The 144,179-nt window shown below is 35.2% G+C and overlaps 12 protein-coding genes and 1 long non-coding RNA gene across 17 annotated transcripts; 9 read left to right on the forward strand and 4 right to left on the reverse strand.

The window, feature by feature from the left end:
* The first annotated feature begins 15,850 nt into the window (after nt 1–15,850).
* On the forward strand, nt 15,851–16,908 carry LOC130986284 (basic leucine zipper 43). Its single transcript, XM_057909650.1, has one exon. It carries the CDS (start codon nt 16,245–16,247, stop codon nt 16,785–16,787), a length of 543 nt encoding a protein of 180 aa, XP_057765633.1. The 5' UTR covers nt 15,851–16,244; the 3' UTR covers nt 16,788–16,908.
* Nucleotides 16,909–17,351: 443 nt separating this feature from the next.
* On the forward strand, nt 17,352–22,840 carry LOC130986283 (chaperonin 60 subunit beta 4, chloroplastic-like). 3 transcript variants are annotated; one of them, XM_057909647.1, is made up of 14 exons: nt 17,352–17,520; nt 17,735–18,430; nt 18,493–18,618; nt 18,793–18,930; nt 18,997–19,092; nt 19,162–19,404; nt 19,490–19,724; nt 19,801–19,970; nt 20,063–20,212; nt 20,284–20,388; nt 20,463–20,555; nt 20,640–20,732; nt 20,816–22,206; nt 22,681–22,840. In XM_057909647.1, the coding sequence occupies exons 2-13, from the start codon at nt 18,272–18,274 to the stop codon at nt 20,987–20,989; spliced, it is 1,782 nt and encodes a 593-aa protein (XP_057765630.1). In that variant the 5' UTR covers nt 17,352–17,520; nt 17,735–18,271; the 3' UTR covers nt 20,990–22,206; nt 22,681–22,840. The 3 variants fall into 3 exon arrangements, with proteins under 3 accessions (XP_057765630.1, XP_057765631.1, XP_057765632.1); XM_057909649.1 differs by lacking the exon at nt 17,352–17,520 and having other exon boundaries at nt 17,979–18,430; nt 20,816–20,948; nt 21,024–22,206; XM_057909648.1 differs by lacking the exon at nt 17,352–17,520 and having other exon boundaries at nt 17,944–18,430; nt 22,543–22,840.
* Nucleotides 22,841–25,077: 2,237 nt separating this feature from the next.
* LOC130986285 (GCN5-related N-acetyltransferase 1, chloroplastic) lies at nt 25,078–25,897 on the reverse strand. The gene has a single exon (XM_057909651.1). It carries the CDS (start codon nt 25,728–25,730, stop codon nt 25,194–25,196), a length of 537 nt encoding a protein of 178 aa, XP_057765634.1. The 5' UTR covers nt 25,731–25,897; the 3' UTR covers nt 25,078–25,193.
* A 1,768-nt stretch (nt 25,898–27,665) lies between these two features.
* Nucleotides 27,666–28,526, forward strand: LOC131025557 (putative UPF0481 protein At3g02645). Its single transcript, XM_057955353.1, has one exon. The coding sequence runs from the start codon at nt 27,666–27,668 to the stop codon at nt 28,524–28,526; it is 861 nt and encodes a 286-aa protein (XP_057811336.1).
* A 3,123-nt stretch (nt 28,527–31,649) lies between these two features.
* Nucleotides 31,650–32,664, reverse strand: LOC130986287 (protein SOB FIVE-LIKE 1-like). Its single transcript, XM_057909652.1, has one exon. The coding sequence runs from the start codon at nt 32,268–32,270 to the stop codon at nt 31,887–31,889; it is 384 nt and encodes a 127-aa protein (XP_057765635.1). The 5' UTR covers nt 32,271–32,664; the 3' UTR covers nt 31,650–31,886.
* A 7,611-nt stretch (nt 32,665–40,275) lies between these two features.
* Nucleotides 40,276–43,446, forward strand: LOC130986288 (ASC1-like protein). Of its 2 annotated transcripts, XM_057909653.1 has the most exons (7): nt 40,276–40,755; nt 41,528–41,757; nt 41,923–42,078; nt 42,227–42,412; nt 42,693–42,877; nt 43,018–43,090; nt 43,173–43,446. In XM_057909653.1, the coding sequence occupies exons 1-6, from the start codon at nt 40,618–40,620 to the stop codon at nt 43,047–43,049; spliced, it is 927 nt and encodes a 308-aa protein (XP_057765636.1). In that variant the 5' UTR covers nt 40,276–40,617; the 3' UTR covers nt 43,050–43,090; nt 43,173–43,446. The 2 variants fall into 2 exon arrangements, with proteins under 2 accessions (XP_057765636.1, XP_057765637.1); XM_057909654.1 differs by having other exon boundaries at nt 40,329–40,755; nt 43,018–43,446.
* Nucleotides 43,447–52,357: 8,911 nt separating this feature from the next.
* On the forward strand, nt 52,358–54,596 carry LOC130986290 (uncharacterized). The gene is made up of 2 exons (XM_057909657.1): nt 52,358–52,566; nt 53,606–54,596. Exon 2 carries the CDS (start codon nt 53,627–53,629, stop codon nt 54,425–54,427), a length of 801 nt encoding a protein of 266 aa, XP_057765640.1. The 5' UTR covers nt 52,358–52,566; nt 53,606–53,626; the 3' UTR covers nt 54,428–54,596.
* Nucleotides 54,597–55,171: 575 nt separating this feature from the next.
* LOC130986289 (peroxidase 11) lies at nt 55,172–56,794 on the forward strand. The gene is made up of 4 exons (XM_057909656.1): nt 55,172–55,586; nt 55,667–55,858; nt 55,942–56,107; nt 56,189–56,794. The coding sequence occupies exons 1-4, from the start codon at nt 55,284–55,286 to the stop codon at nt 56,614–56,616; spliced, it is 1,089 nt and encodes a 362-aa protein (XP_057765639.1). The 5' UTR covers nt 55,172–55,283; the 3' UTR covers nt 56,617–56,794.
* A 539-nt stretch (nt 56,795–57,333) lies between these two features.
* Nucleotides 57,334–58,419, reverse strand: LOC130986291 (uncharacterized). The gene is made up of 2 exons (XM_057909658.1): nt 58,297–58,419; nt 57,334–58,209 (listed from the first exon to the last, which is right to left on the reverse strand). Exons 1-2 carry the CDS (start codon nt 58,306–58,308, stop codon nt 57,334–57,336), a joined length of 888 nt encoding a protein of 295 aa, XP_057765641.1. The 5' UTR covers nt 58,309–58,419.
* A 4,848-nt stretch (nt 58,420–63,267) lies between these two features.
* On the forward strand, nt 63,268–64,152 carry LOC131025558 (E3 ubiquitin-protein ligase RSL1-like). The gene is made up of 3 exons (XM_057955354.1): nt 63,268–63,289; nt 63,418–63,480; nt 63,573–64,152. Exons 1-3 carry the CDS (start codon nt 63,268–63,270, stop codon nt 63,983–63,985), a joined length of 498 nt encoding a protein of 165 aa, XP_057811337.1. The 3' UTR covers nt 63,986–64,152.
* A 1,039-nt stretch (nt 64,153–65,191) lies between these two features.
* Nucleotides 65,192–65,653, forward strand: LOC130986292 (uncharacterized). The gene is made up of 2 exons (XR_009089229.1): nt 65,192–65,290; nt 65,623–65,653. It is a non-coding gene; the product is annotated as an uncharacterized LOC130986292 (long non-coding RNA).
* A 20,272-nt stretch (nt 65,654–85,925) lies between these two features.
* On the forward strand, nt 85,926–88,813 carry LOC130986294 (F-box/FBD/LRR-repeat protein At1g13570-like). 2 transcript variants are annotated; one of them, XM_057909662.1, is made up of 4 exons: nt 85,926–86,278; nt 87,251–87,959; nt 88,078–88,236; nt 88,312–88,813. In XM_057909662.1, the coding sequence occupies exons 2-4, from the start codon at nt 87,306–87,308 to the stop codon at nt 88,609–88,611; spliced, it is 1,113 nt and encodes a 370-aa protein (XP_057765645.1). In that variant the 5' UTR covers nt 85,926–86,278; nt 87,251–87,305; the 3' UTR covers nt 88,612–88,813. The 2 variants fall into 2 exon arrangements, with proteins under 2 accessions (XP_057765645.1, XP_057765644.1); XM_057909661.1 differs by lacking the exon at nt 85,926–86,278 and adding an exon at nt 86,293–86,648 and having other exon boundaries at nt 87,143–87,959.
* An 88-nt stretch (nt 88,814–88,901) lies between these two features.
* LOC130986293 (protein NSP-INTERACTING KINASE 2) lies at nt 88,902–92,360 on the reverse strand. The gene is made up of 11 exons (XM_057909660.1): nt 91,877–92,360; nt 91,635–91,761; nt 91,471–91,542; nt 91,253–91,396; nt 91,055–91,126; nt 90,880–90,939; nt 90,699–90,784; nt 90,453–90,605; nt 90,034–90,372; nt 89,584–89,963; nt 88,902–89,508 (listed from the first exon to the last, which is right to left on the reverse strand). The coding sequence occupies exons 1-11, from the start codon at nt 91,962–91,964 to the stop codon at nt 89,188–89,190; spliced, it is 1,842 nt and encodes a 613-aa protein (XP_057765643.1). The 5' UTR covers nt 91,965–92,360; the 3' UTR covers nt 88,902–89,187.
* Nucleotides 92,361–144,179: the final 51,819 nt, after the last annotated feature.

The raw sequence follows: 144,179 nt of genomic DNA on the forward strand, positions 1-144,179 counted from the left end.
TATATATATATATATATATATATATATATATATATATATTGATGATTTTTTTTATTTTTTATGAAAATTTTTACACATTTCTTACACAAATACAATTATATTAAAAATATGCAAAAAAATTGAAAAGAAAACAATTTAATAACTATCAATTAAAAGTCTATCTAGTATATATATATATAGCAGATTCATTGGTAAATATGGTAACCTATATATATTTATTTATTTAAAAAGTGACTTTTCAAGTAGGACCCACTAGTTGGTATGAAACTACTCCATTAAAAAACAAAAATTGAGGCCGAATCAGCCCTTGAAATTTAGGAGGGCCGGTTTAGGTTGGTTGTCTATTGTAGAAGATCAGTTCATAACTTCTAATGCTACTTTAAATGGAAATATTTCTGATTGTTAAATAGTGAAAAATGGAAAAAGTACAATAAAGTAAATTAAGATGAGACAAAACGTAAAATTGGATATATATTTAAACCGTCTATATATTATATGAAAACAACAATCATAAATCGAAATTGACGATCCGAAATTAAATAGAACCTAAGTTAACCAGCTGTCATTGGGTTTCATTCATATACTTTTTGGATGGTTCGTAAACCAAAACAATTGTTGGTTCTAAAAATATATCTGAGCTTAAATATCTAGGAAAAAGAATCCAAAAGTGTCCGTATATATATTTTATGGAAAAAAATATATATTGACAAATATACATGTATATATATGGATCGTTAAACAAATTTCATTTTAGTTTTCAATTCCTCTCCAATCATAAATCAATTAACACATGAACATAAGTCCATTTTTAATTATTAGGATGGACTATATAATCAAGAATTAATTGAATAGAAACAAGGAGAGAAGAAGAAGAAATGGAGAGCAACGAAATGTTGAGAATGAGTTAGTGGTAGATGAAACCAAAGAAGAGATTAATGGAGGCACCAAATAAAAGTAAAGCAATGAAGTTGACAAGTTTGTGCCACTTTTTTTTGTGTGTATGTGTGTGTGTTGTTAGGTTCAAAGGTGACTATAAGTGTATACCACTTTCTTCTAATGCTAATGTCAAGCATGAAACTATATATTATATTTATGATTATATAAATATAATTTTTTAACACTAAAATCAATTATCTACATCTTATGCGAGTGAAATTTATCTAACTAGCTAATTTGTTAGTTGTGCTTTATGCTTTTATTTTCTCAAATAACTATATTTCATTCTGTAGTTTGGAAACGAGTGGTGTTGGCAAAAATAAAAATATAATTAAATAGAAGATGATATTTTAATTAAATAGTTGTATTCATCACTGGCTTCAGATCAAAATATATATATTCGTATAGAATAGATGCATACTTTTCTAATATGTATATGGAATCTTAATTAAAGTCATAAACATTAAATTCGATCGACTCAAACTCGTTAATTAAGTACAAAGGATTTATATTATACGTGTATGTTGGAAATATTCTTATATTTTTATTAGATATCAACTTTTTTGAAATAATAATATAGTCACCGGATGTAATAGACTGCATTTCACTTGTTAGTTAATTTTTACTTTTACAAGTATTAGATAAGGGGGAATCAAATTAGCTTAGATTCTTAAGCTATAACAAATAAAGTTTCAGCTTACAATTCGTGCTAACTGAAAGTACAAGAAAACAAGTCTACTAATCACAGGGATACTGATAGAATAGATCAATCACTAACCAGCTAAGAAGTAGTAGTAAAAAAGATTTGGACGTGTCAATCAAGACCACATATAATTAGTCAAGGAAGAGTGATCAGTTGAGAAATGAAGCCAAGTGATTATGGACCCTAATTGAATTTTGACGGGCTCTGACATAGTATTTGCATACGCTCCCAATATTGCAGAATCAAGTACAATATTGTAGGTGATAGATGTTCGATGTTGGAGAAAGCTGAAAATGACATAATACGGATCCCAAATGAAAGCAATGCCATGTAAGATTAGACTTTGAATGAGTTCCTCCAAACGCAACTATTGCGCTCATAAACTCTCAAGTTCACAAACGCTTGAAACTTTCATACATTCGAAAGCAACAAGTGCTTTGATAGCTCTTATTCATCATTTGAGATTTCGACATACGTTTTTCATAGATTCTAAGATGTGTTATATTCAAACCCTATAATCTAGCAAAGTGAACCTTTAGATACTGTTCTTAATTGTAACAATTTGGTCTTAGTTAGAACCAACCTTTACACACTTGCCTTTACCTGTAAATTTAGGAGTTTTATGTTAGAAATAGATGCAAGTAAAACAAAAGGTGTTTGTTGTTTAAAATTAAGTAAAGGAAAAGTTACCCGGCCAAGGCCAGTCAACCCATGGTTCAATTCAAGATTACCAAACTGATCAGCTGATTTGCACCTCTAAAACAAGGAATCATAAATGGATTCACTTGTTTATTAGTTCTATGGACGTAAGAGTTTATCTGAACCACATTAAATCTCAAGTGCTTTTAAACTATGTACTTTAAATTTCCTATTAAGTATCATCACATCAGCACACAATCACTTCAGCCAGCTCAATCAGCTGACTTGCACCTAAACTGATTAATTGTATGAATCGACAAAGTTTTAACTTAAAATTTTTTAAGTAACAAAAATGTGAGTAACTTGACCACCGTACTTCTATACCCTAAGTTCAGCTTAACTGTCCAATTGATAAGCTACGAGTTATTGGTAAATTAGCTAGTTGATCTCACACTTGATAAGACAAACTATCTAAACAAAGTCAAATTATTCATCATGTGCTGATCTTAGTCTCCTGATGATAACTTCTCATTGATCAATCTTATCATCAATTAAGTTGAAGAAGCAACACAAAAGTTTATAATTGATGTATTCCCTCCTCATACACCAGTATTTACTCGTTTAAAACCAACATTCTAGTTAAATTTAAATAAATTTTATGTGATGCAAAAGCTTGTAATTTCTTGGTATATATCCCTGAATACATAAAGTTAAAAAACAATACTAGTATGTAAATTAATAGACAAACTTTAATCTTGCTATATATCAGATGATGTTGATCGATCAATTTTGATACAGAAACCTTAGACCTAGAACATTACTTCGAGAAATGTCAATTATTAATTGGTTAGATCCATTATATTACAACTCTACATCGGTACCTGTTTCGTACACAAGCCTGGCGAATCGTTTCATCATATTTTTTCTAACATTAAATTAGATTAAATTTGTGGCTCCATCAATGCCACATGGAACCTTAATATAAGTGGCGTTTTGATTGATGTGATTAAGGGCCAACCATCATTGTTGATGCGTCGAGACTATTTAATTTTAGGATTATTTAATTTTAGGATTAATAGTAGTTTATGGCCGAACTTTGGAGTCATTAGTAAATATTGTCCGAATTTTAAAAAATATAAAAAAATAGCTTAAACTTTGAAATCATTTTCAAAAATAGCCTGAACTTTGAAAGATACAAAAAAATAGCCTGAACTTTTAAGTCATTTGTAAAAATAGTCTGAACTTTAAAAAGTACAAAAAAATGGCATGAACTTTGAAGTCATTTGTAAAAACGGCATGAACTTTATTAATACAAAAAATGACTCAATTTTTATCAAATGTATAAAAATGGCATGAGCTTACACTTTCGGAATCAAATTATAACGTGGAAAGTCCGACACTGACGTGAAAATTATAAATTCACTTGGAATATTTATAATAATGTATAATAATTAATTCTCTTATCATAAAAATTTTAATCTCGTACAAATAATTTTCTTTCGTAAAATATTATTGACAACATGAATTTTTTTAAACTTCGAGTACATAAAATTCATATTACGCACAAACATAGAATTTTCACATACTTTTCTTGTCATTTTAGATTTTGTGTTTATGAAAGATTGAGTCGTTTTTTTAGATTTTTTAAAATTCAGGGCATTTTTACAAATCTTCATAATTCAAATTGTATTTTGTATTTTTTTTAAGTTCAGACCATTTTTACTAATTTTCAAAATTCAAATTATTTTTGTATTTTTTTTAAATTCGTGTTATTTTTACAAATGACTTTAAAGTTTGGCTATTTCAAAGTTCATGTCATTTTTTGTATTTTTTAAAGTTCATGTCATTTTTACAAATGACTTTAAAGTTCATGCCATTTTTACAAATGACTACAAAGTTTATGTCATTTTTCTGTATTTTAAAAGTTTGGATCATTTTTACAAATGAATTCAAAGTTCAGGCTATTTTTTTGTATTTTTTTAAAGTTCGGGTCATATTTACAAATGATTCAAAAGTTCGGGCCATAAACTACAATCAACCCTTAATTTTAATATAGTTTTATTCTCGAAAAATAGTTAGGTAATCGATTAATTGGTTATTTACAAGAAAAATATTACATTATAAATATTACACGTAACATATGTATTTATGACATATTAATATATTGTTTGTTAGCTTTAAAATACAAGGTTTTTTATATATATATATAAAGCAAGGAGCTAATATGTATATACTATTATACAATTTGTAAAATTCTGTATGCTACCATACTTCTTAAATGTGATATGTATACTCATATATATTTATTTAAGACTATAATACTAGGGGTGGGCTACAGTGAGAGTACATCTTAAAATAAGAAATAAGAGCAATTTTTAATGTATGAATTTTATATAGAACATTATGAATTCGCAGTATAAAAGTATGAATTGTGAAAAATAAATTTTTACCTAGTGTTTGATCGAGAAAGGTGAGAGAGAATTGCTTGAAAACACAAGAGAAGCTGTCGTTGTATTCAATAGTAATGATAGCGTATCTTACAAAGCACGAGTGCATGGGTATTTATAGATTACATGCTAGGGGTAAAATAGTAATTTCGCCTCTAAGGACATGCTCCCCGCATGGTCGAGGGCATAATGGTAAATTCGTTTACGGGCGGGCGATTCCTCTGCTCTGGTGCATGGGCAAACCGCCTTTCTGCTCCTTAATGACTTCTCTAGCGAGAGTCATTCCTCTGGCGAGGATCATTTCTCTGGCGACATCCGTTCCTCTGGCGAGGTCCGTTCCTCTGACAAAGGTCGTTCCTTTGCTCTGCATATATTACTCCTCATCAGCTACCTTTGGGATTCGAACTTAGGACCATAAATCCATCCAACAGGATTCTGAATCAACCGTAGATCTTGATGATCTAAGAGTTGAAAATGATTCTTATTTTATATTTTAAGAAATGCTCTTATTTTAGCCCTTCCCTATAATACTATACCACAATTTCACTTTCATACTAGATTATATATATATATATATATATATATATATATATGACAAATAATTTATTTAAGGGTTAATAGCCGAAAAATACATGAAGTTTCACCAAATTTGCATTTTGCACATGACCTTAAAAAATAGCGCCAGAATACACGAACTATTGATTTTATCGCAATTTGCACATGCATGCGTTGACTTAACCTAAATCCTAGTTGACGTGGCTCCCGGAATTTGCAGATGTGGACGCACCGGCGTTCAAGTAATACGACGTCGTTTTGTAGTTATATTCTAACACTTAAAACGACGTCGTTTTGAGTTAATATAATTTAAAAAATTTTAAAAAAATAAAAAAAAGAAGAAGAAGAGATGACACCGACCTCACCCCGCCGCACCCTGCCGTCACCACCGCTCAGGCTAGCGCCCCAGATCTGCCGTCTTTTCCAGAGGCCGAGCACCACCGCCATCCTCCATCTCCATCGCGCCGCACCGCGTGGCCTTGTCTCCAACCGCCACGTTCCACCACCACTGTTCACGAACGCCGCCGTCTAGGCCACGACCGCCTCACAACGTGACGGCACCACACAAACACCATAATCGCCGCCACTTCTGCAAAACCCTCAAATCCAGAACCACAACCGCCTCTATCCGAGTCAACGAAATTGAGATCCAAAACTCGCACAAATTGAGATCCAAAAATGGCACAAGTTGAATCTCTCTCTGAAGCGAAAGTTGTCGTGGCCAAGAATCAGGGGAAAAAGAGGTGGTACTGGGCTAGGGTTTCATGCGATGATAGGGGCGGCAGCTTCACGCTGCTTGTTCCTGTGGCTGCCGGAGTTTCAGAGGCGGCGCGAGTCTTATTGTAGAAGGGAAAATCCCCAGATCTGCAAATCTCTCCCACGGCAATCGGCAGACCACCACTTCATCTTCGCTCAAATTGAGCTCTCAGCCTCTCACGCGGGGAAAATATCCAACGTCGACAAAGAGACGGCGGGGATAGTTGAGCTCATAGCACCGCCCCACAGACGGCGGAGAAACATTCACCGGATTCTGACGGCACGCCGGCGGTGGTTGGAAAATGGTGGTGGTGGTGATGGAGGTGAGAAAAAACAGTGGTGGTGGAAAAATGGTGATGGTGGAGATTTTTATTTTTTTTTATTTTAAAGGAGTTGAAACAAGATTAAAAATATCGAAATTAATATTAAATATCTACATGTCTTGCCAATGGGTAAAAAATACCATGTGTCATGCCATGTAATATTAAATGTTGTCCACGTCATGGCCGGTCAAAATTAATCCTAATCGGAATTGTCGCCGTGTGCAAATTGCATGCGATAAAATCAATAGTTCATGTATTCTGGAGCTATTTTTTAAGGTCATGTACAAAATCCAAATTTGATGAAACTTCGTGTATTTTCGGGCCATTAACCCTTTATTTAATATATCTAATTGAATTTAATGCTGATACTTTATTCTATAACATATGAAGTCTTATTACATATAATGTCATGCAAAAGGACCCTTACAATGTTATGATTTTGAATGGTCAAATAAAATAAGACTAAGATAAATCGCATATATTTAAAATTATTATTTATTTATTAATTAATTTTCAATAAGTTACTAGGATCCATCCTAATTCAATATTAAAAATAATTTGGCTTAGAAAAAGATTAAAATTTCAAGAACAAAAACTAGAATTGAAGTATGTAATATTTTGTGTGTTAAGAGTTTCGATCATCATCGTCCGGATCCTAATTAATAATTAAATTACGCTTATATTGAGACTTTTTTTTTACTTGCTTATATTGAGTCGTAAACTGATAAAATTCTTTTAATTAATTGATTGAACTTAATTAACACGCACAAACTGCTTTAATTATCCGCATTAGTGAGTGGATTAAGACCCCAGTGATCCTACGTAAGAGTGAATTAACACACGGGAAAAGATTAGTAATGATTATTTTAACAAGGCACCATCCCCCACCATTAGACGTATCAGACAAAGTACAAACTATAAATAAAACAATTCGACAACGAAATCAAGATTAAATGATTCTTCTGAAGACAATAATGTTTGCAAAAATAGTGATAATTAGTTAAAATAAAAAATTTCATTATATGTCAAATCTATATATAATACTGGAAGAAGGAAGTATGTGCAAAATGATGATGGGCTTATCCTATTTGAACCAATGAGAGGTGACGTGACCTTATTTGAGAATATAAAAACATATGAAAAAAAGTTGGGATTTTTTGAGTGGGAAGGAAAGTGGAGAGAAAGCAAGAAATTTGACAATTTCATGATGCTATATGCTTAGTTAAAATTGAGAATTTTCAGGTTCATGGGGTCATAATTTAATTTGTGGTCTTAAAAAAATTGTTTGACGAACGTACGAACTTGTTTGGTCATTTGATTATAACTTGAGAATTTAATTAACAAAGATACACGGAAGTACGTTGTAATATTATTTCTATATATACGTACACTTACACAGCAAATTTATGCGTACAATACATATAATTCATATATTTTAATTTATTCGTATTTTATATTTTAAGAACTATTTTTATCCTAGCCCCTCTACACACACACACACATATATATATATATATATATATATATAGGGTTAGCTTATATTGAGATTTTAAATATTTTGAGATTTTGAGATAAATGAACATATCAATAAATTCTTTGAACATAACCAATATAACTGATGAACACATGAATCTATTTAATTTATTTAAAAAACACGCCACTTGTAGGGATTGAACCCTAGACCAACGCGCGTTCATAAAAATTAATTGACAAGTTCATCAAAATGTACTTATATGTTCATTTATCTCAAAATCTCAAAATATATATAAATCTCAATTGAACCAATTCCTATATATATATATATATAAGGGAGGGCTACGGAATAAACACTTCTTAACGTATAAAATACGAACTACTTAAAATATATGAATTCTATGTAGAACACGTATGAATTCGCTATGTAACTGTATGAATTGTGAAAAATAAAAGGATTCGAACTCGGAACCATGAACTCATCCGCTAAGGTGATGAATCCACCATAAATCTTGATGATTTAATGGTTGAAAATGGTTCGTACTTTTTATTTACGTGGGCACACTAGAAACACCACACTTGGCGAAGTCTACTAGGACAAAAAATATGGAGCGGTAACATTGTCCGTTAAATATATGATGGTTGAGAATTTTCCGCATTTTTAAGTTTTTAACGTTTTTTTGATATGCATAATGATCAAACAAAAATTAACGCTCTAAATAAAACGATAAACGACACAAGGATTTACGTGGTTCGATCATGAAGATTTACATCCACGGGTGGAGTTTTTGGGGGGTTTCTTTACTATACTTTGTGTGTTTACATTTTATATGGTGTAGAACTGTAGAAGAATGAATCCAAAAGTCCCTAAGCTAATAATTAAACTCATATTTATAAACATCAAAGTAAATCTAGGGCCCTTGGGCCCCTTAACTCAAGTAGTTGGGCCTAAGCCCCTATTACATTAATCTTTGTTTTTGAGCTAAATTGTTAGCGCTGTGAATTAAGGTTGGACTATCCAAGTCAAAGTAGAGCCAAGTTGTCGAGGCTGGGTTGCCAAGACGAGAACATGGTTAAGCTGCTAAGATAATTCTCGATTAATAAATTGCTAGCCCTGTCAAGTTAGCGCTGCACCAAATATTCAAAGCAACAATAATAATAACATTAAATAATAATAATAATAATAATAATAATAATAATAATAATAATAATAATAATAATAATAATAATAATAATAATAATAATAATAATAATAATAATTGAGAGAAATGTTCCAACACTGTTAAGCACAGCGCTGGTGCATAATTTAGTTCTCATTACATAATGTTGAACATAAATATGCATGATGTTAAATACAAATATGTATAATTGTTAGAGTATATTGTCAATTATGTAGACAAAGTATTTTTGTCTAGATCTACAGTGTTTTCTGAGGTACAAATGCCAAAACGTGATGACTGTTATTTATAGTAAATTCCTTATTCATACAAGGAAAAAAGATTAATGAAATATGTTGTCATCCTTGGTATAGATTCGACTAAGATATCGATACCATACAGAATATGAAGATCTACTACTAAGAAAAATCTATGTACAAAGAAAGTTCTTGTACAAGTCATCGTTTGAAAGCATGCATGTTTATTTTTGGTCGTATGCATGTTTCTATTTTATAATATGAATATTTATGTTTTATTATATGCATTTTTCTATGAGTTATGCTAACTTCTTCTTCTTCAATTTCTGACGAACTCCGATAATTTTTATTGTTGCTTGCTGATTGAGAAAAGAAAGAAGGTGTTGTTCTGACAATGTTGTTATTATTCTGACCACAATAATCGAAGGAAAAAGGTGATCACTATTTTATTAGCAACAAAAACTGCAACTATAACAGTGTAATTGTAACAAAAAATAACAAGTAGAGTATCGTATCCACGATGACTGATAAGCGAAATCACCCTAAGTAATTCTAATAAGGACTCTAACAATATTCAGGCAAAACACCAAAATGAATGAATTAAAACTAATATTGAAACAAAGAAAATAAAAATCAAGTAAAAAATCAGATAATAAACGACTGATCCTAGAGATGTAAATTTATTAATCAAATTCACATGATCGGATAAAGAACTTAGCTAGACATATCAAAATAAAACATAAACATAATTAAATAGATAGCAACAGTAAAAACTGAATTATATAAAATCCGGAAAAAACCAAAGTAACAACTTGAATCTTCAATCTTGCAGAAATCCAATCCAAACTCTAAGAACTAGAAAGCAATGAAATTCTAAAGATATGAAACTAGAAAATAAAGTCTGAACCCTTAATAGGTCAATAAAGAGGCCTATTTATAGTATCAGGGAAAAACCCAGCTAAAAATTCAAAAATACTAAGGAAAATATAAAAAACGTAAACACGCGGGCTAAACGGCGACCGCCGATCTGGTCACCGAAATCCTTTTTTCTCCTAAGCATAAAACGACGATCATCGTTCTCTGAAAATCAAGGTCAACATCGGTCCAGCAGTTCTGGTGATCGAAACGGCGATCATCGTTCTGATCGCCGATCTTCCTCATGGATCGTTCACAATTTCGGCGATCTAGCTTTCGATCGCCGTTTTTGCTCCTCAACTTGAGTTTTTATCCCTTCTTCATCTTTTTCTTGATAATCGGGCCAGTTACCCTTCGTTCTCGTCCCTTCGACACATTCCTTCATTAGTAAACACTCATTCCTACATCAAATTGGCCAAAACTATACCTAAACGTGAAATCATGAAATAATGTGAATTAAACTCTAAACGATAATGCAATGGGCACAACTTCGACATAATTCACAGAATATAAGCCATAAAAATCATGCAAAATGAATGTTTGTCAAAAGGTTAGGATTTTCTTGAAGGAGTTTGGTGTGATGTAGAGAGAGAGAGAAAAAGAGATGGGTTTACGGGTTTAAGAGAAATACACATATAATTGAGCACAAATATGCATAACGTTACACACAAATATGCATAGAACTATGCGACCCGTCAGGTGACCAGTGGAGAGAGGCACGTGCAAGTCATATATTCTCATGCATATTTCTATCCAACAGTATGCATATTTGTATTCAACTATATACATAACCATGGCGGCGACAATCGAGCAGCAACGAGAGGCATCTGAGGGGTCGCATAGTGATATATTCTTATGCATATTTCTATCTAATGCTATGCATATTTATGTTCAATTATATAAATAATTTTGACGGCAGTGCAAAAAAAATAAATTTTCAACCAATTTTTTTTATTACGAAGTATTTTTTTTTAATTTTTGAAAATTTTATTTTTATTTTAGCCCGCGTGTATTTTGTCTTGGACGAAGCCCTTGAAAGGCATATGCCGCGTGTCAGTTGTCACGCTTCTAATGCGCCACATATACACACATTGTGTGACTCACCCATATTTTGAATATATATATATATATATATATATATATATATATATACTATAATCTCATAAATTATTTTTTATGGGTCCTATTCTGGTCGACTTCCATGGGACTTGAATTGATGGGTTGGGCAATGAAATTGAAAGAAGGTGCACCATGATGATCAGCAAATTTTATTAATTAATGAATTTTTGTTGTCACAATTTCAAAACTATTATACCCCATTTTAGGTTGTCATCAGCATTCTTGTCCCTCATTTTGCCCCATTCCTCTCGAAATCATGTTTGGTGAAAATTGGTGTAGGCCTTCATTTCAGCCCCCTCCGTACGTAACAATCTCCTCGTTTCCTTCCTCTAAAAAAATTAGGAAAACTATTATCAAATTATTATGATTCCAAAAATATGTAATTTTGAATTTAGCGTGCATTGTATATGCACAAATATTTGAGTATATATAGTGGGGAAATTTGAGTTAGTTTTGAGTCTATTTATAAAGTGGGAATAATTGAAATTCATTTGACCCTACCTCGTACAATTTTTCGCTGTGATCTGCAGTTTGTTACTATTTGTGAATGTTACTTTACATGACCAAAAACAAAGGGCAGCCATGAATAGTCGTTTTCTATCAATTTTCTGTCGTTTTCTTGCGTACGTTTTGTTTTTGTTGTTTTGCTAGAAAAATTTGTAGTGAGGTTTAATTGTAGTAAATCTCACTTTTGGGATTTACTCGTCCATCCATTATTGTGATGTTCAAGATTTAAATTTTTAATTAATTTTCCGTGTCTCATCAATGTGATAATTGATGATCGAGTTTGAATATACTTTTCAATAGCTCACTGTACACGGTGGATGCAAGTTCCATCTAAATAAATTAATGGTTTTAAAAAACTCCAACCATATACTATAATGGACTCAATTATCTAGCTCGATGCAGTGAGTTAGGTTTTATGTTGAATGATTATCTACCTAAAACGATATATATATACTTGTAGAAAATATATTACTTGTTAGATAATGTTGATACCTACAATGTATTTTATCAGAGTACTTCAGTCAAAAAGATGACTCAATTATACCAATTCAAAAGTCTTGTGAAAATATACTATGGTGATAATAAGTTAATCTGGAATTAAACAAATTCTGCACATATAAGGTGTACGCCTCTTGCCACGGAGGAGTACAAATTCAATTTAATATTCAAAATAATGTAAAAGGACAAAATTATTCACTTACATAACAACTAAACCGAACATTCCATATTTCCATGCATATATTTTGTAATTTGCAAATTGCAATCAAATATGTATGGACCAAAATGTCCTCTCTTTGCCGTTTAAAATATCCAATTACTAATCGTATATATATATCTCTCTCCGACACACACACACACATTGAAATCTAGAACTCTTGAACTCTGAAAAAAAATTGTGATGGAACATATATATTCTTTAATGAATGCTCAAATATTAGTATTATATATAATCAAGAATCAATAAACTAATTATTGTTACTACGTGCTTGCCCCCTAATCCTATCCTAGGAGAAAAGTTTCTGATACTCTTATTGCATGGAATTTATTCCCAATTCTCATCTCAACTTTTGTTGAGCTAAGAAAATGTTTCGAAAGTGGGGATTGACCTAAGCCAAAAACCCTAAAATTTAAAATTATTAATAAAAGTAGTGAACATTAAATATTGAAACACTAAACCAATTTTTCTTTTTTCCAAGCAGTAATTAATAAAGAAAAATTTTCTGCGGTTGCAAGTTGCTACTAAGATTCGGCCAAAGACTTTATTAGATACATTTGCTGCATTTTATTTTATTGGAAATCTTTTCTCATATTGTTAGTGGCCACCATAGTTTGGATAGGAAACAATTTTCTTTTATAATAAAACAGGCTAATTAAAATCATACACGCTCTATGTGTGACAATGACTCTCTAAAATTGACAATTTTTTTTCTTATTTCACGCGTGAGTGTGCGTGTACGACGCATATGAGTTGCGGAGATTTTCCTTCTGATTAAATTATGAATAGGATTCCCCAAGAAACTTCCATGATAAAGATATATTATTTTGATTAACAAGAAATATTTTGGATAAAAATAAAAAATAAAGTTACTCAATTTCAAAAGAGATTCCACATTTTATTACGGCCTAGCTCGCTAGTCGACTAAACTAACTAGATAACAGTGTTAAGAGTATTGATGTTTCGTTAACTGTATCAGCTACATCTTACACTGTATAATCAAGGTAACAAGTGCGAGTACGTTTTAATAAATATTACTACTTATCTCAGTTGTTATTTTAATTTTGATTTGATGAAGTTTTAGATTTTTATAATCTTGCCGAAAGAAAAATTAAACTTTTGATTATCTGATGTCAATAAATAATTTGGTGATTAGCCAACCTGACAGCGTTTCACTTTATCAAATAATCGCACTTAGTTTTATTAGTAGTATGACTTTACGTATTAGCAAGGTGTTTTATTCATATGAATATACCAGCTGGAAACATCTAAACTGTACGGTAGCTTTCTAATAAATTTAAGCCGACGTCTATATGCCACTTCGAAATTATAATTTCTAAGATTAATCGTGTTTTGTGCTCTCTAATTTTATGTTAGAAAATATCACGTACTTTCATTTTATATTTAAAAATAAGACGTCGCGATGATGAGTCACCTCCACATAGGTGAAACCTTGTTTTTCACCTCATCTAATAAAACGAGTCGTTCCACATAAGAATTCGAAGACGCGACCCATCATTCCACAGCGAAATATTTTCTGAAAAATACTAAAAATTTGAGATATTTTAAAAAAAACGTTGAAAGTTGAGGAACACAAAATATATTAACTCTTAACTTTTAATCACAAGATTGTCCACTCTCTCATGTTGACTATGAAAAAGAGACGAACAATAACATCTTATGAGATGCCATATCTCAAGAAATAACCTTAGCAAAAATCAAGTGATGCAGATATAGTAGCAAAGTAAATAAGAATAAGTTTGTTCTCGACGAGACATGAAGTGAATTTGCGAAAAAGAAAACTAGATCGATTGATGTGGATGCTTGGGAATTTTTCTCTCATGATGTAATATTTAAGAATAACACAAGATCAAGTCGAAAAAGGAAAAAGAATAACACAAGATTTACAAATTCGATTCTCATCCAACTTTAACAAACTTTAATCTCTGCAGAAATGTACTACACCTCTCAAAATTTAGATAAATTAGGCTGGAAACCTCAGCAGCAGAATATTTTTCTATTTCAGTAATCTGATTCCAACTGATTCAAGTAAAGGAAAAGACAAGCACACTAATTAAGGATATTCTATCCATTGCACTTATCTACATATACATATGCTCTGCAACATGCGATCCGATCTCAAATAAATACCTACATTCGAACATCACTCAAAACAATATCTATAACATAAAGTATTTATCACAAAAGTATATATTATAATTAAGCAAGCATATAATGTCACTGAAAAGTGGTGAGGGCGTATCATTCTGTGCGTTTTCTGCCAACCAATTCAAGCATATATAGGCTTAGCTCACACCAAAAATCTTGATTCTAAGCATAAATTTCGTGGCGAAAAACCATGAAAAGGGGTTTGATCAGACATGTAGTAGAAAAAGGTCCAGAAAGTAACAGATGAAGAATTTGAACAATTTTCCATGATCATGCACAAAACCTCGATTTTTTCGAAGAAATCGAGCCAAGAGAGAGTAAACTTGAGGCCAAAGATAGCGAGCAGAAGATGCAACTTCCCACTTGCCATTACCAGAAGGTGAAGAGACAGCCAAAATAATGTTGGCAAAAAACAATAGAAAGTGGGAGCATGAAAGAATGTTGAGATACACATGATTCAAAATAAGGCCATTTAGCTGCTTAAAGACAAGAATGTCCTTGCATTCTATCCACAACTAAGTAACTAAATATAGACTGTAAGAGAAAAAAATTAAACTTTTTGTCTCAGATTACAGTTGGAGGCCATTATTACAAGTAGAATTCTGGCACAAGTTGATGAATCTCTTTCTTTACCAGAGTTTACTATATTTGCAGCAAGTCAACTAATAAACTTATTTTCAAGAAGTAGAAAGGGATGAATAGTAGTTCAGCTATGTATATACGTACGCAATGTATGTATCTATGATCCCACACAAAATTCCAAGAATTTTTTTAGCTTTTACATAATTTGATAAGTTGAGCTTAAGACAGCTGCTTCTTTACCTCCCACTTTCAATACATCATGCTTCATCCAGTAATTAATAATATAAAAAATTTCACAGCCTAAGTTTAGGTATTTGATCTAAGCAATATGGACCATATGAATATAAAATATGGGACCCTTCTATCCCAAAACCATAGTGCTGATTGAGTCATCGAATTATTATTAAAATTGACATCTTAATTCTTCCAAGTCTTTTAAAAACTTGTGTTTACCTTTTATATTGACTTAGATTTCGTCACCCCTCAAAAAAAAAAAAAAAAACTTATTGGCGCGCCATGAGGGTTTTTTTTATAATATTCTTGAACTGGCCATCTTTTCTTGTATATGGAACAATAATTTCTGATGTCCAAATAATTGCATACCATGATCCATTTCCAAGATTTTAAATAGAGTATATATAGTTTCATGATCTCACACACACATATATAGCATGCATGCACAATTCAACATGACATAAAATGATGCATCTACATCTACATATAGTGTATAATTCAATCATGTGATTAAGGCATAATAGAAAGGCACATTTAAACAAGAAATGGGACCAATCATTACACATGTTGATGCATACATCATCCATTTATATCTAGCTACCTTCATTTTCTTCTAAAATGAGCTTTAATTTTGCTTATGTAAGCTGAAGCTCCCCTATAAATACCCCTCTCTGGATGCATTCCCATCTTACCATCTCAACAATCACTCTTAAACAAACAACAGCATAGCAAGAAAAGAAACACAAGTAAATCAAGAATGATCCAATCAGAATTCCAAGAATTGAACTACTTCTCCCCTGCAGAAAGCCTCCCTTCCTTCCCAGGCAGCTTTTGCCTGAAGCAAAGCAGCAGTGGATTCTTGAGGAACCTGCAGGGCAACTACCCGAGCCCGAATTCAACGAGCAACTCGACGTCTGATGAGGCGGATGATCAGCAGGCGATTGATGAGCGGAAGCAGAGGAGGATGATATCCAACAGAGAGTCGGCGAGGAGGTCGAGGATGCGCAAGCAGAGGCACCTCGATGAGCTGTGGTCTCAGGTCCTTCGTCTCAGGACGGAGAACCACAGCCTCATCGAGAAGCTCAACCACGTCTCCGAGAGCCACGACAGGGTCGTGCAAGAGAATGCTAAGCTCAAGGAAGAAGCCTCTGATCTTAGGCAAATGCTCACAGATATCCAAATCAGCAACTCCTACGCCATTTTCAGAGATCTTGATGACATCCCATGCAACACGGCTTATCTCAGGGCCGAGTCCTCCTCCAACCACTCTGTTACCACTTCCTCAAACCTGCTCCACTGAGCATGTAGAGAGAGACAAAGAGAGAGTGTGTGTGTCGACTGTTGAGTAGATTGATTGCTGCTGTTTACTTTCTTCTGCATGCTGTTTAAAACTTGCTGCTAATGGATGTTGTTTTTGCTTATGAATCTGCTGCAACGGAATGTTTTGTTTCACATCAATGCAAATGTCTCGCTTCATCTTCGCCGCATAATTGTGTCCAAAAACGTTGATGATCATCAAAGTTACCCCACCATCACCAATCACCCATTAAAATGCTTATAAAAGGAATCTTGATTAACGCAATTGCTTACTGCTTCATCACCACATAAAACTGTACATAGAGAGAGAGAGAGAGAGAGAGAGAGAGACAAGAGGTGGTGGAGAGGCTGGTGATAGTGGATCATAATAGCAGAGCTGCCATAAGCAGCAAAAACATTCAAAAAAAGATAAGCACTAGAAAAAATAATCGGCTACTGTTTTTATCTTATTATGAGGTAATAATTCAAGTAGATTAAATCCAATCGTTTGCGAGAAATTTCAGACAAGAGAAACTATGATTTCAGGTGTTTCTGGAAGTGGTGGGTCGCACTGTTATTGCATCAACAAAATTGGGCGGGGAAAAAGACAACAAAATTCGTCTATGCTTGTTCCTGTTCTCAGTGGTTCATTCCACTATTGCATTCTCCATGAATGGATCAAACCCTCAAAAATCTTCAATTTTGGGAATTATCATCACGCCCTGCTAGTGGATCAGGTTAGTAGGATTGGGTTCTGTTCAACGTGATGAAATTCGAAAATGGGGACTCTTTTATTTTTTATTTTTTGGGCGTGGTTCTCATCAATTAATTTCCAACTAAACCTAATTCCCGCGTCGGTGGATGAACTGCTCGAATTTGACAAAGCATAAAATTTTGGCTTACTTGGATTAATTTAATGTGAATTTTACTTCCCTTGTCTTTTTTGCGAAGACGACAGAAGAAGAAAACAGGCGGCGGCGACATAGATTGGTAAAGACCATATTAGAAGAAAGATGAAAGGGAGGCGGAGAAGAAAAAAGGCAGAACTTTCTTGGAGAGGGAGTGAGGTGGCATGTACTGCTGTGAGATGGAATTTATTTTATTTTATATGATCAAAACGACGATGTTTTAATCAATCAATTTAACAACTCACTGTAATTTTTGCTATCAGAGTCGATTTGGAAGAAATTTAATTTCATGGTAAAATTAAGATAAATCGAAAGTTTGTGTCTTTACAATCTAATACTACTATCTCTTTGTAAATTTGTATTATATTCTGATTATACCCCTCAATTTTCTTCTGAATAACGCCAAAAGCCCATTACCATCCATCAAGAAAGATATTATCTATCTCAAATTTTTCTTATCCCTCTGCAACTATCTGGACTGCAAATAAACACCCTTTTGAGGCAGAAGCCATATCAAAATAAAAATTAATACAAAACAGATTATTTGTTTGTCCAAATTCTTGCACCACCCCACTGAAACATGGGTTGTTCATTCAAGCCATTGCCTGCAGCCTTCACCAACCAACCAATGCCCACTAAAATTACCAAGAAACATTCAATTTGCTGTTCGTTGAGTGCAAAACCTGCAGCAAAGGATTTGTACTTCAACCATGATGGTTCTGCCACTAAAAAACTATTGGTAAATTGTTGAGGTTTATTTTGGACTATTTAAGTGTATTCTTTACTAATTTGTATTTTCAGGCAGGGGTTAATAAGGTTGCAGAGCTGATTGGAGTGACAATGGGGCCTAAAGGGAGGAATGTGGTGTTGCAGAACAAGTATGGACCACCCAAGATTGTCAACGACGGCGAAACTGTACTTAAACAGGTTCTACCACATTGGTTAGATTTCAATGTTTCTCATCACATGTTACAGTTGTTGCATTGTAGTAGTTTGATTAAGGGAAGAAGTAATGTGGTTTTTCCAATAGAAAGATTGCGTTGTAGCTTTACTTGTTGAGTAGTACTGATCAAATATTGTTATATATGGCTACTAGTAAAGATTGAGCTGGATGATCCTCTAGAAAATGTTGGAGTGAAACTGGTGAGGCAAGCTGGCGCTAGAACGAACGATCTTGCTGGTGATGGTTGCACGACGTCCATAGTTCTTGCGCGAGGCCTCATTGCAGAGGGCGTCAAGGTATGAATTCTGCATCACTTATCTGCATCACACTTGGAGCTTTTACAACAAATTTCTGGTTTTAAGGTCATTGCAGCCGGCTTGAATCCGGTTCAGGTTTCACGAGGGATTGAGAAAACAGCAAGAGCCCTTGTTTCTGAGCTCAAGTTGATGTCTAAAGAGGTATGTATGATCATATGTTTTTGCTATATTCGGAAAGTGAGGATTGAGCTATATTGGGAGATCTTTCAGGTTGAGGACCATGAACTTGCACATGTTGCTGCTGTGAGTGCTGGGAATGACTACGCTGTCGGAGACATGATTGCTGATGCTCTCCAGCAAGTTGGAAGAGAGGGAGTCGTCACCATTGAGAAAGGGAACTACGCGGAGAACAAACTAGTGATAGTCGAGGGGATGCAGTTTGATCGCGGGTACATGTCTCCGTATTTTGTGACTGATCGACAGAAGAGGACAGTGGAGTTTCATGATTGCAAAGTGAGCAACTTTTAGCCCTTGCAAATTTCTACTGTGATGGAATACGGAAACTGGGATCTGATCTTCTTGCAAACTGCTGCTGCAGTTGCTGTTAGTAGACAAGAAAATCACACATCCAAAGGAGATGTTCAAGATTCTTGACAATGCAGTGAAGGAGAAGTACCCGATTCTCATAGTTGCAGAGGGGATCGAGCAGGAAGCTCTGGCTCCGGTGATCAGGAACAAGCTGAGAGGGGTGCTCAAGGCAGCAGCCATCAAAGCTCCTGCCTTTGGCGAGCGCAAGAGCCACTGCTTGGACGACCTTGCTGTCTTAACCGGAGGTGTGCTCGCACTGAATTTAGTCTCTCTACTCTTGCAGCACGACTCTCTACTTATGCTTCGTGTTTGCTTCTGCAGGAACCGTGATCAGAGACGAAATAGGATTCACGCTTGAAAATGCACGCGTAGATATGCTGGGATCTGCTTCAAAAGTCACAATAACAAAGGATTCCACCTTGATAGTCACTGATGGAGCCACTAATGAAGCCGTGAAGGAGAGAGTCACACAGCTGCAGAGGCTCGTGGAGGTACTCTAGGATGTTCAAATTTAGAAGAGAAAGAAAAGGATATGTTACTATTATATGGCTTTGTAATGAGTAACTGTTGCATACCATTACAGAACACTAGTGAAGAATTTCAAAAGAAGATTTTGAAGGAACGAATAGCCCGATTATCAGGCAGCATAGCTCTGCTTCAGGTTGGCGCGCAAACAGTCGTTGAGTTGAAGGACAAACAGCTGAGAGTTGAAGATGCAGTGAATGCAACAAAGGTAGCTGATTCTGTCTAAGTGCTTGCATAGAATCTTTTCAAGTGCAGTTACCACTATGTTTCTGTGATCAGGCCGCCATTGAGGAAGGCGTAGTCGTTGGTGGTGGCTGCTGCCTTTTAAGGCTGTCCACAAAGATTACTAAAATCAGAGAGCAATTAGACAATGAAGAGCAAAAAGTATGTCATAAAAAGGAGACATGTTTTTTCAGTTTTGTAATAACTTTGGCTTTATCATATAAGTGCATCTGCAGATCGGAGCAGACATTTTCAAGAAAGCTTTGTGTTATCCTGCAAGACAGATCGCCAAAAATGCCGGTGTCAATGGAAACACTGTCATCAACAAGGTCTACTCACACATGTTTTTTCTAACAAGATCATGTAAGAATCATCTCTCAACTTCATTTTTAAAGTTTTCCGAAACTATGCAGATTCTATCATCGGATGATGTGAGATTCGGCTACAACGCTGCAAGCAACACGTACGAAGATCTCATGGCTGCCGGCATCCTAGACCCTTCAAAGGTGTGAAATCAAGAAACCAGACTTAGTACTTAACTAGAGAAAATCATCTCAAGACAAGACTTGTTTATTTTTAATTTTTGAAGGTTGTTAGATGTTGCTTAGAAAATGCTGCATCGGTTGCCAAGACGTTCTTGATAGCTGATGCAGTTGTTGTTGAAATCAAAGAGCCATTTTCGCCAAGAATGATGAGAAAACCAAAACCAATGCCAACTTCAGGTAATAATATACTATATACTACATTTGGTCTTCGTTGTTAGCAGATGATTAGTGCAGTGTTCTGTTTTGTGGTAGGTGTTGGACCGGTTAGCCGGTTCATGAACAGAGGATGAGCCCCCCATGCACTAACACAAGATTCATCAAGATTGTGATGCTGAAGAACTGACCATCCAAATTCGTTATTTTTCACGAGAAATTTCTGCATATTAATCACTCTATGTATGTATTATTGTTCACCAACAATGTTCAATCACATATTTACATGGAATCACCTCAACATATTACATATTTATTGTTTTATATTTTTATATGTGGAAAAAATATTCACTACAGAAGCGAGCGACCTATTTTCTGTGAACTGTTGGACCAGTGTTTGGTTATTTTGCTAGTCATGCCTCATGAATGAAAGTAGTTTGTTTTCTCATCCTGTTTTTCTTTTCTTTTGGATAGATCTGTTTCTTTTTCGTGTGCTTTGGTTCTTTTTTTTTCTTCCTTTTAATCCAAAATTGAGTCCCAAAATTATGCCATTTTCGAGGCGGATAGATAACAGTCAACTTGCATGATGCAATTTTCAAGGAGAGTGAAAATGATATACAATGATCTGGAAAATAGGATAAAGCTGCCTACAACCTACCATGCTTATGGATCTATGACAAAAGCATGTAATTAGGGCTTATTTTACGATTAGATTTTTTTTATTTATTTTTTAGAATACGATTAGAATATAGTAGTAATTAAATCATAAATATGATTTAATTTAAAAAAAGCTCGAATTATTTTTGTGGGGTCGGGATATGCACAAGATTGGGCCGACAGAAACCTATATATAGTTATTCAGCCCAAGCCCAGACAAAAATGGGGTCGGCCCATTTAGAGAGATGTGTGGCATGGACAGGCAGCGGTGCAGCTGCCTGAGTAATATGTGTCGATTCGACGCTGCTGCACCACCGATAGACACACACACACACCGTTGCACGTCTATATATATAATATTGGTTGCAGAAACCCACTCAGATGTGAAAGCAGAGCCCTCTCAGCTCATATTAGGGATTTTTCGATTTTATTAAACAATAAAAGAGGGAGGGTGAAAAGAAATGGCGATGGTGCTGATGGGATTGAGCGTGCAATTCGTTTTGGATTTCGTGGTAGCGGGTATTTCCCTAATCATTGGGATGGGATTATTCGCTTTCATCGCTTCAATTCTATGCTCCGCCGCTTTCTTTCAAAACGCCAAGGAGATTAATTGATTTGGGTTTCTGTGAGTATTCCAATCTCTCCCTCTCTCTTTTTCAATGCTGATTTTGCTGTAATTCAATTCGTAATTTTTTTATTATCGGGGATCTAAATGAATGTGTCTGCTTTCATCGTTGTTTGGAACTGGTAAATGGTGTCTGCTTTCTGGGAGATTGAAAATGTTTTGGAAGCTGAGAATTTGTGAATATTAAAAAAAATGGTAAGAAATTGTGGTGATTTTAGTAAATGAATCACTGAAATCTAGAATTAAATGTTAATTAATCTTTTGTAGGGATGATTCATTTAGATATATTTCTTTTCCGATCCATGACTGACAATAATCCTTTTCTTTGAAAATTAGAACGGTAGCTATGACATTGAAATACAGGAGTAGTGGTGAAGATTAGATGTGATTTTGGTTGAAGAGAATGAGTTGTTTGATCCTATGATGAAGATTGTGTGTTGTGCAGAAGATGATAATAGATGGTATTGTTTGCAGGCTGCAATTGAATAAGGCAGGCTGTATTTCTCCCTCGTCATGGTTTAGTTTTGTGGATGTAGGCCTCTCCTCAAAATGGAAGAGTTTTTGTGTGTAAATTATCACTTGTATAAAAATGGACATCGCCTTAATGTTATTACAAATGGCTCCTCCTAGCAAAGACCAATCTCTAACTATTTAAACTCCAAACTCAAACCAAGACTTATTTTGCAATATTTTTGAAAAGTAATTCTATTCTAACTACATACACAAAACTCAAGCTTAAAAGAATACTAAAGTAAAGTATTCTATTTCCACTTACATTCATTCCAAAATCTTTTAAATACTAATTTTATATAACTTATTTAATTATATTATAAGTCTAAAAACTTATTTATTATTATATAAATAAATTTTAAATTTATAATATACGTATTCAATAAGTAAAAATTTACAATTAAATAAGTAAAAATTTGCATAATTTGAAAAACAAAATTCATTGAAAATTTGTCCACTTGATAAATCGGTGTAGTTTAGTAATTTTATTTGTTGTGTGTGTTGATTTTCGGCATTTGAAATGTGCTCTCTTATTTGTAATTTGTGGTATGTCAAGTATTTTTTTTTATTCATGTCGTAGTATGTCATGTAATATATTATTCTATTAATCCACATACAAATGAAATAAAATAAAACAATAAATAAAATTAATAGCCCAAAAATATATAAGCTCACATTAAATAAAATTGAAAGCTCAAAACATATATTCCAAGCAAAGAATACAACAATAGAAAGAAGATACAATTAATATCAAGCCCAAATTTAATTATATCCAACATTTAATTTGAAGCCCAACATAAATACAACAATAAAAGAAAGAATCCCTATTCTAAGAAGGTATGGTTGAGCTCACGAGTATAAGTTCATTCAAAATATTAATCACAATAAGCATCTAAATAGTTTACAAGCGGTAAAATAAATTTCAAGAACTTATAACTTTATAAGCTCCTAAAAAATAAGTTTATCTATTCAAATTTATTTTTTGATTATTTTATATGCAACAATCATTTTAGAAATCTTACTAAACAATGGTTTGTTATTCTATATATTATATGTCTTTTCAAGTATATCTCTTTTCAAATGTTTTATTCTAATAAAGATTTACTTTCTCTTGACACATTTTTTTTTCTTTAATTTATAAGTTTAATTATTAAAATATTTTGACAATTTATAAGCTCTTGATAAACTATATCTTATAAGCTCTTAAAACATCTTAAAGTTGTTGAATTTTATAAGTTTTTTGAAATAAATTTAGTTAAACACCCTCAAGTTAAATGCGGCGCCGCGCCAATCTTCTTCTTCATGCCCATTTCTCAGAAGATTTGCACCATGCTTCTTCTTCACAGGTTTCTCCTCCAAAGACTTTCTTGCTCTTATCCGATATTTCTATGCTCTTCCCTATTTTTCTAAAATACACGGATTTTGGACTTGAATGCAATATTTCAAAAATCGAAGAAGGTGTTTGCATTTGAAATAGTAGAAACGCAAAAATGTGTATCTATTATTCAAAACCTGACGAAAAATGTAAAATGTGATGCGATCTAGAGTACTATTGGAACAAATTGTTTACTGCATTTTGCAGTAGCATTAGAGTTCGATTGCTATGCATGATATGTGTGAGATAGATACCTATAATATCCTAATATATTGTTTTCTTCAAAACTCAAAAGCCTTTATAAATTAATGGCCATATTTAATAAATTAATTAATAGATATCACGTCTTATCCCATATCACGTAGTAGCAAACTATTGTTGGTCTAAACGGGGGTTTTCACATACTTAATGTGTGAAAAGCTTTTGTTGGTATCTACAAAATCTCTCCTTCTGCTCTTGATTAGATCTCTACTAACTCTTCTGCTGCTGAATGATTCTATCATTAATTGTGCGAATGACATTATATTTGAGCAAAATTCTCTAAGATCGTGATCGTGATCGTAAGTAACCGAAACCCAAAATTTTCTGGGCTTTGTGATCAGAAATTATTAATTTAATTTTGGAAATATGCAAGACTGTCTGAATTGTCGATCAGGTGTTTGTTTAATCCTCTTTGAATAGGTAATAATCATTTTAGAATGTGATTGCTCCAGAATTATGAGCATTATCTAGAAAAGCTCAAAAGTTTTATTGCATTGTTACAGAGAGAATGCTAATAGTCTGAAGATGGAAGGCTAATTTATTTAATTTTAGGTGATGTCTACATTGGAATTCATGTTAGTTAAAATGAAATTAGGGCTTTAATGGTGCAATCTTGAAGATAGAAAGGATCAAAGAAGGTGGTCTAAAATTTAAATCGAGAGGATTTATTTTCAGGATTGGGGACAGACGAGGAGACGATAGTGAAGATTTATTTTATGAATAAATTTATGATGAAAAAAATATACGTCGTTATAAAAAAAATTAGAATGGATAAATGTATACAAGGAAAGAAGTGAAATGGTGGAAACATATTTATTTGGTGTGAAAAAATAAAAAAGAACTATTTAGTTTTGTGTTTCCTAGAGTAGACCATTCCTCGGATGCCATCCGGGTCGGCCACAAAGCCCAAAGGGCGATAGAAGCCGAGAACTCGGGGCTCCGAATACAAGGCGATGTTAGTTATCCCCTTGTCTAACAGGGCGGTGACGATCCTCTCCATGACAGCCTTCCCCAGGCCGAAGCCTTGGAAGCTGGGGTCCACCACCACGTCCCATATTATCGCGTTGAAGACGCCGTCGCCCGTCGCTCTTGCGAACGCCACCGGCCGCTGAGTTTTGTCGTATTCCACCCACAGCAGCTGGTCGGTGTGCTCCAGCGCCACCCGGATCTTCTCCGGGTCGCGCCGCGGGAATCCCACGGCCGCGAACACCGAGTTCAGGTGCTCTAGGTTCAGCTTCTCCGCGCTGCGGTGGAACCTGAAGCCGCGAGAGGAGAGGGACTCATCCGACACTGAGAACCCGCCCGTCGCGGACACCCGCCGCTGCTTCTTCGCCTGCCGGACTGCTAATGTCATGGGGAATTGATTGTGGACCAGCATTTTTTGCAAACTAATTTTATTGTATACGAATATGATGATAGATAAATGTTGAAAAATGAGATTTCGAATTTGTGGTTTTCATGTTGCCGTGTCTTTATTGTGCAGCTCCCTAACTATTTCAATTTTTCATTTATTTTAGTCTAGTTTATGGAAATGTGAATCATTGTGCTTCATGTTTTTTTTTTCTTTCAAATCCCTGCATTTTAGGAATTGGTTCTTACAAATAACAAGAGAAAGATTACGAATATATATTCTAATAAATAATTCAATGATTTAAATAAAGAATAGCAACATAACCTTAGAAGAATTTAATCAAATAAAGTGGAGGAATGTTAATAATATATGTTTTTTTAGTGAGTGTTTGGTTCAATAATGAAAATGAAGCATTAATAAGAGACTCTCTTTGGGTTAATTACGTCAAAACTCATGAACTTTGGCCCGTTTTTAACCTTTTTTATAAACTTTAATTTTTACCTTCAATTCCCTAAATTTAAACACTTGTTCAATTTTTCCAGTTTTCTTAAATCCCCAAATTAGAAGTTAACATGACACTTTTAAGTTGCCGGAAATATGACATGGAATTGCCCGCGAATGAATAAAATGACGTCGTTTGAGCCCAGATATTGATCGCCGGAGCTGGGGCCGGCGGCTGAAGCTTACTTCCCTTAACCTCTCATCAAACCAAGAAGCCAGAACTCTGTGCAAGAAATTCAATCTCCAGTCTCCCCTGCTGCTACGCACATTTCCACGAATCAAAGAAATTATCACATAAAATCCTTGGATGAAGAAGCTGAGCCAAGAAATTATCGCACAAATTATCACACAAAATCCAAGAATACAAGAAATTATCACCTTCCCGTCAACGATTCTAGAGGAGTTGCCACTTATCTCTAACACAAATTGGTGAAGGTCTTCGCCCCTTCTTTTCCGACGAAGGTCGCCGCCTTTTCGGCCACCGTCGTCTCTCTCTTGCTCGCTCAGACTGGATAGCAACGGCGGCTTCAAGGTCGCTTCGAGACCCTCAATTTTTAGTCGCTGCCGGCTGACACCCTAGCTTTTCCCCTCAATTCCAGTCGATGGTGGCGTAAATAAACAACAACGAGCGGGGGGCGGATTCTGGATTTGAGGTTAGGGAGAGTTGAATTTGGTGATCTATGACGTCTGAAAATATTTACACGGGCAAATTTTTTTTAGCATTCCGTACACTTCATTTTCATGCATTTTTTTAACAATCATTTAATATAATAGATAATTGTTTGCAATTCAATTATTTCAACATCAAGTAGATTGAAAGCATACAAAAACATATTTTTATGCATTCTTTAAAAAAAATATATTTCATTTTCTAAACAAATAAACTAACTTTCATTGTTAATAATTAGTAATTTTACTTTTAACTTTAGAATGGACTCAAATTCAACATTAAAAATTAAATAAGAAAAAAAATAGGATAAAAATAACAAATTAATGTACAATGTGAAATAATTAATATGGATAGTTGGATATACTATAAATAATGTATTACTTTTTTCTTCTATTTCTTATTTATATACATATATAGCTATATAAAATAAAGGGCAAAGGTGCAGATTGGTCCCTGAACTAGACCCCCCTAGAGCGTTTAGCCCCCCATACTCGACCTTGGTGCAAATACCTCCCCCATAGTCCAGAACAAAGGTTCAACTAACCCCACATAACAAACGGCCTACTCACGCCGTTTCCTTCCATTTTTTTATTTTTTTTAATATTAAATGGGGCCCAAAAGCCCTAATGATATGCGATCCGACTTCGTACATGCCGCAGTAGGTGGCGATCGGGCTGTACCACCACCTCCGGCTGGAGATCACGACATGGAGCTGTACAAAGTCGCTGCCGCAAAGCGGATCCCAGAGGGAGCTCCAGAACGTGAAGCTCCAAACCCTGGCGGACCACCTCATGAAGCACGACCTCCGCATCTGCGCCTGCTACCACCGCCCCGTCAACTTCGGCCCCGATGCCCTCTCTTGGATGATGGCCGTCGGCGTCTGCTTCATCTTCGAGTTCATCTGCATCTGCGCCATCAAGCAGGGAAAGATCATCGGCAAGATCCCCTCCGGCCTCTCCCACATCATCGACTCATCGGGGAACAAGACGGCGCACAACTCCATCCTCAGATATCTCTTCATGCTCAAGAACCAAATCCCTTTGTTTGTCATGAGGATGATGCTTGAACTGCAGTTCTCCTCCAAGGAAACGGCGGATAAAACTCTCCACTCCATGACGACAAGGCTCAGCAATGATCTCTCGCCGTTCAAGCCCACCGACACGGTCGACATGGCGCTCGTCATGGAGCACACTCACTTGTTGGATTTTTTATACCACTTCATCGTGCCTAAAACTGATATATCGTTTCCGCCGCACAAAATCGAAGACGGCGAATTTGGCGGCGAGGAGGAGAAGAAAGTGATGACGGTGGCGGAGGCGTTTGCAGAGCCGACTCACATGCGGAAGCTGGTGGACATAGTGTGGGCAATGGTGTCGAAGTTAGTTCGAGGACCGATTGCATTGACGAAGCACGTGATGTTCTCCAAGCTCATGAAAGTGTTGGTGAAACTGCCATGGACGATTTTGAGCAAGATCCCCATCCTGAAAATGCTCAAGGAGCCAATCGAGAACGTGCTCCAAACCTTGCATAATGCGAAGAAGGATGACGGAGGCGACGAAGAATCGGGTTCGAAGAAGAGCGACGAGAAGCCTCCGCTGCTGGAGGAGATCGCGATCCCTTCGGTGATGCAGCTGGCGGAGGCCGGGGTGTAGTTCGTGGCGCCCAGATCCACCCAGATTCGCCGCAACAACGACCACTTCGTCCTCATCAAGTAGTGGTGATGGCAGACGACAGCATGGACCTTCAATTGAGAAGGGTCTGCCGGCGGGGAGATTAACAAGGGCAGGGGGAAGGGTGTGAACTGACGTGTGTGTGTGAACTGACGTGTGTGAGAGAGAGAGAGACCCACTTCAAAAAAAAAATTAAGTAAACGGCATCAAAGGTCTGTTAGTAGCCGGGGCTATTTGCATATTTTTCATGTACTACAGGGGAGGTATTTGCACCAAAGTCGAGTGTGGGGGGCTAAACGCTCTAGGGGGGTCTACTTTAGGGACTAATCTGCACCTTTACCCTAAAATAAAATATATATCTATATTCAAAAAAAAAACCTCAAAAATTGGGAGGGGGCTTCAGCCCCCCCCCCCCCACTGACAACGAGGGCCCGGAGATGGCGGCAAGGCACCACAAGTTCAATCGGGGTCTAGATCCAGTAGAAACCCTAGACGAGTTGCAGGGATATGAATTAGAGTTTGAAACTAAGTGTTGATGATGAAGGGGGGCGGAGGGGAACGAGAGGGTGGAGATGAGCTACATCGAATAAGTGTAGAAGATGACGAGCTGCCAGCGACGGCGTGGGTGAGGAGGCCGGCGGTCTTTTGGTGGACTTCCACCAGACTTGGGGAAGGGGTAAAGAGAACAGCGCAGTTTGTGGGAGGGGGAATATTTTTTGTTTTTTTTGTTTTATTTTCCAAGTGTCAATTTTTTAGTCTAAGTAGGCACCATGTCAGCTCGTTACTATCATGTAAGCGCCAAATCAGCTCAGTCCTCACCGGAGCTCAAAATTGTGGAAAAATTGAACAAGCGTTTAAATTCAAGGAATTGAAGGTAAAAATTGAAGTTTATGGAAAAATTTGAAAACGGGCCAAAGTTCATGGGATTTGGCGTAATTACCCCATTCTCTTTCTTTTATTTTTTCTCTATTTTGAGGAGTAATAAATTGAATGATTATGTTAAGGGTAATGATTAACTCATTATCCAAACCAAATAACAAGTAATGGATTCAATTAATTAAATTCCTCTTCAAGCTCTAATAAAGCCCAATCAAGCACGAGTTCAATGTAAATGAACCCAGTCATGAGACTAGGGGTGTAAGTGAGTCGAGCTAGCTCGCGAGCTACTCGGGATCGACTCGAAAATTACTCGAAATCGACTCGGTATAAGTCGAGTCGAGCTCGAGCTCGAGCTACTCGACTAGGTATCGAGCCCGAGTTCGAGTTTTACCATACTCGACTCGTTAGGCTCGCGAGCCTAATCGAGCTTTCAAACAAAATACGATTTTATCCCTATATTATAGCTTAATTACTAATATAGCTCATAATATATACAATTTATTGAAGCATGTATGAGACGAGCTTAAACAAGCTCGAGCTCACCGAGCCTAAACGAGCTCGAGTTCGATTAAGATTCAATAATCGAGTCGAACCGAGTCGAGTTCGAGCTCATCGAATATGCAATCGAGTCGAGCTCGAGCTCAAAAATCTCAAACTCGAGCGAGTCGAGCTCGAGCTCGAGCTTGATACATATAGACCGAGCTCGAGCTCGAGTATGTCAATACTCGACTCGACTCGGCTCATTGTACCCTACATGAGACTAGGCTGAGCGATTGAATTGACGTGGCATGTTTCACTGAGTTGGCATTGTCGATGCACAACTGCTTAATTTTGGTATTTTTGATTCGATTAATATTATACTCCCTCCAATGGAAATGGATGTGAAATTTAAAAATAAGATGTTAAAAGTGTAAATAGATAAAGATCACTTATTTAATGTATGTAGGAAGAATAAGGATTAAATAATATTTTTAAAAAATAGTATTACTTATTTATAATAAGACAAATTAAAAATTAAAATGTGTTATTATAAGTGGGGTAGGGGGAGTATATGCCTAGTTTTTGGTGATGAGAAAAATTTAGGAAATCTTGTACTCCCTCCGTCCTGCGAATCTTGAGGTAATTTTTTTCGACACGAGAATTAAGAAAATAATATTTAATGTGTTAAGTGTGGTAGATGAAAAAGTGAAAAGGTGAATAAAGGAATTTTTTTTGTTATATAAGAAAATGACTCAAGATTCGTGGGACGACCGAAAAAGGAAAGTGACTCAAGATTAGTGGGACGGAGGAGGGAGTAAGTTGTAACCTATGTTGCACAGGTGCGAGGCGGCGGGTGCGGGAGCGATACAATTCGGGTGCGGGGATACGGATTTTCAAAAATCATAGGGTGCGATTCGTGAAGGATACACATGTTATATTTATATATTTTTTATTATATGTGACCAATCAAATTGAAAAAAGAAAAAAACATTTATAAATTAAATATTGCATTGCAAATATAAGTCAAATTAAAAGTTTCAATAATGAAGTTCTTCAAAAATTGCAAAAGAGCCCAAAAATAATGAAAAAAAAAAATTGCATTGCAAATATAAGTCGAAGTAAAAATTCCAATAAATTGCATATAAAAGTTTCAAATTGCATGCAAATATAACTCAAAAATTACAAAAGAGCCCAAAAATAATTGAAAATTTTGCAAAAGAGCCCAAAACGCACCCTATTCGTGGGTGCGCGCACCCGATTCGCGAATCCCCCCTTTTTTTTGGAGGATTCGCCACCTGGCTAATCTCGTGCGAATCCCACGTGAATCGCACCCGCACCCACACCCTGCGCGTATCCGATACTACATTGTGCTATTTTTTGAAAAATCCGTGCATCATATGATGTAACAATTGAAAAATGGTGATACTATTATAGTGCTTCAAAAAATCGTGAATGTCTGTGAAACACTACGGAATCTCTTGGCCCATTGCGCGTTTTGAACGGGCCTATCTCTGGATTATTGGCCCATGTTAATAGTTTGTGTTTCTCTACTGTGGATTTTGTCAGCTATAGAAGAACATTGATCTTCTAATAATAATTTCATAATTTGTATTCGCGATTTATATAATCTTGGTGATGAAAAAAGCGTTATACTTTTACACTAGCAATTTTTTGGGGAGTTTTCCCCACTTCACATGTCTGAGTTTATTTCATTGCCAAATTGACAATCCAGGAAACATAATATGCGAGTTTGCAAAAAACATTGCAACTGATTTTGAATGCATCTGATCTGCATAATACATACATAAACATACAAAGGACAAAATTTTTAATGGTATCAGCTATTTCACAACTGATATTGGTGTCTGATTTGAATCCTAGGTGTTTAATTGAATGGACAAACTGCAAAAATGTATTTTTACTAACTTGTGCATTCCTTATATACCGCTTCACCTCTGAGAAACAAAAGAATGAAATGATTTCTTACTTCTTTCTGGATCTGGTAGCGGAATCTGCCTTGTCTTTTGCTGCCTTAATCTTCTCAGCATGTCGTTTCATGTCGCCTTGTTTTTGGTCTTTCTTAGCGCCATGTTTTCGTTGATTGGCGGTCTTTGCATTTCCGTAGGCAAGGTGTTTGTTGAAATGCCCATACTGACCACTGGGAGCAGAGGATGCATCAGAAGCCATTGAATCATCACTGTCGGCATCTTTCTCCTTGTGCTCTTTTCCATCTTTGCTACGATCGCGATCATCATCATCATCGTCATCGTGATCAGCTTCTTGATGTGGTGAGCCTATGTATGCGGTCCACCCCGACTCGTTGCTGCTGCACTCGTCGCTGCCTTGAGGGAATTTGAAGGAGTCCATTGTTGGTGGAGGTGAGGGAATACAATTTCTTGTCCTATTTATCCAAGGAATTTGACTAGAGTTTGGAACACTTTGAATCTTTCATGCATGAAAAGAAAGTACTGATTAGCTGTCTGTGCAGATTGAATTACATCAATATGTGGCCTTTTATTTATAAAGAGGGGACCTTTTTGCAGGTGAAGTTTTTATGACTTGATTAGCACAGATTTTAGGCCTCTTTTAGGACAATGTCGGGCCTCGAAATCTTGCTACTCTTTTTATCTATTCATAAGTATAAAGCTGTCTGTGGATGATGACAAAAGGCGAGCCCCACCCGCCCACGAGCATCGTGGTTTTGAACCCTTAGGGATATGCTCGGGCTCGGCTCGGGTGATGTGTGTATAAGATATGATCGAATTCAAAGAGGTAGAGAGGGATTCAAGGGACCCTTATATTCAGGTACTATTTTATGTGTTTCTTTTACCTCTGAAAAAGCTTTGAAATCTCTGTCATGTCATCAACTAAGAGAGCAGACTTTCATGTGAAGTATGCAGTGAATCCAACTGTGTTTTTGGATTCTTCTAGTATAGGGTTCAAATGGGATTAGGAAGTCACATTCATAAAATCCTTCCTGTTTATTACTTCTTCTTTTTTCTTTTTCTTTTTAACACGTTGTTCATAGGATTTTACTATGATTTTTGGGACAATATTGTTGAATCATTTTTAGTAGCTTTCACCTTAGCTATCATCACATTCTTGGAAGTTATAGCATGTTTTCAGAAAAGGGCTCTACATTGTTGACAGAAAAAAGAAAGGGTATTTATTGATCACATTTTTGTTGGATGGTATAGCATATTTGCAGGAGAAGGGTGTTGATGGTTGATGAGGAGAATGGACGGATGTCGATCCGTATTTCGACGTGGTTCCCTACCAGAGTGTCAATGGCTTGGCCTATTCTGTGTTTGGACTTGCATGCATTGTCTCAGCCTGATGAATTGTCTATCTGTTTCCTCATTCGAAAATTGACTTCATCTTTTGGAGTTGGGCTCCATTTTCAGACAGTTTCTTGGAGGTTTTCAATCAGTTGGACAAACAGAGGCTTAGCTGGGGTTTGGATGAAACATTTTGTTGGTTTCCATATTTTGTTTACTGATTGGAATTGTGGCAGCTAGGTATTATTTGGAAGGAGATGTTGACAGTGTTGGGATGTGTTTCATCAATGGTTTCACGTGGAACTGTGCGAGCCGTGACCATGTGTAACCAATCACACCAGATTCTCTATTTTATTTTTAAATACCATAGGACTACTACATTCTCATCTTTTTTTTAGGATTGTTTTATTGTTGCTTGATAAATTTATCATGAGAAAAGAATGGATACCAAAAATTTATTCCTTTAATTTTTTTTTTCTTTTCCCTCAAATTCTATAGAATAAAATTCTATTATTTCTCATCTCTTCTTTTCATTGTAAGGATGAATAATATATTATCCTTTCATTTTTCATGTGATCATATTATCTCTTTCTGAAGTGAAAATGAGGGATGCAAAATGATAAAATTCTCTTTTGTAGAAAATAAGGGGGAATAAAAATTAAGGTAAGAAATTTTATTATCTTTTATTTTTTCATGATAAATTTATCAACAAAAAAAAACACCCTTTAAGAATTCAAACATCTTGTTTTACAACTTGAACGAGCTAAGAAGACAAAATCAAAAGTCCATTGAATATAATGTGCCGCTGCAAAGAAAAGGAAATTAAAGGAAAAAGATGAATAAATATTATTCATCCCCTAATGTTACAAAAACTAGTTTTTACTTCTCTTAATTTGTGAGACTGAAAGAAAGTCTCGTAAAAAATGTAGGGCAAATAACGTCAAAATCTCTATAGTTTCTTTGAATTCGCATTTTTTCCGTGACTTTTAAAATTCTTGTTAAAATTCTTGAACTTAATTTCGTTTCTCATTTTTCCCATAAAATTGATTGGCAATATAACTAATGTTGACATGGCTGTCGGAAAGCCACGTAGGATTAAGTTTCTGGCGAAGCAAACGACATAGTTTAAGCTAAACTCTAAACGACGTAGTTTTATGCCTATTTAGGGAATTAAATGCAATCCCATCGAAAAATTGAGGGCAAAATCAAATTAGGGTTCTTGAGAAAAACACACCCAATCCATGTCTTCGTCTTCTTCATCCCGCCGGAACTTCGCCTCCGCCACCGCCATCTGTTACCACTGCTCTCTCCGACTTCAAATCTCTTCTCCACCTCTCTGCCACTGCCCCTCTGATCCCTCCCAACACCAAGCCACGCAGAAACCTCCACCGTCGCTGCTACCTTCGTCGCCTGCCCTTTCAACACTAACCACCGAGTGCGCCGATTTCAATGAAGAACCTTGACTGGAAGCTATCGCGCTGGATTTTATTCGGTTTCTTCCGTCGGAGATTTGAGCAATTCGTGGTGAAATTGAATCATGGGGCGGTGGTTTCCCCGTTGCTTACTCTTCGAGAATTTTACTTGCGATTCTGACGGCGATGACAGAGAATGAGTAAGAAGGGACTGTTCAATCGTGTATAAAACGACGACATTTTGATCCTAATTTAATGACTCAGCACAAGCTTTCCACATAGGTGACACGTCAGTGCAATTAGTTGCCGGAAAACGTCATTAAGGAAAAATTGAGAATCGAAATTAAGTTCAAGGATTTTAACAAAAAATTTAAAGGTCAAAGGAAAAATGGGAATTCGGGGAAACTATAGAGATTTTGGCGCTATTTGCCAAAAAATGTATATGTGTTTGTTGGTTTCGCGTATGTAATAGCACTTGTGTTAAAATAAAATATTACTAAATGGTCCAGCCCGACAAGTGTGTCCAGACCGGCCCAATATTTAGCTAGACTGGCCCATGTTTTAATAGGTCAAGAATATGTAGGCCCGATTTCATTTTGTCTCATGAGCTCGAGTAGGACCGGCCCGATTGATTTCAGGTCGAGTCAGGCCATCATTTTTATTTTATTTTAATGAAAGAATAAATAATGTTAAAGCTCGTGTGAAGGTGAGCTCACACACGTATATTTTAAAGATCATGTGAAGGTGGCCATCATTTTTATTTTATTTTAATGAAAGAATAAATAATTTTAAAGATCGATGGTATTTTTTTTTTTTAATAAAACTTAAAACTATGTATTAACTACACTATTATTAAATTAAAACACACGTATACGAGTCAGGTGACGTTGCATTGTACTTTGTAGGTATGAGTACTTATTTCTTTTGTTTGTTAAATGACTCTTACTAACTTGACTCCATTGAAGCCTTATATATAAGCAAATTGTATTATGGATGCAAGTACGAAAATAATTTGTGCTCGCACATTTGTCAATACATTTACAATATCTGCAAAAAGGATATATACATAAAGGGAGTGGATCATGTATAGGGCTGGAGCCAGACTTTCGACTTAGGGGGGTCCAATTTTTTTCTTCAATAAAATTAATAATTAAATAATAAAAAAATTAAAAATAAATAATAAATAATACTTCATTAACACAATTATAATATCATTTAATTTATATAACAAGTTAAAAAATAAAAAATAAACATGATGCTTCGGATTAAATAGGATCATATTCGTTGATGATGAACCATCCACGCTTGTAGCAAGTATTTGAAAGTGGGCACCGCACCAAACCAGACATTACATCGTTGGACCAAAAATTGCTTGTAAATAAATTTGCATAACTTTTACAAGATTTATTTTTTTTACAAGATTAACTTTTAGTTCTTAATGTAATTGTCTGTCATAAATGATAGCTTCTGTTAATCTTGAAAATAAACTATGGGATGGTGGCCCCGAGAGGAAGGGAGAGATTGGTGTGAATGCTTCTTGTCACACCGTTCATATAAGCTTAGGCCCTGTATATCAAATTAGAGCTACCAATTTCCTAAAAAAAATAAAAAATTAGAGCTACCAATGTTTTAATTATCCACAATGATTAAAGCTACTAATGGATTCTTTGTCAACAAACAAACAAACAAACGATTATATGAGGCTACAACCAATTGAGAAGACAGAAGACAAACAATTGTATGAGCAAGCTACCTTGTAGAAAGCCAGTCAGCGGCGCGGCGGCGTCAATTACGATAGAGAGACAAATTGTCTGCGAAAAGCGAAGGCAATCAACGGCGCGGCTAAGCCAGTTAAAAGAAGCAGGGCATAGTGATTGAGAGGGAAGAAATAAGAATTTGAAATTGCCAAGGCTAGGGTATTCCCGTTGAAAATTAATCCCCAAATTACATTTTTCTATTTTTATTAATATATATGACAAAATTTCTATAATACCCCTACGAAAATCACAAATCCCAGGGGGGTCCAGTGACCCCACTGCCCCCCTCCCCCCGGCTCCGCCCCTGATCATGTAGATTCATTCTCTTATACTAGTATATAGTATCTAGTGGTCTTTCACACAATGGGACTATGTGGCGCACTAGGAGCGCGCCACATGGCAGCAGCCTCCCAAGATAAAAAACATGAAGGGATAAAATGGTTATTTCGAAAATTATAGTTTTTTTTTACTCTTTCCGTCCCACTGTATCTGAGACTCTTTCTATTTTGGGCGTCCCACTGTAAGTGAGACTATTTCCTTTTTGGGTAAGAGTTTTTCCCTTTAAACACATTTTCACTTTTTTACCTACACACAAAATACACATTTCTTAATTCTCGTGCCCAAAAAAAATATCTCACTTACAGTGGGACGGAGGGAGTATATACCAAAAATCTATTCTTTTTCCCGAGGATATCGTCAAAATTATGCATATAATTGAACACCAATATGCATAAAGATAAACACGAATATGCATGACGCTGGATATAAATATGCATGAGAAAGTATCAGTATGTGAGCCGTCAAGTGACCAGCAGCGAGAGCTACCTAGCGGTGTCGCATAATACTATGCATATAGTTCAACACGAATATGAATAAAGAAAAACATAAATATGCATAACGTTACACACAAATATGCATAGTATTATTTGACAGCGAGAGACACCAGAGGGTTTGCATACTGATACATTCCCATATATATTTCTATCCACCGTCATGCATATTTGGATTTATGTTTATGCATATCGATGTACAATCATATGAATAATTTTGACGATGGCCGCGGGAAAAAATAATGGATTTTCGGTTATTTTTTTTATAATTTTCAAAATGAGCTCCGTGTTTTTGTCTTAGAAGGCTTTGGAAGGTCTTGGGAGGCTACTGTCATGTGGCGCGCTCTTAATGCGCCACGTCGTCCCATTGTGGTCCAAATTTGAACCTATATACTATGAGGTGAGTGGATATTACATGATCTCACCCCTATACATAGACAATGTAAGTGTGTTTAGTTTTTTCTTGAATGATAAAGTGTATGATTAAATATTTTAATTTTCATTAATATGATATTTCCAAATTTAATTGATATGATGTATGCTTAAGTCTTTTTATCATTATTATTATTATATCTTCAATCTCACTCTTTCAATAAGACATGAATCAAACAAGTTTAGCTTAAATAATATATATCAAGGGCCTTGAGATATTCCAAGGTTTCAATCAATTCCAATAAATAAAAAATTAGCTTTATAATTATTATCTGTTGTGCCCAAAAAAATCACCTATAACGGAGAGCAATAAGAACGCAGGAATTTACGTGGTTCGGTCGTAAAGAGCTACATTCGCAAAGGATTTCTTGGGATTTTCACTATGTTTCGTGGAGATATTACATTGTACAAAGTTAGGGATGGAAATCGGGTACGACATGCACGGATAGTGGCTATTCATGCTCATATCCACGAACTAAATGGATAGTGGATTTTAACCACGAAACTATCCGTGAATATCAAATGCTATCCAAACCCGCCACCCGCGGATACCCGCTACCCGTCGGGTATCCACCAACTCGCTACCCGTCGGATACCAGCCACCCGTTACCCGTTGGATACCCGCCACCTGCTATCCGCCAGATACTCGCGAAACATAATTTAAATATAAATTAATAACAAATTTAACAAAAAAAAAAAGAAATTCATCACAAATCACATAGTTCAAATCCACATCTTGCATCGATGTTCAAATTCACAAATGACAAAGTTTAAATCCAAAGTTAATATCCAAATACATCAACGAAAATTTAAAATCCAACAAAGTGGAGGTGGGCGGCGGCTCGCAAACGCGGAGGTGAGCGGCAAAGCTTTGGGTTGTGGCTCGCGGAGGTGGGTGGTGAGTGGCGACTGGCGAGTGGCTGGACACAGAATCGCGCCGTCCGAACTCCGAATAGTGGGGCAACTGGATGTCGAGTGGCTAGGCAGCATAATCGATGGCTGAGTGTGTGTAAGTGTGAGGGAATCGACAGAATTGATTTGTTAGGGTCCTAGGGAATTGGTTGAAGCTGAATTATTAGGGGCCTTAGGGTTTAGGTACTGTTTGGGCCTCTTTTTAGAAAGGATATGTTGGGCCCATATCTGATATGTATATCCAAAGGCCATATTTTAAGGGTATTTCGTGGATATTTTACGAGTATTTTTTACGGGTAAATGAGTTTTGCGGGTATGGATAGTAAGTAACCATACCCGCGAACTAAATAGATAGTGAATTGTAACCACGGAACTATCTGTGGATATCAAATGTCTCTCAAACCCGCACCTATTAGGGTCGGGTAGTCGCGGATATCCATTACCCGCGGGTAAATTACCATCCCTATACATGGAGCTCATTCGAGCTTCTTGAACACATTCGTAGGGCTCATTCGAGCTTTTTGGACCCATTCGGGTTTTAGCATACATGGAGCTCATTCGAGCTTCTTAGACGCATTCGCGCAGGGCTTATTCGAGCTTTTTGGACCCATTCGAGTTTTAGCATAGTTGGAGCTTATTCAAGCATCTTAGACGCATTCACGCAGAGCTCATTCGAGCTTCTTGAATCCATTCGGATTTTAGAATACTTTGAGCTCATTCGAGCTTGTTGGACTTGTTTGGGTTTTGACATAAATGGAGCTCATTCGAGCTTATTGGAGCATAGATGGAGCTTATTCGAGCTTCTTAGACGCATTCGCGCAGAGCTCGTTCGAGCTTCTTGGACCCATTCAAATTTTAGAATACCTCTCGTTTTAGTGTGTTTCGGTTCATCCCTGTGCCCCTCGGCTTGGAAATCTTAATCGGAGCCGCTCATTGTTCGTGCCTCTTTTGCACTAGCGATCACTTCTCATTTCATCCCCGGACGTCACAGGTTATATTTTCCAAAGTATATTTGAGTTATTAAATTCTGTTACTGTTAGATAAAGTGTGATATGTTCATGAAATATTTTCACGTTCTCCCATTGTTTAATGCTAAAAATATTACTATCTCCGTTCATAAAAGAACTTCATTTTTTTTTGGGACGTCCACAAAAAAATTTCTACCTATTTTTAAATTATAATTATAATACTTTTCATCACTTTTAGTACACTTTCACAAAATAATTTTTTCTCTACTTTCAATATATTCAATAACTTTTTTAAAAAAATCCATGTCATTTCCTTTGAGGAAGTTTTTTTTATGGGGGAGGGAGTATTTTTCAAATATCAAAAGAAAAGTGAGATATTGGATCTCCAGTGAGTGTTCCGAAGACTATAAATTTGTTTAGACGAGATCTATTTAGTTGTTTTCCCTTATCGTTTGTTAACTTCTAGTTGACTCATCCTCTTCGAATTACCCTATATGTAATATTTACGTCACTTGTTAATTATTGTCATCAATTACATAACTTAAAACAAAATAACACTACACATCTTTCTATTAGTAGGTATCAAACAGATAACAACAATCTTTTCTGGAAATGGTAAATACTTCCATTTGAAGTGGACATTGTGAGTTTGCAACCATTCATATTTATTTCTTTATTTCTTTGATGAATTGCGACCCTTCTAAAATTTTGCTACCAAACACGAGCTCTTCAATTTTCCTTCTATTCCCCAAAATTCCTCTGAGCCGACATCTGAATTAGAATAAACTAAAATAAAATAAAACATGCTATCTTGGTAATTGAATTTCTCATGTAAGATTATTTGTTAAAGATTCTCCGAATAGGAGGAATCATTAATTATTAACCAAAATAATACAATACCTGTCCGTGATTGGGAGGAGCCGCGTGACAACGGAGACCCGAAGTCAATTATGACTTTGTTGCCAACTCCCAAAAAAACTCAAATCTTTTTATAATCCACCAAAAAAGAAGCACCAAAACTTGCTTCTTTTTAAAGAATTATGATTACCCAGTTATCCAGAACTTAAAGATCTTCTTTTTTGTTCTTTTTTGGGAACTTAATCACATAAATTGAAATTCTTGAAGATGGGTCTTCTTGAAATTGCGACTCCGATGGACTGGGAGCACGAATCCTACGCTCAATATGGAGACTTCGTCGCGCTTCCCTTTTTTGCTGTTTTTTTCCCAATTTTGAGATTTTTGCTGGACAGATTTGTATTTGAGGTATTTCTTTCTCTTCAGATGATCATGCACGTTTAAAATGTGTTATCGATGTTGATAATTCTTGTTGTATCTATGCTTTCTTATGTTTTTTCCGTTGACCCTTGTTGGAATTTAGTGCTTTTCAGTTAATGGGATTGTTTCATGTTACTGTAGCTATTTCAAGATTATATTTTTCAAGATTTTCATCCAAGCATTATTTAATCGAGCTGTTGTTTCTTGGGAATGTTTATTTGGTAGCATGAATTGAATCGTGATGAGAAAATTTAATAGATGAAGCTTGGATATGATAAGCTTCTCAATATCTTGATGCTGAGCTATGGAGTTTTCACTTTTGGATTTGAGGTTGGAAACTTGGTGTATTAGAGTGGACATGCTAGTGGCTTGAATTTGATGAAATATGAATTTAGATTCTTGTTATAAATCTTATAATAAAAATTATGTAATAGAAGTAGCAGTGATTAGGTTTTGCCTTCATTCATGCAGTGGATTTTAGAGTTATGCTGTTTTTGTAAGAAAGCTGCTACTTTTGTGATTGAAACATATATATCTGAGTATTCCCTCCTCTACGAAGATAAATATTATGTACTGAAAACTAACGGTTCATTTTGTTCCTGATCTCACCGGGGTATGTTTAGGCTTCATTGCGCCTTGTTAGATTCACTTCGGTGAACTATCAAGTCTTCATTTTTAGATATGAATGATCTTTCTAAGCATTTAATCATTAACTAAAGTTTAAGCTTAAATCAACACTATGATGGTTTATATGCTGCAGAGGGTGGGGAGACGATTGATATTTGGAAAGGGAATGGAAGTGGTAGAAAATGAAACTGAGGAGCGAAAAAAGAAGATACGGAAGTTCAAGGAGTCAGCATGGAAATGTGTATATTTTCTTTCAGCTGAGATCTTGGCACTTTCTGTGACCTACAACGAGCCTTGGTTCACAAAGACAAAATACTTCTGGGAAGGGCCCGGAGATCAGTCCTGGCCCGACCAAAAATATAAGTAAGGCTCCATTCCTTTTCTTCAGATGGCGCAGTTAAGGCCTTCTTACTATATTATTTGGTAGCAGACTAGCCGCAGTTCCCCAAATGAAAGTTGCAGTAGTTTAGATTAAAAGTACATTATGATATATTATTGATGGTAAAAGATTTGTATTTTGCTTGACAGGTTGAAATTGAAAGGCCTATATATGTATACAGGAGGGTTCTATGTGTACTCGATTTTTGCTCTGATATTTTGGGAGATGCGGCGCTCTGATTTTTGGGTTTCTATGGGTCACCACTTCGTATCATCCACTCTCATCATATTATCCTATGTATTGAGGTGTGCTTATATTCAGATTTGAGCATGAGCTGTTATTGTCATTGTAGATTCACAATAACAAGTAGAGTTTATTATATTGTCATTCTAAGTCGAATTAACTAATTATATGCACAATTTTAGATATTCTCTTTTCTGGTTACTGCTGCAGGTTTGCACGAGTTGGTTCAATGGTTTTAGCTCTTCATGATGCCACTGATGTTTTTTTGGAAATAGGGAAGATGTCCAAATACAGTGGTGCAGAAGCACTGGCAAGCTGCTCGTTTGTTATGTTTGTCCTTTTTTGGATCATTCTTCGTCTCATTTACTTCCCGTTCTGGATTCTGTGGAGCACAAGGTCCGTTGTGTTGCCCTTGCTTCTTTCGTGTTTCTGAATTAGACCCTTGTCGACTCTAGTAATTTGTATGTTCCATGCTGCTATGTAGTTTTGGTTTGTGTGTTTCGATGTTTGCAGAATGTGGTTTGGTCTGATTGAAGGCTCGTTATCTCTGTGCTCGGATCACTTAACACATGAAAAAGTCATGCTTCCTTTTTTGTTGAAATTCATGCTCTTCTGCTTTTCTTGTTCCCTCCATAATTTCTGCATTTTGAGGTCGTTTTTCATTATGTTACGGCAGTTATGAACTTATCGAGTACCTAAATAAGGAGAATTTCAAAGTGGAGGGGCCAATCTATTACTACATCTTCAATACTCTTCTTTTCTTCCTGCTTGTTCTTCATGTCTACTGGTGGGTACTGATGTACCGGATGCTCGTCGCTCAAATCAAAGCAGGCGGTGCAGTCAGTGATGATGTTCGATCTGGTAAACTCAGTTCGACAAAAACCACTTATCCAGATCACGCACAGTCCATTTCTTACTAATCATGCTACTACAGTGCCAGTTTTCTGGTTTTGCTATCTTTAGCCCTTCCATAACAGTCGTGCTCTCGTCTCATTCTGCAGATTCGGAGGATGAAGAGCCACACGAGGACTGATCTTGCAAAAGCAGAGATTCTGATCCTTCATCCTTATGCAGGTAGGCAGTCTGCTTTCTTGTAGCTCATCTGCTAAACTCTGACATGATCTGCTGAAAAACGGATTGTTGTTCGTGTCTGTAGATTCAAGAATCCGGTGGGATATGCACCGGTGATGCTTCAACTTAGCTGCTGAAGAGTGCAAATGGCGGCGGCAGCAGCAGCAGCCGCCTGCATAAAATGAAGACTAGTTCTAGTTGAAAGAGGAGGCTGATTGAGAAGTAGATGAGAATTTTTTATTGTGCATTTGGAATTTGTGTTTTTCTTTATATATACAGTGTTCATCATATACTTCCACACTTTGTAATGCACCATCATTTCAGTGTTTATATGATAATTGGATGGTTTTACGTATAAAGACATGAAATATGAAATACTGCAATCATGAGTTTCGTTTATCCATCTTAATGAATTTTGATAAACAAGTTTAGTTTTTTTATTGGATCGAGCTTCGAATAATTTGATCAATTTATTCTAAATTTCCAATGCTCATCAAAACCCAAAAGGGTGAACTAAGCCAATTTTTTTGAATATTACAGTTACGTAATTATGATCCCCTCCACCCCCAGAAAAAAGAAGAACAAAAAAATCGTCACATTATTCTGTTATGATTAAAGAATAAAGAAACACGTTTTATTTATTGGTTAATATTTTTTCCATCCCATTAACGATGACTTGTTTTTCAATTTGGATCGTCTTATTAAAGGTAACTCATTTTCATAAGGGGTAATTGCCCCTAAATACATTACATTTCCCCATTTTCTATAATTGCACATCACATTTCAAAATCCGCCTCCTAATACATTACTTTTTTTTTGAAATTGCACATGGTCAGCCAACGACCAATCGAAAATATGACGTGGACGCTAGAAATGCCACATATACACGTCGGAAAAAAAAATTAATTGATGTAACAGCCATGCAGGAAATTAATTTTTTTTTTTGCTATTAAATTCGAATTTGCACATTTTAATATTAAGGCATTAATTTCCCCAATCCCCAATTTTCCCCTAAATTTCCTAATTTTACAATTTCACCGAATTTTAGAATTGCCCTAGCTAGCGTCTAGTTTCATTTTCGACCATCTGCTCCAGCCATTCCACCAAGACCAAGAGAGGCGGGCTCGGCCGCATCTGGGTGTGGGTTCGACGGCGCGCGACGAACCGACGACCAAGCCTCCGGCGCATCTCGAACTAGGTAGGGAGACGCACGTAACGAACCAGCGACCAAGCCTCCGGTGCATCTCGAACTAGGCAGGGAGACACACATAACGAACCGACGACCAAGCCTTCGGCGCATCTCGAACCAGGCAGGGAGACGCACGCGACAAATCGGCAACCAAGGCTCCAGTGCATTTGGAAATTTGTGGTCTTGATTTCACCTGTTATCTAATATGAACTAAACCACTCTTTTTCGGGTCATTTCCTTCTTCCTCCACTCTGCTTATTTTAAGACATGTGTAAAAATGAGTAAGCATTCTACCTATTTCCATCTATAGTTGTGTTTTTGTTCAATTTATTATTTGTGATCTTATTGATATATAGTTTCTCCTTTGCTCTTTGTAACCGGAAAAGGTCTAAAGATGAGTGCTTTTGCTTCATTAATGAATGGTTATGTGTTATTTATGCTAAATTTTTAACGAATCAGGAACTGGAAAAATTAATAGATTCATCGCGCATTTCAGTCGTCCAGGTGTTTTGAGCAAGCCTTCTGTTGAAGCCTCTGGACTCCAACAAGGACAAATTTAATTAAAAGAATTCCCACAATTGAATTGTGTAATATGATGTGGACAAATTTATAATTTAGGAAAATAAGTGGGTTTGGGCTAAAATATTAAAAATTAGAATTTAATAGCAAAAAAAAATAATAAAAAAAATTCCTACATGGCTGCCACATCAATTAAAATTTATTTTTCTGATTGATGGTTGGCTGACCATGTGCAATTTTCAGAAGAAAAAAAAAGGGTGATGTATTAGGAGACAAATGTCAAAGATGATGTGCAATTCCAAAAAATGGGGAAAGGTAATGTATTTAGGGGCAATTATCCATTTTCATAAAAGTATTGAGTATTATTTAATTCTTGAAAGTTATGGATTCTATTATTTTAATCCAGTTTACACACCCTTCTTAATCTTCGTGTTGAAAAGAAATTAGTCATATTTTATTCAATTTACACCTTATTCTTAATCTCCATGTTCCTTTGGGGGGGGGGGGGTTAGGCTTATTTTGTTTGACGGATTCTTTGTGACCCTGCCCTTTGTTTGCGTCTGTGGTCTCATGGGTTGCTTTCTTTTTTTTCTTTTAATAATTTCTATTTCAGCAATGCTGAGAAGAAGTGAACGGTGGTTAATGTGAGAGAGTAATCTTTTTTAGTAAATCATAAGAAATTTTTACTTTTTTTTAGGAAAAACTTTAGATGTTAATATATGTAAATGTTTTTTTTAGGCCATATGCAATTGAATTTTAAATAGTGTTAATAGGTAAAAATGCCCACATCCTTAAGTTGTATAGTAAAAATGCCCTAAGTTATAAACATAAGCATTTTATGCCCTAATTATGTGAAATACTTATTTTACTCTTTGATGTTGATGGATTTGCTTGATTTTTTGTGAAAATCTTACACATTTGACCGATTTGACAGCCATTAGTCATAAAAGCCAACGATTTGACAGCCATCAGTCAATGGTACATATGACCGGTGGGTGGCTAGATCATGTGTCCGATCGGTAAAATTATGTGTCTGCTTGGTAAAATTATGTGTTCGCCATGATCTAGCCATCCACCTGTCATATGTATTATTGACTGATAGCTGTCAAATCGTTGACTTTTATGACTGATAGCTGTCAAATCGGTCAAATGTGTAAGACTTTTACAGAAAATCAAATAAATCCATCAAATCAAATGATATTTAAAAAATAGAACATAAAATACTTATATTTATAAAAATAACATTTTTCACATATAACTTAAAGAATAGAGTATTTTAAATTTTCACTTTTAAATAAGAGCAGTGATTTTCGGACACTGCAGTGTCCGGACACTGCATCAAAAACCGGTTTTTTTAAGGTTTTTTGATTGAGCCGGTTTTTTGCTAATTTATGGTTTTACTAAAATATCATTTCCTTAAATTTCTCAACTATTTTTAATCTTTTCCTAAATATATTTTATTTACATTTTTATTTTCTGTAAATTTCGTTTTTTTTTGCCAGTTTTTTTTTCGAAAAATATTTTTTATTTTTAAATTATTATTTTTATTTTTTTATCGTTTTTTTATTTTTCTTTTAAAATATTCCTTCCTTAAATTTCTCAACTACTTTTAATCTTTTCCTAAATATATTTTATTTACATTTTTATTTTCTGTAAATTTCGTTTTTTTTTTGCCAGTTTTTTTCGAAAAATATTTTTTATTTTTAAATTGTTTTTTTTTTATCGTTTTATTATTTTTCTTTTAAAATAATCTTTCCTTAAATTTCTCAACTACTTTTAATCTTTTCCTAAATATATTTTATTTACATTTTTATTATCTGTAAATTTTGTTTTTTTTTGCCAGTTTTTTTTTTCGAAAAATATTTTTTATTTTTAAATTGTTTTTTTATTTTTTTTATCATTTTTTTAATTTTCTTTTAAAATATTCTTTCCTTAAATTTCTCAACTACTTTTAAAATTTATATTTTTTTCGAAATTTATATTTTAGTTGTTTTAAGAGTAAATTTTTATTTTTTTCCAAAATTATGTTTTATTAATTTGTTTCCAGATTTATTATTATTATTATTATTATTTTTTCGAAATTAAATATTTTTTTCGAAATTTATTTTTTTGGGAATTTAGTATTTTAGTTGTTTTAAGAGTAAATTATTTTTTTTCCAAAATTATGTTTTATTAATTTGTTTCCAGATATTTAGGGATTCTCTTAAAAATAATCATATATAAAGTTCAACTTTATATAAAGTTCCCAGCCTTCATATTTTTATGAAATTAAGATTATGAATTTCGAAACTTAATGAGGGTTTTTTTTCAAATTTTTTCGTTTGTCAAATTAAAAAAAAAATCCACTTGGACATCTATCCATATTAGGGTTTGATTAAGAATTATGTTTATCCAACCCGCCTCATACGATGAGGTTGACCTCATGCAAGATTTTGCGTAAAAAAATGGCCCCCTCTAAGGGAGAGGGGGGAATCGAACCTCTGACCTTCGTCTAATGTATATGATACTTTGCCACATTGCCTGGCGGTGGCAACCACAATAAGTCATGGTTGGAAATTAACTTACCTTCTAATATCGTGTACTTATGTTTATTTTAGCTCATTTTAGCTTTTTCATACATTCAATTTAATTCTTATGTTGATTATAAAAATATTGGAGTAGTTGTTAATATAATTTAACTATATTGTTGATTAGTGTTTTAAGTGTGTAATTAATAAAGTATAAAATTGATAAAATAAGAGAGAGAATGTAATAAAAGTGATAAAGTAGGAGAGAGAATGCAATAGTTATTACCCAAAAAGAAAACGTGTCAAGATTCGTGAGACAACACAAAAAGAAAAACGTGTCAAAATTCGTGGGACGGAGGGAATATATGTTAAATGGTCTTGCAAGCGAAATCCAATCGTATAATTTTTTTATTTTTTCCAAATTCAATAATTAATTTCAATACATTGCAAAATGCCATCGTATAATGCATTCTTTCTCATCCAAAAATATGTTAAATAGTGTCGCGGCCGAAATCCAATTGTATGAATCATTTCACTTTATTTCATTTATTTATATATTATATTCACAAATTTAACTTAAATTAATTAATAACTCATAATTTTATAACAAATAGTTATATCGACTTCGTTAAACCATAGTATAGCAGTTCATTGTTTTATTGGCATATCACGTTTAATTGTTTTCAATAAAGCATTGTATTTCCCTCAAGTATATGTTAAATAGTTTTATATGTTAATTTTATTTCCAAATTCACTAATTAATTTTAAATAATTTATTAACTTTATTTCATTGAATATAATCTTTTCGACTTCACAAAGTATATGGTACATAGTTTTCCAAACAAAATCCATTCGTTTGATTCATTTATTTTAATTTTCTTATCGTCACTCACACAGTAGTAGTTCATTTTCTTATTATTACATCACCTTTAATAAAGTACTATGTTATTTATTTTTTCGATCTATTTCCCATCATATGATTCATTTTATTTTTAAAAATGTAACTAATTTAGTTTAATCAATTACTTCAACTTTATTTCATTGAGTATAATTATTTCGACATCATTATTTAAACTATAGTAGTTCATTTTCTTATTATCAAATTGACATCAATACTATATTATGATACATTTTCTTCAAGTATATGTTATATAGTTTCCCGAGCATATATATTATACATGTCTTCATTTAATTGGCCAACATATATATTCTTTCATTTTTAATAAAATTTCCTTCATTACATATATATCTTATACAATTCAATTTATTTCATTTTTTTTTTCAAATTCACTAAATAATTCAACTTTATTTCATTGAATACACTTATTTCGACTTCATTAATCACACAATAATGATTTATTTAGTTATTGTCATATCTATTACAATACTTTATTATAATATAATCAAATAAAGTATATGTTACATACTTTTCCGATCAAAATCCCATCGTATGATTAATTGTTTTATTTTTTATTTTTATCAACTTCACTAATTTATTTGAATTAATAAATTCAAATTGATGAACGTTGAGTATAATTATTTCTTATAATTATATTGCGTTTAATAGTAAAATATAATACATTGTCTTCATATATATGTCATATAGTTATTGACTTCACTAATTTTATTCAATCAATTAGTTCAACATTATTTCATTTATATTTACACTATAGTAGTTCATTATGTTATTATCAAATCGACATCAATACTATATTACAATGCATTATCTTCAATGATATGTACTTTTCCGACCAATATCCCAACGTATTCACAATTTCTATTTTTCAAGTTCATTAATTTATTTCAATTAATTAAGTAAACTTTATTCGTATTATTCCAACTATTATAATATATTTAATCTAAGTATATATTATTTAATTTTTCAATCGATGCCCCATAGTATGATTCATTTTATGTTTATTTCTAACGCATAACTAATGCGTTTGTCACTACCGGACAAGGTGACAAAGTATTACTCACATATTATTGAGGTCTCAGGTTAAAATCCCGCAAACACACCTTTTTCTTTTTATTTCGTTTTTTTTAAAAAAAAAAAACTTCTTCCAAATGTTCTTTTTTTATTATATTTCATTTTTTAAAAAAAATAATCTTCCATATGTTCTTTTTTTTTTTAAAAAATCGAAAACAATATATAAATGAAAACAAATATAGGATTATTTGGAAGGGAGTCTTTAAAATTAGTAATAATAAAAATAATTAACATAAATTTCGCAACTTTTACTTTTATTTCGTTTTTTTTTAAAAAAACTTCTTCCAATTTTATTTTTTTTGTTATTGTATTTCGTTTTAAAAAAAAATCATCTTGAATATGTTATTTTTAAAAAAATATTCGAATAAAATATATAAATGAAAACAAATCTAGAATTATTTTGAAAGGAATTTCTAAATTAGTAAAAATAAAAAAATTAACATAACATTCGCAAAATAAATTATATGTGGAAATAAATCTAGGATTATTTTAGGAGAATATCTAAATTACTGGAATCAAATATAGTATTAATCTTTGGAGAATGAAAATCTCTAAATTAGTGGAATCAAATCTAGGATTATTTTAGTATAATCTCTAAATATGTGGAAACAAATTAATAAAACATAATTTTGAAAAAAAAAAAAACAATTTACTCTTAACACAACTAAAATCTTAATTTCAAAAAAAAAATCGAAAAAAATGTAATTTCGAAAAATAAATATTAATAATAATAAAAATATATGGAAACAAATCTATGATTATTTTTAAGAGAATCCCTAAATATTTGGAAACAAATTAATAAAACGTAATTTTGGAAAAAAAATAATTTACTCTTAAAACAACTAAAATATTAATTTCGGAAAAAAAAATTCAAAAAAAAAAAAATTTTCGAAAAATAAATAATAATAATAAAAATATCTGGAAACAAATTAATAAAACATAATTTTGGAAAAAAAATAATTTACTCTTAAAACAACTAAAATATTAATTTCGGAAAAAAAATTCAAAAAAAAATACTTTCGAAAAATAAATAATAATAATAAAAATATCTGGAAACACATTAATAAAACATAATTTTGGAAAAAAAATAATTTACTCTTAAAACAACTAAAATATTAATTTCGGAAAAAAAATAAATTTAAAAAATAAATACTTTCGAAAAATAAATAATAATAATAAAAATATCTGGAAACAAATTAATAAAACATAATTTTGGAAACAAATAAAAATTTACTCTTAAAACAACTAAAATATTAATTTCGAAAAAAATATAAATTTTAAAAGTAGTTGAGAAATTTAAGGAAAGAATATTTTAAAAGAAAAATAAAAAAACGATAAAAAAATAAAAAAACAATTTAAAAATAAAAAATAATTTTCGAAAAAAAAACTGGCAAAAAAAAACGAAATTTACAGAAAATATAAATGTAAATAAAATATATTTAGGAAAAGATTAAAAGTAGTTGAGAAATTTAAGGAAAGAATATTTTAAAAGAAAAATAAAAAAACGATAAAAAAGTTAAAAAAACAATTTAAAAATAAAAAATATTTTTCGAAAAAAAAACTGGCAAAAAAAACGAAATTTACAGAAAATAAAAATGTAAATAAAATATATTTAGGAAAAGATTAAAAGTAGTTGAGAAATTTAAGGAAAGAATATTTTAAAAGAAAAATAAAAAAACGATAAAAAAATAAAAAAAATAATTTTAAAATAAAAAATATTTTTCGAAAAAAAAACTGGCAAAAAAAAAAAACGAAATTTACTGAAAATAAAAATGTAAATAAAATATATTTAGGAAAAAATTAAAAATAGTTGAGAAATTTAAGGAAAGGATATTTTAGTAAAACCATAAATTAGCAAAAAACCGGCTCATTCAAAAAACCTTAAAAAACCGATTTTTCATGCAGTGTCCGGACACTGCAGTGTCCGAAAATCTTTATTGTTTAAAGGGCAAATTGCATGAAAATACCTCACTTTATACCAAAATTTGGTTTTTTGAAAATCTTTTTAATTGTAGCAAAAATTTGAACTACCTTTCAATTTGTTGCAATTGACTTCCGGAGTAATTTTCCGGCCAACTTAATGCCGATGTGGATTCCCGTAAAGTTGATGTGGCATGCTTCGCCGGACGACAAATTGCATGAAAATACCCCACTTTATACCAAAATCTGGTTTTTTGACAATCTTTTTAATTGTAGCAAAAATTTGAACTACCTTTCAATTTATTGCAATTGACTTCTAGAATAATTTTCCGGCCAACTTAATGTTGATGTGGATTCCCGTAAAGTTGATGTGGCACGCCTCGCCGGCTAATCAAACGACAACGTCTCTAATTACCTTAAGCGATGTCGTTTTCCACGATTTTAAGCAAATTACAATTTCTAGTTTTATATATTTGTCGATTAGGGCTTCAAATGTCCTCATTTCTTCTCCCAAATTTTCTCATCTTAGTTGAAATTCTTGTTCCATAAATTTTCATTTGCAGCAAAAATCTTTGAACTGGTGGATTCGTCTTCTCAAACGGGAGAAAATTTGGGAGAAGAAATGAGGACATTTGAAGCCCTAATCAACAAATATATAAAACTAGAAATTGTAATTTGCTTAAAATCGTGGAAAACGACATCGTTTAAGGTAATTAGAGACTTTGTCGTTTGATTAGCCGGCGAGGCATGCCACATCAACTTTACGGGAATCCACATCAGCATTAAGTTGGCCGAAAAATTACTCCGAAAGTCAATTGCAACAAATTGAAAGGTAGTTCAATTTTTTGCTACAATTGAAAAGATTGTCAAAAAACCAGTTTTTGGTATAAAGTGGGGTATTTTCATGCAATTTGTCGTTTGATTAGCCGGCGAGGCGTGCCACATCAACTTTACGGGAATCCACATCAGCATTAAGTTGGCCGGAAAATTACTCCGGAAGTCAATTGCAACAAATTAAAAGGTAGTTTAAATTTTTGCTACAATTGAAAAGATTGTCAAAAAACCAGATTTTGGTATAAAGTGGGGTATTTTCATGCAATTTGCCCTTGTTTAAATAAACAGTTTATGATTAAACTCTTTTGGAGACAGTTCTACTTTAGAGCAGAAAATAAAAATCGGAAGGTTTGCACAAAAAATAAAAATAGTATTCTTGCCGCAAAAGCTTTTGTTCACCGAGATCTTTATTTATTTATTTAATTTACAGATCTTATTTCTCTCATCAACGCGCCGCCGACGTTCTCCGCCGTTCCCCACCTCTCAGCTTCTGTGCAGTCGCCGCCGTTCCTTCATCTAGGTTCGAACTGCATCGTTTTCTCGTTCTTCATTTTAATTCCATGAATGCGACGAGTTTTTCTTTGTCGTCGAGTTATGTCTGTTGATTTCCATGTTCTTCTTTGAACAAATGTTGGCTGTAAATCATGATATTTTAATGAATAAATGTTCTATCCGTTCCTTTGTTTCATGATTTTCAGTTACAACAAATTATTTTGTTCTAGAGTGTAGCTTAGTGACTAAGTAGAATTCTGTAGGTAAAAATTGCCCATCTTTAGGAGAAAACCCTAATTATATCTGGAATTACCTGTGCTAGACTGCTAGGCTTACTTCGTTTTGCTATTGTTGAGTAGAGGTACTCTTTCTGGAGATAATTACAGCTTTGGCAAATAATTGTTTCTTTCCTGAATAGACTCTATTTGAGCTTCAATCTTTTAATGCCAGTACCGTGATTGTATGTATACTCTGTTTGGTGGCATGAGTTAACATGAAAAAACGTATTGTTTCATTTGCATTTTAAATTGTTTATTGTGAAAAATATAGTATAAAATAGTGATTGGTGTGTAACAATCCACTCGGCTGAATAACGACTGTGCAGTTTAGATGCAGCTGTGCCATGATTCATGACTGGTTCATGGTTATGAGACTGCCTGAAGTGTAGTTACTAATTATTCACTCAATTTTGTAGATGAATGAATCTAAGAAGAAAAGGAGTTTGTGTAGAACAAACTTCGTGTTACTTATGAAGATGCTGGAATCTATAATACATTCTGGGAGATTTTTACATAATTTCTTGAAAACATCTAATGACTTTTGCTGATACACAATATAGGACGTGGAACATTATTGTTGAAACATGTTTTATGAATCCTTGACCGATAAGTAGCTTATTAGGCTTTGTTCCCTTCATTTGACATATATAATCAGTTTTTCTTGTTAATTTGTTGCATTTGCAGTAGGTAAGAATTCCAGCTTTTTTAATGTGATTCTTGGTTCCTTTAATAATATCCGCAATTGGTTTATATGATCGTAAGTTGATGTATTGCTGCATGAAATCTCAGGGCGTAGGACTGGGATAAAAGATGGACGATGTGATAACAGACATTCCCCCGCCTTCAAGACTTCTCTTGGAAGATCTAAACAACTTCACTCCACCACCACCTTCCCTTCCATCTCCGTTCCTGGTGTTTTCGTACACTGATTCAAAGAAAAGCTTCTCTCCCGCACTTCTCCTCATTGCCATGTCTTCCCCATCTCTTCACCTCTTACACCACTTGTCCTCAAAAAATCTTATTGGGACGCTTATTCTCCCCGAGATTCCTTTTGCTGGAAACTCTGTTGAGCCTTCACTTCGAGACAAATCATGCAATATATATGCCCTCAATGAAGCTGATAAAATGATCATGATTGTCCTGGTTCAGTTTCCTGTTACATCAGAGAGAGCTAATGCAGTGGCTAGGTTGCTGATTGGTGAAAAGATCACACCTCAGAGGGTTTTGATTCTGGATTCTGTTCAAAGCCACAACTTTCGTGGCAGGCTCTCTCCTGACGAGACCATCGCCTTCAAGCTGGAGACGTCATTGGAAAGAAAACATTCAGAGGGCAACGCTTCTTTTGTCAAAGGTCTGGATTACTATCCATCAGGAAGCATGGTAGATGGCTTGGCTGCTGCTCTTTTGTGTCGATGCCAATTGAAGAAGATCAAGGGAACTTTATGCGTTTCGTGGCCTGATTTTGGTACTCCAGTGATGTCTCTGGTCAAGTCTCTCTTGGTCAGGAATGTTTTGGCAGGCGTAAACTACACCATTGATGAGGACTACGAGGACGAGTATTTGAGGTTGAGCCGGAGAAAGGATCGTGTGGATTCTGACTTGTATACATGATCCATGAGTTCCTAGACATGCCAGTTTCTGGAGGCATCTAGAAGAAAACGACAGTTACTTTGATAATGTTTGTTTTTCTGTACCCTTTTTAGGTCATCAAATTTCACATTGTTGTTAACATGCACTTATTTTCATCAATATAGTAACATTTTAATTTTCATGGTGCCAACATAATTTCTCAACTTTTACTTCATTTTTAACTAGTGGCCAAATTTTCCTTGATCAATTCTGCTGAAACTGCTCGAACTCGAAGAGTTATACAGGTGTCTCTGTGTAAGAATCAAGACTCCTAATTTTCTTGTCCATGAATTAATTTCAATTCCAGTCTTCAACATTTCGTAGTGAAATTGAAGTTACGTGTAACATTACAAGATTAACAAGTAAATTTGAACAAGAAAACTAATTGCTTCTCTAATAGCATATATCTTGATTCATGGTTACATCAAGAAATCATTTTCTTTTCTTTTTCTTTTTGTTTATACTGTTGACAAAATTCAAACTCTTTTGCTAGTTCACCTTAGATCATGCATCCAACGGATTAACTCCTCCTTTTTGTTATAAAGCAGTTAGGAATTATTTGGATATGCTCAACAACAGATAACATCTTTTTTCCTGTAATCAGTGGAAAAGGGGTAAAACATCCAGCAGCACTTAGGTTTGGTTGCTTGCCCAAATTTTAATTACAACTTATTTACAAGGTACAGCCCTATAATTTGGTTCTTTAGGTTTGGGAGATCCCACCAACCAGACTGATAGTAGTTACATCCTCTCTTGACTAATACTTTTCACAAATTTTTACTCAAAAAAAATACAGCCATAGTTTGAATTCATGTGCCAAATCTCACTTATATAACTCATGCTCAAAAAGCTATTTCTACAATCTCTCTCTCTGAAACCATCCAAGAAAATCAGCTACTGCAAGCAAATGGCTGCTTCTCTTCACTCAAAAGGGCTCATTCTGCAACTGATCATATTGGCTCTTTGCATAGCCTTCTCCACCTTGCACGCGAGTGAGCCGCCTCTAACCTTAGATTACTACAAATCCACGTGCCCCTCCGTGCTTGAAGTCGTCAGGAAAGAAATGGAATGCGCGGTGCTCTCTGATCCGCGCAATGCAGCCTTGATCCTGCGATTGCATTTCCATGACTGCTTCGTTCAGGTCACCTTCTTGATTGCAGCGCATGCTGATAGAGAAAAACAGCGCGTTTTTGTAATACTGTTTTGATCATTTTGATGCAGGGATGTGATGCATCAGTGCTGCTGGATGACACAATCACACTCAAGGGAGAGAAGAAGGCATCCAACAACATACATGCCTTGAAGGGATTCAGAATCATCGACAGGATCAAGAACAGGCTTGAGTCCGACTGCCCTGCAACCGTCTCCTGTGCTGACATCCTCACCATTGCTGCTAGAGATGCAGTCATCTTGGTACTCATTTCTCACACACACACATTTCACTAAACTCTGCATCAAGCTGGTTTTCATTTGTCTTCAACTTTTTGTTGATGCAGGTTGGTGGACCTTACTGGCATGTTCCTCTGGGCAGGAAGGACTCCAAAACTGCAGGCTATGCTCTCAGCGATGCCAACCTTCCCACAGCAGACGACGGCCTTCTCTCCATCATTCAAAAGTTCATCTATCAAGGCCTCTCAGTCACAGACATGGTTGCTCTGTCTGGTAAGAAGCAATACCTAAATGCAAGACAATCATCATCAGTTTTTGTTTGTACATGGTTGTGACTTGTCATTGTTGTTGCAGGGGCTCACACAATCGGCATGGCTCGCTGTGTGAACTTCAGGGACAGAATCTATGGGGACTTCTCTTCAACTGCAGGAACGAATTCAGTCTCAAAGAGCTATCTGAGCAAACTGAAATCAGTGTGCTCACCTGTGAAGGGATCATCGGACCAGAATGAGTCAGCCATGGACTACGTCACGCCCAATTTATTCGACAACTCCTACTACCAGATGCTCTTGAGAGGAGAGGGACTCATCAATTCAGACCAACAACTTTATTCCAGTCTTCTAGCAGTTGAGACCAAAAAACTTGTCCACAAATATGCTGAAAATGCAGTTGCCTTCTTCGATCAGTTTGCCGAATCCATGGTGAAAATGGGGAATATTACGAATCCTGAGACTTATGCTAATGGAGAAGTGAGGAGGAACTGCAGATTTGTGAATACATGATCAACTCTTCAAGTTTGCATCTGTCTTAGAATTTCTGCCAAATCAAGAATGGAGTTGATGCGTCACTTATTTCATTATTTTTGTATTCATCACAAAGATTTCGTGTATACGTATACCACTTCGGTTTGAATCAATGTTTCGACTATTTATGGAATTATCCATTTTGTTTTTTCTTTTAGGGTTGATGTATAGTTTTGATATTCCACTCCATTTTTTACGTTGTTCTTGCCAAACTCGCCAACTTATGTTGTCTCAGTATTTTCATTTGGTTTGAAAATCTGTTACTTTTATTGACTTTTGCGAAACTGATTTATTTTGGAATTCAAACAAAATAACCATTATATACTAGTGTGTAACCCGTCGAATTTCGACGGGTATCATTTAATGTTAGTATAATTTATAAAAAAAAGGACGTAAACATTATTTCACAATATATTTATAAATTATGGAGATCATTTACTAAAAAAACTGTTTATATGTCATGTCAAACTATTATAATAAAAAAAGGTCTCCGTGTAAAACTAAAATAGAATATTTCTTAAAAAGAACTTCCACCCACTCTTTAATTCCACCAATTTTACCTGCAAAAAATCCATAAAAATGAACATTTTATTTAAAAAATTAATAATAAAGTTATTTGAATAATACATAGAAAATTTATTAAATCTCTATAGCATGACATAAAAAATAAAATAAAAAATGATATTCAAAATTACCTCACAGTTTATCAAAAATTTCATTGTACACAACGTTAGTAGTTGTGTTGTGCGTTTGTCCTTCTGCATCACATGTTAAAATTTTGAGGCCTTTTTTGCTAGTAACTCTTGAGACTGCAACGTACAATTGGCCGTAGGTAAACACAGGCTTCGGTAGGTATAGACCTACATTTGCAAGAGATTGACCCTGACTTTTGTTTATTGTCATTGCAAAACAAAGACTTAGTGGGAACTGCCTCCTTTGAAATCGAATCGGAAATTTTGTGAAGTCCGAGGGGCTCATGATCATTCTTGCAATGGAAAACTTTTTGCCTGCATTATTACCTGAAATCAGCTTGGCTTCAATCACGTGGGCCCCAAGTTTAGTGACTATCATCCTTGTGCCATTGCAAAGCTCATTTGAAGGATCTATATTTCTGAGAAGCATGATAATGCATCCCTCCTTCAATTTGATTTCATGACTCGGCAATCCCGAACATTTGATCGTGTTCAGATACTCAACTGAAAAGACTTGATCATCGAGGTCAACTTCTCCATTATCTTTGCAAATGTTATCCGAGCTAAGGTATACTCTTTCTTTGGCAGGCATCAAGGACATGACATATTCATTAATCGAATCAACTATATCATTGGTTGGGGCCAGGATAGCTCTATCCTTAAAATATTCTGGATTAGACAGGGTATGCAGTACGTCTGGATAAGTACTTTTCACTATGGATGCAATAGGATTACTTGAATCCCGTATTATCATATCGTCTGGTAACCTCAAATCGGCTTCTCCATCACCAATACTCTCACCAGCTGTACCATCCCCTATACTAAGTATCCATTCTGCAAATTTCTTGATGTCTTCAGCATCAGATCCAGACGCTCCTCCCTGACATTAGAAGTTATTTATACAGTCAATTTATCAAAGACATAATATAGATGAACTTAGTTATGATAATGTGTTATCGTGGAATACCTGTAATCTCATATTCTTAGTCAACCTCAGAACTTTGCATGATGTCCAAAGTTGAGAAGAGCTTATTGAAGCATGCACAATGTCGTGTCGACTCCCATTGGGGACAACTGGCAAGATCTGCCTAAAATCCCCCCTAGTACTACAACCAAACCACCAAATGGTTTCACTGAACAACTTCCTTCAGGAGAACGCATAACATCTTTCAGGCTCCTATCCAGCGCTTCAAAGCAGTATCTGTGCGTCATAGGTGCCTCATCCCAAATAATGAGTTTTGTTTTCTTGATAAGTCCAGTGAGATCGCTGTCTGGCTTAATCTTGTGGCATGTGGAGTTCTCATCACAATCTAACGGTATACCAAATCTCGAGTGCGCAGTTCTGCCTTTAGGGAGTAATAATGAAGCTATTCCACTCGAGGCTACAGGCAGTACGATATCGCCTTTTCCACGTAAGCTCGAGCATAAGGTCCTCCAGATATATGTCTTTCCTGTACCACCGTATCCATACAGAAAGAAAAGTCCTCCCTTACCACTATCAACTGCAGTCATGATCTTATCATAAACAGTCTTTTGCTCATCCGTTAGAGAGTGATATAGCTTTTGATGCTCAACATTCATTTCTTCAATGTTATAAGACGTCTCTTCCAAGATGAGCATGCTTAAAGTAGAAGATATAACAGTCTCGTTTGGTAACGGCATAGTAGGAAAGTTAATGAGACTGGTAGAGTTAGCCACAAGCAACTTTTCAATTTTAGCTAAAGCAAGGTTTTTTAATTGGTCATCTATCAGCTGCAAATCTATTCAAAAGACGAAAAAAAAAAATAATGTCATTTAATTAAATAATGCATCGCATATTAAGTTCATTAGATGTAACAAATGTTTAAATATTTAAAAGGTCAAAAATATAAGATAAATATTTCATTATAACAATTACCTGGCTTCTGAAGAGTCTTCCGTTTCATGTGAAGGATGTCGTCCGATAGTAATCGCCAGGTTCTTTTCCATACTTCCTCGGGCATTGCCATGCTATTCGATAAGAGTAAAGTTATGAAGTGGCGTCTCAGATAATCTCCTGATCCCCAAGAACTCGCCTCTATAATTCCTTCGATGTACTCCTTATCATCGTCTAACAATCCCATTGCATAACATGCTTCCTTGTAAGTCTCTTTCAACTCACCATTCACCATACGAAAATCATCGTAGCACGTCACACCCCTAACGTGATTTAGTAGCATTCTAAAATGGTACATGTACCCGGCAGATGGACGAACATGGATTATGCGTCCTATGGCGAACCCTCTATCTCTTTTCTTCCATTTTTTTTCTCAAGATCCCAAACATAATGTTGGGGAAACTCACTGTATAACCATTGCCGAGCATCTGCATCATTCTTATTCATTTCCATCCACTAGAGAAATTGTGTTTCAGCGATCGTATTCTTCATGAGGACATTTTCAATATAATCGCCTTCTCTAAACACACAGTTTTGCTCTCCTTCCAAATGAAAATACAAACGCTCAACGCGTGGAGTCCGATAGTGAATTGGAAATTCAAATATTCTCCACATAGCCTCACATGCAGAAATGTATCTACAATCAATATACACAGAGATTTCATCATTATTTGTATTAGTTATTTTGGCGCCCATCCTATCACTGGCTTTAGTGATGTACTTGAAAAGATATTTCACAGACTGACCCTGATTGCAATACTCAACATTGATGTGCGCCCGATATTTCATAATGAGAAATGAGTTATATGGCACCACAAATCTATTATCAAGCAATACTTCATTTTTTTCTACTGTGATGCCTGTGTCTCTCCTCATGTAGACTGGATATCCATTATCATCAACTTTTGTACGATCAATATAATTCTTTGGGAAACCCTTCGAACACCTTGAATTCACCATGCAAGGTGAATTTAAACGATCTGCTCCACAAGGACCATGGATCATGCATTCTGAGACTGCCTCATATAATTTTGGGTTTTCCTCCTTAGGTGGTAGTTCTGCACTTATGAAATCGTCCATGTTATCGATCAAGTATTGTTGCGCCTCACGTCTTATAAAAAGAATTATGTGGGCATGAGGGAGGCCTCGCTTTTGAAATTCGATGGTTAAGACAACTGTTTAAAAGTATAAATAACATAATAATAATAATAATAAGTAAGTGATGTAATAAATTATTTAAACATTTTAATAAATTAATTAATAAGAGGAGCTTACGTGCAGTGTGTTCGCCAAATACTTTTCCCTGCTTCAAATCAGTTAGAAGTTCTTCAAGTTTCAACTTAAATACTCGAACGGATATGTCTTGCCTATCTTCTGGTCGTAGTCCCCTTTTACTAACAAACCTTGTGATTTCTGGCCATTTCGAGGTGCAAGTAAAAGTAATAAACAACGACGGATATCCAGTCCACCTACAAATAGCCATGGCATCTTGATAATTCTGAATCATATACCGCTTTCCTCCAGTGAATGATGATGGTAGTATGACTGGTTTACCAATAGATGAACTGGCGTCATTCCCTTTGGTTTTGAAATCTCTCAGGTTACAATATTTTTCGCACCTAAGGGATGGCTGATTGTAACGATGCCACTGCAGCCTCTGCGTTTCCATCATGGTGTAACCATCAACAATAAATTGTTGAAGTAACCTCCTTGCAAGAAGAAGTTGTTGTCCTTCATTTTCTCTGTCTTGCATCCTGAATGCTAAGAACTCTCTTAGCGTGAGTTTGTTTCTCTTACTGGTGTCAGTTTCAGCATGTGGAATATCTAGATAATACCCATCTTCTCCATAAATGAATATAAGCGGATATTGCAATGGAAGGTAAGAAGGATGAAATTCTGAAATGCGCTGAAGTTTGCCACAACACTTTTGAACAATTATATCTCTCTTGTCAGGCATTGACTCAAAATCTCCAACAATAAGAGCAGCTACCTCTGGTGCAGTCGGCATATTATATGCCCTACCATCCTTTGATCTCTTTCCTATGAGTCGTAGCTTCACATCGATTGAGCTATCACGTGAAATATGATCAGCAGTAATTCGGTAAACCTTTGCATAGGGACTGTTGTCATCAATCATTTGTTTAAGGGCAATCACAATCGAGTCATCCAAATCCTTCGATTTCTTGTTACTGTAAAATTGTAGAAGTGTAATATTAAAACTATTATGTTAAAAACATTAATAGTGTTAAAAAACTAAACTAAGAAGAGTTTTACATGCCATAAGCTTTAACCTAATATTCTATTTAATAATTCATAAAATTATGAGGATATTTTTTTTTTATCTATATGAAATAAATATACATAATAAAAAATAAGTTAAATATTAAAAAGACAAACCTGACAGCGTTCTTGCGATGTTCTACTTCTGAATTTGGATCGAAAATATAGAGCTGTGAAAACTTAGGAGAGTTCCCTTCTGTTGGCAACAAACTACCGATGCGGTGAATATTTTGACCTCCCAGGCGATATGTATATGGACCTGCACCTTTATTAATGGAATAATCTAATTTTCCATCCATTGAAGTAAATGAGAACATCATATTGTAAGCACGAATATCTTCGATAAATTTTGTGCTCTTGTGGCGTCTATTCTTTAAAAGATCGCTCAACAATTTAGGAGGTTTTTGCAACAATGGAATAACGACTCTTCCCTTCAAACAACATAGTGAGAATTTTGGGGGCTTGGATTTGGATTGCTCAACATTTTCTCCGACCCACATTTGTGCCTTACAATATTCACACTCATAGATCGGGTCACCAACATCAAAATACTCTGTTAAGATTTAAATAATATTTGTTAGAATAAAAAAATATAAATAATAAATATTTAGTAGTTTAAAGGTAGATCATTTTAATTTAAAATAAGTGTTATTTAAGTTACAAAATTTACACAACAAATATAATTGCAATGGATCCTTACCAATTTTTTTCGTAGGACTTTTATTTTTCCTTAGCAATTGTCTTTTAGCTCGAGCCATCGATGCATTGTTATTCATAGCATCTGCATGGATAATGATCTCAATAAGATTAAATATAAAACTATTCAAATAACTATTTGTATATGAACTTTTTAGTAAAGCTTATTAAAGATGCATTGAACAATGCATCATATTATACCTGGGTTAACATGCAAAGCACTAACGTTTCGTGGAGGTATTTTTCTTTTTCGTGAAAGTATTTCACGTCTTCTTTGCCTAGCTTCGTATGATGCGTTTTTGAAGTGAGTTTGATTTCTTTTTCTTGTCAAAATATTACGTCTTCTTTGTCGAGCAAGCCAAGATAGGTATCGTGGGTCTGTGACATCATATTGAGTTGTATTAATAGAGAATAATATTTAAAAATATTATATATTGAACCAATGATCCTAGGAATAATTAATTACCACTGTTTTCATTAATAATTGTCGTTTTGAATCATAAGAAACAATTCCCTGTGTACCATTTCCATCAATCGTGCCGATTCTTTGACGTTTATTACCACCACAATAATCCATTTCAAATTCTGCAAGTTAATAAATAGTGAACATTACATTTTTATCTTATGCTTACTCACAAGTTTAAGAACCATATACATTTGAATTTCCAGCCGATTAACCTAGAAGTTAGGAAAAAAGAAAGATAAAAAATGATAATAAAAAGAAAAAAGTAAAAAGAAATAAAGAAAGTATGATAATTAAAAAAAATTCTAAGTTTAGTTTGAGATTTTCATACTGAAGAGATTTTCATGTTTAAATTTATGCTAAAGGCTCTAGAATTGCATAGATTTGATATAATGATTTCTCATGAAGCCACATAGGACCTAAAATTATGCTCATCAATAGGAATCACTAATCGTATTATATCACCAATTCATGCATTTGCCATTATGCTTAATGTTCAAAATAATTTTGTCAATTAAGGATTTAATCAATTTAAATTTTTTACCATGCACTAAAATGATTTTGTCAATTCAAAACTCATGTAGATGGAATTGGAATTGGGGTGCAGTAAAATGGCTTAAAATCTGACAAATTTAACAAAAGAAATGAGCATCAGTCACTAACAGATTTACCAGTATACCATGCATCCAAAAATGTTAATATGTTCAGCTTTAATTCCAGTATCTTTTTAACAGATTCAAATGAGTATATATCAGTCAAAAACTATTATGGACTTGAAGAAGAAACTTTTTATCTTGGTAAGTACCCAAGAATCCTTTCAGCCTGAAAAGGAAAAAAAAAATCAAACAAAGTAAGCAATTGCAACTTAAAAAAAAAAAATCAAACAAAGTAAGCAATTGCAGAACATTCTTGACGCCTAGGTTGTTAGAGATTCTGAGTCAGCGGCTGAAGGAGGCTTCGATTCCAGTGACAGAGAAAGTTTACTGCCCTTACCCGAAATGTTCAGCTCTAATGTCTATGGCAGAGGCTCTAGAACATTCAAAACCTGCCATAGTAGGAGCAGAAAGATCAGGAGCCAGAAAGTGCGTAAAATGCAACGGCCACTTTTGTGTTAAATGTAAAGTTCCATGGCACAACAACATGACTTGTATTCAGTATAAAACGCTTAATCCTCATCCCCCGCAAGAAGAGGCGAAATTGAAGAATTTAGCAGCAACAAATTTGTGGCGTCAGTGTGTAAAATGCAACCATATGATTGAACTCGCTGCCGGATGTTACCACATGACTTGCAGGTATGGTTGAACCTCATATATCCTTATCAAGTTGATGTCATACTATATCATATGAAATTCCTTAAACTTTTTGTTTTTCTTGTTTGACATCTTATTTTTACTGAATTATTCAATCGAAAATTATCAGAAGAGAAACAGAACCGCCTCCATTATCTTTCACTGGATAAAGTGGTTGGCTGATGAATCAGTTGCAACTCTAAAAAAAAATCAAACAAAGTAAGCAATTGCAACTCTACGATGACAACATAATGTGAATAAAAATTACAGCTTTAAATATAAAAAGCTAAAAAAACTACACACAAAATGTAGCCGAGCAACGAAAGCAACACTTGAGCCGTTATTGATCCTCTAAATAATACCAAAATAAGATACCTAGACCACCAGTGACTGCAACAAAACAATCAAGATTAGCACCAACCCATCAAGATCAAGCCACCTCAATTATATACAAAACAATCAAGATTAGCATTATCATGTGAGTTATCCCTGCACAATTATTCATATTTATTTGAGTGATGAATCGATGATCTTTATCAAATCACAAACCTTGGTCATATAATGATAATTTCTTCCTGTTTGTCTACGATAATGTCTAAAAATTTCCAGTCTGCTGCATCTTTAATAATTCAAACTAATGAATTTATAGATGAAAATCTAGGGTTTAAGTTTCCTTTGATAAAATTGTTTCCAAAAAAATTTCTTTCCAAAATTTATTGCCATTCTATATTTACATAATTTGCAGCTACCGAAAATTAATTAACATAAAAATCTAGGGTTTATGTTTCCATTGTTAAAAATCTTTCCAAAATTTGTTCTTTCTAAAATAATAATCATTCTATATTTAAAATAGTCAAACATTTAATACTTACCATATGGGGGAAGGGAGGTGGCAGATCGGCGGACATGGCTGCCGTGGTCGCCGGAAATCACAAAGAGGCGGTGAGACTTTGGGGATCTAGGGGCTCGGCGATTCGCGGTTGGTGCCAGCGAGGTGCAGTTGGTGGAAATCTGGTGGAGGAATTGGTGCGGCTGAGGCTGCGGGAGCGGCGGAGAGAGCGGTGGGGGGTGGAGCCGCCGATTGAAGAAAGAAAGAGGCGGCGATGCAGATCGAAGGGCTTGCGGGGGAAGGGAGGTGGCCGGCGCGGTGAAGGCGGCGGTGGCGACTGGAATCCGAGTGCAGTTGGTGGAAATCTAGTGGAGGAATTGGTGCGGCTGAGGCTGCGGGAGCGGCGGAGATAGCGGTGGGGGGTGGAGCCGCCGATTGAAGAAAGAAAGAGGCGGCGATGCAGATCGGAGGGCTTGCGGGGGAAGGGAGGTGGCCGGCGCGGTGGCGACTGGAATCCGAGTGCAATTGGTGAAATCTGGAGGAATTGGTGAATGTGGGTGAAATCATTTGTGTGTGAAGGGGAATTGATAACTTAATTAAATAATCAAATAGTATAAAATAAGTGATGTGGAATTATATTGCCACGTCAGCGATAGAGAATTGAGGTAGAAGCTCTAGAATTGCAGTTGGTGGAAATCTGGTGGAGGAATTGGTGCGGCTGAGGCTGCGGGAGCGGCGGAGAGAGCGGTGGGGGGTGGAGCCGCCGATTGAAGAAAGAAAGAGGCGGCGATGTAGATCGAAGGGCTTGCGGGGAAAGGGAGGTGGCCGGCGCGGTGAAGGCGGCGGTGGCGACTGGAATCCGAGTGCAGTTGGTGGAAATCTGGTGGAGGAATTGGTGCGGCTGAGGCTGCGGGAGCGGCGGAGATAGCGGTGGGGGGTGGAGCCGCCGATTGAAGAAAGAAAGAGACGGCGATGCAGATCGGAGGGCTTGCGGGGGAAGGAAGGTGGCCGGCGCGGTGAAGGCGGCGGTGGCGACTGGAATCCGAGTGCAGTTGGTGAAATCTGGAGGAATTGGTGAATGTGGGTGAAATCATTTGTGTGTGAAGGGGAATTGATAACTTAATTAAATAATCAAATAGTATAAAATAAGTGATGTGGAATTATATTGCCACGTCAGCGATAGAGAATTGAGGTAGAAGCTCTAGAATTGCAGGGATTTTGAATGGTGAATTTTTAGAGATGCCACGTTGGACCCCGAATTAAGGAGAGCGCAGGATTCCTTAACCGTATTATATATTTGATACCAATTAATTAAGATTTTTGTTTTTTTTGTGCACCCTATGTCTACAAAAAAATCTTCCTAATTTTTTATTTTCATTAGTTCACAAAACATCTTCCTACGTTATTTTTAAAAATAATACCACCCATTATCACTATACAATTTCCACATATTTATGCAATATTTCTACATATTACATAAATGGACCCACCACTTTTTCTTTTAATTGAGCCATTAGTCATTATCATTACTTTTTTTTTGAAGGCCATTATCATTACTTTTTATATCATCACTTTTTGCTAATACATGAGACTCTTTTTTCACTTACCATAGTTTTTCTTAAAATTTGTGTCTATTCCCTTGAAGAAAAAGAGTACTCCCTCCGTCCCACGAATCTTGACACGTTTGATTTCGGCACGAGAATTAAGAAGTTGTAGATTAGTGTTTTAAGTGTGTAATTAATAAAGTATAAAAATGATAAAGTAAGAAATAGAATGTAATAAAAGTAATAAAGTAGGAGAGAGAAAGTAATAAATGTGATAAAGTAGGAGAGAGAATGTAATAATTATTACCCAAAATAAAAACGTGTCAAGATTCGTGGGACGCCCCAAAAAAGAAAACGTGTCAAGATTCGTGGGACGGAGGGAGTTTCATAATTGAAGCATTTGTGAATTGAATGGCAATTAATTTTTTTATAAAAGAAACGGTTATTATTTCTTCATAGATGGCTTATAAACTACTCCATCCATCCATTTATAACGCCTCAATTTTCTTTTTGAGTTATCTCATTTACAATGTCTCAATCTTAAAAAGGAAATAAATTACTTTATTTACTCTCTCTATCTCTATGCTTATTTACTTTATCTTCATTTACTTTTTCACTATTATCTCTATATTTCTCATCATTTACTTTATCTTTATTTATTCTATCTACATTTTCTTAATTTTTGTGCTCCCATTTTTTGAAACGTTATAAATGGGACATAGGGAATAAATCATAACAAGAAGTACATTTCTTAATTAATTAATTGAGGATAAATCATGTCCATTCATTTGTATCATCAATTAATGTTTCAAAATCTTGCACAACGACCTTTGCACGAATCAAACCCTTTGTCTTTAGTTGCTATGTCTCCCCCCTCGAGTTGTGCATGTGTAGATCCACAAGCCCAAGCTTGGAAAGTTGGAAATTAAAACGAGGCCCATTCAACGTCTTAGTAAACACATCATCAAGTTGTAAATTAGTGGTCATGTTAAGCGAAACTAAGAACCAATCGCGATAGCGATCACGCACAAAGTGACAATTAATCTCCATTTGCTTGGTGTATTCATAGAAAATCTGATTCTTTGTTACGTGAATAGCTGCCTGATTATCATAATAGAGTGCTAAGGAGTTTAAATTTTATTTAGGCCACTATTTTAGGGCAATTTGAAAAATAAGAAAAAAATTATTGGACTACTTGAAGAAATAGACCAATTATTCTAAATCTCAGCATCCGTGAACCACATTAGGGCCCAATCGAGCTATTTTGGGCCACATGGGCCAGGAATGCCAAAATTTAAATAATTGACCTTATTTCACAAGTTCGAAAAAAATGACCTATTTTTGTAAATCTCCCTAAAATAGTTGAAGACACTATTAAAAAAATGACCTATTTTTGTAAATGACCTATTAAAGAATTTTAAACTTGGGTGCTAAGGGCAACTAAAGAGGAATTTGAAAATCATGAAGCAAATACAATAACCAAGTCATTTTGCGCATCATCGCACTCAGAGCCCGATATTCAGCCTCAGTTGAAGACACGAACACAATGTGTTGCTTCTTGCAGCGCTTAGATACTAATGAACCATAAAAAAAATTGGTGTACCATGAGCTAGAAAAACTAAGCCCAAAGAATGACAACTTTATAGATAATTCAACACATAACATGAAGAGTGACAGTCCAATGATTCTCACATGGTTGAGAAGCAAACTGAATGAGTTGTTTCATTGCACAAGTAACGTCATGGCGTGTTAGATTAGGATAGAACAAACGACCTACCAAACATCTCTAAGAATCTACTTGTGTTAGAATAGGAGAATCCATGAGAAAGCTTACACCATTGAGGGAGTGGTATATGAACAAACTTGCAACCTGCGAGTCCATAATATATTTTCTGTGGTTTAAAGAGGTACTTGATTCACCTCAAGAAATTTTCATTCCCATAAAATATCGAGCATGATATAAATATTTGATAGTGAATATTGTATTAAAATATAATTTAGTTGGACTATATAGATTTTCAGTTTGGACCAGTGATGAGTTCATCATCAACAGAAACTAATAAGTAAAGAAATTGTTAGGTCCGGGGGTCTCGAATAGGTGTATGGGGGGGGAATACACCTACAGGCTATTTTTATGACTATCTACTGACCTCAATCAGAGGGATCTCAGTCAGAGATTAAAACGAAACTTTACACGCAAACAAAGACTCTTGTTTTACTGAAATCAGTTTTGACCAACAGAGTTGACGACTGATACTGAAAGCTCTTCAGTAATGAGTTATCAGTTAAGTTATTGGAACTTAACTGATTCAAATAAGGGCTTCAGTCGTGTTTGCAAAGATAGAGATGATATCGCTCTTCCTTACTATCAGAGGATAGTTCAGTCAGATTGATATCATACGCAGCGGAAATTAAACTTAGTTTCGCAATAGCCTCGGTGGAGCAAGTTGTTGGATTAAGGTTTCTCTTTGCTGTTAGTTAGTGTTCAGTTTTATCAATTGAAATAGCACAAGTATGAATGTAAAACTGAAAGCTGTAAATAACACAGAGACTTTTACGTGGTTCGGAAAAACCCTTTCCTACATCCACGGCTGGTTGATCAGACCAACAATCCACTCCGCAAGTGCTTGCCTGGTGCACTGCAAACCGTACCCGTGTGCTTGCCTGGTGCACACAACCGTAAACTGAAGATAACCCATCTTCAGCACCCACACACCTCGCGTAGGATTTCCCTGCTAAGCACACCTCGTGCTCAGACTTTTCACTCAGAGTTCAGAGTACCTTCCTGAACTCCGAATCACTCAAACACTCTTATGGGGGAGAGGTTTAAACGAGTGCCAACTATACTTACAAAGAACAAGTTCTTTGAAGCAAGTTTGACCTTTGGCTTCTGGGTAAACAGATATGTGCCTAGGGTTTAAGAGAATGTATGTAATCAGCAGTGACTGATTTTGGCTTTGGAATTCTCTTCTTCGATTCAAGCTTTGGGCGGTTTAAGCTTTAGGCTGAGTAGCAATTTCGGCAGAGCTTCAGCTTATGTTGTTGAATCGGTGAAGGTTGAAGTGATCCTCGAGCGCTATTTGTAGGAGAACTCTTGAATAGATCCGTTGGCGTAAATCGTCCTCAAGATTTCTTTCGTTGGAGAGCAATTCGAATTTGGGCTGAGGCTTCAATCTTCGAGGTTCCTTGTCTGTGTGGAAACGGCTCTCTTTGATGGACAAGAGACGTGACATCTCTGAAAAGTAACCACCAGATAGGAATGACCTCTGCAGAGATAATATATTGATATCTCTGCATTTAATGCGGCTGTACTTGTGCGTACGTGGATTCCTCTGAACGTTGGAAGATCAGTCCTAGGAGGAATGTTCAACTGATACTTGACTTTAGTATCAGTCCATTGCGCGCATTAAATAATCAGTCTTCAACTGATTCTTCAACTGATACTTCAGTTGGTATCTGCAGTCTTCAGTCTTCAGTCTTCGTACTTCAGTCTTCAGTCTTCAGTCTTTGACACCGCAACTAAACTAGAAACGAACTCTAACACTTGAGTTCAAAACGATTCTAGTCTATTACAAATAAGTCCTATGAATTTTGGTATCATCAAAACAAGGGTTAGGATATTCCACAAGGTTCTCAACAATTTCCCCCTTTTTGATGATGCCAAAACCACACAGCAGTTCTAGACAACAAAAAGACTGAACTCACAGCACAAGTTCTAAACAAGGGGTGAAAACAGTTCCCCCTTAACAATAGAACCTAAACAACTTGTACTTAGAGCTAGAACGAAAACAGTTCTAAAAACAGAACTAAAAGAAGACAGAAAAACCATAATCAGAGCCTGGACAAAGAGTCATTGTCTTCAGGTTGAGATCAAAAAGAAGTTCATTTCATTAAAAAAGACTGATAAGCCATCAGTCGAGGTACAGAGCAAGACTTACATTGGAGTAAAAAGAAAAACAAAAACATCATGGAAAACCCATGGACTCCAGCAGTCTGCTTGGCTGCGCCTTGAACTTCTTGATCTTGATCTTCTGTCTTCGTGTCTTCATGTTTCCTAAGCTTGTTCCACTCTCACTTGTGTTCCGTTGAATTGAGGTCTCATCTGAAACGTCATCCTTCTGATGATCCATAGCTATCCCATCTACAATCAAGAAATAGGGACAGGAGTAACCTTTTCTTTAGGTTGCTCACTGACTCTGACTTTCCCAACTTTCCCCCTTTTTGGCAACATCAAAAAGAGAGATGACCATGGAAGCTGAAATCAAATGAGGCTTCAACTCCAATTCTCAAGTTGTGGTGACGACTTGAGAAAGGGAGGAGTCCCGAATATGCAGAAGGAGAGGGACTTCAGGAGTGTGTGGAGAAGAATGAAAAAGAGAGGACGGAGAAGGCGGGGAGACAGAGGAATGATGAGAAGCAGTGTGAAGGAAAGGAAAGTATGCATAGCATCGTTAGAGATAATCATGAGATGCAACTGTACATACTATTCAGAGAGCGGGGAGACAGACGAGGAGAGAAGAATTATAGAAGTGGGAGAGGAGGGGAGGAGAAACGAAGGAAATGCATGGCGAGGCGTTGATGAAAGAAAAGGATCAAAACACGCCTTGTCATACATGGAAGAGAAGAAGATGTGAAGATGTAGAATCGAATCAGTGGTAGTCGTGAGGACTAGCACTGTCGATTTTGCGCCGGATGGCAATGAGCTGCTGCGCATTGCTGTTGCATCACATGGAGGCTTCACCAAAAGGCGAGAAGCTTCCTGAGGAACAGGTGAAGTCTGTCCATATTTAGATAGGAACTTCCAATCCATGTGCCGGGCATGAGGATGGAAGACGCTCGCTTCGTTGGATACAAGTGAGGGTAGAGCAAACTTTGATGCCGGAGAGACGTTGAGATCCAGTGGAAGGGTCCGGTGAAGACCAGGTATGTGAGCGTCATTCTTCTACTCCATGACTTTGCAGTCATAGATTTCTCCTTTAGTCGAAACAAATTTTCTCTGCAACTTTTGAAACAATTGAAACTTTTTCTCACAGTGAAGGCTGTGGAGAGTTGTTAGTTGATGCAGAAAAATCGTGAAGACAACATGGTATAAATAGACAAAAAGTGAACCAAGTAGAAGATGAAAGGTTTTTCGAAAACTGTGCCTAAAATGCAATTGAAGAGAAAATTCGCGTCCGCCGTCACTGCGAGGGACTGTGTTTTCTAAAAAGTTGAAAGGCATCATTACATATTGTCATGTCAATGAGCTTTTCAAGAAATTTTATTGCAGAGGCAAAAAGGTTGGAAGGATTTTTGGCAAAAAGATCAGGACAAGTTCAATCAAAACAGATTTTCACTTTATAAAAATCTTGTCCTTCACGGATATTCCATTTTCCAACAAATCCAACAATCAGTTAAAGTTTTTAAAAGAAACTGATCAGTTAGAGAAAAGATTTTGAACTAAAAACTTAAAGCTCATAACTGAAATAACTGATTTTGAAAGGTAAGCATTTAAAATACTTACTGATCAACTGATCATAGTAGTCAGTTGATACCACGAGATCCTGGTTGAATCAACAGGATGACTTCTTCTTCAGATGAGCATTTGGACTTCATTGCTTTCCACGTCGACGATCGTAGAAGCAACAGTTTGGTTGACCACCAGTCAGCATGACTGTTTGAGAAAATCTTCAAACACAGCATCACTCTTCAGGGTTGATGAGGCCGATCTTTGCACAAAGATCATTGAACCTCTCTTCTGGAAGAGCCTTGGTCAGCAGGTCCGCTCTCTGAATAGCAGTGAGAATCCATTCCACAGAGACATTCTTCTTTTCGACATGATCACGAATGAAGTGATGTCGAATTTCAATATGCTTTACTCTGGTGTGGTGAACTGGATTCTGGGATATTGCAATAGCACTGGAGCTGTCGCAAAAGATAGGAACTTCCTTTTCGTCGATCCCATAGTCCTTTAGTTGATGGACTAACCACAGGATTTGTGAGCAGCAGCTTCCGGCAGCAACATATTCAGCTTCAGTTGTAGAGGTGGCGACTGAAGTCTGCTTCTTTGAAAACCAAGAGATGAGCTTGTTGCCTAGGAATTGACATGTTCCGGAGGTTGATTTGCGATCAAGCTTGCATCCACCGAAGTCTGAATCTGAAAATCCGGTGAGCTTGATGTCGTCGTCTGCTGGATACCACAATCCTAGATTGGGTGTGCCTTTGAGATATCTCAGAATCCGCTTAGCTGCATCCAAATGAGCTTCCTTAGGATCTGATTGATATCTTGCACATACCCCGACTGCAAATGCGATATCTGGTCTGCTCGCAGTCAAATACAGCAAAGATCCAATTATTTCTCTGTACTTCTTCGAAGAAACAGATTTTTCTTCTAAACCTGGATCAACTTTCCAGTTAGTGTTCATCGGGATCTTGACTGACTTCATGTGCTGAATACCGAACTTAGCTATCAGCTCCTTGGCATACTTGGACTGGCTGATCAGTATTCCTTCGTTGGTCTGCTTGACTTGCAATCCGAGAAAGAAATTCATTTCTCCCATCATGGACATTTGAAACTTGTTGGTCATGATGTCAGCAAACTTCTTGCACATGCGTTCGGATTTGGATCCGAAAATTATGTCATCGACATAAATTTGAACAAGCAAGAGATCATCTCCTTCTTTGAGAGTGATCAGAGTTCTGTCCACAGATCCCTTTTTGAAGCCTTGTTTAACCAGATACTCCGAGAGAGTATCATACCACGCTCTTGGTGCTTGCTTCAAACCATAGAGCGCTTTCTTCAGCTTGTACACCTTTTCTGGTCCAACAACCTCAAACCCTGGAGGTTGTTCTACATAGACTTCCTCTGTGAGCACTTCATTGAGAAATGCGCACTTGACATCCATTTGGTGTACCTTGAAACCTTTGTGAGCTGCGAAGGCTAAGAAGAGTCTGACTGCTTCCAATCTGGCAACTGGGGCGAACGTCTCGTCGTAGTCGATTCCTTCTTCTTGACTGTATCCTTTAGCCACTAGCCTTGCTTTGTTTCTCACAACGTTTCCTTCTTCGTCTTCCTTGTTCTTGAAAATCCATTTCAAGCCAATCACCTTTGCATCGTCTGGTCGATCCACAAGCTCCCAAACTGAATTTCGGTTGAATTCATTGAGTTCCTCTAGCATTGCGATGACCCACTCAGTAGACTTCAGAGCTTCTTCAATATCCTTGGGCTCTGTAGTTGATAAGAAACAGCTGAAATTCTTATCTTCATTGATGCAATTCTGATTGATGTCGAAGACGAGGTTGCACATTGATCTCCGAGTCTTGACGCCATCTGATGGTTCTCCAATGATGTTCTCCTTCGAGTGGAGTTCAAACCATCTTCGATACTTCTTGATTTCATCTGAGGAAGGTGGGGCTTCTTCGGTCAGAATTGCTCTGGGATGTTGAGTACCTTCTGGAGCAGGGGAGAGTTGAGCTGGAGCGGCTTCTGCGCGTTCAACTCGATCTTCAGCAACTGGAGTTCCCCCTTGACTGATGCCATCTGTATTGGCTCCAGTCTGAACTTCAGACCTTTGGTTGATCTTCTGATACTGAAGCATTTCAGTATCTTCATCTTTGCCAGGTCCCCACACCAAGACAGTAGAGGGCTCGATGTTGTGGATTTCAGCTTTGGAACCTTCAGCGATCTGAACATACTTTTCAGCATCTTGTTCCCTGAAATCATCTGTAGACTCATCAAAGATCACATGAGGTGTTTCTTCAACACAAAGAGTTTGAGTATTAAACACTCGATAGGCTTTGCTTGAACGTTCTGTTCCAGAGTATCCAAGGAAAACACCTGGATCAGCCTTGCTATCGAAAGTGTTTAACCTCTTCTTATCATTGTTGTGTATAAAACACTTAGAACCGAAAGCATGAAAGTAGGCAATCGATGGCTTTCTGTTCTTCCATAACTCGTATGGAGTTCTTCCATGTCTCTGAGTGAGGAAGGAGCGATTCTGCGTGTAGCATGCGTTGTTGACTGCTTCGGCCCAAAACTTCAAGGGGAGTTTTGACTCGGCTAGCATCGTCCTTGCTGCTTCCTTTAGAGACCGATTTCTTCTTTCTGCAACTCCGTTCTGTTGTGGAGTTCTTGCTGCAGAAGTTTGATGACTGATTCCTTGTTCATCACAATACTTACGAATGACAGTATTGAGGAACTCAGTCCCACGATCTGATCTGATGCTGATGATGTTGACTTCCTTTTCAACGCTTAGTCTTCTCAGCAGCTTTGGCAGTTCTTCCAGTGTCTCTTTCTTCTTGAAGAGAAATACAACCCAAGTATATCGTGAGTAATCATCAACGACTACTAAGGTGTACTTCCTACCGTTGTAGCTTCTTGGAGTGATCGGGCCAAACAGATCCATGTGAAGTAGATGCAGAATCCTTTCAGAGGAGTGTCCTGACTTTGACTTGAATGATATCCGCGTTTGCTTTCCTCTGAGGCATGCTTCACATTCTTGCTTCTTCTGGAATACAATAGAAGGAAGACCTTCTACCAGCTGATGCTTAGCAAGTTTGTTGATCGTCTTGAAGTTGAGATGGTTGAGTCTCTTGTGCCATAGCCAATTGAGCTCCGAGCTGCTCTTGCTGATGAGGCACGTTTCTGGTGGGCTGTTTTCCCAAGAAACGACGTAGAGACTTCCTTGTCTGAATCCTTTCAGAACCACCTTCTTTTGATTGTTTCTAACAGTGAATTCATCCTTCTTGATCTTCACTGTGAAACCACTATCACAAAATTGACTCACAGACAACAGATTATGTTTAAGACCAGAAACAAAGCTAACATTACTGATACTGGCGTTACCCATGTTGAGCACACCGTAACCTTTTGTTTCTCCAATTGAGTTGTCTCCGAATGCAACTTTGGATCCAGATTTCTCAACATACTGAGATAGATATTCTTTGTAGCCCGTCATGTGCTTCGAACAGCCACTATCCAGATACCACATTCTGATTGAAGCTTTGGCCTCTTCCTTCTTTTTATGTTTCCTGACATTGACCTGCAAGGAAGAGTTGCTTCAGGCACCCAATCAAGCTTTGGGTCCTTCGATGTTAGCTCGAGTTCCCTTTGGAACCCATATCTGCTTCAGAATTGGTCTGGCTGATCTCTTGCGCTTTATTGAATGTCTGATTGATGTCGTTGGCGCTTCAGGTGGCACATGAGCATTCTTCTGTTGAGAAATCCTTTTGAAGGCCTCACTCTTGTAGCAGTTCTGTCTGATGAGTGGTTGAGGTCTTCTTTGCTCGGCGAAGTATCTTCCCTGAGATACTCGAGTCTTTGCAGACTTTTGGAGACTTGGCTGATGTCCAGTAGCTTGTTCTCGAGGATGGTTCTTGCTTCGTCTGGATTCAGTATTACTTGGTCTCCACGGATGTTGTTCCTTCTGAAACTGAACTGTGGATGTCAGTTTCTGACTGATGTGGCTTTTCTTTCCCCTGGATTGGTGAGGAAGATTCTTCTTGACTCCTGATGTTCCTTCCCGGATCTTTGACTGAAATTTGCTTTCCAGCCTTTTCAATAGAATGATCTGGTTGGGGGCCTCCTTAGCTCGTCGGTAGCTTCGTGGAGGTGGAACATTTGATCTAGCCATCAGTCTGCGCTTACGAACTTCATCCATATCATGATCTCTTGATTCTTCTGAGGTTGTGATTTCAGAAGGATCGTCCTTTGAGATGATCATGATATCCTTTCCTTTGGCAGCTGCAACCTTTCCTCCGATGCTGTTGACCAGGCCTTTCGATGGAAAGTTGCTCATCATGGGAGACTGCATCATGCAGTTCTTGACTGTTTCTTCCAGTTTGTGATTGAGCCTCTTGATTTCATGAGATGCTCTTTCACATTTTGAGTTGGAGATTCTGAGCTCTTCTTCCAGTCGACTGTTCTCCATGATTAGCTGATCAAGACATATTTCATCCGGAAAGTAGATGATTGTCTGATTCTTAGCTCGTTCATCATTGATCTCCTTGTCCATTTTTTTATTCTGCTTGAGGAGATCTTCGAACATTTTCCTCAGCTGACAGTGATCAGTCATGAGCTGATCAAACTCGTCAGTTTCATCGGATGAGCTATCTTCAGATTCTGAGTGGTCTCCTGAAAGCATCAGGAAGTTATCAGTATAAGGAGTTTTTGAGTGAGAGTTTACCTCTGGGCCATTCATTCCATTTTCGTAGCTGTTGCCAGCCACGCTTTCTGATTCATTGGCCATCAGGGCTCGGCTCTCATCATCTGAGCTGGAACTGTCGAAGTCGGATGATTCTGATGTGTCTTTGGAAGAGTCAGCATCGTCAGCAACCATCGATTTCTTCTTTGAAAAGCTACGATCTTTCTTAGCTTTCAGTTCCCTGCGCTCAGCTGGAGTCAGATCAGGGCATTCATGTCGAAAGTGCCCTTTCTTTCTACATCCAAAGCATTCCAAGTCTTTGATGTCGTAAGCGGCTGACTTTCTTTCTCCGCTACGATCTGTGGAATGTCTGGAGTTTCCTTCTCTTTCTTTTCCTTTGAAGTGTTGCTTGTGGAACCTTCTGTACTTCCGGAACTTGGACTCCATCTTGTTAAATCTTTCAGACAACAAAGCATATTGACTGAAGAAGTCCTCTGGGTTGAGTTCCGTTGGCTCCTTGATTTGCTTCTTGCCTTCTCTGGTTGAGGCCTTCAGTGCAACTCCTCTTGAGGTTGATGGATCATCTTCGTCTGATCCTCCAGCCTTCTTGATACCAAGATTTCTCAAAAGGTCGAACTCATTTGCCATGAGGTCGGAGAAAAGCTTGTTTGTCGGGAGCTGACTGAATCCTGGCTTATGCTGATGAGCGACTGAGTAGATCTGCCATTCTCCACGTGGCAGTGCTCGAAGAATCTTCAGGTTGATTTCTCGTTGAGTGTATTTGTCTTTGGAAATGGATTGAACTTCATTCAAGATAAGATTGAATATTTGTTCCATTTCCTCGACAGATTCATTCTTGAGCATGAGGAAGGAGTCGAACTTCTGGCAAGCTATGGATAGCTTATTCTCCTTGATTTCCTCAGAACCTACGCACATTCTTTCCAGAATGTCCCACATCTCCTTTGCTGTTCCGCACTTGATGATCTTCATGACATGCTTGTCGGGAACGGTGCCGGAGATGATGCTTTTGGCGAGGTTGTCTAACTCATCTTGCTTCCTTTCTTCTGTGGTGAAGTCTGCCTTTGACTTGGGTTGGACCTCATCGTAAGGATCCTGTCGGAGATCAGCAGGAACCCTTTTGATGGTTTCGGTGATGGTGATCGGTCCGCTGGTGATGACTTCCCACATTCGGCAATGTTGGGCGGTGAGGAAGCTATCAAGCCGAAACTTCCATATGTCGTATTTTTCAATACTAAACATAGGTAGAGAAGATAATCTGCTGTGGTTAGTCTCCATCAAAAAAGAGAGAACAGATAACGGCAGATAGAGCAAATTGCAAGCACAAAAAGAAAGAGTAAAACTTTTTCGAGACCTTTAAGGAAAAGGATCTAGTTCAAATAGAACCTAGTCAGATGCAGATAGTTCTTGCGAACAACCTGCTCTGATACCAATTGTTAGGTCCGGGGGTCTCGAATAGGTGTATGGGAGGGGAATACACCTACAGGCTATTTTTATGACTATCTACTGACCTCAATCAGATGGATCTCAGTCAGAGATTAAAACGAAACTTTACACGCAAACAAAGACTCCTGTTTTACTGAAATCAGTTTTAACCAACAGAGTTGACGACTGATACTGAAAGCTCTTCAGTAATGAGTTATCAGTTAAGTTATTGGAACTTAACTGATTCAAATAAGGGCTTCAGTCGTGTTTGCAAAAATAGAGATGATATCGCTCTTCCTTACTATCAGAGGATAGTTCAGTCAGATTGATATCATACGCAGCGGAAATTAAACTTAGTTTCGCAATAGCCTCGGTGGAGCAAGTTGTTGGATTAAGGTTTCTCTTTGCTGTTAGTCAGTGTTCAGTTTTATCAATTGAAATAGCACAAGTATGAATGTAAAACTGAAAGCTGTAAATAACACAGAGACTTTTACGTGGTTCGGAAAAACCCTTTCCTACATCCACGGCTGGTTGATCAGACCAACAATCCACTCCGCAAGTGCTTGCCTGGTGCACTGCAAACCGTACCCGTGTGCTTGCCTGGTGCACACAACCGTAAACTGAAGATAACCCCTCTTCAGCACCCACACACCTCACGTAGGATTTCCCTGCTAAACACACCTCGTGCTCAGACTTTTCACTCAGAGTTCAGAGTACCTTCCTGAACTCCGAATCACTCAAACACTCTTATGGGGGAGAGGTTTAAACGAGTGCCAACTATACTTACAAAGAACAAGTTCTTTGAAGCAAGTTTGACCTTTGGCTTCTGGGTAAACAGATATATGCCTAGGGTCTAAGAGAATGTATGTAATCAGCAGTGACTGATTTTGGCTTTGGAATTCTCTTCTTCGATTCAAGCTTTGGGCGGTTTAAGCTTTAGGCTGAGTAGCAATTTCGGCAGAGCTTCAGCTTATGTTGTTGAATCGGTGAAGGTTGAAGTGATCCTCGAGCGCTATTTGTAGGAGAACTCTTGAATAGATCCGTTGGCGTAAATCGTCCTCAAGATTTCTTCCGTTGGAGAGCAATTCGAATTTGGGCTGAGGCTTCAATCTTCGAGGTTCCTTGTCTGTGTGGAAACGGCTATCTTTGATGGACAGGAGACGTGACATCTCTGAAAAGTAACCACCAGATAGGAATGACCTCTGCAGAGATAAGATATTGATATCTATGCATTTAATGCGGCTGTACTTGTGCGTACGTGGATTCCTCTGAACGTTGGAAGATCAGTCCTAGGAGGAATGTTCAACTGATACTTGACTTTAGTATCAGTCCATTGCGCGCATTAAATAATTAGTCTTCAACTGATTCTTCAACTGATACTTCAGTTGGTATCTGCAGTCTTGAGTCTTTAGTCTTCAGTCTTCAGTCTTCAGTCTTTGACACCGCAACTAAACTAGAAACGAACTCTAACACTTGAGTTCAAAACGATTCTAGTCTATTACAAATAAGTCCTATGAATTTTGGTATCATCAAAACAAGGGTTAGGATATTCCACAAGGTTCCCAACAGAAATTCATCACCCGAGCCTTTGAAAAATAGACAATTATGAGAAGTGGACTGTTCAAAACTATAGCTAAGCAAATACTTGAAAAACTCAACATTTCATTCTTAAGATGCATGTTTAAACCCATAAAGACTCTTCACTATTTTACAAACCTGCCCAAACTAGAATACACTTGAGGTCGTAGCATATACATATCATTATATAAGAAAGTATTATTAACATTGATTTGATGTGTAGGCCATGCAAAAGATGTAGCAACAAATATAAGAAGTTTTACAGTCATAAGTTTAGCAACTGGAGAGAAGACATTTATGTAATCAACTCCATATTCATGATTGTAGTATTTGGCTACCAAACTAACTTTAAATCGCTCCATTGTACCATTTGCATTCAACTTAACTTTGTAGACCCATTTTGATCCAATCGGCTTCTATACTTCAGACAGCCTAGTTAACACCCAAGTTTGATTTGCTTCTACCGTCAATTCAGAGTTCATGACAGTTTGCCACTCAACATATCGATTAGCCTATCTATAGAAGTAGGCTCGTGGAGAGATGTAACATTAACAAGAAATACAATATATTGTGGAATATATATGAGAGAAAATATATAAGAAAAAGTGGGTAGAGTAAAAAAGGTCAACAGAATAAGGGATAGCGAATTTGTAAATATCAACTAAACCTACATAATCTTGAATCTAGGATGAATGTTTATGTTGGAAAATTAATGAAATATCCTTATCCTAGTTTTGATGATACCAAAACCCTTAGATTTTCTTTTTCTAGACTAGATCTTTTTGAACTCAAGTGTTAGAGTTCAGTCAACTAGCTAGACTGAAGACCGGCGAACTGAAGTTCGAAGACTGAAGACTGCTTGATTGAAGATCGCAACTGAATTGATTGAAGACAAATACTGAAGTATTTAAAGGACGGAGACTTCACTAAAGATTCAGTTATGACTGAATAACTAATGTTGGCCACGTGGAAATAGCTGACTGATACATAAGTCAAGTATCAGTGAACATTCTTCATCGGACTGAAGTTTTAAGTTTAAAAGAAGCCACGTACACATCAAGTACAGCCGCATTAAATGCAAAGATATGAAGATCGTCCTCTCCTGTGTAGAGCTTTCTTTTGTGGTGCTAAATTTTTAGAAGCACCATGCTCCTACTGCTAGAGACGCCATTCCTCAACAAATCAGGAGCCTCGAAGATTGAAGCCTCAGCCGAAAATTCAAATCTATCTCACAATGGCTGAATTCTTGAAAACCATCTCGCCAACAGATCTATTCAAGACTTCGCCTATAAATAGAGCTCGAGGATCTTCTTTAAACTCACCAATTCAAACACTTAAGCTGAAACTCTGCCGAAATTGCGACTTAACCTACTCACTGCTTTCCAAAGTTTGAATCGAAGAAGACAATATCCAAAGTCCAAATCAGTTTACTGATTACCCAAATTCTCTTATTTTCTTAGGCACCTTCGTTGTAAATCCATAGCCTAAGCTTTGATTACAGAGAGCGTGTCCTCTATAATCCTGTTGGTATTTTGAACGTCCTTTTTCAAAAGAACGAAAAGAGAGTTTGAGAGAAAGAGAGAGTTCTAGACGGTTGTCTGAACTCAAGAGTTCTTAGCCCCCGCAAGCAAGGTGAGTGTAGTCATTGGAACTGCGAGCTGAGAATGAGACGAGAAGTCCAATCCAGTGTATTGGCATTGAAACTTTGTTTCAGTTTAAGGTTTGTTGTGCACCCATAAGCACAAGCCCAGAGTGATTGTCAGTTTGATCAACTGGCCGTGGACGTAAGAACTTATTACCGAACCACGTAAAAACCTTGTGTTGTTTATCGCTTTCAGTATTTAGTATTCTTTACTTGTGCACAAACTCTTCACTTAACTGAAACTGATAAACTGAAAAGAGAAACTTAAAAATTGACTAAGTGTTAATCACTAAGGCTATTTCCTAAGTTTTATTTCCGCTGCTTGTGTTATCAGTCTAACTGACAAATCCTTGGATAGTCAGTAAGATTTATAACACTTATCTGATTTCAAAATCTAGACTGAAACCTTACATGGATTTTTAGCTAAAGCTTTGTGCCTAACTGAAGTCAAAATACTGAAACTGATTCAGTATCAGTCTAAACCACTTTCTAAACTGAAACTTCCTTGAATGCTGACTTTCAGTTCACACTCCTTCAGTATCAGTCGATACTCACATTAGTTTTATCAAAAAAAAATTTCAAAAATAGCCTACTGGTGTATTTCTCCCCCCCCATACACCAGTTCAGTGACCCTCCGGGACCCAACAGTTTCCAGTCACGAGTACCACGTCAAAGAATAGGGTTATCATGTAACGAAAAAAAATGAACATAAAGAGACTATGAAGAAATTGTATGATGAGAAGAAAGTGCAGAAGTAAAACCATTATTTGTGGGGCAAGATGAAGTAGTATCAGTTGTAGTGATAGATGAATGGTGTAATTCATGTCAAATCAAAGCAGAAACATCTGTAGAGCTATATCAGCAGATGAAGGAAAAATTTGTAGATGTGGAAAATATATGTGATGAAGAAAATTAGCAAAACCGGAAGAAAAATGTTAAACAGAAGGTAGGAACATAACATATCACTCCAGATTATGATCTTATGCTCATCTATGTTGTAAAGTAGATATTCTTTGTGACTCATGGGATAACCCAAGAATATATATCTCATGTTTTTACTATCAAATTTCTTTCTTTGAGGATATAAAGTAACAACATATGTTAAACAACCAAAGAGTTGTAACACAATCAAGTCAGGTATCTCACCAAACAACAATTTAAACATAGTTTTCTAATCTAAAACTTTGTTAGGTAAATGATTTATCAACCATATATGTTGTATTAACAGAGAAAAGAATTGTTGAAAAAATTCTAAATTTTAATTAATATCAAAATTTCATGAAATGATGATTGAGTGTTGTAATTAGTTTTCAGCTTACTTGTTAGGACTTAGGAATATGAGTTTCTTTTTACAGGTTGATCAAGTCGGGAATAATCGAGTTAAAAACATGAAGAATTTATGAAAACTTGTAGATGAAGAAAATGAATTCTTTATCTTGTATTTATTTTTCTTGAATGAATGCTTAAAAATCTCCTTTATATTTGAACATTTGTTTATATTTATAAGCTCAAAAGATAAAATAAATACAATTTAAATTACTTGCACTTCTATCTTGTCAAATTTGATAAACCCTTGTTGCAGCTCTTTTAATCGTGTTTCTCTGCTCTGGTGAGTTTGTGACCTTTGTTGGTTCATACATGATAAGAATGATTTCAATCATGCGAGAATATTAAAAGAATACGAATAAAATAAATGATTTATAGTCGTGTATGGGCTTGTGTAGTTGGGCTTCAATATGCTTTGTATATTTTTTTTTCTTCTAAAAAAAAGGATCAATAATGGTTCTCCATTTCCCCCCTTACATACTCGAACCCCCGACCTATTGGTTGGAGGGGAAGCGTCTTACCAATTGAACTGCGCTCCTTGCCGCTTTGTATATTTTATTTAGGAGTTTTCCCTACATAAAAAGAGGCCTTTAATTCTATCCTCATCACAAGGCCTAAGTCAAATGGGAACTCAAGATCAAATATCATCTGATGTGCATAAAGATTGAAAGTTGCTGATCAACTCAACTGATGAATAAACACTTAGTTATAACAAGTGTACCGATCAACACATAAAGCTTGCCAGCTGACGACCCTACTAAAGTACTTGGCCTTAAAGCTACTAAAATAGTTAAGTGAAATGTACTTTGTTTGACTCGAAGATCTCCAGACAATTTATATTGTTCATAATGTTGTGTACGATGTTACATAATAGATAACGACATCCCACCAACCATCAAACGGACTGAATTCTACAACGAACAAAGAATGATATTTTGAACTGGCTCTCCAACGGCTATTTCGAGGCCTCCTCCTATAAATACCCTCGTAGGTTCAACACAATCACCACCAAAAACTCTGTGTAATTAAAATCTCTCAGGCATTCAAAACTATCATTTCGAGGACATTTCACAACAAATGTTTGAAGAAGGGGATCCTTTCTAAGCTCGGAAAACATCAAAGCTCATCAAGTTATTCTTACTTGAGATCTCACTCATATTCCCTTAGCTACTAGGCAAATACTCCTTGTAATCTTAAGCCTAGTATTTTGAGCAAACTATCTTTTTCAATTGTTCTTATTGCAATAGTTTGCTCACCCTAATTGAAAAAACACTTTTGAAACATCAATCCTTTTGTAATAGTTATGTTTGTGTCAGAAAGTAGAATGCAACTAAGAGACAAAGTGTTAGTTATTTGAAAGTAAAAGGTTAAGTTTTGGACATGGTTGAAAAAATGTGATTATGTTCGTGTGAACTGAACGGCTTACTTGCAGCCCAATGATAACCTTTTAAATTAGGAATCCTAATTTAGGACTGTGGACGTAAGAGCAGTTTATCTAAACCACATTAAAACTTTATGTGTGCTTTACTATTTTCAGTAATTTTCAATTGCTATTTGAATTGTCATATGAATTGCACACTTTTACACTGTATCATATATCATATCTAAGTCAACTGATTTTCTCAACTGACTCAAAGTGAACTATACGAATCTGCATGAGATGATAAGTTTTCAGTAAGATTTTCAAAATCAAGTGAGTAACAAAAGCCACCACATTTTGCACCAAATCAGTTATATATCAAACTGATAAGCTCTCAAGTTGTCAATATGATATCTAACTGATCACTACTCTATTGATTAGACTTTACTTTTCTGATAGAATACTATCTGGACGAAGTTAGCTCATAACCAAATGTGTTGATTGATCTTAGTCACCTAAAAGGTCAGCTGATTTACTGACTTACCCGTTCTATCTTTTTCAAGAAATTAAAAGTTGTCAAACGGTGTATTCCCCTCCTCTCACATACATCAATACATACTCACTCGGGATCAACAAGAGCTAAAACTTAATAGGCAAGCAACTTTGAAACATCAATGAGCTAGCTATCTGCAATAAACTCATATGTTTCTATTCTATTATGCCATTTCGTTGAGTGTGTAAATACAAGACCTCTAATGTATTACACCCAATTCTGACAATATTTGGGAAATATCCATATTAATGAATTAAGTTCCATTATTTGTTCTAAGTTGCTTAATGATTTTTCCAAAGTGAGTTTTCACCATTAAGATATGATTTCTTACTGTGGAACACACTTGACCTTAGAGCTAGAAGATAAATTCATGTTACCCTATTATAATTTTCCACCAAAGTGAGCATGAACTGTGCATTACATAAGTTCTCACTACGATAAGGACCCTACATATCAATATGCACAAGTTCTAACAAAGCATTTGTTTACCCTTTGAGACATACCTCACAATTTTGTATGGTCTCTTTCACTGCTTCACTGATTATTCCTTTAATTCATGTATGTGTGCCATAAACTCCAATGAATGATGTCTAAGTTCTTTGTGCTGATTAGTTGCTAATTGTTTATAACACTAATTGATAGTAAGAGTTGCAATGGAATTGCTTATTTCTATAACATATAAAGCCCCATTTAACTTTTTCAAGGCTAGCATAATGTCTTAATAATACAAAGTGTACTTAAGAACAAGCATCTAACACCACTATCCTTTACCAATTGTGTTATCGAGATCGGGTTGCGTGTAAATGATGGTGCATATAACATATTCTTATGACCACCTTGTCGTTAATTCTTACTTCTCCTATATGAGTAACCTCTTTCACACTGCCATGCCATCAGGTAAGTAATCTCTTGTGTATGTTTTAATACATAAACAACTACCATAAGACTTATATTACAATTAATGTGATTACTTGCTCCTGAGTTTATTATCTACAGATTCTCCTTTCTCTCTGCTACAACACTAAATGCATAATATACCTTGAAATTGCAAGTCATTACTCTTTATGCTCTGCACAATATTCACATCATTTTTCTGAATTTCCCTTATTGAACCTTAATTAACAATACTTCCAACATATTTGTTCACTTCATTTTACATCATTTTAGTAATATATGTCCCAGAGTCACCCAAAACATTGTTGTTTTATGTATGATAAGCTTCCAAAAGGATTTTTCATATAGTTTGCTTTAACCTTAGCTTTTGTATCTTCTGACCTCTTATACCTCTCAGGGTAACCACGTAAATTTCTTAATACTATCAATATGAACAAAAGCATTGACTAATTGCTTTGAAATAGAATTTATAATACATGATGATACTCTATTATCAACATTGATCCAAGATTTAGAGTAAGGCAACTCACTATCAAGCTCGGAAAATGTACTATCCTACAATTTCAATTTACTCTTTGCACCTAAAGCTGGCTTACCACATGTGCTCCACTTAAATTTTGCGTATATTCTATATAATTTCAGTAAGCCTAAACAAAATATCATAATTTCGAAAAAGATATGGATTCCTCTGCTATAAATTTTCGAAAAATAACCTTTTCCAAATGAAATATTAATGAGATTCGGAATTGAATGTGAATAAAAAATTGAAGCAATTAATTTGTATACGAGTATCAATAGGCAATACTAATAGATTACAAAATTTGGAAAAACGATAAAACTTGCCTCCTTCGAACGCACGCAAATCAACGTAGCTGCTGCACAATTCATAGCTTTTTCTCTTCTGCCGATCTGCTTAGTGTCTACGACTAAAAGAGTTTCGAGCTTCCAACAATTTCTACAAATTCCCCAAAACTAGTTTTATCTCATCAGTCGTCAATCGTGATTGCTTTTCTAAGGTACATTTTCTCTTTCTTTTTTGCTGTTCGTCAAGATTTCATTAACTCTGTCGCCTCTTCAAATTTTTATGCGATTTCGTTGAGTGTAAGTCGGATTCCTTAAGAATAATATCATCGATTAGTGAGATTTTTTTTTGTAAGGAAGCCATTAGGTGGTGACTGGTGAAGAAGTTGAGAAATTTGGGAGAAATTGGATTATTAGTACCTGTTATGTTACTTTTTTTGGCCGACGAAGTGGAATCTTTTTCGTCGAGTCTTTATGCTTGCAATTATTTTAGGGCTACTTCATCTTGTTATCTGCTTTTTTCTCTAAGCTAGTAGAGGAACTAAGAAAGATGTTTGATGGGTTCTTCGCATTACTTGTTTTTGTGTAAGATTTTGTATCATCATGCTCAAACTATTCCATAAAAAATCATGGTTTTGAATGTTGATGTAGGTATTTGTCTAGAAGGGGTTTTTTGATGAGTTCAGCGAATTAGTATTTGTTTTTGTGCAAAGTCTGTATCGTCATCCTCAAACTATATATTCCTTGAAAAAAATCATGGTTTTGAATCTTGATCACATACTAACGTTGGGTATTTGTAAATATGGATTTTTTTTGTGAGCTGCGTATTACTTGTTATTATTGTGCAAGATTTTATATCATCATGCTAAAACTATTCCATGAATATATTCATGGTTTAGAATCTTGATCGCATACTAATGCTGATGTAATTATTTGTAAATAGGGATTTTTTTTATGAGTTCTGCGAATTATTTGTTTTGGTGCTGGATTTTGTATCATGATGCTGAAACTATGCCATGAAAATTCATGATTTTGAATCTTGTTCACATACTAATGCTGATGTATATATTTGTAAATAGGGTTTTTTGTCAGCCTATGATTGAAATGGAAAATGATTTGGGGCGTGATTTGATTAGTGATTTGCCAGATAGCATTATAGAAACCATACTCACAAAGCTTCCAATCAGGGATGCTGTGAGAACAAGCGTCTTATCTCCAAGGTGGAGGTATAGATGGGCGTCCATGACCAATCTTGTGTTTGACGACAGGGGTGTGGTCGGGTATGAAGAAATCGTGCATTTTATACTCAAGTTTTTGTTTCTTCATGATGGTCCGATTCACAAGTTTTCTGTCCAATCATCATATCTGCACGCCTCAGCTGAACTTGATCAGTGGCTTCTCTTTCTCTCGCGGAGAGAAGTCAAAGAGTTGATCATTGAATTAAGGGAGGATGAGTGGTTTAGGGCACCCTCTAGTCTTTTCTCTTTCAAGAATCTGACTCGGTTGGAGCTTGTTCATTGTGAGCTATACCCCCCGCCTAATTTCAATGGCTTCATGTGGTTGAAACACATTGATTTTCAGCATGTTGTGTTCCCGCAAGATGATTATGATCACCTCATTGCAAGTTGCCCCCTCCTTGAGACTCTGACATTGACGTCCTATGATAGCATCGAGTTGTCTATCCACGCTCCGAACCTCAAGTACTTGACTGTGGATGGCGAATTTATGAAATTATGTCTTGCACACACTCCACATTTGGTTGCTGCGGGTTTTAATATATACATGACTGATCATATTGCTGCACATTTGGAACAAAGCTCCAGCTGCAATTTAGACAAGTTTCTTGGTGGTGCTCCCAAGCTTGAGAGGCTGGTTGGGAAGGTGTACTTTGTCAAGGTATTATGCTACCTCGTGATCTCGTTTATCAAGGAACATGCTAGATGATTTTGCATCCCTATGATGTGTAGGTAGCAGTAGGTTGAAAGTATAAACTCATCCATCTCTTTACTTTCAGTTTGTGAGTGTAGGTATTGGCCACGGACGTAGACTAATGACTTACCACCATTTGAAGTATATCGAGTTATACGAAGTTAACTTTGAAGACCTTAAGGAAGTATTGGTCATGCTTCAACTGATTGTAAATTCTCCGATTCTGAAGACACTGCAAGTCTCTGTAAGTTTGGCTCAACTTGCCAAAATCTATGCACCTACTGTTTGGCAATTTGTTTATGTTTACAAAAATCTGTAGGTTTCCACTGCTTCTCATATGACGTTATATCCTGAGGACTTGCTATTTTGGGACAAGAACGCTTTCGATGATTCCACGCTACATGAGTTGAAGACTGTGAAGTTTAGTGACGTGTCTGGTACACCAGTTGAAATGGGGTTTATCAAGTTTCTACTTGAGCATTCGCCTTGTCTTGAAGAAATGAGTATTAGACCAAGTTTGTATCTGACGGATGCAAGTTTGTCTATGTTGGTAGAGTTGGTGAGCTTTCGACGTGCTTCTCCACAAGCATCCATCGTTTTCATTCATGATCCTATTTGATTCCTGCTGCAACTTGTGCATAACGAACCTCATCTCGGTTTTTGCCCTAAGATTTGAAAAATGTGAAAGTAGTTTTTTCTATTGCAGTATGTTCTTTACATAATGCTAGTGTATTTTTGCTTCTGACTGAAGGCTGAAGCCACCATGTATTTGATGACAACGTAAATATACGATTGATATTGATAAAAATGAATCATTATTTGGGATAGAAGTTTGTTATTCATTTTTTTTTTTTTTTGTCATATGTGAGATGTTGCCATCACACATTCACACTACAAAAGAAGATTCTTGATAACTTCATTGCAGTCCCACAACTGCATCTTGCAGAATTCTGCCATATGGCAACATTATTGTTACAACTTACCATTTTCGAAAAACCCCACTCACCATGATTCGTGTGCTAAAATATACATACACCCCCCAAGGAAAAAAGAAAAATGAAAAATGAAAAACCTCATTTAGCACAAAAGCTCAGTTTCCTCATCATCATTCTCCATATATCAGACTACTGTACAACAACATTTTTTTGGCCTGCAAAACTTTGCTGTTTTTGAGCTCCCATTTCCAAAAATAGCATCACCTAGGACCAGAGAGCTCCATTGCCTGAACCAGCAACGATGAATCATCTGTAAGATCAGAGTATCTCTCCGAAGAAGAGAACTCATTAGCCCTGCTCCTAGTTGTCTCTACTCTCTGCGACGCCTCCCATTTCTCCGCTAGCCCGTCCCCTTCGAGCATCCTCACCACCTCCGACATCTTCGGCCTATGCAAGGGGAGGTATTGGGTGCACAGCAAGGCCACCTGCACCATCTCCTCCAGCTCAATCCGGTCGTAGTTGCTCTTCAGATCCTTGTCTACTAGTATGTCTAGCTTCTTTTCTTGATGAATCTTCTTCACCTATATATATATAGTCTTATGCTTGTTAGGAAATAACATTGGAAATGTAGTCAAGTAAGTTAGTTTGCTGCTCACCCAATCAAGCATGGCTCCTTTCTGGTTAGCTGCTTTCCCAAATTCTAGAGCCCTTTGGCCAGTGATGAGTTCTAGCAGAAGAATCCCAAATCCGAAAACATCTGTTTTCTCCGAGGATTGGCCCGTGGACAAGTACTCTGGTGCTATGTGCCCGACTGTGCCACGGACAGCTGTGGTAACGTGTGAATCGCGGTGATCAAGAAGCTTTGCTAGCCCGAAATCACCCACCACTGCCTCGCAGTAGTCATCAAGTAGTATGTTAGCGGCCTTGACGTCTCTGTGGATGATCTTGGGATCACATTGCTCGTGTAGGTATAGCAAACCTCTTGCTGCACCCAACGCTATCCTTTTCCTAGTACTCCAATCCAATGATGGTTTCCCTGCAATAAAAATAAGCATATAAGTTATGTCTGATCAAGAAAAGGGGAATCTTGCATCATTCTCATTTACCTTTGAGGCGCGAAGCTACGCTCCCATTGGACATGTAGGGGTAGACGAGGAGCCTCTCCGTTGGAGTGATGCAGAACCCGTAGAGGCGGAGGAGGTGCCTGTGGACAGCAAGGCTGATCATCTCCACCTCTGTCTGGAACTGGATCTCTCCCCCTCTGTTGTTTCCGTCTTTGAGCCTCTTCACGGCCACGACTGAGCCATCGGGGAGGCAGCCTTTGTAGACATTGCCAAAACCGCCTTTCCCGATCATGTGTTTGCTGCTGAAGTTGTGTGTTGCTGATTGGAGCTCTCTGAATTGGAACCTTCTTAGGTTGCCTAGGCAGACTTCTTGATGTTGTTCTGAAAATTTGAGGGGTAAAAAGGGTTAATTTCTTTCCTTAAAATACATATAAGGTTCCTTAAGGATATTGTCTGGTTACCATTAACATCAAAGAAAATCTGCTTGTTGTGCTTGTGCCTCCACCACAGAAGGAAGCCAAATCCAAGAATCAGTAGGCAGATGCAGCCGAGGCTAGAGCCGAACGCGAGCGCCACTCTGTGACTATTCGACATCGATGATGATGGCTGAGCAACTTCATCAATGGATGAAAAACAAGAGATTATCAAAAAACTAGAAAACCAGTAATAAAAAAAATTGAATTTTTCCGAGAATTGTGATTTCTTACTCTGAGAGAAAGAGAGAGGCATTGGTGCAGTGACATTGCAGCCTGGCTCCTTGCCAGTTGCACATATCATAGGATTTCCTAAAACACTGCAACAAGAAAAAACATAGTAACATGAAAATCAACTTTACTTGAACATGTTAAGATCCCATAACAGAAAATTCATGGGAGAAAAAGAACTTACTTGAATGTTTTTGCAACAAGTTTTGGCACTGGTCCACTCAAATTATTGAATGACAAGTCCCTTAAACCACACCACATAAAACAGTAGAGAGATGTTGAAAATCAGATCAAGACATCTCAATTCTTGCAGTAAATATTGAGTTATATGGCAAAATATGGGATTAGAAGAACCTTACAGAAATTTCAGCTGTGTCATGTTGCCCAAAGCCTGGGGAATAGGTCCAGTCAGACTATTATTGTTCAACCTCCTATTTCCATCACACACACACACACACAAGAGAGAGAGAGAGTTAATGGAAATGAAGAAAAGAAATGGCAATAAGTTGAGATTGTGATAGAATTTGAGCAAAACAAAAGAGGTGATGTGGTCTCACAGGTATCCAAGGCTTGTGAGGTGAGAAAAGGAAGGAGGTATCTCTCCTATGAGCAAATTATCAGAGAGATCAAGTTGTTGAAGTTTTGGGAGGTCTCCCAGCTCAGGAGGTATTGCCCCAGATATGTTATTTCCCTGCAACAGCCTGCAAAAACAACACTGTTAAAAAGGATCCATATGAGCTTGAGCTCTGCTGTTGATCATCATCTTGATACTCACACACTTGTGAGGTGTGTCAAGTTCCCAATACTTGCCGATATCGTCCCTGACAAACTTTGGCTGGGGATTGCTCTGCAGGAATTACCAACATATTTTTTCAGCATAATGTCAAATATTTTTATTTTTAATCTATAGTGATTAGTGAGTGACTTTGTTTAGCTTACAGTGTGGCAACACTATCACGAAAACAAGACACCATAGTCCAGCCACATGGATCAGCAGCATTCTCATCCCAGTTCAGAACTCCATGAGGATCAATCAGAGACTTCTTTATATCCATCAAAGCCACCACTGCAAAACAAATTATGATATTTTAAATTTCATTTTTTTTATTAATGGACATGTATATATAAGTCTTACATGGAAATATAATCAGGTTATTACAAAAAAAAAAAAAAAAACTGACCTTCTAAGTTGACACCATTAGGTGTGAGCATAGCAGTGGAAGAAGACCAGAAACAGAACAAAACCAGAAACAAGAGAATAGTTTCCATTGTAGGAAAATTTGGAGTTGAGATAGCAACAAGAAATGAGGCTGTTTTTGTCTGAATACAAACAAAAAAATAGATAATAATTTCTGATGGGATTTTGCAGTTTCTTGTTAGTTCGAAGAAATCAACAAAAAATATGCCAAAAACTAAAAACTTGTTTCTAAACAAGTAACAGATGCATCACATGACTACTTTTGAAGCTTGCCACACTACTACTACTGCGCAGCACTTCTTTCACAGCTTGTGTCAGATTTTCCAAGGAAAAAAAATCACAGAGGTTTTTGTAACAAAAAAGTGTGACTAGTAACATGCCCACCACTTGTGGTATCAAAGTTGCAAGAAAAGAATATATAGATAGCCAAATTTATTATTTTAAAAATAAATTAGATAAAGCAAGAATCCTCCAATCATGCTGCTGCTTAGGGGTTTGTCACTTTTGTGTTTCTTTAGCTTTTTCAAAATCTAGCATCAAAGAATTTGAACTTGTAAAAGCAAAGTTGATGTGTGCTCCTTGTTCACACTACTGTAAAATTTAAAGACTCTTATCATACTTTTTTGCCCCATGTTTTGAAAGATTTTTCGAATATTATTTTAACTTGTTTTATTATACAACGGAAGATATTAAAAATTTATATTGTATTAATGATGTCATTTTATACGTGCGTAATTTATTTCTATTCTTCCCTTTTAAAATTCTTAATTTTATGCATTACGGTATCCAAATTCATGCAGGGAAAGAAAATAGATTTTGTGTTAAAAGATGCAAATCTTCAAATTATTTATCCACAGTGCCTGACAGCTTGAACGTAATTTAAAAGTACATGATTAAATGAATTAAATTATGGGTTATATATAAAAGGGAAATCATTCAAACAAAAGGAAAGTTCTTGCCACACACAAGTTAAGGAAGATTGGTATTATAATCGTGCGGTAGATTGTCTTTGGATTTAGTGTAAGAAAGAAAACATGCGTATTGGGACATTTGGATATATATACTTCTTATATATAATGTCTGAACCCAAACATTCCCACTGTTTGTCGCTTATACAATTTTTTTCATTGTTTGAATAAAATAAAATAATGTTATTATTACTATTAAAGAATAAGCGCGCGCGCGCGCACTAAGGTGTAAAAATGTTCAATAATGTTGCTAGCATGCATTACTTTTAAAATAACTAGCACGTTCATTCGTGCGATGCACGACCAACATCGAAATTAAATGTTATATTTAAATAATAAATATAATTATTAGATAAAATCAAAATATAAATAAATACAATTTTTTTAAAAAAATAAAATAAAATAATTCACGTCAATTATTCAATAAAATCCTGAAATTAAAAATATAAATTTTCAACTTTATACAAAATTAAATGATAATTACAATTATAAAATAATTTAAAAATTATTCGATAATGAAAATTAGCATTACGCATTATTATTAGAGTTAATATATAACAGTAGCCATTTTTTTAGTAAAATTAAAATTTACTCACTCAAATAAAAACTTTAAAAAATACCCACATTTTATGTTAAATGACAAACTTGCCCCTAAAATTAAAATTAAAAATTTACCCACGAATGCATAACCACAAATACACTACATATTTTTTTTAAAAAAAAATATCACTGGTCTCTCTCTCTCTCTCTCCTCTCTCTTTCTCTTCTCTCTCTTCTTTCTCTTCGTCTGGTCTCTCCTCTATCTATCTCTTTCTCTCTCTCTCTCTCTCTTCTTTCTCTCCGTCTGGTACGCACGGTCTCTCTCTCTCTCTCTTCTCGTTGCGCCACCACCAATTCCTTCGATTTCAGCCAACGTCGCCGCAGCTTCAGCCTCTACCTGCAGCCACCGGAGGAGCTGCTGCTGCTCCATCTACGCTGTCCACCGCCCGCACCAACCACCGGTATCCGTTGTCTCGTTCCATCTCGTGAGATCCAACCTCACCAATCTTGTCGATTTCGCATTTTGTCACCCTCGTCCACGATCTCTAGATCTGATTTGTCTATGGCGAGTCGCAAAGTCATCACTTACAAAATCAGACACATCAGTGAATTGAAAAGATTTATTAATGTTGGCGACACCATGGAATCCTGGTTTGTGTATTTTAAGTAGTCAAATCTGCAAAATATTTCATCAATTAACAATGGTTAATTAATTGCAAATCTATAAAGAAAAAAAATAAGTTTTGGAACTGATCTGCAAAGTGCACAATTCCACAAAGTAAAAATAAGTTTTGATATTTCATTAATTAACATTTGTGAATTCAGAACTGAATTATGAATTCAAGTTTTATTGATTGTGAATTCACAATTAGAAATAGTGTTGGTTGTAAATTCAAGTTTTATTGGTTGTGAATTCACGTGGTGAATTCACAACTAACACTATTTATAGTTGTGAATTCACGACCAACACTATTTTTAGTTGAGAATTCAAACTTTAAAACTTGAATTCACAACCAATACTTGTTATTCAGTTGTGAATTCGAGTTTTAAAGCTTAAATTCATAACCAAAATAAATCCTAATTGTGAATTCGACTGGTTGTGAATTCGTGGGTATTTGTAAAAAAATTATATGCAAGGGTAAAATGGTAAATGTGGGTATTTTTTAATTTTTTTATCTTAGTGTGTATTTTTTAATTTTACTATTCCAAAGTTGCTATTTTCAAAATCTACTCTTATTATTATAGGATATTATACGTCATAATAAATAAATAAATAAATAGATATTTTAATGCACAAATATAAATAAAAAAAGTTGTAAAATTTTAATGAATAGAGAGAAAATAAAATATTTAAAATTTTAATATTTTTCATAATTTATTCGTTTTAAATTTCATTTTTCATGATTTTATACTATATTAATGCATAATTTTAGAATAGAACTTTACTATATTGAATATTTTTTCATGAATCAAATATAATGATAGTTAAAAAAGAATTAAAATGTGAAAGAATAGAAAAAAAATGGTGAAAGAAGAGAGGAAATAAATGGAGGAAAAAAAAAACTCCTTTTTTATATGTTATAAGTCTTTATTTTACATGCAGATTTTAATGAATTAGATTTTAAATAAGCTTAACAATTTTGGAATTTTGATTTTAGTAGTGTAATATTATTTCATTTTTGATGTGCTTTATATTACTTAGTTTTGTGTATGTTTTTGTTAGATATTAAGTATATCAAAATATATGTGGAGATGGTTCATATATCTTTGAAAATTTATTAGCTGGTTTGTGTTTTGAAAAACACGATTTAGAGCATCACCAACGCTGGGTGCGAAGGCCGGATCGAACCCGGCCTATCGCACCCAGCGCCGTTGCTGCACCCGGGTGTGAAGGGGGGGGCGATGGATCGCACTCGGCGTTTGTGGGAGCGAAGGAGGGGGCGTGTTTACACGCGCCCCTTTTCAAACCAAAAAAAAAAAAGGAAAATTGAAAAACAAAATTTAAAATCGGCAGTAGCCGTTTTTTCTATCCGTTTTTTTTTCCCGTTGGCTTTTTTTTTTTAATTCTATAGCACCTCTATATATACATCAACAAATACCTCATTTTCTTCTTCATCCTCAAACATTCATCATTCTCTTCATTTTCTTCTTCATCTTCTACATTATTTCAACAAATAGCAATGGAAGGCGATTGGAGCAACTATTGGCGTGAACACCCTCAAAATCCATCCCCCGGCGAATCAAATGCTTCCAGGCAAGGATTCTCGCCGTTCACGCAAGAATCGAATGCCTTTCAAGCGGCGGCCACCAATTTGAACCCCCGCTTTGCCGCCGTTGCCGACCCCGAGCCCGACGTGGAGGAGATTGCTTCAAGCAGAGGTAATGTGGCTAGCCGAGTACCGTGTTCCGTTCCGGTATCCGCATGCATGGAAGATCTTGCACGAGTCCAAGAAATTTGCAAGTCTCGGCGAGGATGTTCACTCCGATGTCCATTCGGACAAACGATCAAAGGGCTCCGACGGTCTTCCCACAACGACTTCTAGCGACGCGAGTATCTCCACCCGGCCCCAAGGGCAAAAGGCGGCCAAGAGAGACAAACGGAAAGGCAAGAAAAAGGCCGAAGAGACGTCGGAGGATAACCAAAAAGCTCTCGGGTACATGGCGAATATGGTGACTGCAATGGAAACGTTCTCCCAAGTTCAACGTGACCTCGCCGATAGCATGTTGATGAGCCGGGACACCTCTCAAATGAATCCCGACGAATTGGCGTTTCACATGTGCAAGGTAGCGGAGATCAAGCAACGAAACAACATCCCCTAGATTTTTAGGATTTTTTATTTTATGTTTGTTTTAATTTAAGTAATTTAGGATTTTAATTTCTTGTATTGCAACTTTATTTCAATCAATGTAGGATTTGAATTTTAATTCAATGAAATTTTAATTTATCAATTATTGTAAATTTATGATGGAAACTAGAATAAAACTAATTCAAAAATAAAATAAAATCTATTGCACCCAAGTGAGTGCAATACCATTGTTGGAGTGGATGCATTAGAAGTGGGACCACTCCTATTGCACCCACTATGGGTGCAAGCGTTGGTGATGCTCTTAGTTATGATATATGCAAATTTGTAGTGATACATGCAGGATTTTGTTTTTTATAATAATAAATTGACTGCTTTATTTAATTAGATGTCAATTTTGAAGTAGTGAAAAAATACGTGTTTAACTGACATTTAGATAGATGAATACATGTTTAATTTTTATGTATTTATCTTTTAAGTTGATAAATATTGTGGGTTAGTGGGATACATATGTGAGTTAAAACTACCCTTAGAGATTCTGTTAAAAATTTGGCGCTAATTTTTTTTTGTTAAATTGCTTCTTTATAGTATAATATATACTCCATCCGTCCCAAGAATCTTGACACGTTTGGATTCAGCAAGGGAATTAAGGAGTTGTAGATTAGTGTTTTAAGGGCCTGTTTGATATGGGTTTAAAAGCAGGATAAGTTAAATTAATATGGATTTATGTAGTGTTTGATATTATGTGTTACTAATATGGTCAACTCCAAGTTTATCCCAAGACCCTAGCTTATTTTGTGGGATTAACCCACACTAATTATCCCACCTCCCCCATGGGATTAACCCACACTAATTATTCCACCCCCTCCATAGGCTACTAATTTAGGTATTTAATATGTTAATCCAACCTATTTCAATGGATATCAAACACTTTTTGAGATTAATTACCAATGATATCAAACACCCATCTGAGATTAGAAATCATGACTAATCCACACTAAATTATCAGGATAATTTATATCCTGATTAATCCAATACTGAAAATCAAACGAGCCCTAAGTGTGTAGTTAATAAAATATAAAAGTGATAAAGTAGGAGAGAGAGAGTAATAAAAGTGATAAAGTAGGAGAGAGAAGATAATAATTAAGTATTACCTAAAATGAAAACGTGTCAAGATTCGTGGGATGACCCAAAAAAAAAACGTGTCAAGATTCGTGGGACGGAGGGAGTAGATTGTAACGTATTTTTGCTTTATTTTTTTAATTTTTTTTTGAGGTAGTCATATATATTTATTTATATACTCCCTCCGTCTGCCAAAAGTGGACCACTTTGGTTGGACACGGGATTTAATAAAATTGGTGACAATTTTGATGTAGTGGAGAAAAGGTCCCACCACTTTATGAGATGTGTGGTTGAGATTGAATTTGGGGTGATTTTTTTGTAAATAAAGAGTGTTTGTAAGGATAAAAGATTAAAGTGGATGGTGAAACCATTTCTATAAAAAGAAAATGGTATACTCTTTGCGGACGCCCGATATAATAAAAATAGAGTAGTGATAAATTTACATAATATGTATATACATAATTGGGACAATTATGTCAATTTGCAATACTACTAAAAAATCTGTAATTACTATATTTTCGTGTAATTGGAATTTTACTTAATTAACCTTAATGATAATTAAGGAAGAGAAGGAAAAATATTTTTAGAATATACTTTTTTTTTTGATCGAAAAAGAGAAGTTTATTAAGAAGAGGTACCAGAGGTACCAAGAAGCAATCTTACATCATTCTGGGAACAAACTTATCAGCACACCAAGAGTCCAAATTAGAAACATCTTCAACTATCCCAAAAATCCTATTCCAACTCCACATCCTAATTTTGACCTTCATGACAAGTTTTTTAGGATCACACTCCTTATATTCAAAGCGTTTCTCATTCCTCTTCTTCCACAATAACCAAATACAACACACCCAAATAGCCAAGAGCAAATTTTTAACCTTCTTTTCTTTCCCAAAAGCGGCAAACGTACCAAAATGACTTTCGATCGAGTTTGGTCGTACCGTAGCAGTTCCCAGCCATTTCTGCAAATCGTTCCACGCCTCCTCCGTCTTTGGGCATGCCAGGAAAACATGATAGGTTGATTCTTCTCCGTCTTTGGGCATGCCAGGAAAACATGATAGGCTGATTCTTCTTGCATTATGAATTCAAATAACAACCTTCCATAAGTTTGTAGTAGCGTTGGACATAATTAGATCTAGGTCCATATATGTATATATATTTTTTTAATGGATAAGGTTCCGAAAATTAGCTTGAAATTTTGACATAGACATAGTTATCAAAGAATGAAATAAATCTACAAATCAAGAGGAATCTAAGATCCAAGGTACATATATGTATCTTAGCTCTTAGGTTTTTAAATCATTAATTATATATTAGTATTTATTAAATGACAGTTTTTTAAATTTTGGAATTTTGTGATTTTGAATATATATATAAGGTGTGGTTCTAGAGAGAACTACATTATTTGTGAGAACGTGAGAACCATCAAATCTAATACATTCACTGTAAAAATTAATGCATTCGCTGTTAAAATTAATGCACTAAAAAAAATAAAAAATAACTTCAGATTTGAACATAAGTTCTGCATTCATCCAACAAAATGATGTATCCAACGTAGATCTTGATGATCGAATGACCGAAAATGGTTCTCCATTCTTTTTATATTTAGTGGTTCTTTCTTGAACCTCTCCTTATATATATATATATATATATATATATATATATATATATATATAGGGTGGGGTTAAAATAGAAACCCCCCTTAAGATGAAAACTAGGAACCTAATCTAAACCACTGATTTTAATAAAATAAAGGGTTGAGATTAAGTTTGAGATGCACATTTTAATATATAATATAAATGTATTTTTAATTAAAAGGGTAGAAATGTAAAGAATGAAAATAAAATTCACGCATCATCAATTACAATTTCACTTTCATGAATTTCACCTAGGGTTAAAACTGATCATCCGCCGACTGCACAGCAACGATCAATCTGCACGCCGCCGGCGACGAAGCAGCATACACAGTGTCTTTTCCGGCGGCGGCAACATCCTTAATTTTGGGTCTTCGGCGTTCCCAGCGGCATTGGCGATCTGTGCAGCGTGAGGAAGTTGCCGAACTTTACAAGGAGGCGGCGTTCGGCGGCTTCGGCGATCTGGGCCTTCGGCGTTCCCGGCGGCTTTGGCGGCTGCGGCGATCTGTAACAGGAGGCGGTGGCGGAGACTGTCCGATTTGAACAAGGAGGCTCCAGCGGCATCGGCGATCTATGCAGCGTGAGGAACTTTCTGATTTTTAACCATTAACAATCGGCGATCTGTGCAGCGGCATCGGCGAACTTTGCAGCGGCATCGGCGATTTTTACAAGGAGGCGGCAGCGGCATCGACGATCTGTGCAGCGTGAGGAACTTTCCGATTTTTAAAAGGAGACGCGTTCGGCGGCTTCGGCGGCTGCGGAGACTATCCGATTTGAACAAGAAGGCGGCGGCGGAGGCTCGCCGATTTCTTTAAGCGATCCGAAAAGGAAAATCAATTGCATAGATGTTTTATGTTATTGCATAGTTGTTTGTTTTTTGGTTAATTTTTTTAAATTGAATAGATGTTGATCGATTGCATAGGTTTTTTTTTAAAATGCATAGATGAAAGATTGGGATGCATAGATGGTGTATATTGATGCATAAATGGCATAGATGAAAGATTGAGATGCATATAGAAGTTGTATATTGATGCATAAATGGCATAGATGAAATATTAGGTTACATAGAGTTTGTTAGTGCATAGATTTTGGATGTTGATGCATAGTTCTCAAATTTCCTTTATTTTTTTCTAACTGTTAATTTTCTAAGACTGCATGGATAATGATAATTTTTTGAATAGCTGTTTAATAAAGATTTTGCATAGCTATCTAATTTTTTAAGATTGCATAGCTGTTTAATAAAGATATTTGTTCGAAATTGCTATAGCCTTAAAAATATGCATTTATGCTCTTGAAATCTGAGGTGACCATTTTGAGTATATGTGTGTGTCGTGGGTTCTGATTTATAGAGTTTGGGGTACTAAATGGAGAATTGATGATTAGTATACTCTGTGTTTTTGTTATGAGGCTTGTTTCCTTTCTTACATACTTTGAAAAGTCATTTTGTTTTGAGATCTTTAGTTGTGAAAAAATTGGTTGCGTTAGGCTTTTGAACTGTAATAAATTTATTCAAAGTGTAAGGGATTGTTGCATATAACCTAGGAATTGTCCTTTACTAACAAAAGATAGAATATATAGCTCCTACAAATATGCATCTATGCAGTTAGTAAAATACATCTTTGCAATTAAATTTCATCCGATGCAATTATTTAAAATCGTCTGTGCGTCTATGCATTTATGAGTAACTACAGTTTCAAAGTTTTTTTAATGCTAACTAAGTTGTTTCTGCTATTGCTTTCAATTCCATATAATACATATTTTTCTGTATGCACGTTAAAATATTATCGTTGCACGACAGAATATGTTTGTTCACATATGAGTTATAATTAATGTTAATGTAATTGTAGGTTGGCATAGAGAAGGACAAATGTGTTGGTATTTCAGATGATGGACGAATTGATATTTATGACCATGGTCAAACAAAAGATAACGTTGTTGGTGCATTGCCACGGAGAAGCAAAAGAAAGATGGTAAAAAAATAAGTGATGGCAAATTTTATTATATTCGATATGGTTGTACTATAAAATACTCAATATATGTTTTGAGATTGTTAGAATTTTTTGAATTTGGATGTGGATATGAAACTTGTTCTTGTCATCCATTAAAAAAAATATAATAATTTGCTCCTTATAGCTTACATTTTGTAAATAGGACGATTTGCATAGATGCATAAATGCAATTTAATAAAATTTGTTCATTTAGGTTAGTAAAACTACATTTAAATAATTTTTAATTTTTACATGTAAATTTTTCAAGTTGAATAGATACATAAATTCAATTTATCTCATTGATTTACATTCTTGGTTTCAATTTCAAAAACCATTATTATATTTGCAATTGGCTTTTTTTTGGCTTTTCAATAATATCATAATGTGTTGTATAATTATTTCATGTGGTTTCATATATGCATAGATGCAATTTAATAATATTTGTTTAAATAGGTTATATAAACTACATTTAAATTATTTTTAATTTTTACATGTAAATAATTCGAGTTGCATAGATGCATAAAGAACAAAAAACACAGAACACAAAAAACCTAGACGGAACGTGCAACAAAAAAAATAATCATCTATCATTAAAAAATAGAATTCTTTATCAACTAAAACTCTTTTATTAAAAATTAATTGGAATAAAAACGAAATGTATAAAAAAGGCAATTAAAACAAAACATATATCATTAATTAAGAAAATCTTAAAAGACAAAGTTAACCCTCTCCTAATTTAAAACCAAAAAAAACGGCCAAAATAAACCAATTCCACCATTTTAGGCACATTAATAATCAAATCAATCATAACCATTAGATCTTCAATTTTAAAGGCTAAGATGTGGTTCCTAGTTCTCATGTTAAAAGAGGTTTTTATTAGAACCTCTTCCTATATATATATATATATATATATATATATATAGAGAACTAGTATTTTATTATAAAACAAAAAATTACTATATGATACTATATACTCATAGACTATAGTCGGCATGAATCATGTAATTAAAAGAAAATTAATTTTATAAGAGCATATACTACTACATTATATTCTAAAATTGTTGAAAGATTATAAACTAAAATAATTGAACTGTTTAACACATTTAGTGTATAGTGTATTATATAATTACATAATATTGCATAATATATACATCTAGTATTTAGGAGTATTAGTTTCAGTCACAATTCACTAAAATTATGCAAAGTAACCATAAAAAAGAATGAATAATCTAAATTATGTTATTACTTAATACAAGGGTGACATTAGTGACACAAGTGCAAATAAAAGTTTTAAATTGCAAATAAGATTTGGAAGATATTTGATTACCGATTCGAATATGCAAAATTTTACAAATACGAATCGAATACAATGATATTCTTTCTGATTCGAATACTAGCATTTACACCCCGTACAATGCACGAGAAATATTTTTATAAATTTATATTTATATAAAATTAATACCAACTCAATTATTATTTTTTTTGATTTATTAAAAAGTGAAAAAGAAAAAAACATCCCTTGAAAGCACAAAGATGCAGACTAAGGGCACAAAACTAAAAAAGCGAAGGTGAACAACTCAAAAAGGAAACTCAGGATAATTATCCATATCATCCGACCAACGCCTATGGACGACATTATTCATTGCAATCATACTAGGCCTATTGGTGACGTCAACCACAAACTCCCTCGGCTTATGACCCATTTCTTCCGCATTCCTGAGACGACTTTTAATACAACCTTCCGGAATTGCATGTACAGGCTCTCGTCCCTTTACCGAGCCCTTTGGACGACCACGTCCGCGCTTCTGCTCCGAGAGCAACTGCATCCCCTGATTAACTTGCTCCTCTAACCTAATAATACCAACTCAATTATCATATTTATAGATATAATAAAAAATTAATTTTAACTAAATATATTTGATTTGAATATTAAAAAAATTAAATCATAAAATTGATTTTATGAAAAGGCAAAAAAAAGATTTAAAATGAAAATAAAAAATAATTAAAAAATAAATTTATTCAAAAAAGATCAAAGGGAGAGATCATTTCTTAAATTTTAATCTTTAAACAAATATAAATTTTTTATAATTAGTTGAATTTTCAATTTTAGAAATAAATAAAACAGAAAATAAGGAGATAAAGAAAAAAGAAATAAAAAGAAAACATATAGTTTGAAATAAACCTTTAATTTTATTATAATGACAAAATTGCCACTCAAATTTGAAATTGATTTCAAATTGAAAGTTGTCCTTTTAATATACTAGTACGCCCGCTCGTGCGATGCACGACCAATATCGAAATTGAATGACATTTTAAATAAATAAATATACATATTAATACAATTTAAATATAAGTAAATACAAACACGAGCATTATTTATAATTGATATATATTGTGTATAAATATACACAACTATATTAAAAGCAATCATAAATAATACTCCCTCCATCCATGAAAGAACTTCCTAGGAGGGAGTGGCACGGGTTTTAAGAAAAAATATTGTTGAGTGTATTGAGAGTGGATAAAAGGTAGTTGAGTGTATTGAGAGTGGTGAAAATGTGTTATAATTAATATTGAAAGTTGTGAAAAGTGAAAAGTAAGAGGATTATAAGTGGTGGGGTATAGTCCAAAAATAGGTAGGAAGTTTTTTTGTGGACGTCCCAAAAAAGAAAGATATGAAGTTCTTTCGTGGACGGAGGGAGTAATAAGTATCATTATGTACAAAACTATTCTAAGATGTACAAAACTATTTATTTGCATATAGTTTAATATATATTCATTGAATGCATATTTAAATCATATTTATGCGGTCATTTTGCTTAACTACAAATTAAAAAAAAAAAAAAGTTTCTATGCAACATCTAAATAATTAATTTTGCAGAAAACATAGGATATTTGTTTTCATAAATAAAATTGATTAATTTATTAAATTTTATTTTATAATATTAAGCGATGATGCTGTATTATTTTAGTTGGGTTTCAATTTCATTTAAAAAATTATCTGAAAATAGTTTTTTCTGTAAGTTGTTAGTGTATACATGCCATGTAATTTCAATAAACATGGCAATACTTATCATTATATGCATAAAATCTTTTATTTGTATTCTTTTATAGACAAATATTTTTTTTATCAGTGGGCAGGTCGAAAAATAAAGGGTTGAATACGATATATGTGTCGTTCATTTTCAAAAAGAAAATATAGTATATGATTTCAATAAATTTAAATAAACGTGCTACTACAAAATTAAACTCTTAAATTTACTTTTATTTTTTATTTTTTATTTTTAAAAAGAATCAATAATGATTCTCCAATTATTGATTTTCCAATTAGTTGCTTAATAGATTTGTAATTGTCAATGGTCAATGTAATATTAAATTTAATTAAGACATAATAATAACAAATATTTTAATATAAATAAATGTAAAAATTCATACATATACATACACATTTGAGATTTCATTATATATATATATATATATATATATATATATTTATCTACAAATTTATATTAATATAAATTTCACCTTTAAAAATGTGATTTTAAGCTAAAGAGTTCTAAAATGAACAAATATAAACATAAAATATTAAAAATAATGTATAACAAAAATATAAAAAATAAAATAAAATAAATATAGAAATAGGACTGAAAAAAAAAAACCCATGACATTCATAGAGAGGAGAGGATATATGAGAGAGGAGTCTGAGGAGAGAGTGAGAGAAAAAATAATAATTTTATGATTTTTAATGATAATAATTTATTTATTTTAAATTTATTTTATAATTTTTACGTTAAATTAAAGATCTTGTCATTGTCAAAACAAAGAAAGACAAGTGACGAGAGAGAATTTTTGATGGAATTTTTTTTACGTTAAACTCATGTTTTATATATTATATAGATTATAGATGTAGCATGCACAGTTACATAGCAATGTACGTAGCATCACTTATAAAGAAAGAAACATACGTTCATACTTAATTATATAAACGAAAAAAATGCTCTTGAATTAACTTTACTTCAATATATAATATTTTGTTCACAAATGCCATACTATGATATGCGAATTTAATTTACAGATTATTTTTGAAATATTTAATTCATAAAATATATTATTTGCAACCGTTTTTTATAAGTAAATTACTTTTTACCTTATAACTAGTATGACATCCCGTACGATCCATGAGCCACAACATATTTATTTATTTTAAAATTCTAAATTATGTAATAATGTCAAAATATCATTATTTATTAATTAGACTAATTGATAACTAAAACAAATATGTTAATTTAAATTTTATTTGATTTAAAATAGTGTAAAATAACAATATTATCAACTTAATGAGTATAATGTTAAATTTATTAAATATTGTATACTAATAATTAAATTAATAGATTGTAAAGCAAATAATTTAAATCAATCTTATTTTGAAAAAATAACACTAAACCATAAATATAATAAAATTAATAGACGTCATTTAATATAATAATTTTGGACTATTAAAACTTCAAATTGTATTATTATTGAAAGTTCATATTTAAACAACCCAATACTAATTAAAAGATTAAGAAATACATAAATAATAGTATAAAAGAAATTTATAACATTAAATATGTTTATATAACTAAATAATTCATATACATAATTGAAAAAAAGTGACGCCTCACGTTAATAATTTGAATGTTTTAGAGATTGTTAAAGAATGTATTATTTCCCATCATTTGAAAAAAGTGGCGTCAGACATTTACTTTCTCTAATAATATTCACACTAATTTGATAGATGTTTAAAAAATTGACTTAATAAAGAATATTTATTTCCTAAATTTACAATGTATAAATGGAATAGAATCATCTAATATTATCACTTCCAAAAATATATAATAAGGGCAAATTAGCCATCACATAATTTAATTAATAAAAAACCGGTTTAAAAAAAGAACCGGTCCGGTCCGATTCAAAATTGGAGGGTATTATGTATGTACATGTTATGTAAGAAAATCTTTTCCCATAAAAATATCTACTTTTGACGGACGGAGGGAGTATTATCTTTTGGCATTCCGTAATCAGTGGCAACTTGTTGCACTGTACTCAAATGTTGGAATAAACTTTGCAACTTCTTTTGTAGCACAAACCCGTGAATAAATTAATTGAGTCGCCTTAATGTCATCATATTCCCAATAATAGAAAATCAATCTTTATAATAAGGCCTCAGCAACATTGACGTCTATATAATTTTTTTTTCCTGCGCTATGAGGAATTAAATAACGTTCAAGATTTGATGGCAAGACAAATTAGTGAACAATTCCACCAAAAATAATTATGTGTTATTCCATAAAAATAGGAAGCTTGACAAAAATAAGTCGGGAGTGAACATTATGGAGAGAGACATAATTGCACATAAAAGGTTTTGTGATATAATTGGTTACTCGTGGGATATTTATTCATCAAGTGCAACTTTATATATATATAGCTTACGGATGAATATTACTGTGAGAAATGCGAATAATGAATAAATAAATATAAATTTAAAAATAAATTCTTTGTAATATACGAATAATTAACGTCTTCAGTTAATATAATAAAATTTTCGTCCATTCTAGAATTCGAATTTAGGTTTAAACGACTATTCGTGCGATTTATTTATATATTTATATTAGTTTATTGGTGGATTTATACTGATTTATTCATTATTTTTCTTATACACGATAATTTTGAATAAATTAATATTAATCATAGAATTTGAATGTTTGGCATTTCAGATTTATTCTTAGTTTTTGCTTTGACCATTCTCACTAAATCATTTTTCTCTCTCTCTCTCTCTCTATATATATATATATATATATATATATATATATATAGAGAGAGAGAAGGGTTCAACAGAGAATCTAAATATTGTGGAGAATAGAGAATTCGTAAAATAAAAACGAACAGATCTATAATTTTAATGAACAGATCAATGTACCACATGAACAACAATTTGCCAAGGGTTCGAATCCTGCTGGTGGCGAGTTTTTCTTTATTTTTACTAAATACGACTGTTCATTACTTATGTTGATCTGTTCGTAAAATGAATAGATTTGTTCATAATGAATAAAAAGATAATTCTCCATTGAACTCAACCCTATATATATATATATATATATATATATATATATATATATATGGAAGGGCTACCGTGAAAATACTTATTAAAATAAAAATATTTTTTTTTTCAAATGTACAAATTTTATGTAGAACACGTATGAATTCATCCATAATGGTTACGAATTGTGAAAAATAAATTTTTGCTACCTTTGAGATTTGAACTCAAGACCACGAATTCATCCAACAGGGTTACGAATCAACCGTAGATCTTGATGATCTAAAGGCTGAAAATTGTTTATATTTTATTTTGTAAGAAGTGTTTTTATTTTAGCCCTCCCCTATATATATATATATATATATATATATATATATATATATATAAGTAGAGAATGAAGAAACATTGAACATGTCAGTAGAAGTGGTTGAACATACTAATAATTTTGTTGAATGTTTGGGGGTTCGAACCCTATATAAGTTCAGCACAATTCTCGTTGAACGTTAAACGAACGAACGCTGACCGTTAGATTAGATAGATCAACGGCTGAGATTGCTTCTCCTTTCTTTGCAAACATTTACTTCTTCATTGAACCTTCTCATATATATATATATATATATATATATATATATATATATATATATATGCTAATGCATGTGTTGAGCGGCGTTATGAGCATCTTATTTTGTCTACATAAATGACATTAAGGGAGATTGTTGGAGTATAAGTTATACTCTTAATATGATTGTTATTATGTAGACAACAATAATTGTAGTTCTCGATACTCTTTCAGTTACTAGTATCAACGGATGTACAATTTCATGAAAGACACATATTCCTTATCTAAATGCGAGTTTTTATGAGATATATATCAAAATTATCTATGTGCATTTCTAGAAGCTTTACGACTACTAATCTCCTATTTGTTGAAGATTTATTCTTCTAAGATTGTGGATAGATTCGTTTATACTTATCTTAAAAGGGATAGATGTGTTTGTGGTTATCTTCAAGTAGTTGTTACCATTCACTACGAAAGTATTAACTTGGGCTACAAAAGAAGATCAAGGACTTGAAGTCAATTTAAGAAAATTGACTTTCGTTCAAAAATGTGAAACAGTTTGTGCTAAATTGATCTTGCATGATGTAGTCGATAATTCTTTTGTTCTTCCTAGTTGTCCTCCCAAACTAGTTGTTAGTGGTGTTATTCCTTGTATTATATCACTTATTTGTTATAAAAGAAGAGTGTTTGTGAGGTAAACACTATTGAGTGTATTGTGTGAAAGAGTTATAGATTCTTGTTTAGTTGATCTGTTGTTTATCAAGGAATTAGGTAATGAATGCGTTGAATTTGTGTCTATGGAGGAAGTCGTAGTGTTTTTCCAATTATCACCGTGGGTCAAGTTTTGGGGAATGTATGGGGCATAGTAAGAGAGAGTCTTATTGTATAAGTTCATATGTATCTTAACTTCAGTTAGTGGATCGTTTTCCCTTGGTAAGGACCCCCTCCGCCCGTTGTAGGTGGTTTTTTTTTTTTTTTTTTTTGATCGGGCAAAGTCATGTTTGATATTAGTAATTAGTTCCCCATCCACTCCAAGAACCACCTTATCTCTCCATTCACCAAAATTCACCTTATATCTCCAATCTCCAATTCGCTCCCAAGAGTAGGTGGTTTACCGAACAGAGTTATCAAGCTTTTATTATTATTAGTATTGCTTTAATGTTTGTGTTTAAGTGAATGTTCCTCTCTGGTGTAGAACACATTATCAAACACATTTCACCATATGTTCTATGGATTAGGCAATCTTTCAACTACATTTTTCGTGAGAACTATTATAATTACTGCATCCGTCCTAAAAATTAATGCATTTGCTGTTAAAATTAATGCACTCAATTTTTTTGATAAACATGTTATTTGTCTATTAATGTGTCATATTTGATGTTTAGTTATGAGGATTTTGTGTGTTTGATGATTTATTTGAGTGAATATTGGTTTATTTTTGAAAACTTGTTACTTCCTTATTGTTTGAGCGAATCTACATAAATATTGAAGCGAAATTTAAAAGAATGGTATGAATGAATGTTTTAGATCATCTTGATACGAGTTTGTGGGCGCAAACAGATCTCAAATCAGAGCTCTGATGAGAAAGATATGGCCAAAACAAGAAAGTCGCGCGCGGTAGTGAATAGTGACGGCCGACGAGATTTTGCGAATTTTTGGGTTTTTATCTATATTTTCGAGTTCTATACTGTATTTATCTCATGTGCCTATATATAGTTCATTTTATTGACCTAATAGACACCTCTCTCTACATTAGAAGTGCCCATGGTCTGGTTCTCAGTTCAAATCGGAACCGAACCGCCGGTTCACGGTTCCAAAATTTGGAATCGAAACCGGACTGGATATTGGCCCTCACGGTTTCGGTTCGAACCGTAAACCAACGGTTCCAATTCCGGTTCTAAACCGTCGGTTCCCGGTTCGAACCATGGAACCGTTATTTATTTATTTTTTATTTTTATTTTTTATTTTAAAGTGTTAGTTTAAAATTTATAATATGTACACAATGTTGAACTATTTATTTAGAATGTAAATGGTAGACATTTAGTATGAATTAGATGTGGGAATGAGAGTTCACCATTTTATTTAGATTGTAAAGGGTTGAAGTTTACTATAAATTCGATGTGGGAATAGAATTTGAGATAGACAAAAGTAAAAAACATAAAGAATGCACATGAAATTATGGTTTTTCAATACACATGTTTCCCACATCAAATTTTTACTAAACTTCAACCATTTACTACCTAAATAAAAGGGTCAATCCTCATTTCTCATTCTCACATCTAATTCATCTAAATTTCAATCATGTATAACCTAAATAAATGGTTTAACATTGTTTAAATTTCATACAACACTTCGAAATTTAGTAAAAATTAATAATAATACTCACTTCGTCCGCCAAGATTATGTCACAATTACTATATCGGGTGTCCGTCAAAATTATGTCACTTTCCTTTTATGGCAATGGTCCCACCATCATCTTTAATATTTTTATCCTTACTAACACTCTTTATTTACAAAAAAACCACTCAAAATTCAATCTCAACCACTCATCTCATAAAGTGGTGGGACCATTTCTCTACTACATCAAAATCATCACCAATTTTATTAAACCCCGTGCCCAAGCAAATTGCCATAATCTTGGTGGACGGAGGGAGTAATAATAATAATAATAATAATAATAATAATAATAATAATAATAATAATAATAATTGGACGATTCCACGGTTCGAAACCGTGAACCGCTGGTTCGGGAATATTGGAACCGAAATCGAACCGTGGAGCCATGGTTACAGCTACGGTTTCGGTTTGGAATCGTTGACCACGGTTCCGGTTCCGAAATCGTTGACCACGGTCCGGTTCGGTGGCTCGGTTCCTGGTTTCGATTTTTTTGGGCATCTCTACTCTACATTTTTCTTCTCCCCCAGAACCTAGCCTTTACTTTTGCTTATATTTACACTTGGAGAACTTGAAGAGATGACGGACTTGAAGATTGGAAGCAAGAATTGATCAAGATTCATAAATTGGAAGCGAGAATTAAAGATTCATCACAGTTTTACGGGTGTAATTGTTGGATGATTTATTTTATTCCTGATTGTTCATTTCTAATTCAAATGTCTATGTGTAGTTATTATCCATGTATTTTATTTATTTGTGTATGATTTTCGATTCTCACGAAAAGATGTGTGGGTGTGGGTGGGGGGTTGTTGAGATCTCATGAAAATTACACATGAATTCATCTATAAATCTATGAACCCAGAATAATATATCAATGCAACACATGAATAATTATATTAATTGAATGGTTATTCATGTTGAATTCATGAAATTTGTTGATTTATTCATGTATTCTCATTTCTCAAGAAATATAATCATTTTCAATGGATCTATTTTTATTTTTCATATATATATATATATATATATATATATATAGATATAGAGAGAGAGGAAGTAAAAGTCACTAAATAAAATAAGAATAAAAAATCATTTTCAGTCATTCGATTATTAAAATTTACAGTGGGTGCACCACTCTGGTCGGTGAGTGCAGCACCTAGATTTAAATTTTGAAGGGAGCAATTTATTTTATTTTATTTAATATAATAAATTTATTAACTTATGCATTAATTTTTCTAATAAATACAAAATTTTTAATGATTTTGACGTTATTACGAAAATTGAGGCTCTCTTTGATTATGTAATTTCTCTTTGCAGTGGAGTGGAATGGGATCCCATTCATGATTCATCCAAGAATTTTGCTTTTGCTTTGTGCTTCCTTTTTCAGTTGATGCCTAAAGCTTAATCGTAAAAATCCTAATTATTATTTGGTCAATGAGCAGTCAAATTAGTGGGTCCCTATTGCATTATTGCATACTTTGTATAAATAGTTTGTGACGCAGGGTGTTTTTGTATGGTTTATCAATATTAGTAAGTACTAAGATTATAAAAATTTAGTGATTATCCTTATATATCTATATGCAAAAGAAAAACTAAAATTATTGTAAATATATATGAAATGCAATTCTGTATATTATGCATGCCTATCTATAAAAGATAGTTTGTACATGAGAGAACCTTTATATATATATATATAGAGAAGGGATCAATATATATATATATATATATATATATATATATAAGAATGAGAACATTTATGACATGTGGCGCATCAAGATGCATAAAGGCTTTTCAAGGCAAAATATGGAGAGGGGTAAAATTGGAATGTAATTTTCGGATTTAATAATTAAAAAAAATATATTTTTTTAGATTTTCTCAAAATAGATACTCCCTTTGTCCGCCAAAAGTAGACCATTTTTACTATATTGGGCGTCCGCAAAGAGTAGACCACTTTCCTTTTATGGAAATGGTCCCACCACCCACTTTAATCTTTTATCCTTACAAACACACTTTATTTACAAAAAAATCACCTCAAATTCAATCTCAACCACACATCTCATAAAGTGGTGGAACCCTTTCTCCACTACATCAATATCATCACCAATTTTATTAAATCTCGTGCCCAACCAAAGTGGTCTACTTTTGGCGGACGGAGGGAGTATATTTTAGATGCATATAGTTTCACACAAAGATGCATAAAGTTTTCACATGAAATGCATAACTTTGAACAGAAAAATGCATTTGATTTTTACAGTTTTGGTATTTTCACCACCCCACCCCGCACCACCCCCCCAACCCACCCCACACCACCCCCAACCCTCCCCATTACCACCCCCAAAATAGTCATGTTTCACATGCATATAAAATCAAACAAAAGTGCATAAAGATTTTACATAAAAATGCATTAAATTATACAAAAAATGCATTTCATTTTAATAAATCTGGTCCACCCCTGCCCCACCACCCACCCCCCCACCCCCACCCAATTTTTTTTTAAACTGATTTTCTGACCACTGACCCTCCACCCCCCCCCCCCCAATTTTTTTTTTCAAAACTGATTTTCTGATTGTTGAGTCGCTGACCCACCCACTCCCCGCACCCCCCACCCACCCACCCCCCCAAATTGTTTTTTTTTTAAAAAAAAAAATTGATTTTCTGACCGCTAACCCCCCACCCACCCTCCAGCCCAAAAAAAATTATATTTTTTCAAAAAATGTAATGCATTTTTGTGTGAAAGTATATGCATTTTTGTGCGAAAGTATATGCATGTAAAACATGTAACTTTTTTAGGGTTAATAGCCGGAAAATAGACGAAGTTTCACCGAATTTGCATTTTGCATATGACCTTAAAAAATAGCTCCAAAATACACCACCTTTTGATTTAATTGCAATTTGCACATGCGTTGACCATCCCTTAAATCCTAGATGACGTGTCTCCCGAAATTTGCAGACGTGGACGCACCGGCGATCCTATAAAACGACGCCGTTTTGTAAAACTTTTTTAAATAAATAAATAAATAAAACAAAAAAAAAATGCTATTCACTAAATTGCTGAAGGAACACGATCCAGTGCACCAAATCGCTTCTATGCTTCCTGCTAATTTCTAAAATCAAGCCGAGGCGGTGGATCTGAAGCGGTGGAGGCACTTCATCTGTGTTTGGGGGGTGGCGCCGGCGGCGGCGAGAAGGGAGATGGGGTTGTTGATTGTTGAGTGCCTTGGGGTTGAAGGTGAGAACCACGACGGTGGGATTAGAGACGGGTTTGTGGGTGATTCTTACGTCGTTGCTGGAAATCTGAGCTACGGCGCGGCGGCGGCAAGAAGCCGTTGTTGTCGACGGAGTGTGGAGAGAAGGGGGCTTTGGGCTGGGCTTGGCGGCGGTTGGCCGTGCGTGCGCGCCTGTGAGGGAGACAAGAGGAGCCGCAGAGCGAGGGCAGCGGTTGTAGCTCGCTGCGGTCGCCGGTGGACAGAGGGAGGTGGCGGCGACGGTCGCAACATGTAGATCTAGGGCTTAGGCGTAGTGCCCCCAACTCAATTCCCTCAGATCCCCAGATCTGATGACGAGCCCAACGAGGATGCCGACCTCCGCCATCGGGTCTCCAACCGCCGCGTTCCACCACCACCGTTGTGGTCGCAAGATTCCTCCTGGGCCGGCGAACCGTTGAAGAAGAAGCCGCCGCTGGAGGAGGCGCAAGCAAGGCCATGAGTCATTTTTAATTTTATTTATTTTTTATTTTTTCTCTTTATCAAAACGACGTCGTTTTGCCCACGTGGCTTGCCAGCGTGTAAAAAAAAGTCACGAGTATGACATGTAATGTTAAATATTGTTCACGTCATCGCCGGTCAAACTTAAGAGTGATCGGAAATTTCGCCGTGTGCAATTTACAACTAAATTAAAAGGTAATGTATTCTGGGGCTAATTTTAAAGGTCGTGTGCAATATGCAAATCCGATGATAGTTCGTATATTTTTCGGCTATTAACTCATTTTTTTATGCATGTAAAAATCAGTTTTTCAAAAAAAATATTTATATTTTTTGGGGGGTGGGGGGTCAGTGTTCAGAAAATCAGTTTTTGAAAAAATAAAATAAAAATAAAAAAATAAAAATTTTGGTGGGGGGGGTGGGGGGTAGGGGTGGGTCAGTGGTTATAAAATCAATTTTTAAAAAAATAAATTTTTTTGGGGGGGGGGTAGGAGGTGGGTGGGGGTGGGGTGGGGTTCAGGGGTGGGGTGAAATCTTATGCATTTTTATATGAAACTTAATGCATTTTTATATGAAAGTTCATGCATTCTCGTATGAAACTTTATGCATCTAAAATATACCTGAGAAAATCTAATTATTTTTTTTTTAATTTCGAAAATTACATTCCAATTTTACCCCTCTCCAGATTTTGCCTTGAAATGCCTTGCCACGTGTCACCATCTTGATGCGCCACATGTCATAAATGTGTGGTCTAGATTTGGATCTACGGATCTATTATAAGCTAGAATACTACCGGAACCCAACCCTATATATAAGAGATGTCTACAAAATTACACTATATATAGGCGAAATTGAATTCAAGATCTCTCATAATTTTTTTTTAATACATTAACTTTGCCAATTAAATTAGGCCTCATTGGCCATCTCTTATTTTTACTCTTTGTCAAAAACAGAAAAACAAATGTACGGTACGCCTTCAAGGACTACATATTTTAATTATTACTTTTCAGATTAGTTGATTTACTTTATATTTGATAGTTTATTGTTTAAATATTTTGAATTGGTAGTAGATATGGACTCAAATATAGGCCTTAAAGTACATGTTACAACCCATTTGAAGGTTGACTTCCTTTTCAATTAATCATACTCCCTTCGTCCTATAGAAATATGCATAATATAGGACGATATGAATTTTAAGAAATCATGTTAAGAAATCATGTAAAGTGTAGTGTGAGTAGAATAATAGATCCATATTGATTGTGATGTTTAGTGGGAGAATTATTACTATAAATGGAATATGCATATTTTTATGGGACGAACAAAAAAGAAAGACTATGCATATTTTTATGGGACGGACGAAGTATTTGAATGTTAAGAATGCAGGATTTGTATCTTACATGGTCATAAAAATTTATAATAACTTCTATAATGAAATATTCCATCTGTCTCGCTTTAATTGACCCTATTTCTATTTTGGATTGTCCCACTTCAAATGATCCAACCCAAATTTAGAAATATTTAACACTATTTTTTTTTATGGTCCCATAATCACTTTACACCTTTATCACACATTTCTTAATCTTCGTGTCGAAAAATTTAAGGTCATTTGAAGTGGGACGCATGGAGCAACATTTCTCACGTTTATTACATTGTCTTAGGAAACAGGTCACGTAACTAAACTTATCATGTTACCCTTGTTCAATGAATTACAGTAATTAAATAAAAATATTAAATGAAAAAATAGATTAAATTTGGAACTAAAGATATTGGATGAGGCAAGATGAATATATGTGGGATGTTTTAGTATTATTATGGAAGTTGTACTTTACAACACGTGCGTTATGGACATAAGTCGTGATAGCGTTGACTTGATTGACACATTGAATTCTTTGGATGCCTTGCCAATCATGTTATATATTGGCTCTATATAGATTGATTATTGAAGTATGTTATGCACGTAACGGATTAGCATCAATTGCAATGAATAATGATATCACATCCCCCAATACATTATAATAAAGTGCAATCTTCTATTAGTTCTAGACTCGAATATGAACTTCCTTCACTCATCATCCCTCTTAATTATCCAATTTTATTACATAGTTTCTTATTTTATTTTGGCTCAAGTGTAGTAACCATTGCTTATAGTGGATGTTATACATCGTCTCATAATAATTTGTGTTTTGTTTTATTTTATTGAAAGCGATAAACAAAAAGGGGATTTTTACGTGGTTCGGAAAATACTTCCTACATCCACGATCAGTTGATCATACTGACAACTTCACTAGGCTTGTGCTTACGGGTGCACAGCAAGCCTAAACAACCGAAGATCCAATCTTCAGTACCAACACACTGGGTTGGATTTCTCACTCTTACCTTCACTGAGACAAAACTATGCCTTTCCGCAAAGACTAAGATCTCACGGAGTCAGAGCACTGGTCTGAACTCCTCTCGGCTCAAACTCTCGATTCGATCGGTTGAAAAGAGGTTCGAAAACTTGTCAACTAGATTACAAAGAACAGGTTCTCTGTAATCAGTTATACCTAGGCTTTGGATATACAATATTTGCCTAAGTTATGAATGTATGTAATCAGCAGTGACTGATTTTCGGCTTAGTAATTCTCTTCTTCGATTCAAACTTTGGAATGGCTTTGAATTGCTGAGTGATGAATTCGGCAGCGTTTCAGCTTGTGTAGTTGAATCGGTGAAGATTGAAGTGATCATTGATCTCTATTTATAGGAGAGGTCTTGAATAGATCCTTTGGCTGAAATGGTCTTCAAGAATTCATCCGTTTGAGATAGATTTGAACTTTGCTGAGGCTTCAATCTTCGAGGTTCCTTGTTTGGTAAGAACAGCTACTAAAGAGCAGGAGATATGACATCTCTGAAAAAGGTAATCACCAAAAAGGAAGGCTCTGCAGAGAAAGGACGATCCTTGAGATTTCTGCATTTAATGCGGCTATACTTTGAGAGTGCGTGGCTTCCTTTTAACTTTGGAGGTTCAGTCCGAGAAAGAATGTTTAACTGAAACTTGACTTTAGTATCAGTCCGTTGAATCCACGTGGCCCACATTAAGTAATCAGTCATAACTGATTCTTGGACTGTTCAGTCAAATATCAGTATTTGATTCTGCCTTAATTCATTACATCAGTCGGCAACTTCAATCTTCAGTCTTCAATCCTCCGGTCTTCAGTCTTCAGTCTTCAGAAGACTAACTAAACTAGAAAAAGAACTCTAACACTTGAGTTCGAACAGTTCTAGTCTATTACAAGGAAAACCTAAGGATTTTGGTATCATCAAAACAAGGATTAGGATATTTCATTAAGTTCCCAACAGATTGTTTCCACCAGTCTCCATTCAAGAATGCAGTCTTGACATCAAGCCGTTCCATAAACATATCATGCTGAACAACTAGTGTCACACCCCAATTCTTGAAGGAATAAATATAATCGAGGTGCAACTAATTCATAGAAATAAACAAGGAACAACCTTGTTAAAACCCGAATAATAAGATAACGAGTCGGGCTAAGCCCCTTTGGATCACAAGTTTTGTTTCATGCTTCTGACAACCAACATTCATTGGCATAAATTTAGTAGTGAAGAGTCTAAGCTCGGTCAGGTATATCATTTGAAATTTAACATGAAGATCTTAAGTTGGGAAAACAAAAGACTGATATGAGTAATTGCTACAGCGGAAGTCTAACATAGGAATTTATCGCTAGCCTCAGCTCCGTCCCGTCAGCACCGGCCAGCCAACCTGAAAACATTTGAAAGTATTTTTGGGCTAAGTACTAATGTACTTAGTGGGCATGCATTTTCTGAAACATCTCATATCATAAGAGCAGTTTATCCAATCATACTTGACATGACTTAGAAGGTTTTAAATTGAAATAACTTCTAAGCATGTTAAAACATTTTCTTTCATTTGTGCGCACATGTCACACTCCCTTTCCATTACTCGCTGTGATCCCGGACCTTTTAGCCACCGACGGATCCATTACTCTTGCTTTACTTGGACTGAGGGCGTAACCCAGCCAAGTTCCCATTTGGGACCCAATGCTCCGGAACACATCCCGTCGAGCACCCTTATAACGCCTCATACATGATTAGTGCCCGATGGAGATCAACCCACCAGGTCAGCTAATAGGTGTACACAATTCTCAAATAACGTGTTAGGTCAAGAGAGAACCTCGATCGATTCGTTGTTGCGAGCCTTAAACGGAGCAGAGTGCACAAAATATTTTATTGGATAAACAGTTTGCATTTTATTGAATAAACAATTTGCATATCATTGAAACATTTAGAGCTTAATAACTCAATCATACTTTATACATTTGGAAAGTAAGCCCACATGGATAGGCAATGCTTGTCGTTTAACGTTATCTCTGAATCGGAATAGCAGTGCTAATCCTCCTGATGCTCAAAGCCTACAAGAAATCTATTCTTAATAGGTCTCTTAAATCTAAACTCAAGTCACGGTGAAGTGCTTAATATTCTATGATTCACTTAGCCGGGTTTTCAAAATTTAATGAATAAATAATTGAAAACATTTCTCTTTGAGTTAAGAACACCAACAATATTCTTACTCGACTTTCTTTAATAATTGAAATTATAAATAAAACCAATTAAATCATAAATACTCTTATTGCAAAATAAATGCAATTTCATGCTTAGCATATAATAAGTAATTTACTTAAAATATGCACATAATAATAATATAATATTATTATGCAATTTAAAATAATTAATCAAACTTAATAAGTCTAATTAATTAAAATAGTGTAGCTCCTTTAAATAAAATATGTACCAATCCAATTAAATAAATACTTGGGCAGCCCATGATTTAAAAATAATCAGAGGCCCAGCTGATAAAAGAAAATCGGCCCACTGACTCGGCCCAAAACTCAACTCTCAAGCCCTAGCCCAAAACCCTTCCTTTCTTCTCCCCCCTATTTCCATCAGTCACGCACACACACGAAATCAGTCATCTCTCTCTCTTAATTCTCGATTGATCGTCCCCCTCTCTCTCTCTGACTCACGGCCGTTTCCGGCGACCGCAGCAGCAAAAGCCGCCGCCGACCGGTGACTCCGACTCCCATCTCTCTCCCTCGAGTCCCCTGTCACTTCCCCCTGTTCTCTCTCCTCCTTGGCGACGACGGAACGCCGCCGCCTCCCTCGGCCTCTCTCTCGGCGACAGCAACCCATGGCTGCCGCCGTCCTGACCTCGACGCAACTCAGCCCGGACCAGACCCTCTCTCTCTCTCCAGCCGTGGCCGGGCAGCAGCGGCACCGCCGCCGTGCCCTGCCTCCCTCCGCTGATCCCATCGAAGCAGCCGCCCTCTCTCTCCATCACTTGTGAATTTCTCAAATCTGAAATGGGTGAATATCTGAATCTGCTTGATTGCTGGAAGTTGGAAACATAAACATAGTTAAAATGGAGGGTTGTATCCCCAAGGAAGAAGAAGACAATTGGTTGGAACACTTACATCTGCACTTTAAACTTTGTTGGGTGTGTTGAAACGAGAAGGAGAAAGCGGATGAAATAATAGAAGAAAACTTGACTTTTGTATAATTAAAGTGGCAGAGGATTGGGGATGAGATTTGCCTAAAAAAGCATGGCTGAAATATTTGACCTTTGGGGTCTGAGATTGGAGGCTGCCGCAGAGAGTAGGGTGGCGGGTAGGGTGGCTGTAAGAGGCATAGGTTATGAGTGATAATTGGACACTCCAAAATCCCTCAGGATAAAATCGTCGAGACTGTACTAATGCTTTAGGGTTTGCTAATTAAAAGCTCGTGAAAAATGCTTGAATGCTAAATTAAATAAACATGCAATGCATATAAATTTAATAACTAAATTTACAAATGCTTTTGTAAATCATTTTTGTTGGAATTAAAATAAATTCTTTTTCTCAATCCGGCGTGAATCATCTTAAATCTAAGTTTAAAATAAATTCTAAACTTAATATAAATAGGCGGGGTGTTACAACTAGAGACATGAGAATTCTGATGGAACAGTGTTTCACAACTGGTGAAAATATTTCATTAAAATCAATTCCCTCTCTTTGTGTGAAACCCTTTGCTACAAGTCTTACCTTGTATCTTATAGTTTCCTTCCCATTCAGAATTTCTAGCTTTTTCTTGTAAATCCATTTGCACTTCACTAGCTTTTGATGTAATGGCCTATCAACAAGAATTCATGTTTTATTCTTGTACATGGAATCTATTTCTTCATTCATAACCAATATCCACTGGTCTATTTCGTTACTTTCCATGGCTTCTTTAAAAGTACTTGGCTCCTGGTATTCAATATTCTCAGTAATTGATAAGGCATATGCAATTAAATCAGCATGCCCATGCCTTTCTGGTGGTTTAATGCTTCTCTTCTTTCTGTCTCTGGTTAACATATAATCACCAAGAGTATCACCTTGTGTGTTGAGATCCTGTTGTTGTTGTTGAGATTCAGTGTCTGTTTCATCTTTTTCCTCACATGATGATGACTTATTTCCAGGCTCCACCTCAACCTCTGCAGTCTTTGCAATTGTGGCAGCTTTATCAGCAGATTTCACCTCTTTATATGGCATAATCTCCTCTTTAAACACAACATCCCTGCTGATAATTACTTTGCTCATGCCCTTTTCAGTACACCACAATCTATAACCTTTAACTCCAGATTGATATCCCAACATTACACATCTATATGCTCTGGGTGCAAGTTTACTTTGCTTCACATGAGAAAAGGCTTGACACCCAAAAACCTTCAATTCCCGATAGCTTGAAGTATGTCCTGACCATAACTCATCAGGTGTTTTAAATTCAACAGCTGAGGAAGGACACTTATTAATCAAGTAAGATGTTGTGGATAGTGCTTCCCCCCAAAACTTCTCTGGTAGGCCTGATGCTATAAGCATGCATATCATACGTTCAAGCAAAGTCATGTTCATCCTCTCCACAACACCATTTTGTTGTGGATTGGATGCTACTGTTATGTGCCTCTTTATGCCCCTTTCTTTTCAAAATGTATCAAATTCTGTTGACAGAAACTCTAAGCCATTATCCGTCCTTAGACATTTGAGTGTTAGTCTTTTTTAATTTTTCATTTCAATACACCAATCTTTGAAGAACATAAAAACATCATATTTCTGTTTTAGTAAGAAGACCCACACTTTCCTACTATAGTCATCAATAATGCTGAGAAAATACCTTGGTCCACCCATAGATGGGGTGCTAGCTGGCCCCCATATGTCTGCGTGGGCACAGTCCAGTGGTCTCTTCGATGTATGTTTACCCTTGGGATAGGGTAACTTGGTACTTTTGCCCAAAATACAGACCTCACAGCCTGTCACCTTGAAAACCTTTGGGTGATTGATCAGCTTTTGCTTTAACAACTCATTCATGACTTTTTCACTGACATGTCCCAGCCTAGCATGCCATTTTGTTGATTCATCCTCTTGGCTTAGGTTGCTTTCATCAATTAAAATCCGAGCATCCAAGTAGTAGAGGCTGTGTCTTCTTCTTGCTTTCATCACCACTTTGTCTCCCTTTCTGACATGCAATTCCCCATCAGATGACTCCCACTTGCAGCCTTTAGATTCAACTTTCAAGAGTCCCCAAGGATATTAGGTTCCTTTTAAGATCTGGAATAAACCTTACATCATAAATTATCTTGATAGTATTATCATGCATTCTGAATTTTATTCTGCCTATTCCCTTCACTTGACAAACTTGATTATTGCCAAGCAAAACTGATCCACCATCTTTGAGTTCTAGATCTTGGAACCAATTTTTTCTTGGACACATATGGAATGTGCATGCTGAATCAAAAATCCAATGATCCTCTGTTTTACCATGAACAACATTAAGAATCTCTGCATCTGTTTCTTCTTACATGTTGTCTGCAGCATTGGGTTGGTTTCCTTTTAACTCCTGCATCTTCTTCTTCCATATGTAGCAATTCTTCTTCAAGCGCCCAGGCATTTAGCACTCAAAGCATTTTCTTGTTTCCTTTCCCCCAGCATCTTTGGCCTTTGAGTAATCTTTTTTCTTTGAGTCATCATTCGGTTTCTTTCCTTTTCCTTTAAACTTTTTAATGTGCAGACTTTCTGATGTTGCATTTGGTCTACTATCACTCAGCAGTCAATAGTTCATCCAAGGATATGGGAGTCTCTCTCCCAAAAATGAGTGCATCCATCATATGCTCGAAGCTTTTCGGTAAGGCATTCAAGAGAAGAATTGCCTTATCTTCATCATCAATCTTTGAATCTACATTTTCCAGATCGTCGATTGATTTGCAGAATTCCTCCATCTGCTCCTCTAGACTTTTCTCCTCCGTGAATCTCATTGAGTATAATTGCTTCTTCATGTAAAGCCTATTTGCGAGGGACTTGGTCATGTATAATGACTCAAGCTTCGCCCATACATCAGCGGCTGAATTCTCCTTCGAAACCTCTTGCAATACTTTGTCGCTTAAGCATAGAATAATCATGCTTCGAGTCTTCTTATCGATCTGCTCCACCTTCGCCTTTTGCTCCGCCGAGAGATCTTCTTTCTTGGATTTAGATGCAGATGATGCCACCAATGCTTCATCTAAGCCATGCTGCACCAGAAGCGCATGCATCTTGATTTGCCAAAAGGCAAAATCATTCTTGCCGTTGAACTTTTCAGTATCAAATCTTTCCGAACTCATGCCTTTAAGATTTGCGAGCCACAGGTTTGAATTGATTGCAAAATCCACCATGAGATCGATTCCTTCGTCACACCCTTCCCACAGATGGTGCCAATTTGTAGGGATTTGAAAGAATCGAGCAGCACACAATCAAAGTAAAAATCGAGAAGAAAGAACAACGACGTTTACGTGGTTCGGCCACTAACGACCTACGTCCACGGCAGATGGAATTCACTCTTATTACTCGATGTTTTACAGATTACAACAATGGTGCTTCGAGCTCAAAATAGCTTCGCCTAACACTCTAACTCTGTTTGTAAAACCCTCTTTTTTCACTCTCAACTATGGAATGAACAACCACAGAATACAAAGAAGAAACTAAGATATATACCCTATATCCAACGGTTAAAAGTAAAGAGATAAAACCAGCAGATCATAACAAACTTCCATTCTGTTATCAGCTGGCTAGGATCCTCTACGGCAGCCCCATGCATGCGTCCATGCACCAGATAATGTGAGCACCAATCACAATAAATATGGGTATATTAGAAAGTTTACTTATATATTTTCATTTTCAATTATTTTTCTTAATACTTGTGTAAATTTCAATCATTATTTTATCTAATTAATAGCATAAGTAGTCCATTACCATAATTGGCGGCAATTGCTCGCAGCTTATGGATGTTAGCGTGAGATGGGGGTTTGAATACAAGCACATCCTGCATGATGGGGACTTTGTACCCTTTAACCTCGAACGTGAGGAACGACATCACTTGGGTAGAGTGTAGGGCCGTCTCAGAGGGCGGGCGAGCATGGGCGACCGTCCAGGGTCCATTATTTTTGGGGCGCAAAAATTTCATATCCTATTATATATATCATTATTATTATAATATGTATACTATTAGCACTAAAAAGAATTATGCACAGGTGCGAGGGGGCGGGTGCGGGAGCGATACGATTTGGATGCGGGGATACGGATTTTCAAAAATTATAGGGTGCGATTCATGAAGGATACGTCTGTTATATTTATATATATTTTATTATATGTGACCAATCAAATTGAAAAAAGAAAAGAACACTCACAAATTAAATATTGCATTGCAAATATAAGTTAAAGTAAAAGTTTCAATAATGAAGCTCTTCAAAAATTGCAAAAGAGCCCAAAAATAATGAAAAACAATCGCATTGCAAATATAAGTGAAGTAAAAATTTCAATAAATTGCATGTAAAAGTTTCAAATTTCATGTAAATATAACTCAAAAATTACAAAAAAGCTCAAAAAATAATTGAAAAAATTGCAAAAAAAATCCAAAAATAATTGAAAAAAATGCAAAATAGCCCAAAACGCACCCTATTTGTGGGTGCGCGAATCGGATTCGCGAATCCCTTTTTTTTTTAGGGGATTCGCCACCTGGCGAATCCCGTGCGAATCCCACGCGAATCGCACCCGCACCTGCACCCTGCGCGTATCCGATACTGCACTGTGCTATTTTTTGAAGAATCCGTGCATCATAGATTATGGCCCAAAAAATTATATTCCAAACTAATTTTGAAGCCCAAAAGATTACATCCCTAAATATTTTATGATAATAAGTGTAACTGCATGACTTTAATTCTTTCTCGGCTGCGATTCTTCACCTCTCACACAGTCGATTCTTCATCTCTTTCTCCAACCGTACGTTCTTAGTTCTCACTTCTCAAAAATCTTTTCCCATATTTTTTCAACCGTTAGAATCATGATAATAAATAGGAGAAATTACAGATTGTATTATCCTACAGTTCTATCTTGTTCTTCAAATTTCAATCTTCAATTCCTTGTCAAAATTTTGAATTTCATTAATCATTTTGCACTCAATTACCAAAAATGTTGTTGTAGTTGTTGTGGACATGGAAATTGCTTCTTTAAAATGTAGATTTGAAGAAATGAAATCATTTGATCATATATTTGATTTTTTATTGTATTTGAAAACTTTATCATCTTTGGATAGTGAAAAATTAAGAAATTGTTGTGTGAATTTGAAATTTACTCTACTCATGATAATATATCCGATGTTGACTTAGATTACAAAAGACATTGTCAAATAAAATAATGTCAACTATTGAAATTCTTGAGTTTGTGAAAATTGCATATTGTTATCCAATTGTGGCAATAGCTTATAGGATCTTGTTGACTATGCATGTTATCGTAGCTTCAGTTGAGAGGAGTTTCTCCAAGTTAAAATTGTTGAAGATATATTTGAGACCATCAATGTCGCAAAGATTAAATGGTTTAGCAATTTTATATATTGAATAAATATTTTTTAAAATCTTGAAACAAATACTCCCTCCGTCCACGAAATGAGTACCTATTTGTGGACGACATGGATTTTAAAAAATGTATTGAGTGTAGTGTGAATAGAATAAGGGGCCCACATTTTTAGTGTATTAATTAAAGAGTTTTGTGGGGCATACTTGCCAAAAAGGAAAATGAGTACTCATTTTGTGGACGAAAAAGGAAATATGGGTACTCATTTCGTGGACGGAGGGAGTAATATTATAGATGACTTTGCAAGTAAAAAGGTGAGAAGAAGTCATTTTTTGTAATTACTAATACTTTTTTCTACCGAAATGTTATAATGTGATTTTAAAAAAAGTGTTATCTTGTGTTTTTATATATGATGGTGGATAAGGGCCTGTATTTATCGTTTCGCCCTGGGCCCATTTTCGATCAGAAACGGCCCTGGTAGAGTGTAGGAGTTGTCAGAGTCGTGGTATAATAACAACAACGACGACGATGACAAACGCAAAACTACTAAATAAAAATTACATATAGTTTGCATTTTAATAATATAATATAAATACGCAAAGAGGTACGAAATTTAAAAATGAGTAAAAAAAATACCTAAGAAGGTTAGAAAATAAGAATATTGAAAAGTTGCTCTACTTTATTTACTTTCAAGATTTTTATTACTTCTTATTTGATAAAAATTAAACTAGAAATAAAAAAATAAATTTTAAAATCAATTTTTTTTCGCAAGACAAAAATCTCTACCAAAGAATACGGGCCCAAGATGTAATCCTACTATTAATACACAAGATCCTATATTAGAGTAAAAGAATAGATGAAAAGGAATATATATATATATATATATATATATATATATATATATATATAGAATGGCTAAATAAGAGCATTTTTTAAGATATAAAATAAGAATCATTTTCAGTTCTTAGATCATCAAGATCTACGGTTGATTCGTAATCTTGTTGGATGGATTTATGGTCCTGAGTTCGAATCTCAAAGGTAGCAAAAATTTATTTTTCATAATTCATACCTTTATATAGCGAATTCATACGTGTTCTACATAAAATTCATACATTAAAAATTGCTCTTATTTCTTAATTTAAGATGTGGTCTCACGGTAGCCCACCCTTATATATATATATATATATATATATATATATATATATATATGTTTTAATAGAAGAAATTCTAAAAAAAAAAGGGAGCCAAAACTTGGTCAAAGAATTGGTGTGGGACACAACATGAGAATAATCCTCATGAAACAATTTATCTTAGAGAGTGGAACCCAAATGAGCAGGAAATTATTGCCTCTTTCCATTAACTTGGTTTGGTTTGAATGGAAGCTAGCTAGTATTACAAACATCTGTTACACCAACCCTTATTGTTTATGATTATATCCAATAAAAGAAAACTAAGTCTCATGTCATCCAAAATAATCTAGACACTTCCTCTACCCCACTTACACTTTCCCTTGGGAAAAATTTATTCTTGCACAATGAAAATATCAATTTTTTTTTCTCTTGATTGCGAAAAAAAGAAATATACACATCTTTAATTACAGAACCGATCATCTACCCACCGTGAGCAAGAATAACATGTCCACTACTGATGTGGCAATGTTAATTAGGAAGGAGAATTAATAAATTTTACTCTAATTACAATTATCACATCAATGATGGGCACGTTATTCTTGTCCACAGTGAGTAGGTGATCGGTTCTGTCTGAAAATTAATAATAGAGAATCTCGTGAGAATACTTGCTATGCCACTCACTAATGCAAAGAATCCTCCTTCGTTGTTTCACTTCCCAACCCTCTAGAGATCGCGAAAAGACAAGAAAAATGGAATCAATCTTGGTATAATATTTTTGTACTTTGATAAAATATTTGCCTTGTTCGAGAAAAAATGGCATCTAAATGGAAGGGAGCGTCGCCCCACCTGCAAATTATTTAAAGGAAGTAAGAATTTATTCCCATTATATAATTTGCAACTTTTCGAGAGTTTTTAACTCTTTTAAAGCTTAGGATTCCTACATTTTGTATTGTCTACCAATGCTTTTCACTCCTTTTTTGTGCTGTCCTCATTCCTATTTTCCCTACCAAAAACAATTTATGATTCTAAACTAGTAGTATTAAGTAGTGGACAATAAAGGAGTTTCCAACTCTTCTAGATTATTCATATTCCTCCATTTATAGAAATATATGTAGTCACAGAGGCGGAGCTACACTTTTGATTCAGGGTTTCAAATTTCTTTTTAATTAAATTAATAATTAATTTTTTTAAAAAAATAAATAAAGTTAAAAATAAATCATAATCATTAACACAGTTATAATATCATTTAAATTACGAAATATACATTTAAATAAATTTTCAATGTCATACAAAACAACTTCAATATGGACAAAACTTGGACTTTTGGCAAATAAAATCATTAACTATTCTGATCGTCGGATTATTGACTTGAAGTTTATGTGGATTAGTTCTCCACGTAATATTCATATTACGAAATTTGCAATAAAATTATTAAATATTAAAAAATCATGGTGCAAATACATGATAAAGTCTCTTTCTAATTTGGAGAATTTTTAATTGAAATTGTACGAAACAACGTCATTTAGGCCTCACAAAAACGATGTTGTCTTTACTAATCCACGTAAGGCCTTACAAAAATGATGTTGTCTTAACTAATCCACGTAAGCTCCAATTCAACACTCTGGCGATCGAAAAAAATTAGGGACAAAATTGCAAAAATTGGAAGAAAAAAAAAGTGATTTAATTTGCCACATTCAAAAGTCACGTTAAAATTGAAAATTTGAAATAGTTCGTGATTTTATTTTGCCAAAATCCTATGAAACTTTGTAAGGCAAAGTATCTTTCAATATCAAATTCAAAAAATAAATCTCTAGAATTCAATCCAAACATGATATGCATAAATTAATTATGTGTTCACTTCCTCAAAACGTCTTAATTCTAAAGCTTGCATATCAATTACAATATAAAATAGCTCAACACGATAATGATGAAGATAAAATTATACTCCCTCCGTCCCATAAAAATATGCATAGTATAAGATGGTACGAGTTTTAAGAAATCTTATAAAGTGTAGTATAAGTGAAGAAATGTTCACACATTGATTGTAATATTATATTTAATGTGAGAATTATTATTATAAATGGGCTATGTATGTTTTATAAGACAGACAAAAAAGGAAAATTAGAGTACATATTTTTATGGAATGAAGATAATATATACTTTTTATTTTTAATATAGAATTACGAAAGCAAAGGTAGTAACTAAACAGGCGGAACCTATGACTGTTGAAGTTGCGGGTTTAAAGCCTTCATGGCAGGCAAAGGCTGCTGCTGTTAGCCTTCCTAAGGACATGGGAGCTCTAGGAGCAGGTTTGGAGGCCGTTGAGAACTCGAGTCAGTCAAAGGAGATTAAATCGGCTGGCAAGGAAAGAGCTCCGGTTGTGCAGCAGGAGAAGCAGCCGGGAGCTGAGGGGAATGCGAAGGTTTTAAACTCTCCGCGGATGTCAAGAGAGTCTCCTTCACGGAATTCTACTTTGACCAATAGATTTGATGCATTACGGGATGAGCCTGAATGTGAGGAGGGGCATGATCAGCCTTTGAATGAATGTCATTCGGAGGACGAGGAGATGGATGAAGAATTGGAGATCTGGAACCTGCTCCAGGGAAGGAAAAGGAAGCTCTTGTTTTGGAGAAGGAGCAGGTTAGTTCGGATATTGCTAGTCGTTTGAGTCGACTAGAATAGCAAGTTAGTTAGGGGATACAAATGCTATCGGAGCCCAAGCGAGGACGTGGTCGTCCAAAGGGTTCAGGAAAGGGCGCCGGTGCAGGCAGTTCCGGAAGGTAGCATTAAAAATCGCCTCAGGAATGCGAGCGAAATAGGTTATCAGCCGAGGGAGTTTATGATTGATCTTAGCAATAGACCTAGTATGTGCGCTATGGATAATATTGTCAATGATCGCTGGTCCGAAATGGATGATTATCCTGAGTATAGATATTGATTTGGTGTTTTTGTTAGTTTACGATCTCTTTTTGAGTTCGTGCCCTTAGTCTGCTCTTTGTATTTTCAAGGGATGCTTCTTTTTCTTTTTCTTTTATATTAAACTTCATTTTAATAGTAGAATTACGAAAGTACCTGTACTGTTTTTTAAAATTTCAAGGAAGCCCAATAACCCCCGCCCCACCTCTAGCTCGATATATATGCTTGTGCGCAAATGTCAAATAAAGGTAGCATACAACAATAAGAGGGGTGAACTCCTACAGTAAAAATAAGTATTTGCATCTATCTTCTGATTTAAATCAATAAATTTGAGCCGTTACTGAAGTTACGAATAGCAACACCCATGGAAGAAGATAGTCGACCACCACATGAGTAATCTATACTAATAAAAAAAAAAGCATAAGGCATTTTAAGGCATGAGTAATCTATGCTAATAAAAAAAAGCGTAAGGCATTTTAAGGAACAACTTATGAATTGCCTATTTTATTATTATTATTATATATTTTATTTTAAAATTATTTTACATATTATATATTTATAAGAATATACTAAATCATTAGATATTACACTAAATCTATGTGATATATTTCTATAGCTATTGTTAAGGCTTATAAATAAATATATCTATCCCATAAATTAATTAATAAAAGTAATAAATTAATGCTCCCTCAGTCTCGCGAATTTTGAGGCAATTTTTTTCGGCACGGGAATTAAGAAAATAATATTTAGAGCATCCGCATTGGTATTACATGATAGCTTACTTTATGAGGGGGGGACCGATTCCCTGGAGCATATCGAATTTTGATGAATGTTGGGAACGTCCTGTTCCAATTTTGACCCGATCTCGCAACAGGCGGCAGCCTCCACCGCCGTCGTCCCTCTCTCTTCTAACGGCGAGAATTGTTGCCGCCGTGACAGCAACACCTCTGCCTCAACTCTCTCTCTCTCTCTCTCTATCAACCGAAGCAATCAGCACAAGCCCGGCGTTGACTACCCGTCAGCCCGCCATCCGCGCTCAGAGCAACCTCGCCGCGGATTGACAGCAGCGACGCCAGCCGCGCCGCCGCATCTGCTGCTCGTCCGCTGAAGAACCGCAGCCTGGCCGTTGCTGCTGTGCACTCTTCACAGCGGCGCAGCAGCAGCTGCTGCGAGCTTCTTCCTCGCGTGCTCCACCTCTTCCTCGCGAGCTCTTCGCCCGATCTGCCCTCTTCTAACGGCGGAATCTGGACCGATTCGCGACTGAGACGGAGGCGGCGGCGACGGCAGGTAGATTCACATAGTGGTGGCTGCGAGCCTTGGCGGAGGAGCCGAATTTTTGCAGGAGGAAACGGCTGAAAAAGTCGACCTCGTCGACCTCACGCCGCTGATTCCGATGGCGTCAAACGGCGGCAATGGCCCCTCCAGCGTTGGTTGGTTCCCGCCGCCATCTTTGGCTTCCGGTGGTCTCAGTTCACCGGGCGACAGAGGTGCGCTCAACCTGCCGGTCGTCTCTACAAATTTTCTCCCAAATACTCCTCGTTCATCCTTCGTTGTAGGAGAGAACTCCAAGACCGCTCCTCTGGATCGAAGTTCGGGTGTTGCTGCTCTTCCGAACCCTTCGATGCCCCCCCCCCGTCTGGTCCGAAGGTGTCGCCTCCTCCTCAGCCGAATGCCTCTTTTGCAGATAAGCTGAAGGCTAGGGATGGCAGTCCGACCAAGCAAGTTTCCAAACCTAGGGACGTCCCCGCTCATGACTATTCAATCCTCCGGCCGGAGTTGGTGGATCTCAAGCGTTGCCTTGTTTTGGACCCTTCTTTCCACCAACGACAAGTCCGGCGTTTCGCCCATGCGGTTCACGGCCGACTGATCCTCCGCAAAGGTGATTCACCTCGGTTTGCAGCGGATCTTTGGGAGGAACTTCAGCAGCTTTGGAAACCGTCTGCCGGTTGGTCAATTCATCCTCTCGGAAAAGGTTTCTTCACTTTTAATTTCACAACCGACGAGGATAAGGCAGCGCCTTTCACTAAAACGACTTGGAGTCTACGCTCAGGTATACTACATCTCCAGGCTTGGGTGCCGAATTTTGATCCCTACAAAACGCCTTCTACCCTTGTTCAGGTATGGATTAGAATATTTAACTTGCCGCATGAATATTGGCACCCAGAGGTTCTTTCCTGGGTCGCACGAGAAGTGGGAATGCCTATCTTGATTGATGGTCAGTCTGCACAGGCTCTTGTGGGTCACTTTGCTAGAATTCTTGTTGAGTTAGATGTTTCGGCTGATATTCCTGAGGCTTTAGATATTAAGTGTGGCGACACTGACTTTACTGTCAAGTTTCGATATGAGAATTTGCCTTTTTACTGCTCCGTTTGCAATGTTGTGGGACATACTGCTAACCAATGCAGAAAGAGTAAAACGACCACGATGGGCTTTTCGGAACATCAGGGCCGGGAACGTGTTCACTACAAGGTGGATGACCATAGGGTTGATCCTCGTCCCTACACCGGAAATCAGGAATCTCCAGCAAGGGCTGCACAAGCTTTAGCTGAGATTGGACAGTCTTCAGATCCTACCTCATCCAATCCCTTTGCTGTGTTGGTTTCTCTTGATGGTGATGATAACATGGACAAGCCGCCTTCTGATGGAGGCCGAGCTTCAGATGCTTGCATCCCTCAGGACAGTCAGGGTAGAAATGATATAGAACAGTCTGGTTCAGATGACGAAAAGAGCCAAATTGAGATAGTTGAGCAGGAACACAAGAGGACTTCTACACCTCTGGTTGTTCAGCCGCTTGCTGTTATGACTGACAACAACGCTGTGCTAACTTTGACTGGGACGACAGGACCCATTTCTCGTACACGAGGGCGTCCGAAAGGGGCTATCACCAAGAAGGGGAGAGTTTATGATTCTTCTATCAAGCACAGGCTCCGTCGTTTCATAATCAATGGCATGTCTTCGGATTTCCAAAATTCAACACGCAGTGATGATATGCATGGCCCTGGTCTTGACACTTCTTCGCCTGTGGAGTTCCTGAATAAAGTGAAGTTTGCTCAGTCTGGAGGACAGATACTGCAAAACTTTGTGATCAACTCCTCTAACTCTACCGATGCAGCCCATGCTATGTCGGTTGTGGCCTCTTCAAAAATGAAGAAAAAATGGGGCGATTGGTTGGACGATGAAGAGGACGATGTTTTAGACGAGGGCGACCCACTTAAAATATTCTCTTAGTCTTGGTTTCTTTTTTGGTTACCCGGGGTTTCTTGCGGGTTATTTTGCTTGTTTCCTTTTGTATCTGGTCTCTCTTTTTTCCTTTTCTTTTTAATAAAATTTCCATTTCAACATTATGAGGGGGGACCACATGGTGTAAAGAGGCTGCATTGGTGTTACATGATAGCCTACATGATTATTTTAGTTTTGAATTTTCCATTTTTCATTTAAGTTTAATTTCATAAATTTAAATCACACAATTTACTTCAAATTTAAATTGCATTAATTTTGAAATCCTAAAAATTACATAAAACTTAATAAAATAAAAACAAATCCAACAAATAACTATTCCGGTCCTAGAGGACCGAAACGTGCCCCAACATGCTCCATCAAATCATATTGGAGCGCGGCGTTCAACTGCCTATCTCGGAGAAGGGTATCTCTTTGCACATATTCCTCGAAGGAAACTGGGGTTGCTCAAAGGAAGAGAGAATATAAAGAGAAGAAAAAATTTAAAAAAAATAATAAATAAATAAATTCGAACGGTCAAATTTGCACGCAACCCGAGGCAGTCAAAGCTGCCTTCAAATTCAAAATTCAAATATTCGATTTTTTTTAAAGGCGCGTGTTTTCAACGGTCGATCGGCTACACGATAGAACGTGTAGCCCTCGTGTAAGTGAGGGTTGCATCGGCTTACACGATAGCAGCCTTACACGAGTAGGTCGCTATCGTGTAAGCGATGCGGATGCTCTTAGTGTGTTAAGTGTGGTAGTTGAAAAAGTGAAAATGTGAATAAAAGAAATTTTTATCATATAAGGAAATGACTCAAAATTTGTAGGACGGCCAAAAAATGAAAATGACTCAAGATTCATGGGACGGAGAGAGTAGATTTTTTTAAATAATAAATTATCAAATAAAATAACATTAATTACACCTACAACGTACTTTCTTTCTACTAGTTATAAAAAAAAAAGAAAAAAGATTAATCATTGTAGCCCAATCGCTCAAGATCTTGAATCGATCCCAACCATTCCATTTGTTACACAAGTTATAAAAAAGAAAGAGAAAAGATTAAATCATTGTAGCCCAATCGCTCAAGATCTTCAATCGATCCCAGCCATTGCATTTGTCACCTAATGCCATCTTGTGTTTGAATCCACGTGGCAGAGTCTTTAAATTTCTTTGTTTAATTATTATTTATTAAAAATAAAAGTTATACTTACTTGTCTTATAAAATATGAATATTTTTATTTTTGTACACTACCCCACCATAATTATTTTATTTTTTGTCTCTGCTTTTCATAAAATATGATTCATTTTTCACTCACAGTATACTTTTATTTAATATTTCTTAAACCCCCTGCTACTTACAAATACTCATGTTTTTATGAGACAGATGAAATATGACATTGTGGCTAGATTATTGGAGTGATTACCTCTAAATCATCAAATTCGATGTTGTCGGATTGAAAGAATTATTGATGATATGAAAAAGAGAAAAATTAATTAAATATTAAGAAGGCTGGATAGTTAAGTCATTCTAGTGGCTGTCAATAAACATAGCCAAAAACAAGTCCGGATTCATGACATGTAACATCCTAATTAAAATAAAGTGTTAAATTAAAATTTAAATGAATATTCATGCAAAACTTATGAAGTAATTTTATTTAAAATACTTTATTGAAAATAACATTTTTAAGTAAAGCTAAAATATACTCCCTTCGTCCCGCCGAAGTTGAGGTGTTTCTTTTGGACACGAGAATTAAGAGATGGTTTTAGTTGTTTAATTATGTTTGTAGATTCGTGGTTAAGTGATTATTTATATAATTAATATTTTAAATTTTATTAAATCAAAAAATTTAATTAATTAATATGAATTTTTTATTTTGTTTATGATTTATTAATTATTTTTTAAAGATTACTTATTTATTATTTAGAATTAAATTATTTATTTATAACTAATTAATTTGAAATTAATTATTTATTTATAAATTACTACTTAATTTTGAAATTAATAAATATTTATTTATTTATTAAAATAATTTATTAATTATTTGAAACAACTTTATTAATTTTGAAAATAATTTATTTAATTAATTTGGGTTAATTAACAAAAGATGAGGGGTGTAATTAGTTTTGTTAATTAAAGCTTTAAATTGCCTAATTTTTGCTAAAAAGGGATACGACTCAACTTCGTTGGGACGACCCAAAAATGAATACGACTCAATTTTGTTGGGACGGAGGGAATAATTTTTTTTCCATAAAATAATTTGATACGTCATTCGACCTTCCACGCGCCTCTATCCTTAAAAATCTAAAATGTTAAATATGGAGGAGCATATAAAGTACACTTAATGTAGAAAATCGTGTAGTAATTATCCAAGTTAATAAAATGGTAACTCATACGATCATAACATATATAACCTCAATATGAATGGTGGCATACCAACGACTTTAATGTCTTTGACAAAACATACTTTATAATTTCAAATTGCATTGTGGCATGCCAAAGACTATGATGTGGACTATGTTTACGGGCCTAACGATACATAATATATAACACATAATATTAAAATTGACAATAAATAAGCATAAATTAAATAATATTGCACGCCTTAAACTTGGACTTGAAAATTTACTTGAGCAATTTAAATCAAAGTCAACGTCTTAATTGTGCCCCACCTAATCGCATAAAATAGGATAATAATTTATAAATGACCAAATAAAAATAATAATACAATTATATTCATATTTTAAATAATTAATGAAAGTGTTTAATATATATATATATATATATATATATATAGGGGAAGACTAAAATAAGAACGCTTCTTAAAATATAAATTAGGAACCATTTTCAGCCCTTAGATCATCAAAATCTACGGTTGATTCATCACCTTGTTGGATAAATTCATGGTCCTGAGTTCGAATCCCAAAGGTAGCAAAAAATTATATTTCGCAATTCATGCCTTTATACAGTTTATTCATGCATGTTATACATAAAATTCATGCATTTTTGCTGGTTCGTAATTCTTAAAATAAGGGTGGTTTATTGAATAACCGCCCCCTATATATATATATATATATATATATATATATAGGGGAGGGCTAGAATAAAAACACTCTTAAGTGTATAAAATATAAATGATTTTCAACCCTTAGATCATCAAGATCTACGGTTGATTCGTAACCCTGTTGGATGAATTCGTGGTCCTGAGTTCGAATCCCAAAGGTAACAAAAATTTATTTTTCGCAATTCGTAACTCTGTTGGATAAATTCATACGTGTTCTACATAAAATTCGTACATTAAGAAACGTTTATATTTTATACACTTAAGAGTGTTTTTATTCTAGCTCACCTCTATATATATATATATATATATATATATATATATATATATATATATATATATATATATAGGGGGCCGCTCCAATGAGACCCCCTAATTTTAGTGAGATCTAGGGCACGATCTGGTGCGTTTATTTTATCAATCCTATGGCTGATATTGTATCTGGAGGGTGATTTTTTTTCACAGGGTTCGAATCCTGGAGGGAGCAGAATATTTTAAATTTTGTTATTCATCAGTATATACTGCATTGTTCATCAGTATATACGGCCTTGTTCATCAGTATATATGTCTTATTCATTACAAATTTTTTAAATTTTATTTTTCATCAGTATATACATCTTGTTCATTAGATATACGTTTTGTTCTTTAGTATTATATGTCTTATTCATTGTCCTAGTGTTTCACGAAAATTATGGGGTCTCACTGGAGCGCGCTCCTATATATATATATATATATATATATATGGTGTGGTTCTAGAGAGAACTACATTATTTGTGAGAACCATCAAATCTAATGCATCCACTGTAAAAATTAATGCATTCGCTGTTAAAATTAATGTACCTAAAAAAAATTGCTCCCTTCAGGATTCGAACCCAGGATCTGCATTCATCCAACAAGATTATGCATCCACCGTAGATCTTAATGATCGAATGGCTGAAAATGATTCTCCGTTCTTCTTTAATTTAGTGGTTCTTTCTTGAACCTCTCCATATATATATATATATATATGGGAGGGTTATGGTATAAACACTTTTTAACATATAAAATACGAAGTAGTTAAAATGTATGAATTCTATGTAGAACACGTATGAATTCGTTGTGTAACTGTATGAATTGCGAAAAATAATTTTTTTACTATCTATAAGATTCGAACTCCGGACCATGAATTCATCCAACAAGATGATGAATCAATCGTAGATCTTGTTTATCTAATGGCTGAAAATGGTTACTATTTTATATTCTAAAATGTGTTTTTATTTTAGCCCCGCCCACCTTGTATTCCATAATATATACATATATATATATATATATATATATATATTACTCCTGCGTGCATCAAATAAGTATCTATTTATGAGCGACACGAATTTTAAAAAATTAATTATGTATGTATGAGTGGAATAAAGATATTAACTTTTATTATAAGTGGAATATATGGAATACACTTACCAGAAGAAAAAAGAAATGAATAGTCATTTAGTGGACGGATAAAAAAAAATATGAATACTCATTTCATCGACGCAGGAAATATTATTACTCACTTTCGGACGTCATGTTTGGAATATTGATTGATGATTTATCTATTAGTTAAGGGTCTGCCTAACCCCTCACCCTTCTGAGTGCTTAAAAAAATAAATCACGTACAAATTTTACGTGGTTCAACAAGAGTGTCTACGTCCACGACAGATGATTGAATTCTTATCGAGGATGATGATCTATAGATACAAGAATCGAGCTTCGAGCTCTACATACACCCTCAATTATTATTTCAAAGTAATTTTTTTAACTAACGACATCACTAGACTAATTATAATTTTTTTTTTGAAACCAAAGACGAACTCATTTGTTAATGAATGTCCTCCAAATTAAAGCAAATCACGGGGCCAACGAGGAAAATCAGTAATCCAACAGACAGGTTGCTGATAAGAACGCGCAAACTGCTTTAGGCTATGAGCTACAGAATTTGCCTCTCTATTCATATGGCTAACACTAATAAGCAAAAACAATCGAGCCATAGTAATAATATCAAGAATATCATCCAGCAAGAACCGACCCTCTTATCTGGACAAGCCATCACCCTGGCCACCATCATGGAATCAGTAAACAGCTCAATAGGACGAAGGTCATGCTCAAGACACCACGTAATGCCAGCGACCACCGCCATAATTTCCATCATCAAAGAATTCGAACTCACCCTAAAAGTTTTTGCGGATCACCCAAGTGATTTCGAACCACCACCCCTACGCCATAATGTTGTTGCGGATCAAAAAGTGCATCCACATCACAGCGCAATCTCCCGACCCGCGGCGGAAACCATTCTCGTTTGCCAAGCCGCAAACCCATAATGGTCTCGAGAGAAAAGGTGGGCTTCGTTGCCCAAAAAGCCTCCAAAGCAGCATAGCTATCGTCCACAGATGGCAGCTAGTCAGGTTGAATTATGCCATGATTCACTTCATAGACAAAGCACCGTATACTATGTAATAACATACACCATAAGGCATATTCGTCCATAGTAAACTCTCTCCTTATCACCTCTGCAATTTCCAGCAACGGGAGCTCAGTCGCAATCTTCAAAAGCCTCCAGAAAATTGAGTTCTTCCATACATTACGCACCATTGGACAAAAAAGAAGGCTATGCTCAATTGAATCCCAACGACTATAACATCTCCCACACACACCCTCAATCGGTACTTTATGAGATTTCAAGTTCACGATAGTATGAATTATATTATTTAAAGCTCGCCATACAAAAACTTTTACCTTCGGCGGAAGAATATTACTCCAGACTAACTGAGCCCAACTCTTCCGGTCTCTGCCGCTTTGATGTGGGTGTTGGTCGGAGTCATGGGGTTTTTTAGAACAATAACTTAGGTTGATTTGGAAATTAGAACTATAACTTTCGGACTTATAAAAATAGGATACTAATTAATAAGAGTTGCACCCGCAGGACATTTATGGGCCAATTATTGAATTTTGGGACTTTTTTGCACGGACCAAGCACATGACAACCCGCACGGAGGGGTTGATTATGTGGCAAGCACGTCATTTTTACGGCTCTAGATAGGATGTCATGTTCTTGGTCCATGCGGAAAAGTCCGAAAATTCGATAACTGAACGAGAAATGTCATGCGCAACACTTATTAATTAGTGTCCTATTTTTACAAGTCTAAAAGTTATTGTCATAATTTCCAAATCAACTTAAGTTACTGTCCTAAAAAACCATCTGATTCGTGTTGGTCGTAATATCCCAAACTCAACAAGTAAGTTGTCTTCACCGAAAAAACGTCCCGTGGATCCCATCTCCAGCCAACCGTATCCACAGGTTGTCGATCGGTTCGGGTTCGGTTATCCGTACCCGAATTTTCGGTTACCCGAACCCGAAATTGTCATATTTCACTAACCGTTCCCGAACCGTTTTAGGTGTTCGGTTACCCAATAATCGCTTCGGTTACCCGATTCGATTATTTAGGTATCCGAAATACCCATTTAAAAAATTAAAATTTAAATAATTTGCTAAATAGAGTATTTGAACCTTAGTCTCTAAAAAATACACAAAGCAACTTATCCACTAGACTAAAGCTCATTCTTATACCTTAAAAATATCATACTTTTATTTTAGCTAAAAATCGGTTTAAAAAATTAATTAATTAATAATTAAAATATATATAATATAATATTAAATAATTTTCGATTATTTCGGTTAACCCGTTTCGGTTATTGGGTTAACCGATACCCGAAAATTTTCTAAAAATGATACCCGAAACCGAACCGATAATCAAAAAATTCGGTTATTGAATATCCAAACCCTAGAATTTCGGTTCGGTTAACGGATTATTCAAAACCCGATAACCAATTAGACAACTCTAGTGACAGAACCAAACTCTCCAATAGGAGTAGTCAAGATAGCTTCCACTCCATGTGGCTCAAACAAGTTATACAGCAGATTAGCATCCCAGGTTTGATCAAGAGCAATGAGATGCGCCACTTTACTAGACTAATTATAGTTAGTTTGACATAAATAATTTTTCAAGAACTCCACGACTTGAAAATTTAATACTAACTTTTAAATAATTTTTTAAAGAAAATAAATAGTTTCAGGTTATGACATGATATATATATTTCTCTTTCATTTGAAGAAATTGGTTGAACTCCAGATATAACTCAAACATATAATATAAATGACGAGATTAAGCTGCAAAGTTCCTTACGAGATATATTAATTAATTTGTATATATCTTATTATGTCACTCAGCTCCTAATGCATTAACAAAATTGAAAATTCGGTCCTAAAAATTAGTATGTTGCTTTCTATTAGTTGTCTCTCACTTTTGTTTTTTTATTTGAGATATGACTTTTAACTTTATAATCATCCAACCAAAATCTTTGCTTTAATTTTGAAATATTCTTGATACTCCAATAAACAAAAGTGCAACATTTAAATATGTACAGAGAATATAAAATGCGGCGATAATCGTAAATCGTCCACCCCATACGATCGACTAGAACATGATTAACCTCGCAAGAAAAATAATAAAAATAATAAAAAAAAAATGAAAGGTTCCCTTATATCATTAAAATAAACATTGATACCTGCTAATATAACCATCGATTTACCACCTCCGTTCACTCCAAATTATTGATTAATAATTAATTTGAACAGAGCATGATCTATGTAGTCGCCAAGATACAATCCTCGCTAATTCAATATCACGGAATTGATAATATATATATATATATATATAAGGGGCCGCTCCAATGAGACCTCCTAATTTTAGTGAGATCTAGGGCACGATCTGGTGCGTTTATTTTATCAATCCTATGGCTGATATTGTATCTGGAGGGTGATAGGGAGCATAATATTTTAAATTTTGTTATTCATCAGTATATAATGCATTGTTCATCAGTATATACGGGCATGTTCATCAGTATACATGTCTTATTCATTACGAATTTTTTAAATTTTATTTTTCATCAGTATATACATCTTATTCATTATATATACGTTTTGTTCATTAGTATTATATATCTTATTCATTGTACTCATGTTACACGAAAAATAGGGGGTCTCACTGGAGCGCGCCCCTATATATATATATATATATATATATATATATATATATATATATATATATATATATATTATTGGAATGCCATTTTTCATGGGAAATAAAAATAACGTATAAATCAGTATAAATTTATGAATAAACTGATTGCAATACACAAATAGCCGTAATTCAGTTAATTGGTGAAATTTTCGCCCTCTCCAAAATTTAAAGTCAAATTTAAATGGTTATTTATGCATTACAAGAAACTTATTCATAGAGTATTAATTTGTTCATATTAGCTCTCATTCTCACGAAATATAATATTCTCATTAGATTATTTCTCTCTCCCTATATATATATAGGAGTAAGAGAGGGTCTAAATTTTTCTCTCTCTCTATGTATCTGAGGGAGTGGGGCTTAGAATAAATGAGAATAGCCTTTTTAAGTGAGAACTAAAAAATACATGCACAAATATTTATATTAAGTAAATAAATAAATATTCCCTCCATCTCAATAGTAGTGTCTCATAGTTTTTGGTTACGGAGATTAAAATATGTGTAAAAAGTAGAAAAATTGGGTTACTAGTAATTATTTAAATATTAGGTATAAAGAGAGAATATATTATCAAAAAGAGAATAAGACATTTGTATTGGGACGTCTCAAAAAAAAAGTGGGACATTATTATTGGAACGAAGGAGTATAACTGCTGGTGTAATAAAATTTGACAAAATAAATAGAATGAAAAGATGGGTTGATATGTAGTGCGCTAATTTTGGTGGGAAGAAACAAAAATGTTTTACATTTAATAGAACCTGTCGTTGGTTACTTGAACACAAGGTAGCAGCACCCGTGTGCTATTTTTTCGAGTTGAATATGGGCTGGCATCCACACACAGTATTAATTAACGAATATGTTGCAAGATTTGTGCCATATATCAAGCACCTCAAGATATCACAAGGTAGTTATTGAATTAAATTTAAAATTAGGGTAATGTATGAATAAACATAATACCTTTATATTTTAATCCTAATTTACCCCTAATGAAATGTCATGAATGTTGAAAACAATTATAAAATTTTGATTCAATACCAAAACTCCTAAAGTGATGATCTATGTCAAGATTGTATCTTGTAGACTTGTATCTTGTAGATTACAGCGACGTATTAAACAATGTGCATTTTGTGTTTACAGATTGCAACAATGCAACCTGAAGAAACTAGATTGAAAGTTCAGCAGAACAGCTTATTGAAGACATCATTAAGATGTGATAAAGAATTACTAAGTATGAAATGCGAACTGATGGAAATATTAGTTTACTCAAACTGACTGAAGGATGGAAACTGACACTCACTCGGATTATTTATGACACGTCAGCCCTAAAGTTAAGAGTTTAAAGTGAAGTCAACCTCGTCAGTGTATAAAGCAAGACAGACATTTAATGTTGTGGATTCTGCATTTAACGAAGATCCCGCTTTTTCATACGAAAGTACAACATAGTACGGGGATATCACAACAATGTCAACATCTGCCCAGAACGGAACTGCAGACGACTGACAACGCCTCTCCTTGGAATTCAACGAAATTTTTTTGAAGCTAACGGCTGTGATTTGAAGATGCTCTCTCCAACGAAACTATTCAAAAATCGGTCTATAAATATCCCGAGGTATTCCAATGAAAAGACTACCTAAACGTTTTGATATTAAAATCTCTCAAGCAATCAAGCTTTCAACCCTAGTCTCAAGCACTCAGCGTATTTCGAAGAAGTGATTTCTTAAGTGTTTACACTACTTCTGGAATTACACGATCTATTCTTCCGAAGTTAGTATACAAATACGATCCCTTAGTCTAGGCGATTTTATTCACTATATTCTCAGCCTGGATCCAAGCACACTATCTTCAAACCACTGTTCTTATTGTAACAATATGCTCTTAGTTGAAACCCATGCCTTGGACCCTCTCACTCTCTATAAAAAAATTAGGTGTTAGAGTTAGGAGAAAATCAACATGTAAGCTACGTGTTTGTAGTCTGAAAGTTGAAGAATTGTAATTGAAATTGCAATCGTGGAAGTTGCATTTAACGGTCACGGTCGTATCACCTGTGGATCAGTCTAACGTAACTGACTGATCAAGCTAAACTTGTAACTATAAAAACTAGGAATCCAAAGTTAAGGGGTTGTTCTGAAAATCAGGACCGTGGATGTAGAAGTTTGCTTCAAACAACGTAAAAACTAATATTGTCATTTACTTAAGTATTTATATTTCAATTTGCTATTATATTTTTGTAATTAATATGAAGCCAACATTAGTTGGATATATTTTTTTATAGTGAATCATAATTTAGTGAAAGATTATCTAATGAAGATCTCTAAAGGAATAGTGGCTATATAACACTTAATTTTGGACAAATGTTCAATGACTATTTTAAGCATAGCGAGAAATCAATCTTACTAATTAACACATGTTTTTTAAAAATTCTACTAAGAGTATGTATCACATAATTATTTTATTGAGAATTCAATTTAGAAAGCTCATTTGTTTGAATTCAGTGGTCAATATCCTTAAATTCATTGAAGGAGATTATTGTTCTTGAGTACACAGTTAGAACGCACAATTAAGGAAGAATTGATTTTATACTTATTTACACACAAGTTATTGCTTATTAATGAATTTTAATAAGAAAATAATCATTTTAAATATGTTTGAACAAGAAAAATTTGAGAATTAATGTGTACTTCGAGTACACACTTAGTGTGCTCTATAGTGTTATTTGAAATTAATTATTTGCTCGAGAAACTTGACATGTTTTTGTAGTTAATATGAAGTCAATATTTTTTGAAGTTACAAGAGGTATCTGAATACAATCAAATATGCAACCCGCACGCAGGCGGGACCTCAACACTATTCAACGATGGAAAAATATCACCGCACGCAGGCGAGCCGCAGGTAGGCGAGAACGCCCTGCGTGTGGGACCACAACATCAAACAATATAATACAACAAAAATACATCACCACATAAAGTAAAAAATATCGCCGCCAAGAGGAAATTGAACCCAAAGCCTCTCACGAAAGAGAGTCTTTGGGTACCTCAACTTTGCCACTAGAGCAAGGCCTCATCGGTAATATGAAGTCAACATTAGTTTGATATGTTTTTTATATTTAATTTTAGTTTAGTGACCCTTAAAGGAGTAGTGACTATATAACACTTAGTTTTGGACAAATATTCTATGAGTATTTGAAGTATAGAAGGAAATCAATCTTACTAATAAACATGTGTTTGTTTAAAATTGATTAATACTAGTATGTAGCGCATTTGATTATTTATTGAGAATTCAATTTTGGAAAAACTCATTTGTTTGAATCCACTGGTCATATTCTTAAATTCATAAATTGAAGGAAGCTTATTGTTCTTGAGTACATAATTAGAATATACAATTGAGAAAAAATAGATATTATACTTATTTACACACATGTTATCGATTATTAATGAATTTTAACAAAAAAAATCATTTCAAATGTGTTTGAACAAAAACAGAATCGAGAATTGATGTGTACTTCAAGTACACAATTAGGCTACTCTATGGTGTACTATTGAAATTAATTATGTACTCCAAAGACATGACATGTTTTTATAGTTAATATATATGAAGCCAACATTAGTTTGATATGTTTTTTTATAATTAATTAATTTTATTTTAGTGAGATATTATCTAATAAATACCCCTAATGGAATAGTGACTATATTAGTTTGGGACAAATGTTTTGGTGAAACAAAAATCTCCGTCCAATCTAGAACGATAGAAGCAATAAACGAGACAATGATTTTACGTGGTTCGATCATAAGATCTACATCCACGATGGGTCTTGAGAGTTTTCACTATCTTAGAAGAGTTACAATTTACAAGTGTAGTAGTCTGAGTCAATCCTCCAACCATAATGATAGACCTTCTATTTATAGGCACAAGTATAAAACTAAAGGCCTTTGGGCCCATGAACTCTAATAAACGGGCTTAGGCTCTTATTACAATGATTCTAGCTTCTGACTTGAGTCTTCAGCGCAAGGAGCTTCATTGTTTCTTGACTGCGCAGGCGCTTCGGGTTCTCTTGACTGCGCATGCACGCGTCCTTCATATTTCGTCTTATCTGCACATGCGAATCTTCTTTATATTATCCAAAGCCTTCAGTTAAACCTGTGCTGGTTATCTTTACTTAATAATAATAATAATAA

The sequence above is a fragment of the Salvia miltiorrhiza genome, chromosome 5, assembly GCF_028751815.1.
Source record: "Salvia miltiorrhiza cultivar Shanhuang (shh) chromosome 5, IMPLAD_Smil_shh, whole genome shotgun sequence".
Classification (NCBI taxonomy): Eukaryota; Viridiplantae; Streptophyta; class Magnoliopsida; order Lamiales; family Lamiaceae; genus Salvia; species Salvia miltiorrhiza.

Bases quoted from the DNA above. Each gene is read 5' to 3' on its own strand.
- LOC130986284 (XM_057909650.1), top strand. From the start codon at position 16,245: ATGATCCAATCAGAATTCCAAGAATTGAACTACTTCTCCCCTGCAGAA.
- LOC130986283 (XM_057909647.1), top strand. From the start codon at position 18,272: ATGGGTTGTTCATTCAAGCCATTGCCTGCAGCCTTCACCAACCAACCA. The intron at 18,931-18,996 runs GTATGAATTCTG...TCTGGTTTTAAG, and splicing joins TCATTGCAGAGGGCGTCAAG to GTCATTGCAGCCGGCTTGAA. The intron at 19,725-19,800 runs GTGTGCTCGCAC...TTGCTTCTGCAG, and splicing joins CCTTGCTGTCTTAACCGGAG to GAACCGTGATCAGAGACGAA.
- LOC130986285 (XM_057909651.1), bottom strand. From the start codon at position 25,730: ATGCTGGTCCACAATCAATTCCCCATGACATTAGCAGTCCGGCAGGCG.
- LOC131025557 (XM_057955353.1), top strand. From the start codon at position 27,666: ATGAAGCACGACCTCCGCATCTGCGCCTGCTACCACCGCCCCGTCAAC.
- LOC130986287 (XM_057909652.1), bottom strand. From the start codon at position 32,270: ATGGACTCCTTCAAATTCCCTCAAGGCAGCGACGAGTGCAGCAGCAAC.
- LOC130986288 (XM_057909653.1), top strand. From the start codon at position 40,618: ATGGGTCTTCTTGAAATTGCGACTCCGATGGACTGGGAGCACGAATCC. The intron at 40,756-41,527 runs GTATTTCTTTCT...TATATGCTGCAG, and splicing joins TGGACAGATTTGTATTTGAG to AGGGTGGGGAGACGATTGAT. The intron at 41,758-41,922 runs GTAAGGCTCCAT...TTTGCTTGACAG, and splicing joins TGGCCCGACCAAAAATATAA to GTTGAAATTGAAAGGCCTAT.
- LOC130986290 (XM_057909657.1), top strand. From the start codon at position 53,627: ATGGACGATGTGATAACAGACATTCCCCCGCCTTCAAGACTTCTCTTG.
- LOC130986289 (XM_057909656.1), top strand. From the start codon at position 55,284: ATGCTCAAAAAGCTATTTCTACAATCTCTCTCTCTGAAACCATCCAAG. The intron at 55,859-55,941 runs GTACTCATTTCT...TTGTTGATGCAG, and splicing joins CTAGAGATGCAGTCATCTTG to GTTGGTGGACCTTACTGGCA. The intron at 56,108-56,188 runs GTAAGAAGCAAT...TTGTTGTTGCAG, and splicing joins AGACATGGTTGCTCTGTCTG to GGGCTCACACAATCGGCATG.
- LOC131025558 (XM_057955354.1), top strand. From the start codon at position 63,268: ATGGAATTGGAATTGGGGTGCA. The intron at 63,290-63,417 runs GTAAAATGGCTT...TCTTTTTAACAG, and splicing joins GGAATTGGAATTGGGGTGCA to ATTCAAATGAGTATATATCA. The intron at 63,481-63,572 runs GTAAGTACCCAA...AATCAAACAAAG, and splicing joins AGAAGAAACTTTTTATCTTG to TAAGCAATTGCAGAACATTC.
- LOC130986294 (XM_057909661.1), top strand. From the start codon at position 86,614: ATGTTTGATGGGTTCTTCGCATTACTTGTTTTTGT. The intron at 86,649-87,142 runs GTAAGATTTTGT...ATTTGTAAATAG, and splicing joins TTCGCATTACTTGTTTTTGT to GGTTTTTTGTCAGCCTATGA. The intron at 88,237-88,311 runs GTAAGTTTGGCT...AAAAATCTGTAG, and splicing joins TGAAGACACTGCAAGTCTCT to GTTTCCACTGCTTCTCATAT.
- LOC130986293 (XM_057909660.1), bottom strand. From the start codon at position 91,964: ATGGAAACTATTCTCTTGTTTCTGGTTTTGTTCTGTTTCTGGTCTTCT. The intron at 90,606-90,698 runs GTAAGAAATCAC...CCATTGATGAAG, and splicing joins GCCTCTCTCTTTCTCTCAGA to TTGCTCAGCCATCATCATCG. The intron at 89,509-89,583 runs GTGAGCAGCAAA...ATATATATATAG, and splicing joins AAGGAGCCATGCTTGATTGG to GTGAAGAAGATTCATCAAGA.